Below are 137,660 nucleotides of genomic sequence, written 5' to 3'. Positions count from 1 at the left end.
CCTGCACACCTTGATCTGTGCATCTGCCACCACTCTCAATGCAGATGAGAACTAACCACGACACTCAGTTACAGAACAACCGAAAAAAGACACGTACTTCCTATGCCAGACACATAAGGATGACTCAATATTAGGGGATCTGTTATTTGAATTTATTTTAGTAATGGGTCAAAGAAGAAAAATTATTCAATATACTTGGTAGATATTGAAAGGAAAATTAATAGAAGAAAACATCCTTAATTAAAAAAAATAACTCTTGATAAAGAGGGAGTTGGAAGAACTTTGGAAATCAACACCTGATATAGTATTTACTAATAAGGTATAAATACTGAAAAGAATCCCATTAAATCCTCCAGGAATGAGACACCACCCAGCATGACTCCTCTTCAGCATATTATTCCAAACACTTGGAAAGAAAGGAATAAAGTTTTGTTTATCGATAAATGTGTACTTAAAAATGTGTGCTCTAAAACCGAGATGGGCCATGGAAACTTTACAAAGAATAAAAGAGCTTCCTGGAGACAAGTTTCCTAATTAATGTTAGTGTTAATTCTTTAATATTTTCTACAAACAGGTAAAAAGTAACAACTCTCCTTTATCCTCAATGCGCCCAGTAGAAAATATAAACTTCAGCCCACAATATTTCTACTACCATGAAAAGATAAACAAAACTAAAATAAAAGGTCAGATGGTATCCCACGTGCTCCCTGCTTGAATGTTTGTCCTGAGGAGCCTCTGCTCTGCTGGAAGTGATGGATTTGTTCACAGTAAGCCCACAGCGGAAGTTTTAGGTTCCCGTCAACAGACCTTTGTGTTCCCCCCTGTGACTGCACGCCACAGCAGTTCTGAGCACGGTCCCAAGGAACCCCACTGCAGAAGCTCATTAGCAACACCAGTTCTTAGATTCCTCTCCAGACTACTGAGTCTGATTCTGCAGGGGGAACCCTGCCATCCAGGTGTGTCAAGGCCGCCAAATGATTCTGACCTGTCTCATGTGAAGGACCATGAGTGTGAAGGAAGGGGCCCACCTCCACCTGCAGAGAGCCCGGGGGGCTTCACCAACATCAGAGGAAGCCCTCAGGTCAACCCCGGATACTCCCACCCCAAGTCAGAGATACAGGCTTGAGGCCAAAAGCCCCCGGGCCACATCAACCCTCTGCTTCGAGCCTGGGGCTCTTCCCAAGGCTGAGCCTGGGAGGTTGGGGACATACCTGACCTGATCATTGCTTAATCTCCAGCACCCAGCATAACACCTGGTGCCAGGTAAGCTTTGATTAGCAGTTGAGTGAATGAATGGACTTCCCTTTGTACTTTCACAAGAATGGGCAACCTCGGGTCGGGCCACAGTAGGGTGGTACCTCCAGGTCCAAGAGGGTGGATTCCCAGTGAATGTGTGTGAGCAAGTTTCCCTGTGCCAGGAACCCAGAGGGATGGAGGCCTTGCACTGAGAGTGATCTTGACAGCACCCTGTCCCTAGGACAAGGCTTCCTTCACAGTCTGCTGCCCTGCACTGTCTGCTACAAGGGCCGCAGGACTGACCACTCTGGGGCTCTGCTCTGGGAGATGTGCCGACCACTCAAAGACAAGATCTGGGTGCCACAAGTTCTGCCTGGGGCTCAGAGCAGCCAAGACCACCACAGACAGTTGGTGTGTCCCCTACCTTTTCTGGTTTGGAGGTGTTCTTAACCACGCAATTCTCGTTACCGTTTGGAAGCTTTCTGCAGTTGGTGCGGGCGATTTCAGCGTCAATAAAGTATTCCAGGCAATCCGTGACCTGTTGATTAGCAGTCATGCAATTTTGTTCAAAAAGCCTTCTTCTACTTGTTAATGTTTTTAACAAACCCTGAAAAAACTGCTCTTCCTTTCATTCCCTCTCCTTATCTCCTCCTCCTCCCCCTTCCAAACATATCTTTACGAGATGGCCTGTGGAGCCACCACACAAAGATACCCCTACCTGGAGCCGGATTCCCCGGGGCAGAGGCTCCATCCAGTGTGGGGCCTTCCTGAAGGCAAGACCTTCTACTTCAGAACAACTGGCTCCTGCGCCCGGGGTGTTACCAGTTCACTTGGGCCCTGTGGGAACAGGACCCTCGGCCACATGGGCTCTCCTCCTTGAGCCCCTTCCCATACACACACACACACACACACACACACCCTTCAGATTTTGTCACCTGAGGTCCCCTGCCCATTGAGGCTCCCCCACCCAAGACCCCTAACCCCACCCCAGGGTCCTGTGTAGCCAGGCTTGCTGTCTTCCTGTTCTCTGAGTGTTTAGGAAGCAGAACAGGAGCAGTTGACAGAATTCATGAATGATTGAGTGAGGTGAAGGCTGCTGTATGTCCATTTATTAATAAATCTGCCTCCATCTGGTTTTAAAAGATTACAGTAGGATTTAGAGACGGCCAAGCCTGCCATGCAGAAAATACTTCTCCCATCAGCTCTTAGAGTCAGAGCAGGAATAGATAAGGGCTGTCCTTCCACAGTGCTGTCCCAGACCTTCGTAGGTGGGGTCCCCGGATCAACAGCATTAGCATCACTAGGGAAGTGGATGGAAATGCAGGTTCTGAACCACTGAGTCAGAAACTGCTGGGGGTAGGGGTGGGGTATGCACAGTCAGTGTCTGAACAAGCCTCCAGGTGATTCTGATGACCAGGGGAAGTAAAATAAAGCAAAGAGGAAGAAGACAGCAAGAGATAGGAGTGTGTCTGCAGCTTGGGTCCAAGTTCCCCTGGAGTCAACCTTTGCTACCAGGCCTTCCCACACTGCCTCTCCAGCCTTAAGCAAGAAGATCCTGCCAGTCCATCCTAAAGGAAATTAACCCTGAATATTCATTGGAAGGACTGATGCTGAAGCTGGAACTCCAATACTTTGGCCACCTGATGCAAACAGCAGACTCATTGGAAAAGACCCTGATGCTGGGAAAGATTGAAGGCGGGAGGAGAAGGGGACAGAGGATTAGATGGTTGGATGGCCTCACCAACTCAATGGACATGCATTTGAGCAGGCTCTGGGAGATAGTGACGGACAGGGAAGCCTGGCATGCTTCAGTCCATGGGTTCGCAAAGAATCAGACGTGACTTAGTGACTGAACAACAACAAATGACATCTTAGTTTTGTTCCAGAGAACTAACAGGGAGACTGGGCTGTTGTGGGAGAAGCCGGTTGGCCAGCTGGTGGCCAACCCAGGACTGAGACAGAGGCATTGGACATGGAACACACTCTCCCCCTGCAGTCCTGGCCTTGGCTCCTCCAGCCACAGGAAGGCAGAGGATGACTTGATTCCAGGGAATAGGGGACCTGAATGCACACGCCCCTTTCCGGAGGTGAGGAAACCAGAATGGCAGATTGAAAGACCACATCTGGTCACAGGGATCCCAAGAACTCCCTGACCTGATGCCCCTCTGGCTTTTAGTATTCCTAAGACAGCCTGAACATCTCGCCCACAGTCTAGGAGGCCCGGCCTGGCCTGGTCACAGCCCACCTGTCTGGCCGCTCACACTGGCTCCTTAGGGCTAGGAGTCACACTCCTTCTTCCCCGCCTTGCACCCCTAAACTCTCCCTGCTCACCTCCTGTAGTGGAGACTGTTGGCAGGGGCCCAGGCACCCACCTACTCTGCTGCTTCCTGGGGCTCCCTGCTGCCAGATGGAGCATCTCCCAGCCAGTGACAGGTGAGAGCTGGTGGGAGAGGAACCCAGCTCCCCTCCTGCAGGTGGTCCAACCCTGCACAGGTGTTGCACCATCTCCTCGAGGCCCAAGGGACACGGGGTCCAGGTGCCCTCAACAGTCAACGTGCTCTGCGACTCCCCTGCACTGGCCACTTCCCTGCCCCCTCTCAATCCCCTCTGACTGCCAGGTGCTTCCTGGATGGCCTCTCAAATAAACCACTTCACCGAAACACTAGTGCTAGAGGCTGCTTCTGGGCAACCCCCCAAAAAACACCTCCCACCAACCTCCTTTCCCTGTAGCCCGTCTGCCCTTGGGTGTCACCTTCAGCTTAACTTGGGGAGGCAGGGCTCAGTCATGACCATGCAGGGGACCCAGGTCCCACCCAGAGATCCTCACTTAATTGGTGAGGGTGTGGCTGGTGCAGGAAGGGGACTCACCAACTCTCTAAGGAAGCCCCACAAGCAACATGCCATAGGCGGCATCCCAGCTCTTGAGTTTGGCTTGGGGTTTTGTCTTCTTTTTAATTTTTTTTCATCGTCTTTGGCTTCCCTGGTGGCTCAGATAGTAAAGAGTCTGCCTGTAATGCAGGAAACCTGGGTTTGATCCCTGGGTCGGGAAGATCCCCTCGAGGAGGAAATGGCAACCCACTCCTATTCTTGCCTGGAGAATCCCATGGTCAGAGGAGCCTGGAGGGCTAGAGTCCGCGGGGTCACAGAGAGTCAGAAATGAATGGGCCACCAACTCTCTCTTTGATCAACATGTCTTGGCTTCTCAGCTTGATTTCCAGTGAAAGACAGTTCTTTACTTAATTAATTAATTTATTTTTGTTCACTCTGTGCAGCATGTTGGGTCCTAGTTCCCCAACCAGAGATCAAACCTATGCCCCCCCAAAGCAGGGGAACTCAGTCTTAACCACTGGACACACAGGGAAGTCTCGCATTTTGTCTTCTAATTGGTCCCCTGGCTTCCTAAAGGCTGTGATCATTTGTTTCCATCTCAGCCTCATCTACAGCGTCTGGTACTGCTTGTGGGTCCCAAAGGAGAAAACCGTGATGGGCTTTTCTTCCTGTGCAGAAGTCACAGGACCCAGGAGCCTTTACTTTGAAGGGTGACGGCGGTGCACCTGATGGAGCATGCAGTTGTCAGCATTGTGTGTTGGGGACACCGGGCTGATGGCGCACACGTTCCTGGAGACAGGGTCACATGTAGACTGGCCCCGCTCCTGCCACCAGAGAGCCTGAAGTCCAACACCTGGGTAAGTCTGTCACAATGGCCTGTCTGCTGAATGTCTTTGCAATACATCCTTGCAAATTTCCTGTGTACTTACACCCCAACTACACCCCAAACACCTGACTGAGGCTAGAAGTCAGCAGAATTCCAACACCAGGGACCCCTTCGTGGACTTGGCAGGTGGGGGTGGAGTGTCCCCCATATGGATATCAGGTGATGGATGACTCTCAGCACTGGGTCACCTGAGGCCCTGTAGGGAGGGATTCCATGGACAGAACCGCTGCCGCTAAAAAGATGTAGGACTGAGAGAATGAAGGGATCTGGGAGGAGGCACTTTATGAGCCTACCTATTCCATGTCAACCCACATCCCATGGGATATGGGGAGACTGAATGTCACAGGGTAGCATTATTGTAAAAATATTCACGGTGCTCAGTTGTCTCACAACCTTAGCAAACATGGATCACAAATGGGTGATTTGCCATTTGGGGTTTAACTGAGTTCATAGGTTGGGGCCCCTAGGACAGCCGTCAGGGCACCTAAGAAAGGGAGCTGGCCGTGGGGCTCAGCGCCACTGTGTCCAGGACTACTGGGTCCCAGTGCAGCTCACGTGTCCTCTCTCTCATCCTGGCTTTGGTCTGTGCTGCCAGGGGCAAGCAGGAGCGAGTATGTGACCTGAGAGGAAGCGCCCTTACCTGCATCTGCACCCGCCACACATTGACCACCTGGAAGAGGAATTTGTCCTTGCTATCTTTGTTGTACTCCTGCATGGCGAACCACAGACACTGCTTCACGTTGCTGCTTGAGCTGCTGACGTTCCTTAATTCCCTCAAGACCTTGTTCGTGTCCTTGTATACAAGCGTGCTGCCCCCCAGGGCCACCAGGGCCACCAGGAGGGCAAGCAGGAGCTGGCAGGTCCTCCAGAGTCTGGTCATGGTCCCTTCTTCCGAGGACACAGGTGAACGTCTCTGTCCTCCCAGGGATGGAGCTGCGAGTGGTGTGGGGTGGCCGCTGCTGGCACGACAGCCTCCAGAGATCTTACCTGGAGAGAATCAGCTTGGATCAAGACAGAAGCATCAGGGTCAGCTGGTGGGACTAGCCCTGTCCTCCAAGAAGTCCCAACCATGAGAAGCCAGATCAGAGTTCCCACCTGCCTGCTGCCCTGCTCCTCTTGGGTGGCTTCTCCAGGGAGCTCACTTAGAGCCCCGGGTTCACACCTACGCTGTGAGCCTCATAGCCCACTCCTGTTTCTGCGTCTCTGACTTGTAAGAAGTGGCTGTAAAGGGTGTGGCGGCCCCGAGGTTTCCTACTTTGGCTCCCTTTCCAGCCCGCTCCCCGTCCTGGGAACCCAGCGCTCTCAGCTGCATCAACGCCCTAGTCTGGGGACTCTTTGTTCCTGCTCCCTGGTCCGTGGAGCAGGACCATGCCCCCCAGGGCAGTCCCACTTTGTGATGTAATCCCACACCTGTGACCCTGTCTCAGAGGGCGCCTCGCCCCGGATGGCGCCTGGTCCTTGTCCCGGCGGCCCACATGGCATGCCCCTCCTGCTTCTGCCCTTGGAGTGGAAGGCTGAGCATGCTATGACCTCGGCTTCCTAAGAGCCTGGCCTCTGACCCCCTCTGCTGGGCACCTTTCCAACATCTTTGCGAAATAATGCAAGTATTTCTGCATAATAAAAGACCAGAGAAAGAATCAATGCAAAGCATTACATGAATTTAAATTTAGTGAAAGAAAGTGAAAGGTACTCAGTCATGTCCGACTCTTTGCAAACCCATGGACTATACAGGTCCATGGAATTCTCCAGGCCAGAATACTGGGGTGGGTAGTCATTCTCTTCTCCACAGGGTCTTCCCAACCCAGGGATTGAACCCAGGTCTCCCGCATTGCAGTCTGATTCTTTACCAGCTGAGTCACCAGGGAATGGCCTATTGCTGGTCACTTATTGGTACAGTTGACTCTTGAGCAACGAAGGGGTGAGGGGCATCTACCCGCAGTACAGTCAAAAATCCACATAGAACATCTGATTCCCCCAAAACTTAACTACTGATAGCTTATGGTTGAAATTTGTTTACAGTTGACAAATGCATTTTTTAAAAAAAATATCCATTTATGAGTGTACCTACCTACTTTAAGCCAGTATTGTTCTGAGATCAACTCTAATGCATTCATGATTTTTAAATTTTGCTACATATTAAAAGTACCAGGGGTACTTTAAGAGTTTCCTGCCTTTAGTAAATATGTGTGTTAGTTGCTCCAACGTGTCCAGCTTTTTGAGCCCATGAACTGTTGTAGCCCAAGAGGCTCCTCTGTCCATGGGATTCTCCAGGCAAGAATAATGGAGTGGGTTGCCATTTCCTTCTCCAGGGGATCTTCCCAACATAGGGACTGAACCCAGGTCTCCTTCATTGCAGGCAGATTCTTTACCATCTGAGCCACCAGGGATACAAACGCATTATGATTTGAATAAAAGGAGCCTCTTCAGTTCAGTTCAGTCTCTCAGTCATGTCCAACTCTTTGCGACCCCACGGACTGCAGCACACCAGGCTTCCCTATCCATCACCACATCACCAACTCCTGGAGCTTACTCAAACTAATGTCCAATGAGTCGGTGATGCCATCCAACCATCTCATCCTCTGTCATCCCCTTTTCCTCCCACCTTCAAACTTTCCCAGCATCAGGGTCTTTTCCAATGAGTCAGTTCTTTGCATCAAGTGGCCAAAGTATTGGAGTTTCAGCTTCAACATCAGCCCTTCTAATGAATATTCAGGACTGATTCCTTTAGGATGGACTGGTTGGATCTCCTTGCAGTCCAAGGGACTCTCAAGAGTCTTCTCCAACACCACAGTTCAAAAGCATCAATTCTTCAGCACTCAGCTTTCTTTATAGTCCAACTCTCACATCCATACTGGACTACTGGAAAAACCATAGCTTTGACTAGATGGACCTTTGTTGGCAAAGTAATGTCTCTGCTTTTTAATATGCTGTCTAGGTTGGTCATAGCTTTTCTTCCAAGGAGCAAGTGTCTTTTAATTTCATGACTGCAGTCACCATCTGCAGTGATTTTGGAGCCCCCCAAAATAAACTCTGTCACTGTTTCCATTGTTTCCCCATCTATTTGCCATGAAGTGGTGAGACCAGATGCCATGATCTTAGCTTTCTGAATGCTGAGTTTTAAGCCAACTTTTTCACTCTCTGTTACGGTGACTTAAAAATTGTATTTAAAGAATTCTCAACAGTGCTGGAAAATGCTTATTGAAAAAGTTGTGCACAAGATGCAGAACACTAAATATAATTCACTTCTTCATAAATGAAAAATGTGTTGTTAGGAAAAAGCAGAGAATCTTGTTACTAACCTTGTAGGAGAGTCTTGATCACCCTTCAGTTGCGGGTACTGCCTCTTCACCCTTGGCCCTGGGAGGCCCTCCCATTGCACCGAGCCCAAGGCCAGCGCTTCACCTGCCCGCATAGGGCACAGCCTCCTCTCGGGGTCTGGGGGGTCCCTCCCTCACCTCCACTAGTCCCTCATCCTGGCTCATCCCCCTGCCAGTCTCCACACAAACTCCCCCCAAGTCTCATGTGCCCCTCCTGGCTCCTGTTTTCACCACTCTTTTTGTTCTTCCCTGTCATCCATCATAACCTACAGTTAGTTATCCATGAATATCTTGATGGCCTGTCTCTCCCCATGAGAAATAAAACGGACTTTCTAAGAGCAGGGAATCCTTCCTGCCACACAACACGTCTCCGCCAGAGCCAGGCCAGCCATGGAGAATGTGTGAATGTTTGAGGAGTCAGTGAGCAATGCTTTTGCTTTCATGGAAAAACACTCATTTCTGATTTTTCTTCATAATGTTTCAAGTGCTCTATATTGTAGATGAATTAATTACATATTATGTAATTATATATATATTATATTTATATATTATGTAATATAAATATATAATATACTATATAATAAATATAATTATACAAATAGAAATATAACTATAATAAATATAAATATAATTTATATAATATAAATATATTATATATTATATATGATTATATATTATAATTATATTGAATTATAATTCAATAATTATAATTATTGAAGAATATATTTTATATATTCTATATATTCTTCAATAACTAGGAAAAAAAAGAGAGTAGATAAGCTTAGCAGGGGTATGATGGTAAATAAATGGAAACAGGTTAGACCAGAGTGCAATTCCTATGCTCACAGCAGAAGACCAAGGAGGAGTGGGACCTGAGGGCTGACAATCTGTCACCCTGAGGGAGTCAGCCACACCTGCCCCTCCGCCCCTGGGCTCAGGAAGCCTCAGGCACCATAGCTCAAGGTCTGAACCAGGGGAGACTCCACTCTGGGGGCATAGCACCAGAGACCGCAGGGCCTCTTCCTTGGGACTCCACTTCCCTCCCTCCTGGGACACTTGGGTCCCCTCCCAATTCTGTCACGGCCAAGAGTATAAAGGAGACAGGTTTTCTCCTACGTGCGATGGTTCCCACAACGCAGGGACACGGGTGAGCAAGGGCCCTCAGGAGGGAAGCCCAAACAGGTTGGGAGGCACCCAAGGCCCCACTGAGTCCCTCAGGCCAGGGGGTCATAAAGGGCAAAACCCAAGACCCAGCCTGGCAAATGTGGAGCCCACATCAAGGGTCTTCAGTGGATGGGGGTGGAGTCCTCCCACCCCTAGGTCCTCAGAGGCTGGGCTGATGGAGTAACCCCTCAGCCCTTGTCCAATCAACTACTGAGTTCTAAACAATGCTGGACTTTTCTCTGACACCAGGGTGTATTTGAGGTTTCTCTTGGCTTGTCTTTTCTTAAGAACTCTAGTTGCCCAGAACCAGCTTCAATGTCATATGTCTTGGTTTGCGGCACTCTTGGCATTGGTACAACACGCTGGACACCCATGCATCCATCACCCAGACCAGGAGCCAGGGTGTCATAGGTCTCTCACACCTGCTCCTCAGCTGTCCTGTGACCCCACCCTGGACCCTGTGTTTCTCATCCCTGCCTTTCCTCAGCACTTAGTCACTGGTGTCTGCGCCCCTGCCGTGCCCAGTTCTGCTGGGTTTCCTACTTTGGGGAAGAACAGATGTCCATCACCACACATGCAACCCTGGGACCTGGGCTGTCCGCTCCACGTTATGGTACCAAGACTTGCACAGAGAAGCATGGCTGTGGTCCTTGTCCCTTCCCCAAGATGAAGACCAGCTCACCTGCACCCTTTGCCCTGACCACCCAGCCTCCTGCAGTAGTGGGCTGGCACGTGGCTGCTGTCCGCCTGTGCAGTGGAGGCAGGGTTGACAGCATCAGGATAAGATGTGAAGATTCCTTGTGCTCTCCAGTGGTCTCCCAAGGTGAGGGGGCCCTGGGAGACCCTCGTCTGAGAACATGTGATATGGGAGCTTCTAGGGTCAGGCACCTGGTCTGGACCCCAGAATATGTAAACCCCACCCCAGGGTGAGCCCAGCTGTGCTGACCTAAAGGAAAGCCACACAGCCACGACTCTGGGCCAGTCTCAGACCCTGACCTGATTATGGACTCCTGCTATAACTCACTGCTGAGATCAAGGTGAGGTCAAGGTGAGGGGGAGGGGCAGGTTGTCAGGCAGTATTCCTGTGCCAAGAGCTGAATAGCATACTAAAATTCACCCAACTGAAGCAATGTTTCCGGGGTTTGGATATTTTGTAGAAGGAAGTGGTTACTGTTGTTGACTTTGTAAAAGAACCAAATCCTATGTCCCCTAACACTCTCATAATCCTTTGAATTTCACAAGCACTTGCATACACACACACACGCACCATTAGCATGTTAATATTACCTAGAAGAGTTTGCTTCCCAGGTGGTTCAGTGATAAAAGAATCCACCTGCCAAGCAGGAGACATAAGTTTGATCCCTGGGTTGGGAATCCCCTGGAGAAGGAAATGGCAACCTACTTTAGTCTTCTTTTTTTTATTTTACTCCAATATTTTTACCTGGGAAATCCTACAGACAGGGGAGCCTGGTGGACTACAATTCATGGGGTTGCAAAGAACAGGACACAGGAAAGTTTAATCCTGGGTGGCTCTGATTGTAATCAGAGACAGTCCCCCTATTTGGCATACCTGTCAGGGAGGATGAATGCTTCCTACTATGTGTGATATTTTGAGGGTGCTTCTTATGCAGCTAGAGCTGATACAAGATCTTTTGATTGTGTCTTCCTTTAATTCTGGAAAATGTATCTTCATTATTTCTTATAATATTTCTATCTTTTTACTTTTCTCTTCTTCTAGGCTGTATAGGTTCGCAGTTCTACAGATCCTTGTACTTGCACTGTGTCCTTAAAGCATCCAAATTTCTCTCCTCATCCTTTCCTGCTGCCTCTGCGTACCTTCCCCTGTGATGAGATGAATTAACAAGGAGCTCAGCACATATACCCCAAAGGGCCCTGCTTCTCCAAACCAGGTAAACTGAGAAAACATTCTGGGTTTCGTGGAAATCAAGGATTTCTAAAAACAACACATCCATTTTTCTACTGTGTGCTTGTACTCTGTGTATATTTTCCCTCCCTATTGATTTCAGACTAGGCTGAATCTGGAGAGGTCCCTCCAGGACACGGTGACACGGAACAGGCCACTGGTTGTGACTGACCCAAGGATGTAAGTCATCACCCACAACCTGCTAATATGATTTCACTGATGACATCAGCTGTGGGTGTGAAATTTACCAGTCCCCTCCTCAGGCCCTCTCAGAGCCTGTGACCATGAGCTTCAACTCAGTGGATGGGCCACGGTTTTACTCTGATAAATCTGCTCCAGAGAGCAGGATCCAAAGGCAGAACATAAGCCACAGACAAGGTACCCTCATGGGATTCACACATCTCTGAAGACTGGGCTTCCTTGGAACCATTTCCCAGATCTTGGGCACAAGCGCCAACCACCTGGGGACCTTGTGTCTTTCTAATGTCAGGTCACAGAGATGGGCATAAATGGGAGAGGAGAGGAGATGAGAGAAATGAAGCCAGAGGGGTTACCAAGATAGAAAACTACTGACATATAATGAAACAGAGCAGATGTCAGGCCTTCCCCAGGGGGATGAGGGTTCGGGTGAAGATGCTCACTTGGGGCAGAGCCTGCCGACCCTCAGGAAGGGCCTGCTTGTCCCAGGCCAGTGTGGGCCCAGAGCCACAGTCTTCAGAACCAAGAGCTCTGAGCCAAGGGTGGGCAACAGACTGGCTTAGCTGACCACAGACTTATCCAGTCAATGTGTACATGCCCCTGCCAGACTGTGAGGATGTTACAGGATCTACACACAGGCTGGACAAGGAACCAAAGCGGAGCATACCACTGTCTTTGTGACAAGGCTGGCAGAGTTGTCCTTGGTAGTCTTGGGAAAAGCAGTCCCATCAGGGCTGATGACCCCTTCAGGGGAGCCAGCTGGCCAGAAAAGAGAGAAGCTAATGACCACCGACAAGAAAATCAGATCCCCAAACTCAAAAGGCAGAAGGAAGACCCCTCAGCCCCTCCTAAAGTCCTCCTCCAGACAGCGTCCCATGACCTCTCTGTCCCAGTTGGGCCCCCACACCCTTGAACCCTCCAGGGCAGCCCCCACCAGGACCCAGGGAGAGAGACGTGCTTGTAAGGAGTTCTGTTACCCCAGGGCCTGTCCCAGGGCTAGTGATCTATGTTGACAGCCTTGGAAGACAGGCTGGGCTCCTATGGGGAAACACACGGCTCAGGGAGTGGGAGGGAATGGGGGCACTGGAGCTGCCATCTTCTGAGCCATCCCCAGAGACCTTGAGAAGACATTCTCATCCATCAGTGAGCTCCAGGGCAGTTGCCCTATGGGAGTCCACAGAGGACAGAGCCTTCCATTGTCTTAGTCACCCACTTCCCACCCCTGTGCCTGGGCATCCTCCCCCCATCCCAACCCAGAAGGACCATCCACTGTGAGTCTGTCCTCAGAGATGGACATGGAAAGGACACAAGTGGCTGTCACCTGCAAAACTGTCTGGATTCTTTTTGAGTGGAATGGATGGAGGGTGGAGAGATTGGAACATGAATAGAAAAAAGAATGGAAGAATGCATAATGGAAGGAAGGAAGGATGGATGGATGGATGGATGAAAACATAGATGATGCAAGGATGGATGAATGCATGGCTGGACAGATACATGGAAGGATGGTTGGATGAGTGAATAGATACGTGGGTAGATGAATGGAAGGATGAATAAATGGATGGATGGAAGCATGCATGAATGGACAGGTGATAGACAAATGAAGAATATATGAATGAATGAATATACAACACCAATCCCAAGGGCCCTGTAGGACCCATGAAGGACAACCTTCCGTGAGCAGAGGAGTTTGATTAACTCAGTACCTTCACCTGCAACCAAGGTGAGACCAATGATAAATTCTCCATCACTCAACATTGGCAGCAACATCCACGGAAATAAATCATCAGAGAGAAGGCAAAACTAACAGGGACCCAGAACGTGCTTGAGATGCCTTTAATTGACCTGGTGCCATGCAGACCTAGGACTCCAGACCCTTACTCTTCAGGGGAAGAGGACGTGCCATGGGAGTCTGGAGCTCGTTCCCCTATGTCTGCTGGCAGGTGCTATTCAGGAGGGTAAACTGGGTGACCCAGGGCCGTGAGTCCACAATGAAAGTGCAGATCACCTGAAAAAACAAAGTAATTCTATGTAAGACATAAAATAAGAACAATGTAACAAAGAAGGTGCAGGAAGGACTTAACAGGAGCTCAAGGTGCATTAAAAGTTAAAGAGGAAAGAAAAGCAGAATCAAACAGTAGCCTGGGGCTGGACTCTGGAGCTCAGTTCTCCATGATCAAGGCTGGGAGCTCCTGAGAGGGTGCCTGGCGGGACCATCACCTGCCCCTCAGGGTCCTCTCCCCCAGGGCATGTGATGCCTGAAGGTCTCTGCCCAGTGAGCTCCTGGGGAGCCCGCAGCCTGCCCAGGAGATGGTTCAGGTGACACCCACCCACCCAGCAGTGGCTGCAAACCCACCTCAGGGGAGGAGTCTCCAAGGCTGGGTCCAGAGAGACCTCAGCCCCACTGAGGGCATCTCCCTGACTGAGATCCATCTCCAAGGTCTCAGTCCAACCGACCAGACGTCAGCCCATAGGGTGATGACACAAGACTGATTGACTGAGACTTGTCCTTGTTGCCCAGGAGAACAGGAGGGGGGCGGGAGCCACTAGCAGACTAATCAGTCCTCCCGTCCAGAAGAATCGGAGCAGAGGAAGGAGAGGCCCACAGGGAGAACTGCATCTGCCTGGACCCAAGATCATAGGAAACTGGAGGCTGGGGAGCCTCCATCCTGGAGGGAAGGGTCCAAGGGGGTCTGTAGGAGTCTCTGATGGGCCAGCCAGGCTGTGAGCACAGGGTCCAGCTTGCTGCTGAGGTGGGAGCATCTCTGTGCAGGGGGAGCCCTGGGTCCTGGTGGGGAAGGGCCTGGACCCTGCATTCTGTCCCAGGGTCAACACTGATGCCTTCTAAGCCTCCTCACAGACCCTCCTTGACATTCTTTTTCGTTCTCTGAAGATTTGTGATGCTTTGGGTTGATTTTACTCTCAAACCTTTTTCCCTTCTGGGCCTTCTTGCAAGGGGCAGTTGTCGATGTCTTCGTCGTGTTTTTTACAGATTGTGCGGCCCAGATTCAGGTCCATTAAATATATCAAACTGTACTTCTGTCAAAGGAAGATTGCAGAAACTTCTGTGAATACATACTTTGCAGTAATGAGAAAAGAACAAAGAACCGAAAAAAAATGGGCAAGTGGTGTGAATGTGCACATGTGTATCAATTGGGACAAGCCTAGGTGCAATTTCTTATTTTTTTATTATCAGTTTATATATTATTTTTCTTTTTCATCCTAAATCTCTATTTTCTTACAAAAATATGCCCCTGAGTGCGGCTCCCGCAGCCCTGGAATTTCCCCTGCCTCACTTGTCCTGATGGTTGGCACCCAGGAGCTGCATCACCAGCACATGGCATTGGGGGGGGGGGGGTGTTCCGGGACAAAGGGCCCTGGCATTGACAGTACACGCACAGCACTCCTGGCATCACCCAGCTGTCAATCACATTATCCAGACACCCGGAGGGCATCACACAGCTCCATCTAGGGAGGGGGCCAAAAATGCTCATCCACTGAGCCTCTGTCAAAGCCATGCTGTCCCTTTAGGGGGCAATATCCAGACCAGGATGGGGGCCCAGGGGCTGGATGTTCCCTCTCTCCTGGGGCAGCTGTGACACCCAAGGGCTCACCTGGCAAACCTTCATCCAGGTGGATGTTTGTGACTTGGGTGCTGCTCTGTGTATTCATCAGCTTCTCTAAGAAGTCATCAAGAGATAGAATCTCATCTCTTATGGAGAAGCGGTGAGAACTTGGAAGAACTCAAACATGGCGTGGAGAGAGATGTAGCCAGAAACCTCCCCAGGGAGGAATATGCCTCTGGGGCACTGCCCTGGAAATGTCTAGAAAACTGGCTTCCTTAGGGGTACAGGAATGCCTGCAGCTGATGCAGCCTACCCCCCAACACACACACACACACACACACACACACACGCCCAGTCTCTTGCACTGCTGCTGGATCCCGGACCAGGACAGGTTTAGGATGGATTGGGGGCAGCACAGACCACACAGATGCTTGAGGGGCTCTGGGCCTTGCCAAGTCCGGGGACTCAAGCCAGGGAAGGACCAGCTGGTCAGGAAATGAGGGCATGTGAGGGAAGCCGGGGCTGTCTGTGAAGGAGAGGACCCTCCCATCAGAGCCCTGCTGACTCAGGCTGACTCGGGGCTGGCCATCCGGTGTCAGGCTTGGGTCTGGGCTCGGAACGGCTGGACAACAGTTAATCCAGACGAAGGGTACAGGCGGGGGAGCAATGCGCGTCAGTGGGAAAGTGCTGCCCGGCCAAGTGCTCAGGACACCACGCTCCCCTCTTCCCCACCCTGATGCTCTGAAACCACAGCCTTCCTGACCTTCCCAGGCTGCCTTGGGGATACCCGACCTTCTTCCAGTCTCCCCCGCCCCTCTCTGTTCCATCTGCCCATCTGCTCAGCACAACGACCTGGGGTCCATGCCTGACACCCCACCCATACCCCACATCAGTTTCCAAGCAGACTCAGAAGCCAGCTCTTCTCTGCCACCTGGAGGCCAGGGCAGGGCTCCTGCACCCTGGTCTCAGCTTGCACCCAGGCTGAGATACCCACTGCTCCCACAGAGTCCAGAGAGATGCTGGACAAAGCTGAGCAACCTCTTCTCCTGAGCCCCTGATACTCTGAGGGGAACATCCTGACTGGCCACCAACACACCCATACCCCGCATGCCACTGCTGCCCCCCGCACCCCCTTCTCTGTGACACAGACCCACAGACTGCAACCTGGCCCTGCAGGCACTCACAACTCCTCCTGGTCCAAGGCCTTCTCTGGGGTTCCCCATCCTTCTTATCCCCAAACCTTCATGTGGGTCCTCTCAGGAGTGCCAGTCTTCAAAAAGGCTCTTCTGCCCCCCACCTCCCTCCCCACAGCCCTGTGGTCCTGCACTGACCTCTCTTGTCCGCCTCTTCAACTGTCTCATCCGAGAACTTGGGGCTTGATCTCTCTCATCACCAGGATAACAGCCCCAGGAGAGCAGGCCCTGCTATCTCCACTGCCTCCCTCAGGCCTGGAGGGGGCTTGGGGAGGAGGAGAGACTCCCCATGGTCCCACCTTTACCACGAAGTCAGACCCCTGGGTGGGGGTGGCGGATCTGTGGTCTGGATGAAAGGGCGAGAGATCCTTCATTTGGTCAGTGTTAGTGGCTCACTTGTGCCTGACTCTTTGAGACCCCATGGACTGTAGCCCGCCAGGCTCCTCTGTCCATGGGATTCTCCAGGCAAGAGTACTGGAGTGGGTCACCATGCCGCCCTCCAGGGGATCTTCCTGACCCAGGACCCTTGGTGGCCTGCTCCACAAGGCGCCTCAGCCCGGCAGCTGGGCCCTGAGCCTGGCGGCCTAGGCCCGCGGTCGACTCTGCGATGCTGCTCCTTCCTGGATTTTGAAGTTGGGGTGCTGCCCCCCTGTTCATCTCCCTCCTCGCCTGACCTTCTGCCTCCCTCTCTTTCTCTCCCCTGCTCCAGGCATTCAGCAAATGCTTTGGAACCTTGGAGCCCTTCTAATGGAAGTGTTTGTATTTTTAAACATCATTGATCAAATGAGGGCTTCCCCGGTGGCTCAGACAAAGAATCTGCCTGCAACATGGGAGACCTGGGTCAGGAAGATCCCCTGGAGGAGGGCATGGCAACCCACTCCAGTATTCTTGCCTGGAGAATCCCCTGGACAGGAGACCCTCATAGGCTACATTCCATGGGGTCACAAAGAGTCAGACACAGCTGAGTGACTAACACTGACCAAACGAAGGATCTCTTACCCTTTCATGCAGACCACGGACCCCCCACCCCCACCCCGGGGCCTGACTTCAGGGAAAAGGTGGGGCCACGGGGAGGGTCTCTGCCCCTCCTCAAGCTGCCTCCCCTCCCACCCCCATGCCGTCCCCCACTCCCCTCACCCTCACCTTGTGCAGACTCCGCCTGACCCACAGCAGCTTGTACGCATTCTCGTCCGGTTGGTGTTCGTTGAAGTGGTGCACGGCAAATTCCACACACAGGCTGAACTGTTTCCCTCTCTTCCCGACTTCCTCAAATATCCAGCTGCGGGCGTGAGGCCCCAGAGCAAGAAGCCCCAGGAGCAGAGGCAGCTTCCAGAACATGTTGTCCAGCGTCGTCCTGGAGGCCGAGTGCTCGGGAGGCAGTCCTCCTCAGCTCCCTGCGGCACCGCCCTGCCCCGCACAGCACTCTGCTGCCCACCAGGCCCTCTGCCCAGTTCTTCCTCTCTGACCCTCCCATCATCACCAGATGGGAAATAGAGCTGGGGGTGGGGTGGGGGGATGTCCCAGTTTCCACCCCTTGTCAAATAAGCCTTGGGCACCAGGGACCCGCAGGCTCTGTTCCCCCTCATCTCTAGGGCAGCTTCAGACCAGCCTCAGTAGGGTCTGGGTGAGGGTCTCGAGCCCTCTGGAATTCCCCTCATGGTAGTGCACCCCAGGACCGGCAGAGTCATAGGAGCGCTTAGGGATACTGGTGGGTCCCGAGTCCTGGGCAGCTGAGGATCAGACCGGATCTACCTCTTACCTTGGCTTCAGCCCACGACCTCAGGAAGCATCTGGAATGTACAGTGAAGGGCAGTGTGTGGGCTGGGGTCGCGTTCTCTCCACCTCCCACATCTGCCGACCTCCTTGCCCTGGGGTCTAGCCATGCTGGGCACTGGGGAGGGGGCTTCTAATGTCTGTGAGCAACAGGGAAGCCAGCCAAGGCAGGGGCCTTGCTGGAAAGGATGTGAACGGCAGCCAGGAGGGGGTCAGGGGCTGCGAAACATCAGGATTAGAATACATTGAATTTGGATAAATGTTTTATCAGCTCAAAAAGAGCACGCGCTCTGCGGCCACTGGTGGATAGTCTGTGCAACTGTTATTCATTTGTTAAATCAACACTGAGGCGCAGCCCGGGGTGCTTGGCAGCAAGCCATGGCTCCGAAGAGACCACAGAGAAGATGAAACAGAGACGTTTCCTGCTCTCAAGCTCTGGACGAGGTACAGCAGGGCCCACGCCGTTGGGGGGAGGGTCATGACTGGGGGTGCAAACACAGAGCAAGATGTGCACCCCTTCACTGGAGGCCTTGGACTCCTGGCTAAGGCCGGATTGGTCAATTCAAACCAAGAGAGCAGGTTCTGGAAAGCTCTGCAGGGGTCTTATCTAAGGCGGCTACAGGGGCAGGGAAGCCTTTGGGGGAAGTTGCATTGGGTCTTTCATTTGTCCTCTTGGGCCTGTGCTCGTATCGGGGGCTCGTGTCAGGGTAAGGTTCCCTTCAGGCCGCCTGGCCACACAAACTGGATGTCCCGTGGAGTAGCTTCAGGTCTCCACAATATCTAAATCAAATTTGTTAAATGATTTCTTACACTTTTGTAAATATCATCTGGCTTTCACCTTGTGGGCTGTCTGTCAGCCATTGAGACAGTGCTTTCACTCTTCCCTGGACCAGGAATATGGTTGTTCTCCCTCTGGTTCTGTCCCTTGTGACTTTACTTCTCCGGAGACTGGGAGAAGGGATGACCCCTACACCAGAGAGACCTCTTATAACTTCCCTAACCAAGCAAAGCTGTGACATCGATTTCCCAAAGGCTGTGTTTCTGATCCCATATGTGTTGAGAGCTACAACCAGCAGACAGAGGCTGCAGTCAACATTAGTCACCTTCACTCGAACCCTGGTGTCTCCCCCAGAGGCTTGTGGTGGGCTTACAGTCACCTTGAAGCTGGGTCTGAATGCTAAGCACCATGACATAGAGACAGGGACAAGTGCAAAGCCACCCAGTGTAGTCAGGTGTATCTGAGCTCAGACCACAGCACAGCTGAAAAGAGCAGGACAAAGAACCTCTGATGGGAAACGGGAGGTGAGGCTAGACTTGTCCAGCCCAGGGCCCGCAAACAATGGCTCCATCCCTCTGAGCCCAAGTGCCCTCAAAGGAAGCTTGGCTGACCACATTCCCACTCCTATCAGTTTGTACTTGCCCTTATCAAATTGTGGGGAGATGTAGAAATCCCAAACACAGGTAGCAAAGGACCAAAGCTGACTCCAGCCAGCTGTGCTCATGGAGTTGCCCAGAGCTGGGGGACAGGGCAGAGGGGGGTCTGTTTCACCAGTGCTTACAGCCTCATCATGGGTAACAGCCAGCCAGGAAAGGGATCAATGACCATGGACATGCAAATTAGATCCCCGAACTCAAAAGGCAGAGGGAAGACCCTTGAAGCCTCTTCCTTTGAAGTCCTCCTCCAGATGGCATCCCATGGCCTCTCTGTCCCAGTCGGGCCCCCACACCCCCATCCCTTTGAGCCTCCAGGCCTGTTCCAGGGCTAGTAATTCTGTGTTGATAGGCTTGGAAGACAGGCTGGGCTCCACTGGGGGAACACAAGGGTCAGGGAGTGGGAGGGGAGGGGGTACTGGGGCTGCCATCTTTTGAGCCGTCCCCAGAGACCCTGAGAAGATTTTCTCATCTGTCAATGAGCTCCAGGGCAGATGCCCTGATGGGGGTCCACTAAGAGCCTTCCGTCATCTTAGTCACCCACTTCCCATCCCTGTGCCTGGGCATCCTCCCCCACCCCAGAAGGACTATCCACTGTGAGTCTGGCCTCAGAGATGGGCATAGAAGGGACACAGGTGGCTGTCACCTGGAAAAACTGTCTGGATTCCTTTTGAGTGGAATGTATGGAAGCTGGAGGGATTGGAGGGTGAATGGACAAAAGAGTGGATGATGGGAGGATGGATGTATGCCTGGATGGATGGATAGATGGATGCGTGGATGATGGAAAGATAAATGGATGCCTGACTATATGGATGAATGAAGGGATAGATGCATAGATACATGGATGGACAGATGATAGACAAATGAGGAATATATGAATGAATGAATGAATATATACACTAACCATGAGGGCCCTGGAGGAATCAGTAAGGGCAACTTCCCATGATCAGAGGAGTTTGATTAACTCAGTACCTGCACCTGCAACCAAGGTGAGACCAATGATAAATTCTCCATCACTCAACATTGGCAGCAACATCCACGGAAATAAATCATCAGAGAGAAGGCAAAAATGACAGGGATCCAGAACGTGCTTGAGATGCCTTTAATTGACCTGGTGCCATGCAGACTTAGAACTCCAGACCCTCAGTCTTCAGGGGAAGAGGACGTACGGTGGGAGTCCGGAGCTCGTTCCCTTATATCTGGGGGCAGGTGCTATTCAGGAGGGTAAACTGGGTGAACCAGGGCCGTGAGTCCACAATGAAAGTGCAGTTCACCTGAAAAAAAAAAAAAAAGTAATTCTATTTAAGACATAAAATAAGAACAATGTAACAAAGAAGGTGCAGGAAGGACTTAACAGGAGCTCAAGGTACACTAAAAACTAAAGAGGAAAGAAAAGCAGGATCAAACAGTAGCCTGGGGCTGGACTCTGGAGCTCAGTTCTCCATGATCAAGGCTGGGAGCTCCTGAGAGGGTGCCTGGCGGGACCATCACCTGCCCCTCAGGGTCCTCTCCCCCAGGGCATGTGATGCCTGAAGGTCTCTGCCCAGTGAGCTCCTGGGGAGCCCGCAGCCTGCCCAGAAGATGGTTCAGGTGACACCCACCCAACCAGCAGTGGCTGCAAACCCACCTCAGGGGAGGAGTCTCCAAGGCTGGGTCCAGAGAGACCTCAGCCCCACTGAGGCCCACCTCCAAGATCTCAGTCCAACTGACCAGATATCAGCCCATAGGGTGATGACACAAGCACTGATTGACCAAGACTTGTCCTTGCTGCCCAGGAGACTGGGAGGAGGGTGGGAGCAACCAGCAGACTAATCAGTCCTCCCTTTCAGAAGTATCAGAGCAGAGGAAGGAGAGGCCCACAGGGAGAACTGCATCTGCCTGGACCCAAGTTCATAGGAAGCTAGAGGCTGGGGAGCCTCCATCCTGGAGGGGAGGGCCCAAGGTGGTCTGTGGGGGACTTTGGTGGGCCAGCCAGGCTGTGAGCACAGGGTCCAGCTTGCTGCTGAGGTGGGAGCATCTCTGTGCAGGGGGAGCCCTGGGACCTGGAGAGGAGGGATCTGGACTCATCATCATTCTGTTCCAGGGTCAACCCTAATGACATTCTTAAGCTCCCTTCTTGAAGCCTTCTGTGAGGTAAAGGAAATAGACATAGTGGTCTCTGCCCAGATTCCTGGCACAGAGCATCTGAATCCCTTGTAAATTTCTAAGTGATAAGAACTCTAGGAGCATGTTCTGTTCTACTGATGTTACTCTGGTGGGCTCCTGGATGGGGACTGGTCACCAGAAAAACCCACTGAAGGAGCTGGAAATAGTCATGCCTCTGGAGGAAGCCTCCCCCCAAATCCTGAACTGAGATTCAGAACACCCATGTGGGTGACCACATCCTTGTACTGGCGGGTGATGCACCCCAATCCTCCAAATCTCCTATGCTCGGGACCCTCCCCTACTTAGTCCTGGGTGTTTCTGCATCTGGTTGCTCACCTGTATCCTTTCACTGTATCTTTTAATAAGACAGGAAACCTAATTATTCCCTGAGTTCTGTAGGTCACTCCAGCAAATTAATCAAGCCTGAAGAGGGGGAGATGGGAACCCTTGATGTGTGGTCAAATTGGACAGAAATTGTGAGCAACTGGCATCTGAATGGGGAACAGGTGTCTCAGGGGCTTCAGCCTTTAACCTGTGAGACCTGATGCCTCCTCCAGGTAGGCGGCTGGTGTCCTGGAAGGATTTCTTGGTCACCAGAAGGATCAGTAGCAAGGTGCTCTGTGTGGGGAATAAAGGAGTTCCAAAAGACAGTGAGAGTGTTAACTGCTCACTTGTGTCTGACTCTGCGACCCCACAGACTGCAGCCCACCAGGCTCCTCTGTCCTTGGGATTCTCCAGGCAAGAATACTGGAGTGGGTAGCTATTCCCTTCTCTAGGGGATCTTTCTGTCCTGGGGATCAAACCCAGGTCTCTGGCATTGCAGGCACATTCTTTACCATCTGAGCCACCCGGGAAGCCCGAAGGGCAGAACTGCTGCTAATCAAAGGAGAGGCAACACCGAAACCACCTGAGGCAGAGGCTCATGGAGATTAGGAGACAACTGCTTGGGATGCTGCCCACACCCTGACCTTGTCAGCAAGCCCTCCCTTTGGAAACTACAGAAGAAAGCATACAAGACTGTCACTTCCTTCATCCTTATCACACACTCCTGCTTGACTATATAACCTTTCCCTACTCACCAGAGAGAGGGGGCACAGTTTTTGAGGTGCTAGCCTTCTGTGTTCCCCCATTGCCTGGCAAGGTAATAAAGCCAGTCTTTCTTTCTCCATAATTCTGCTTGGCACTGGGGCACAGAGAGCCAAGATTTTGGCAACACGCCCCTCCTTAATGTGATTTTTCCATCTCAGGTTTGTGACACTTTGGGTTGTTTTCATTCTCAAACCTTTCTCTCTCCTGGGCTTTCTTGCAGGGGGCAGTTGTCAATGTCTTCATCGTGTTTCTTACAAATTGTGCGGCCCAGGTCCAGGTCCATTAAATATATCATTGTCCAGCTCTGTCGGGGAGAAATTAGAGAACAGAAAGATAGAGAATCCAGTAGAAAAGTGGGCAAAAGACTAGACTATGCATATGAATAGGACACACACCTATGTGCAATTTCTCTACAAGAACATACCAACCAGAAGATGCCCCTGAGTGTGGCTCCAGCAGCCCTGGACACTTCCCTGTCTCTCTCCTCCTGATGACTGGGACCTGGGAAGCATATCACCAGTCCATGGCAGTGGCGGGGGGGTGGGGGGTGTCATGGGACAGAGGACCTGGTGCTGACAGTACACACACATCACACCTGACGTCACTAGCTCTCAATCGTATCAGCCAGACACACGGAGGGCAGTGCACGGCTCCTTCTAGGGAGGGGGCTGGAAATGCTCGTCCACTGAGCCTTTGTCAGAGCCTTGCTGTCCCTCAGGGGGAAACATCCAGACCAGGACAGAGGCCTGGAGGCTGGACCCTCCATCTCTCCTGGGTCACCCAGGGGCTCAACAGCCAAGGGCAAACCTTCATCCAGGTGGATGTTTTCGACCTGGGTGCTGCTCCGTATGTCCATCAGCTTCTCTAAGAAGTCATCATGAGATAGAATCTTGTTCCCTACAGAGAGGTGGTGAGAACTTGAAAGAACTCAAAGAACACAAAGGATGTAGCCAGCAATCTCACCAGGAAGGAACACACCTCCAGGGCACTGACCTGGAATTGTCTAGAAAGCTGACTTCCTTAAGGGTTCAGAAATGCCTGTAGCTGAAACCACCAGCCACAAACATACACACACAAACACACACACACATGCCCAGCCCCTTGCACTGCAGCTAGACTCCAGGCAAGGATGGGATTAGGAGAGATCAGAGCCAGCAGTGGCCACAGTGATGCTCAAGGGGCCCTTGGCCTCCCTGAGTCCAGGGCTTGGACTCAACCCAGGGAAGGGCCAGCCAGTCAGGAAATGAGGGCATGTGAAGGAAGCAAGGGTCATCTGTGCAGTAGGGAAGCCGCCTCCTGTCCCTTCAGGAGTGTGTGTGGTGGGGGACCCTCCCATCAGAGCCCGGCTCACCCAGGCCAGCTTGGGGCGAGCTGTTCCACAGCCAGGGCCCATGATGGCCACTCACCTTTTGCTGGGCTCGCCTCACCTCCAGCAGCTTGTAGGCCTGCTCCTCGGTATTGCCACTATTGAACCAAGCCACGGCGAACTCCACAGACACCACAAAATAATCGAGGTCCTTACTAATGTCTACGAATTCCATTTGAATGGCCCAGACACGAATGCCCAGGACAGCAAGCCCCAGAAGCAAAGTTGCCGTCAGAAACATGCTGTTCGGCCTCAGCCCAAAAGACAGCTGACAGGGGCGTGGGAGTGGTCTCTGGGCAGGGGCGCCCTCCACAGCCTGTACGCCCTGCAGCCCTGCACTGCTGGCCTCCTGCTTTGAGGGGGCCTCTGCCCAGCCCTTCTGCAGCATCCCCAGCCAGTCTCTCCTGTGGGCACCAAACAGAGGCTGAGCAGGGGATCGCATTCCCTCCTTGGTCACATAAACCTCAAAGGTAGGGATTTGCACCCAGCAGGCTCTGTCCCCCTCATTTTCAGGGCTTCATCCTGTGAATTCCCACTCTTGCTGGGCCCTGAGTCCCCCGTTTGTGCTCAGGGCTGTATAAGCAGGGACTGCCGGAGTCACGTGAAGTCCTGGGAGCACCAGGAAGCCCATTCCTGGGCAGCGGCCAACGCTGCCTGTGACCTTGGCTGGAAGCAACAGCCCCCAGGCGAGCCCAGGGGAGTATGGGGTGTGCAGCCAACCACGGGGGTGTCTAGGTGAAGCTGTCCTTCACTGCCCTGATAGGAGCTTCTAACCGTAGTTGATCTCCTAGCTGTCTTTTCTGTTATTGGCTACCAGCTCACATCCACTACAGTCAGAGAATATCTTTCCTATTATGTCTCTTCTTGAAACTTGCTGAGGTTTGTTTTACAACCAATATTCCACAGGTTCTTGAAAAGACTGTATGCTCTGCATTTTTCAGATGCAGCGTTAGGTATTGACGTGTCTCACCTACAGCAGGCTCTAGCAGATACTGATGTATCTCGGGTCACCTGTGTAACCAGACTTTTCACATATGGACTGTCTTTACTTTGTTTTATTTTTTGTTTGGTGTAGGTTTGTGTTTGGATCTGTTTTTCTGCCCGTTACTGAGAGAGGTATTAAAATCTCTCATTGTGATGATAATTGTGGATGTGTCTAGTCTCCTTTTCTCATAACTGTGTACATTTGAGACACTGTCATTAACTGCTTATACATACAGAGCTGTGGGGCCATTTTATTCTCATCAATGATCCCCTTACATCCCAGTGATGCTCTCACTGTGGAGTCCGCCTTGTCTGACATCAGAGTAGCCACTCCCACAATGCTTTCACTAGCATTTCCATGATGTATCTTTATCCATCTTTTTACTTGCAGATAGAGCCTTAATAATTAAGTATGTATCTTGGTAAACAGCATGTAGGTTTTAAAATCAGTCTCACATTCTTGTTTTTAGAGGATTTATCCCATTTGTGATGACTCCTATTACTTATGTTGAGTATGACTTGGCTGTATGTTCATGACCTCCCAGGTGGTGCTACTGGTAAAGAATCTGCCTCCAAGTGCAGGAGACACAAGAGATATGGGTTCGATCCTTGGGTGGGGAAGATCCCCTAGAGTAGGATATGGCAACCCACACCAGTCTTCTTGCCTGGAAAAGTCCATGGACAGAGGAGCCTGGCAGGCTACCGTCCATGGAGTCTCAAAGAGCCAGACACGACTGAGTGACAAAGCAGGGCACAGCACAGAGGTTATCACGCTAAGTTTTTATTGCAGTTTACAGCGAACAGAAAACATGCTCTGAACTATGTCAATCTTTTGAAATTTTTGAGATTTCTTTTCTCTTTGGCTGGCTGAAATGTTTTTATTTTGTCTTCATTTTTGAGAATATTTTTGCTGACCGTAGAATTCTAGGTTGTTACCTTTTTGATCTCTTTACACATTCAAAGTAGGGCTTCTGAGAACGATGTATTTCCAGTTGACTTTTGCTCTTAGGATGCAGCTCTTCATGGTCTCCACTGAAATCCTGGGATATTCATCACAGTCCTCTTTGGCAGGTACTGCACTCTAGGTTTTGTTCCTCAAGTTAATACAGAGAAGGTGCCTTTTCTTCGGCGGCATTTGTCCCCGGCATCTGGCAAAATACCACTGTGGGCATCATAGGGAACCTTGATGGAAGGGAACCTGGGGACTGGAGAAGACAGATGCTGGCGAAGGCCATATGAAAGCCCAAGGAGCAGACCAAGGCCAGCAGGCCTCTGCTTCACCCCACACCTCTGACCTTGACCCTGGGATGACAGACCCATAACTAAACAGGCAACTATAGAACATGACTACTCCTTAGCCCTTAGCAGGTCTGACTGTTGCTATTTCAGAAGTTGAGAGGGACCAGGATGGCTGGCCTGGCACCCGCTGGGAGAACAGAGCTGCCATTTTTCAGAGCAGTGGGCCAGGGTCGGGGTGGGGGGAGGCGGATTGGGCAATGTCGGGGGTGGGGGGCACAGGCAGGAGAGATGCCCAGACTGCCCTCTGCCCACAGAAGGACACGCGCCATGCAGCCAGGCTGACATGTCAGGCAAATACAAATTGAAGGAAGCTCTACAAAATTGTGACCCTGCAAAAAGGTCACAGTCATGAGGTCAGTGAGAGTCTGAGGAGTGGCCCTGATGGAAGGAGATGAAGATGCCCCTTTCTCCAGGAGCTTCTGGCAGGACAGGTACTTCCACATCCTGGTGCCCACTTACTGGCTGAAGCGGGGTGTGTGCATGTCCCCGACCCCTGATGGGTCTGAGGACCAACAGGGGATGCCTCTGTGTTCTATCCCGGACTCCTTGGTTGCACCGTGGTTGGAGAGGAGGACCCAACTGTGTGTGGGTGTCGCTCACGCACACGCTGAGGGTGATGGGCATCACGTTGGCAACCTCCTCTCCACCGTCTCAGGGGAAACACTTCTTTGCATTGTAATTACAGCATTCCCCTAAGTTGGAGATTCTTTGAGATGAAAACTAGTTTTGAAAACACAGCAGGACTGGGGCACAGCAGTTGCCTCAGCATGTGGAGTCGGGTCAGAAGAGGGGAGGTAAGTCCAGCAGGGGGGCCCGGCGCAGCACCAGGGGACCCCAACTGCACCGGGGGAGGGTGGGGTGTGCCTTGGAAGTCCTGGGCCAGCGCTCCCAATCCGGCAATAGGAACAAGCTTTGGCAATTGTGACATGGAATCGCACGTTGTTGCGGCTGGAGAGGCCTTAAATGCAGCCCAGCACCGCTGTCTGGAGAGGTGGGCAGAGTTCCATGTGGGCATTTCTGGCCAAAGTGCCCAGGCCGTCAGAGGGGAACCCACAGTGCTGGTGGTGTCCAGGGCACGCAGCACTGTGGGGAAGGGCAGGCAGTCCAGGGATGCTGGTGAGCCGGTGATACTGGCCAAGAGGGCTCCATTCCACTGGGGTGCCTGGAAGACAGTGTGGAGCTTGTGCCTTGGGGTGAGGGGGTCCCCTGAGCAGGGCATCAAGTCCCCAGCTCCCATCTATCCTGTGTGGAAATTGCTCCCACTCCCCACTGCTTCAGCCTGTCCCACCGGTGGGCACACGTGCCTGCGGCCGGGGAAGCGCAGGCCGGCTCAGGGACCCATGGTGGGAGGCCTGGGGAGCAGGTCGAGCCCCTCTGCTGTTCTGTCCCCTGGTGGGGCAGGATGGCTGCACTGGCCTGGCCTCGTGCCCTGGCTCCAGCCCCTGCGAGGGGAGAGTGGGGAGGATGGGGGCTTTCTGGGAGGGTCCTGGGGAGGGCCTCCAGCACACACCTCCCACTCCCCCATCGCTGCTGGGAGCCAGGCAGGGGTTCCCACCCTGTATATGTAGCCGGGTCTGAACTGACACCTCTGGGAGAAGCCCTCCAGGAGCAAGACGGGAAGCTTGAAAGCCAGGGGTCTGGGGAGTGGGAGGGTTGGAGGCAGAAATCCTTTCTCTTCCCTCCTCGGACCTCTTCTGTTCCAGCTCCCAGATGGTCTATAGCAGCAGGATGGACAGCAGAGCAGGGACGGCTGAACTTCAGCCACATAAATATTGAGGGAGTGGAGCGTCCCCCTCCTATCAGAGGCACTGTGGGTCTAAGATGGTGAGACAAACCTCCACTGCTTTCTCCTGTCTCTGTCCTCCTGCTCTGTGGCCCCAGCATTAAGTGTAGATGTGGGTTTGCAAAGCCGAGCAAGAAAAGGAACATCCAGGGAACCAGAAAGGACCGGATGGATCATGCGAGCTCAAGAAACTGAACCTGAATGGCACGAGCGTTGTTCTAATCCTAATGGCACAAGGAAGATGTGAACGGAAGGAAGGGGCAGACCACCACCCAGCCAGCCTGGCTCCTGCAAAACACACATGCACAGACCCACAGCCCTGCAGGACTGACACAAAGCTGACATGACCCTGAAACCACAACCCACAGAACGCTGGTCAGAATTTGCGCCCTGAAGGCAGCTGGGTGAATCACCCACTGAAACAAAAATACCGACATTCCCCAGAGAGCGCAAATAAGATACAGACTCTCATAATACAATTTTCAGAACATCCAGGATATGACCCAAGATTACTCAGTATACAGAGAACCAAGAAAATTTCAGCTTTCCTGAGTGGGTGGGGTGGGGAAACAATCAACAGATGCCAGTGCTGAGATAACTCAGGTATTAGAAATATCTGACAGACTTTACAGAAGGTATTATCCAAAAATTCCAGGGACTTCCCTGGCAGTCCAATGGTTAAAACTCCATGCTTCCAATGCAGGGGGCCCAGGTTCGATCCCTGGTTGGGAAACTAAGATCCCACATGCTGTGTGGCCAAAAGAAAAAAATGAAAGTTCCAAGTGGGAGTAGGCACTTTCCAAAGATTGGAAAGGTAGGAACTATTAGTAAGAAATAGAAGATAGCCTTAAAAACCAAATGGTAGTTTTACTGATATCCTGGAAAATTAAATAACCAAAATAAAAATCTCATTAGTGAGCTCAAGAGCAGATTGAAGGTGTCGGCAAAAGAGGCTTATGAAGTTGAGGACAGGTCAATAGAAATTATCCATTACAAACACTAAAGAGGAAGAAAATGTTTACCAGCATGAATAGAGCTTCAGCAGTCTATGGGACAATTTCAAAAAGTCTTTCCTGTCATTGGATTTTCAGAGGGAAATGAGAAAGTGTTACAGAAAAAGAAGAAGAAGGGGGAGACAAAGGAAGAAAAAGAAGAGATAATGGCTGAGACTTTCCCAAATTTGTCAAAGACACAGGTTTATGAAACTCACTGAACCCCAAAACAAGTAAATTCTAAGAAATCCACATCAAGGTACTGCTAAAAAACTAAAGACAAAGGAAAAAAAACCTGAGAGCCTTTAGACAAAAGACATAATTTACAGAAGAACAAAGATTGGAACAACTGCAAATTTCTCAACAGGAACAGAGAAGCTAGAAGCAAGTGGAATAAGACTTTGAATTCTGAGAGATAAGAACTGCCAAACCAGAATCCCATAGTCAGGGGAAATATATGTTAGGAATAATCATGATATGAAGATGTTATCAGCTGAGGACAGGTTTATGATATCTCATTGCCAGCAGACTTGCTCTGGAAGAAGGGCTAAGGGAATTCTTCAACAGGGAGAAATTTTCTGAGTTCTTTATGGGCTGAGTAAACTTGGACTGCATTCTGGGCATATGAAAATTGTATTATGAGACTCTGTCTTACTTATCTCCTATGGGGAAAGTTGGTATTTTTGTTTGGGAGGATGGAGGAAGGGGTTCCACGTGAGTGATACAGGAGCCTCTGGAAGGAGAGCGGTCCCGCCCATGCCTCTGATATTCAGAGCTATGAGATAATAAATGTGTGTTGTCTTAAGCCATTGTTAGTGGTAGCTTGTCACCACAGCCCCCGGGAGCTAACCAGCTGCCCAGAGAGGAGAGGTCGCTGCCAAGGAGGCTGGGGGAGAGCCTGAAGGGACCTGCTGGGGCTGGAGCCCTGCAGCGGGGGCTTCTTCATCTCTCCCCTTACTCTCCTCCTCCAGACCAGGAAAGTTCAGGACGTGTGATGAGACAGGAGGCAGGGCAGATTGAGGGCCGCCAGAGAAAGAAGACATGTCTCTCTCCCACAGGCAGGCCTCTGATTTGGAGAACCGCATCTCCAAATGCCTTCTAAGCTCTGGGCATCTGAAGACCCTGCCTAGATGGTGGTACCGGTTGGAGGCTATGTGTCTACTGTCCGAGTGCCCCAGAGGGTCGCAGGGACGGGCAACACCACTGGCCCATCCACAAGGACAGCAGGACGTGAACACAGAACTGCGTTGAGGCCACACCCGCAAGTTTCCTAACGGGGCACACCCTCCATTTTCTGGGGAACCTCAGCTTTTCCGGGGAGTCCCAGACACCTCTCACAGCAAAGAAATAGCAGGAGGAAGATGCCAAGGTTTGGGCTCGTGGACAAGCTTGCATCCTGGCCAGCCCGGGAAGTGGAGAGGGGACCCATCGGGGGAAAATCTGAGGATGATCACAGAGACAGAACATGATGTTCGGGGCTCCACCTCGTTCCACTGCCCTGGGACCCAGTGCTCCCATGTCCCCATCGCTTCCTGCCCCTCCAGGCCTCCCACGGCCTGGCTGGGCTGAACTCAGTGGACGGAAACCCCAGGCTAGCTCCCACTCAGAGACACTAGGCTAGCAGGAGGGTCTAGCCTGCCCAGATAGCACCACCCCAGAGAGACAGGGGGTTTGGTGGGTGTGTGTATTTGAGACGAGGAGGCCTGGGAGGAGGACGCGAGTCTGCCCAGCTCTCCCAGCGGGCTCTCACCTGTAAGATCAAGAGGAGGAGAACGGCTGTGGGTGTGGGTGGTGCCCGGCTGCCTTGAATCCACTGGGCAGAGTGGCCCCAGGGAGGGCGAGCCACGATGGTCAGACCCCGGCAGGGCCCCCGGCTGCTGCTGGCTGTTGTGGGTGCTCTGGTGGCCCTCAGCTATCAATTAAAGCGGAAGAGCTTCATACTCGTCTACGAGGTGCCTGTGTCAGACCCCGTGGTGGTCACCACCATGGACTTTTTGACCAAGGACTTCAACAAGAAGAATGAGGACCTGTACAACTTCAGGATCGTGCGTGTCCTGAAGGCCGTGAAGAGGGTCAGTGCCCCCCCCTCCCCTCGTGCCCCTCTCTGGGGATCTGTTGGCTCAGGGCAGCCATGCAAGTGAACTCAGTCTCGTTTAGTCCAAAGTGGGTGTTTCAGGAGAAGCAGAAATCTCCGGGAGTGGATGAAGTGCAGTCGCTTAAATGATATCCAAGACAAGGGCTGCACATCCTGGTTCAAGGGCCTGAGCTGCGGGAAGGGGACTCCTGGGCACCGGGAGACCGTGTGTGTGCACGTCAGGGGCTGTCTCCATGCAGGGCAGCAGCACCCAGCACCCACAGCTGAGACGGGCTGGCTCTCAGAGTCTAGCCTGCTGCTCTCTGCCCTATGCATCAGCAACACATGGATCACCAAGTGTGACTTTGCCCACGGAGTGGCTTCTGGGGAATTCTGCTCAAATGGCAGAGGGGCCAGGGGAGGCAACCAGGAAGGAGAGAGGGGAACCCATGGGTCTGTCCAAGGAGGGCCTTCAACCTGGGATGCCCCATGAGGAGCTCCCACCCCCGGAAGCGACAGAGATGGGAGAGGGGTCCTTCATCCATCGTCCTTGCCTCCCACAGACGACCGACCACCTAGAGTATCAGGTCAACCTGGAGATGCGGCGGACTACCTGCCTCAAGTCGGAGCTGACCAACTGCTCCTTCCAGGAAGGGAAGCTCTACAAGGTACTGGGCACATCACCAAGAAAGGGCTCACTTCCCGGGACTCTGCTCCTCAGTTGTTGGAAGAATGATGGGGAGGCAGGGGGTCCAGATAGGGGAGCAGAAGTGGCTGAACTGCAGGGTTGGGGTGGAGCACTCTGGCCCCAGGCAAGTAGCTGGTTATAATAATATTTTAGCAGCTGGGGGACTTTGCTGGTGCACCCACTGAATATCTGAACATCAGCCTGTTGTGAACACACAGTCACTAGGCTGTAGGCTCTGTTCCTTTCACCAGCAGTGTTGAGGCTAACAAGAGGAAGCGATAGGAAAATGGGTCAGAAATAGTTCAACCAGAGGTGGAGTGGGTCAGGGAGGGGAGAAGCCTGCAGGCACATGACCTGGTGAAGGAGCCACCTCCCCAAAAATGGCTTCATCCCCACCCAGTTTTCTCATACTGGGAAGGTCAGCTGGGCCATCATCACTCAGGAGGTGGACCATCACACACATACACACACACATGTCAGAAGGGCCCATGTGCTCAGGGGCCTTGAAGACCTCAAGTCCTACAGGCCTGCAAGCTACAGATCTTTACCCAAAGGGACTACATGAGGGTGATCACGTAGTGATCTTGCCTTGGACAGTCCTGGTTGGTGTCTGACTTCCTAGTGTCATTGTTAATACCATCCCCATTTGCTTACAACGTGTCCTAGTTTGGTTCCTAGATTTCTGTTCATCCTAGTTCTAGTGGCCTGCATGTTCTGGACACAAACGCGTCCATCCACAGGCTTCTCCTCCCATGGAAAAGTCTTCAAAATTTAGCAAGTTAGACTTGTTGGTGAAGAAGATCATGAAGTCTATGAAAAGAGTAATTGATGATTACAGTAAACTTAGTCTTGTCACTGTGAGAGATTGAATTGTGGAGTCAGTATTCTGAATTCTATCTTAGGAGAAATGTCAATGTTTAAGCCTCCCACCCTACTGTGTCCTCACCCTGGGATTTCCAAGCAAGAGCAGGAAAGCAAAATCACACTATGAAATGATAATAATGTACAAAATCTGTTGATTGAGCTTTCGTTGTTGGAAAAGAAATGGGATCTTGGGAGAGAACCAGGAAGGGGAAGGCGAAGGTGTGATGACAGGTGGATGGACAGATGAAGGAAGGAAGGACAGGAGGAGGGAAGGAGAGGGGATGGGTCACATGGGAGGGAGGTGAAGCAAAGCGTGAAGGGGTGAGGTAGGAGAGCAGGTGGAGGGAGAGAGGGAGGGAACCAAGCGAGGGCAAGTGTGACATGAACAGTGCATGAGTAGAAAAGAAGAGGAAGAAAAAGTCAGTCGTTCCCACAGTTATGTGGGCAGAGAGACACTTTATCTCCAGTCTCCGATTCCAACCACGAGCAGGAGGCGGTTTTGTGGGGGTGGTTTCAGCAGGGACACTATCAAATCCTTAAAATCGAAATAAAGATGGACCCACAAGTTGCCTGGAGGTGGGTTGGGGGGCTGTCATTTCCCCTTCCACATGTCTAACACCTTCTTCTTTCCCCTTTAAAATGTTTACCTTGTGTGTTGATCTTTTCTACATTTTGTTTTGTGTTTATTTTAGAAAATCGATTGCTACTTCTCAGTATTTGTTATTCCCTGGTTTGAAAAGTATAAAGTTCTGGCCCAAAACTGCACAGATGTCTAGGTGTCTCGAAGTGCAGCCCACAGATACTGTGCATCAAGGAGCTCTGCACCCAACAGGAACTCTCAGTGGAGAAAATAAATGTCGGTCAACCTGTGTTCTTCATGCTCTGATGCTTATGATTCCACTCTTTTCCCCCCAGATTCTTTAACTTACAATAAAATGATCTGGAGTTCTTCTGGGCTAGGGAAGGTTGGGGTCTAAGTGAGATGACATGTATAATTCTTGTCCTTATAGCCTATACACCTTCATGATAGCAGAACTTCAACCTCATCTTTATATCAAGTAGGATTGTTTAGACTTTAAAATAAGTTGAGAAAAGGGAGGAGAACAAAGGAAGATGCTCTAATTACTTAACTGAACAGCTAAAAGATACTGACAAGAATGCCTGTGATGACATCTCTGAGATTCCCAGTCTTGCTTGTCTAAAGTGTGAAACAAGAAGAAACAAGGACAAACAATGCAAGTAATTGAAAAGAGGAGGGAACGTGCCTTATTTTTGCAGGCACGAGCACTTTCTGATACCAGACTTCAGAATTAGACTCATACCCCAGCATCAGCAGCACTGGACTAGAGAAGGTCTCTTCTTGGAAGGATTTCTCTCCCACAATTGGCAAACTAACCACAATGATGTTTGGTTTCTTGTTTTCCTTCCTGTGGGAGGAGAAGGATGTGGGCTGTCATGCCCCATTTATTCTTCCCAACAAACCCATCAGATGAATTCCTCCGGGAAGGCAGTGTTTGAGGGTGGAGAGAAACCAGGAATGCTGCATTAAAGGGGGTGCCCTTTCACGGATGTCACGTTAGCAGTGAGAAATAAGCACCCCCACCCACCAGTTTGATTCAGGATGTCAAGTAATGTCACCAGGCTCAGCTCCCCACTCGACTTCCCCCGTGTGGTCTCAAGATGGCACCTGTGGTTCACTGAGTCACATCCGCTGTGGTTCACACAAGGCAGGGGAAGGATGAGCCTCCCCAAGAGGGGAGCAAAAGCCTTGGGGTTTAATGTCTCCGGGGAATTCTAGGGACTCTGTGGGAGACTCATAGGCCCACACAGCAGCCATCGGCTGGCAGAGAGAGAGAGGCAGCTGGGGCGTTTATCTCCAGATTCAGGCTGCCAGGCATTAATTCCCTGAAACCTCTGGCTCCTGGTGGCTCGAGGGCAGAGCAAGCAGCCAGAGGTGATGGGAACAGGTGTTGGCATTTGGAGCCAGTGTGCACAGAAGGATGAGAAGTGAGAAGACATGGGCAGATACTGAGGGGACATGGCATGGGTGATCTGTAAGCTGACAGCAGCCGCCAAGTCCCGAACAGCTAGAGAAGGCTGCAGCTTTGAAAGAACAATTCTTTTTTTTTCAACTTCTACTCTCCCAATGAAAGTTCTGGAGTCCTCAGGACTCCATTTCAGGTGGTGCCCAGGTGAAAGTCCCCTCTACCAACCGTCTGGGAAAATGCTAACCTACAGTCTCCTTATCCTTAAACAAGAATGGCAGTACCTATTTTTCAGAATCATTGTAAAGATTGATGATAAATGCATCTAAGTTGCTCAACACAATGCCTAACACAAAGCCAATATTCAAACAAACATTAGTGATTTGTAAGAACACTGGCAGTAGCAGTGTAATCTAACATTAATCGGCTGTCAACTCTCTTTTGGCATTTTGACTACTTTGTCTGGAGCTGGGGGCTGTGGTGGGGGTGGGTTGGAGAATAAAGGAAAGGCAAGACATGTGTGCTCATTGACCTTGGACTTCCCAGCGCAGTGGGTTTTTGAAATTTCTTATTTTGAAATCACTGTAGATTCAGAGGAAGTTACAGAGAATACAGAATGGTCCCTTTACCCTTCATTTAGTTCCCCGCCCCCCACCATGGTTACATCTTTTGTAATTATAGAAAAATATCACAGGCAGGAAATTGACACCATACAGTGTGTGTGTGTCCTTTCATCCTATATGTAGATTTGTGTGGCCACCTCCACAAAGACCTGCCCGAACTCCACGGCAGTCGCACCCTTTCTTCACCCTCTCATACTTCCAGAAATCACTAACTTCTTCTCCATCTCTATCACTGCACCAATTAAAACATATTGTGTAAATGGAATCATACAGGGCTCTTTGGGAACTGGTAACAATGTCCTTGGGATCCATCCAAGTCATTTCATGCATTAGCAGTAAGTGCCTTTAAACTTCTGAGCGGCATTCCATGGTGTACTCAGTACCAGAGTTAACTATTTGCTTGTTGCAGCTGTGTTAGTTGTTCAAGTTTTGGGCTATTACAAAAGAAGCTTTTATGAGGAATCATGTAAGGCAGTGGTCCCCAACCTTTTTGACTTCAGGGACCAGTTTCATGGAAAACAACTTTTCCATGGGCTGAGGAGGGGTGGGGGATGTTTCAGGATGACTCAAGGGCATTACATTTATTGTGCACTTTATTATTATTTTATTACATCAGCTCCACCTCAGATCATCAGGCATTAGATCCTGGAGGTTAGGGACCACTGATGTAAGATTTATGTGTGGAACTAAATTTCATTTCTCTAAGTTAAATTCCCAGGAGCGCAATTGCTGAGTTACGTGGTGAAGCATATTTTAAGATTAAAAAAAAAAAGAAACCACCAAGCTTTTCCAGAGTGGATGTATTATAATGTTGCTCTCTGTCTCTGGTGATGGGCTTCTCTGGTGGCCCAGTGGTAAAGATTTCCCCCGCCAGTGCAGAAGACACAGGAGACACGGGTTCGATCCCTGGGTTGAGAAGATCCCCTGGAGGAGGAAATGGCAACCCACTCCAGTATTCTTGCCTGAGAAATCCCATGGGCAGAGGAGCCTGGTGGGCTACAGACCATAGGGGTGCAAAAGAGTCAGACACAACTTAGAGACTAAACAGCAAAATCATCTCTGGTGACAATCTTTGCTCTAAGGTCAACTTCATCTGATACTAATGTAGGCTCTCCTGCTTTCAATGAATGCTTGCATAATAAAACTTTTTTCACCCTTTTATTTTCAACCTACCTATATCATTATGTTTATGGAAAGTTTCTTGTAGACAGCCCACAGTTGGGTCATTTTCTAAATCCACTCTATCAATCTCTGTCTTTTGATTGGCTCATTGAGACAATTTACATGTGACTTGTACGTACCATGCATATAATTATTAATATGTCAGTGATTATGTCTATTTTGCTATTTGCTCTCTATTCTCTCTGCTTTTTATTTCTGTTTTATTTTTCCTGTGAGTTTCTTGAACATTTTTTAAAAGAATTCCACTTGTATGTATCTATACTGTTTTTGGTTTTTTTCATATATTTTTATACTGTTTTTGCTATGTGTCTCTACATACACTTTTTAGTGGTCACTCTAGATATTACTTTACGTATATATAATTTGGTCTACTCGTATCAATATTCTATTGGTTTGAGAGACGTGTAGACAGTTTATCTCCATTTACATTCCATTTCTAGAAGTCAGCCACTAGGCCGAACTCGGCTGGCATGTTAGGATCTGGACACAGAGGTTTCCTGGAGGCTCTTGGCCTGTGGCAGGGTGATAAGATGCCATTTCAAAGGACTCTCACTCTGATCAATGAGGGAGCGAGGGTAGCAGGCAGTGCCAGGTCCCCAGGCAGCCCCCTGGGACATCAGATTTGCAAAACTGGACATCCCTCTTTTTTGCACAACAATTTCACCACCTTTAACCTTTTACCTCCATTCTCTCTTCTGCCTCAGGACCTTCTGGCAAATGTGAGGTTCTTGCTTGTGTGTTTACTCTCCCCCTTTGAGAATACTCTATCCAGTTGCCATTGTGACTGTGCTGGTGAGACCGGTCCCCAGGGTGGAGGCCAGCTGGTCGGGGGGCAGCGCTCAGCCCACAGACGATCCACTGGTGGTTGAGGGCGCACCTTTTCTGCTCGACTGTGAGTCACATGAGGGAAGACACCATGGGTCTCACTCCCCCAGCCGTGAGCCCGAGAGAGGCTCCAGAACCCTCTTTTCAAGAAAAGCTCCCAAGGCCAGCCCAAGATGGGGTCCTTGGAAAGGCCTGCTGGCAAAGCTGGCCTTGGCTGGAGCCTGGGAACTTGGATGATAAACCATTCCGATGCTGATATAAAACTTTCCCTCAGTGATAAGAGGGCCTCACTATGTCTACAATGTTTATACAAACAATGGGGTTTATGCTGAGCACTTGTTTTCTTTCTGCAAATCTGCAATTTCGGTACATGCTGGGCAGAGGCTGCCCATGTGAGCAGCACTAAGTCCCCGGGGAGATTCCCTGGCACACATTCCATCGAATTCCTAGAGGAATGAGGGGTGTCCCAATAGGTGGCCCCGAGAGGGGATGCTGGAATCCTGTGCCTGATGTCTGTGACGTCTCCCCCAGAGCCTCTTCCCTGTGTTGATTTTGTCCTGTATCCATCACTGTAATAATTACATCCCTGAGCACCCTGAGAGTCCTCCCAGTGAATTCCTGAGCCTGGAGGTGGGCACTGGGACCCCTGACATACTCACAGAGACCGGTGTCAGTCATAGAGTTATCCATACATGGGGCAGAAACTGGGCCCTCCAAGCTCAGGCCAGAGTCAGGAGGTACCTGAACTAAGAAAAGCCTCAGAGATGTGACTGAGGGTGGGAACTAAGTTATGAGATTCCCCCAAAGAATTAACCGCCTCCTGCTCAAATGGCATCAGCTGCCTAAAGACCATCGACTCCGTGCATGAGTGTGAGTGCACATGGGAGAGTTTTGGGTGGCCGTGAATGTGCACGTGTGTGCGAGTGCGGACAAGATCTCGATGAGGGATGAGGGCCTGGCGGATTCTACAGCACAAAGTACAAAGCACAGCGGCCCCAGGTTCCATCAAGGATCTTCACACACACGCATCTACTCATCCAGGCATGAGTTATTCCAGAGCTGGTAATGGTTCATCCAGGGTAGAGTGTACACCAAAAAGTCACAAATGAAACTCTGTGGGAGAAGAAAGAGAACAGTCAGCTTTCAGGGAAATGGTTCTTGAAGACAACAAGAAGTGTCTGCCCCTGCCCCCTGCCCCTGCTTGGGGAATCTGGACCCTGCGCTGAGGCCTGACCACACGGGCGAGGTGGGTTCTGCTCACTGGCACATGATGGGGGCGAAGGGGGTGTCCGAGTCAGCATAGGAATGTCATCCTGGGATCCCCCACCCGGTCCTCCTGCACTTCCCTCCCGGGCACAGAGAGAGAGACTCTCAGGCCTGCCACCTTGCAGAAGGGACCAGGAGGAGGGCAGAGGTTGGGAGACAAGGAGGTGACTGGACAATCCAGAGGGTCCCAGGGATGCGGACCAAGACAGAACAAGGTCCCCAAGGAAAGTAAAGCCACTTCCACCTGAGGTCCAGGTGTGGACCAGATGGGCAAGGGGTCCGGCAGCCCAGAGACCTGGGGCCGGGGCAGTGCCAGCCAGGGGCACAGAGATGCCCAGTTACAGCGCTTCCCTTTTCCCCTCCCCGCCCTGGGTGCTGCCCGTGGCGTCAGGCAGCCCCGTGGCCGCGTCCTGGCTCCGCCCCAGCCACAGGGCCCCTGACACCTATCCACGTTTCCTTGTGCAATTTTTACTGTCCCCTAGACTGGAGCCCCTCGGAAGCTGGTTGTCAGCACACACCTTCTTCAGATTCTTCTTGGTCTGAATGGGGCACGAGCGCTTTTTCGTGCTATTCCTCTTGCACTTGGTCCGGCTAAGCTTCACGGTAATCAGGTACTCCACGCCCGTCGTCAGCTACCAAGAAGCAAAGGCTGTTAGCTTTGACTCCCAGCGTGGCTGACACTCTCCGAGAGGAGCTGGGACAGGAGAGGAGCTTCAGGAGCCTCCACCCTGGTCTGTTCCTGGGGCTCAGCCTCCTCCCTACCTGCTGGAGGATGCCCAGTGCCCCCTGATCACCACCTGGGATGTGCGATGCCCAGTCCTTGCTCTGTACCTGCTCTACTGCTGCAGCCACGGGTGGCTTCTTACCTGTCTCCCTCTCATCCTTGGGACCAGAAAGGCAACCTGGCTGCAGTCCCATCATGCACCCAAGTCTGCACCGTGGTCCTCAGAACACGTGGACGGAGCCGTATGGGCTAGTCTAGTTCCTGGGCTCTGCCTCTGTCCTTATCTTCCCTCCCTGCTGCCTTGTCTCAAAGTTAGTAGTCAAAGTGGTGAGAAGGCTGGGTACTCTGTGGGGTGGCTCCTGGGAGGACAGCCCCCAGAAAACCTCAGGGCAGAGCAGCAGGGGAAGGGGACTGGGGTAGGACCACCACCCTGATCCCGGTGTCCCCTGGAAGGATGTCAGGACGTGGGCCTGGTCCGACATCAGGATTCAGGGCTCCTGACCCTTCATCTAAGGATCACTCCAACAAGCTAGCAGGACTGGTGCCAAGAGTTTTCTCACTGACCCTCAGCACACCCTGCACGTGTGAAGAAACTAGAATGCTGGCTGCAAAGTTAACTAATCTTTTAGCATGCTCATGCCCGCATGCTCAGTCGCTCAGTCGTGTCCAACTCTTTGCGATCCCATGGACTGTAAACCCCCCAGGTTCCTCTGGCCACAGGATTCTCCAGGCAAGAATACTGGAGTGGGTTGCCATTTCCTTCTCCAGGGGATCTTCTCGACCCAAGGATCGAAGCCAGGTCTCCCGCATTGCAGGCAGATTCTATTTTTGTGCATGTAAGCAGATTCTTTACCATCTGAGCCACCAGGAAAGCTTCAGTGTGCTTGGCATTTTCTTATTTATTGTTAGACTTATTTGTTAAATCATAATAGGAATGATCGTGATGATACAAATGTTTTCACAGGTGCTACTTCACTCTGATGTAGCCCACTTCGAAGGTCAGGAAGCTGAGGCCTGGAGAGTCTGGATGACGCTTGACCAAGACCCCACAATTAGGAGGAGCTGGGTGTCAAAACCAGAAGGGGCACCGGGAACTCAGCAAAGACGGCCACTGTGTCCCCTCCCTGCCCTTTGTGAGGTACAGATGGAAACAGTCAATGGGCAGCAGGCCCAGGACTGCCCAGGGGCCTGGCCCCAGGTCACCTAGCCCCTCAGGGGCACACTCTCTCTGTCCACTAATCTGGCTGAATGATATCAGAAGTTCTCTTGTAAACAATTACTTCCGTTAACCGTTAGTGATAGAGGACCGACAGTCCATGGGGTCCCAAAGAGTCGGACTCGACTGAGCGACTTTCACTTTCACTTCACTTTCACCAACTCTGTTACTGGCCTCCTGGAGTTCCAGCTTTATCCCAGAGACCAAGAGGGGGAAGAAAAGGCCAATTTGGGCAGAATTTGGTGAGTGGCTGCCACCTCGTGGCCACGTCACCTCAATGTCCTTGGGCCTGTGTGCTGCCTTCACGCAGCAGAAGTGACTCAGGTGGACCGGCTGCTGTCCGCACCCGGTGAGACCATTCGGGTCACACCAGCACTGCCTGAGGGCCCGCCCCAGCCTGGTCTCCATTCCTGCCACCCCCCTCTCTAACCAGAGCCTTGATCTCCAAGTCAGTCATTTTCCCAAATCCAGCAAATCGAACCACGGTTTATTATGGTCGCCGCCCTAACTCATAGAGTTTACCGTCTAACCTTGAGGGCAGGTTGGACCAACAGAAGTGTTTCTTAAACAGCTTTGCTTTCCTCTATTATCCTTCAACTGATGTATTTCAGAGAAACTTTATATGTTAAACAAAAGGAGAGAGGATGGGTAACTCCAGGTTCTGAAAGGACCCGACTAGAGGCCTTCTGTATCATTCTGGGCTTCTCAAGGACACAGCTATGATCTCCAGATCCAGATTTTCAAGCCCTGGATGTGATCGCTTATATTTTGCCAAAAGAGAGGAATAATAAAGGCAATGAAACCATCCTCGGTTGCTGTCCCTCTGGCAAATTTCTGAATGAAAGCAATTCTTAGGAGAAGAGCAGCTGAGAAGCTCAGGGGATATTCAGGGGGGTCGGGGGCTGAAGGACCCTGTGGGGCCCGCTCCCAGGAGGCCGCCCCCACCCCAGCCTTCTCTGGAAGCCACACCTGTGCCGCTGTCTCACCTGCACCTGGCTGCGGAGCAGCCTGTCCACGCCGAATAGGTAGGAGTCGTTGCTGTTGTTGTTGTAGTTCTCCAATAAGAAGGCGAGCGTGGCGTTCACGTTCTTTGGGCTCTCGGAATCCTGGAAGCCAGGCCACTGTTGATGCCGACCCAGCACCAGCGCCAGGGCCGCCAGCAGCAGCAGAGGGTTCCCCCAGCGTCCAGCTCCCATCTCTGTGGTCTCCTCTCCACGGGGCTTTCCAGGTAGGAAGGTGCCAGCCACGTCCGCTCACTTGCTCTCCCCACCACCCTCGTCAATGCAGGTTCTAGTTCTGCTGCCTGCGTGAAATAGAGAACTGAGACCTTGACCCCTTCTTTCTGGGGCTTGCTCGTGACTTGACTGGAGGACCCACAAGGGACCTGCAGAGGGTCATTCACTTTTCTCAGCCCCTGGGTTCCTCAGTAACTGAGGCAAGTATGATTTCTAAATGCCTCTCTCCCCCGTCATACCCTACAAGGAGGAAAACCCCCAGGACAGACCCCGCAGGCAAGAAGAGGTGATGTATCAGACAGAGAAGGGGCTTCTCTGGTGGCTCAGACAGTAAAGAATGCGCCTGCAATGCAGGAGACGTGGCTTGGATCCCTGGCTCGGGAAGAGCCCCTGGAGAAGGGAATTACTCACTCCAGTATTCTTGCCTAGAGAATTCCATGGACAGAGGAGCCTGGCAGGCTATATAGTCCATGGGGTCACAAAGCCTCAGACGTGACCAACTCCTTTCAGTTTCTTTCATCAGACGGAAAAGAGGCTGTCTGTGGGACTGGGGGAAGGTTACAGAGAAGGTGATGCTTGAACTGGGATGCAAGGGATGAGGGCCTGATATATTCCACTTACCTATAGTGGGTTCCAGCTGTCTAGGCCAGCAATCCACTATTTCCTGTGCTTCCCTTTTGGCACTGGTTCTCTGCCATCCACTGACCACAGAGTTCTGCTGCTGGATCCAACTGTGCCTGCAGGCCCCAGCGCTAGCCCTTACCATCTTGGTGTGACCCCAGCAGAGCTTTGTGAGGTAACCCTGGCCTTTCTGTGAGGGAGCAATGAGCTGTGAGCCTTGTTCAGAAATTAAATCCTGCTGTCCCCCGGAGGTTAGGTGTTACCTGTGCAGGAGGGGAAATTTCCTCTCCACTCTTTGGGTTTCTGTCTGGGCCTAAGAATTAAACTGACAGAAGCCAGATTAACAGGAGAAAGGCTACCAACTTTCTGGGCTTTCACGAGTACCTGGGAGCCTCTGCAAGAAAGCGAAGCCCCAGAGAAGTGACCAGAGCAGGGAGCTTTTGTAACTTGTAGACACAGTAAAACTGTGAAGTAGCCAAGATGAAGGGGTTGAGTTCAGGGCGCCCCGTGGTGAAGGGTAACAGGTTAGTTTACGCAGTCTCCTTGGCTCTGCGTTCGTCTCCAGTTACCGGGACAACCTCTGTTCTCACGTGCAGGGAGGGGATGGTTTCACTTGGGACATTTATCTCCTGCTTCAGGAAGGAAGGACTGGGAGGAGGTCAGAGTGACCTTCCTGCTTCTGCCATTTTCTCAGACTCCTCTGGCTTAAGACCGTCTTTGGGTCAAGGTGCCATATTTGGGGATAGCTTGTCCTGAACCCCATCACCAGCACCCATAAGCCCATAAGAGGTCCCTGTGCTTAAAACACTCATCGAAGTGGGATTCTGAATGGCATTTTGCTCCAAAGAACGCTTGTGGGACAATTATGAAATGTGGATAAAGTCTGTAGACTAATAGCATAAAACTGCTGACACGGATAACCAATAACCCATCTATAATGGGGATAGAAAAGGGCTTTATTTGAGACAAACTGAGGCGTATAGCCAGAGACACAACACCTCAGATGACTCTGAGGAACTTCTGGGAAGGAGCATGGCTGTCAGCAGTTTTATGTCATATCAGAACAAAGAACATCAAACCAGTCAGGGATACATGCCTGCAGGGTTTCAAAAAACTGGATCAGCAAGTATACAGAGTCAGTTCAGCCATGTCCGTGAGAGAGGAGTCTTATCAGCAAGGAGTCTCAGCATTGGCCTCCTAGGAAAGGAGGCATTTATCTCTTATCTTCAGGCATTATAAAATTCTGGACAGTCTGCCCTTTTCTTTAGTGATTAAAGCAGATATACAATGTATGTCTGATGAGCCACAAACAGGCTATTTTAATTAGCATAAAATTCAACACAACTCATATATAAGCCAGAATGACTAACTCCTACCTCAATGTGTGAACATTTCTTTTATGAATACAAATGTTAACTATTTGGTTTCCACTGTCATCCTAGAATTAACAGAGGATGTTAGCATGCAGGGATGGGAGAACTTGATCCTTTTTGTAAGTCTGAACTGACTTCAAAATAAAGATTAAAATGTTCAAAAATAAATACATAGGATCTTAGTCATTGAGAAGCAGCTTGATACGGTGAGGGAGACCCAGGTTTGTAATTGGTTCTGCTGGGGTCTTTGCTGGGTTCTAGGGGAGCTAGTTCATCTCCTCAGCTTCAGATTCTTCATCTATAAGATGAAAACGGGGAAAAAGACTCATCTCAGATTAGGGTGGAGACAATGAAGGGAGGAACCTGTTCTCAAACCAGGCAAGAACACCCTCCCCCATCATTCTGCCATGACTCTAAACACACACGCCCATGGCCCATTGGACCCCAGGTGTCCTGGAAACTAGGCCACCCTCCAGTGTGAAAGTCTTAACTATACCTGGCGAGGTGTCCTCCCAGACCCCATGGCTTCGTGATTTGTCCAGCTTGGGGAGGCAGCAGCTTTAGAACACTTGAGCCCGGATGGCAGGAGTGCAATCATGAAACAGATACAGAAGGATTCTGAGTTATGTGCGAGAGTGCTTGGGCCTGGACCAGCTCAGCCCTCCCCGGTCGTCTAGATGTACAGCCACCTGGATACGCCATCAGTCTGTGGACCTGGGGAGGGGAAGGTGATATCCACGGGCTGTGTTAGGAAACCCACAAACATACCAAATAGATCTGCTTAAGAAATGTGGGCTGATTATATGCATGGAATAAGGGGCGTATAGGGGCCCTGGTCAAATGCCAGGAAAGGGAAAAGGAGAATGAATACATCCAAGGAAAAGGAGGAAGTGGGATGAAGTAGGAGGCTTCATTAAGTCTATGCCTAAGGGAAAAACAAGAGCATTGGTCACATCTGTGAAAGGAGGAAGTAGCAGCACTCTAGTTCTTTCCAAGAGTAAGGATGAAACAGGGCATGATCCTGGACCAATGTTCTGTCCATGGAAAGTGAGGAACAGGGACTAGACGACATCCCTGGGGCAAGACGAGTCAGGCAGCAGTGTTCCACCCACAAATCAGAGGGCTAAGATGGGCTGTTTCCACAGTTGAGGGAGAAGTTGAGGGCTTAGTCATGTCCATGTGATAAGTGGAAAGCAGGGGTGGTTCTGTCCATGGTAGAAGGGGAAACCAGGGCTTGGTGAAGACCATGGAATAGGGGGAAATGTGGAACACGCTGCGGGGAAAAGCAACAACTTAATGTCCATAAAATAAGGGGAAATGGGGGCTCATCATGTCCATGAAACATGGTACAACTAGCAGGAGAAAAAGACAGACTCATAAAACCCCCAGAAAGAGAAAGCCCGAGGCCCTGATTGCTGTGTGTGGTCATGGGGACAGCTGGGTGAAAACAGAAGAGAAGATATGGCCGTGGCTGGGGAATAAGGGAGAATCTGAAGCCTGGGCACGTCCACAAGGTCAGAGGCCTGATCACATTCAGTGACAGAGCCTGAATAGACCAGGCTGGGCAAAACCACTGCTCATCGTGCTATGGTCTGACTGGACATCAAGTGGGGGTGACTTTGGTACCTGAAGTAGAGCGGGTCCTGGGGAGGGGGGAGTCACATGGCTGGTGAGAGCCAAAGCCCTAGGGTGCCCGGCAGGTTCCAGGACAGGCTGTTCGGGAGCAGGCAGGCAGATAGAGGGCACTCCTGCCTGGCCAGGCTGGGTGCAGACATCCCACGGGGCCGCGGTTGGTCTGGTCTCACCGTGGGGCCTGGGCCACTGTGAGGGGGAGACCGCCCAGCAGGAGCCGAGCGTCTAGGTGGGGAGGCCTCGCCACTGCTGCTTGGCCAAGCTTCACCTTCTGAGTATGTAAAGTCAGTGTCATAGTAAAACAGCTTGGAAGATTGTGGATGTTGAATCATAAAAGGTACAGAAGTGCCGGCACAGTGCCTGGGGCTGTTTGCACAAGAAGGAGGTGAGGCAGGTAGAACGGCCCTGGGCTGCCGGCCATTCCTTCCCTCCATCCCTCTGGAATGACTGGCCTGGGGCTGGGACATGGGTCATGGTGTTACACTCTCCTAGCGACCTGCATTGCTCCTGTGCTGGGAGCTGGCACACGAGATCCTACCCATGACAAGGTCATGAGGGAGAAAACCTGACAGGCAAGGCAGACCAGGTTTTCAGGGGTTTCTAAAAGGCCAGCTCACGAGATCCCACCCATGACAAGGTCACGAGGACAGGCAAGGCAAATCAGGTTTTCAGGGATTTCGAAAAGCTGCCCTCGGTGCTCACCTTAAAGATGATATCTGTCTTTCTGATGCCTGCCTCAATAGACTACTCCCTAATTTCTGTGACACAGGCAGAAGGCCTTTCCCGATCTCTTCCCAAATAACAATCAATTTAGAACTTTAATCAATAAGTTTCCCAGGTGGTGGTATTTTATGAGATTATCCAGGGTGAAAGGACTGTTTTAATTTAAACTCCTTTGCTGGTAGTTTGTTAGCCAAATGCCCTTTGTACTAATATGCATGATTGCTTATAATATCCTAATCATAAAATAGCATAAAGAACCTGATTATATAAAAGCCCTAATAGACATAGAGCATTTTTGAGGGGTGAAGGAGTCCTATTAGAAAACATAAGAAAATTTATTCTAAAAGTAGCTATTGGGTTAACATTTGCTTGCTGTGTTTTGCTTGCTGTGTTTTTGCTTTTAATGTGCTAAGGTTGTGTTATAGAAACCATTGTTAATATAGTTAAAGATCTAGAGAAATAAGAACTTAGCCCTAGTGTGGTAACAATGAGATGGTTGTTAATTGTCAGCCAAGAGTGCTAGGCAGAAGCTGCCTCACCGAAGTCGCAGAGTCAGTCTGGGGTAAACTTCTTAGATAAACGCAACTGACAACTTCTGCAGAAGGATTAATTTTTGTATTAACAAGGTTATACTTCTACTCTGTACTGTTGCCCTATGAGACTGCTACCTTTCAGTCACCACAGAAACAGAAAATAGGTTTATATTTACCTGACCTGCATAAAATGTTAACAGGCCCCAAGGCCAGAAGATAATGTACAAGACCCTCATAAACAAAGAAGTATGCAGGAAACACCCTGGTTTCGTGAAGGACAAGCTGACGTAATGTTAAACTATCTTCCCCTTAGAAATGTACTAACTTAGGGTATAAAAGCCACGGTAAAAAATAAAGCATTGCCAGACTCTGCCAGACTCTGCTGCACCCCGCCCCCCGCGTCTGGTCACTCTCTCTCTCTCTCTCTCTCTCTCTCCCTCGCAGATTTGGCCCTATCAAAGCTGGTCTCACGTGTCTTCTCTCTCTCTCACCGACGCCGTTCATCCTGAGGGTACCCCCTGGATCCTGCCGAGGCTGGACCCCGGCACTCCTGAGCCTCCCCTCCTCACTTTGGGGGAACAAATGAGCCCCTCCGAACAAAAGGTTGGCCCCCTCTGGGTTCTGCTTTCCACCATCTTCTTGTTTGGTTTGTGTTTGACAAGCTCCTCCTTGTCCTCTGAACAGTTCTGCTCTGGCCTGGCTGCTGACCTGGATAGAACCCAGGCAGGAAGCCAATCGATTTGTGGTTCGTCCTGCTTCCAGAAGCCCTTCAAAGACAGCCCAGCAAGGAGCAGCCCAGGGTGGATGAATGCCTGCCCAGAACGCTCCCAATGGAGGCTATAGAAGGCACTGCCGGCTGGCAGCGGCTGCCCTGGTCCCCGGGCTGAGGCAGAAGGACGTGGCTGATGCTGGCTAGAGGCTTGCTGGTTCCCCATGTGCAGGCCAGCAGCAGAGTGACAGCGGTGACAAGGCACCGCCCTGAAAGGCCCAGGGGAGGTTTGCTCTTTCCAGACTAAGACACCTAAGAAACCACGGGGCTCAGGAGGTCAGAGGTCACGGGGCCAGGTGTTTTGCCTCCATGGGACTTCTGCCTGGGGTGGTGGGTTTTTCACATGCCATTGTCCTCATGCAACCTTTCTACATATGGCGTCCATAATCCTGTGATGTTGGTTTATCAGCTCCTAAGCAGGCTATAGTGAAGGACAGGGAAGCCTGGTGTGCTGCAGTTCACAGGGTCACAGAGAGTTGGACATGACTTAGCGACTGACCACCACCAACAAAGCAGGCTATGTCGCTTAAATAGTGGTCAAGACCCATCCTGAAAACAAAGAAGGGGCACCCAGGCCCCGAAGGCCACCGGCTGCCGTCGCCTGGTTTTCTGTGAACATACCTCCATTCTCCCCAGGCAAACAGCAGCAAAAGCTGAAGAGGATCCAGACTTTGTGGCTGTAACCTTCAGGTCTTCAAGCCCTTTGCCCGTGTTTTCTGTTTGGTTGTCGGTCTTCCACTGATTTGTAGAATTTCTTTATCCTTAATAATAATGATTTGCGGGTAGGTGTGCTGTAAATATCCTATTCTGGGTTTTGGTTTCCTCTTTCTGTTTGAGCTATGCTAAGTTGGTAAAAATACATCTTTACTGTTAATGATGTGTGTGTGTGTGTTAGTCACTCAGTCGTGTCCGACTCTTTGTGACCCAACAGACTGTAGCCAGCCACGCTTCTCTGTCCATGGGATTCTCCAGTAAAGAGTACTGGAATGGATTGCCATTCCCTTCTCCAGAGGGTCTTCCCGACCCAGGGATCAAACCCTGGTCTCCTGCATTGCAGGCAGATTCTTTCCTTTTTGAGCTATAGAGAAATCCTTGATGGAGTGAATGTATCAACTTTTTCTCTTACGGTTTGCAGTTCTGATGTCTATTTAGGAAATTAAGGTCATAAAGCTATTTTCCTGTATTTTCACTTAAAACTTCTTAAAGTTTAGCATTTCATATTTATGTCCATAACTATCAAGATTTTCTTCTTTTGTGCATGGTGTGTTTACTAATGTTTGTTTAGAATTTTTGTATCCATGTTCATATGTGAGACTGGCTCCAAATTGTCCTTTCTCACACTGACCTTTTCTGTTCTGGGTTTCAAGGTTATACGGGCTTCAGACAACGACCCAGGGAGCATGTCTATCTGGGTCCCTGCAGGACACACTAGTTATGCGGGTACCTGCAATGCTGTGGGCGAAGGAGCCCAGGGCACAGGACTATCATTTCCTGCAGGATGAAGGGAGCCTCAGATGGTCATCTGACCAGGAGACCAAGGAAAACTGCCATGATGTTTCTTACCTTCTGCCCTCCACCTCTGGCTGGGCATCTTTTGGCCAAATGCAACAGGAAGTCAGAGGTCACAGCCCCATGGATGCAGTCCATGTAGGTCAGAACTGCAGAGCAGACAGCACCACAAGGCGGCTGGTGAGTGGGGCTGGGGGCAAGGTGGTCTGACATGGAGAGATTTCCCTGCTTTCCTTCTAGGGAAGAGTTGCTAGATTTTTAATTTTTGTCCATTTCTTTTGGGGAATGGGAAGAGAGATTCCCTGATCTGACTTCATTGTCTACCAGACACCCTCCCAAAGTGGTCAATTCTCACCATTAGAGGTAGTTCCGTAAAGTCAGTGGAGATCCTGAATTAACAAAGACTGAACCATCACCCCGCCCCACCTTTCAACCCCCAGGGAAATGCAGGTTTGCTTCCCGTGTTGGTCACCCATCAGTATGTAACCTTCTTGCACACAACATATTTCGTTTGATTTGACATCTCAGTGACTTGTTAACATGGACTTACAGCCCACAACCCCACAACTCATGCCTGAATGGAGCTCATTCAACACATGTGTTTTCTCTGGAGGGCACAGTCCAGCCTTCTCCCCTGAAGACACTACACAGCACTTCAGCATGGTGCTTGGGGGATAGTTTAAATAGTGAAATCACCAACAGAAAGTACAAAGTGGGGAAAACATGACACTAAATAGACGATGAGAAGGACATTGATTTGTAACAAGAGAGCAGCATGGTCTTGTCCTCATGAGCATCAGGCATGTCAAGGTCTCCTGCTCTGCCCATGTCCACAAATGACTGCAAAAGTACCCTGGTATTGATTTGGTTACAAACAGATGTTAGGGAGTAGGCACAGCGGCAAGTATGGAATCCATGGGCAACGAGCGTCACACGTTTCCTGATCCTGTCACCTGTGCAGAGCATGGACGGGAAGAGACCCCACATCCTAGAGCAGCCAGGTCCATGTGACTGCTTCTGGGAAAGCCTTTCTTGCATCTTGGGGTGGACTTGAGTATTTTGGTAACAGCCAAATGTGACAAAACTCAAATATGCCACAATGGTGTACTGATACGTTACATTCGGTGCATGAACTGGATGCTCTAGAATACTAGTGTGCTTTCTTTTTTTATAGCCATATAGTTGTTCTACAATGTTGTGTCAGTTTCTGCCCTACAGCAAAGTGAATGAGCTAGATGTATACATATATCCCCTCCCTCTTGGGTCTCCCTCCCACCCGCTGCATCCCATCCATCTAGGCCATCATAGAGCCCCAAGCTGAGCTCCTTGTGTTACACAGCAGCTTCCTGCTACCTGTTTTACACACAGCAGTGCACATACATCAATCCCAATCTCACAGTTCATCCCACTCCTCACCACTCCATGTCTACCAGTCCATTTCCTACGTGTTTCTTAAACACACATTTCCTAGACTCTAGCTTCAGGAGATGCCGACACAGAGAGCTAGGGGGTTAGAGATTGGCATTTCTTGAACATCCTTTGGGAACTGCTTTAATCAACACGCTGATGCTGCCCTTGGAGCTTCTGGGTTGGTCCCGCCACCAAATCCACAGAGGCTGCTCTGCTTCTCAGATGCTCATGCCCACTTTTTGCAGTTTTTCTCTTTACTCCACATTGAGTACTGCCTCTAATTTCCTGCCTCCTTTCCCATTCCTCCTCCAAGTTAGCTTTTGGAAGTCAGAATAATGGATGTAGTGAAAATAAATAAACTCCACCTGAGCATCTAAGGTTTCCTTCTGCCTCTGAAGCGCCTGCACTGTAGGAACTCTGTGACATATGCTTTAGTGACCTTTCTTTCTAGGAGATTGACCCCGTTTGCCTTGCTGTTAAGACAGGCTTCATTTTCTTAGATGTATTTTGTGTGCCAGTGCCCACAGTGTATGTATTAATAGTTTGAAGCTGTCACAAGTTCTCCTTTGGCACTGACTTTCATAATTGCATCACCACCCCTGCTTTAGTATTCCCAAATATAAATGGTCTAGACTTTGCATTACAGAATAACTCCCTCTGGGACAGGCCAGGAAATCACTGGCACTGGAGAGCGTCTGTCTATGAATACTTCTCCTAGGAGAATAGAGGTCGTCCTGGCAGGCAGAGCTGTGTCCTAAGAGATCCACTCCACACTGTGGCCAGCATTATGTCAAGAATAAGAGAGCTCAATGGCTCGCGTCCATTGAAAAGAATCCAGTCAATAGAAGATTATGCACAGACCCTATATATGGAAGTCTTCAGTAACCAAGAAAGAAGACAGACATTAACATGGAGACCGAAAACCAACTCTGAATTTGTCTTGGGGCAAATGCTTCCTTCTTAACTGCCTGGCTCTCCAGATAAACTGGGTCCTCCCTGGAGCTGAGCGGTGGGCGCGTGACCCTCGCAGGGTTAGGGCCCCTGTTTCCCGTGGCCGTCCTGCATCTCTCGCGGAGTTCGCGTGCGGTCGAGCTTTCCTACGGGTACCCGGGCACCCGCCGTGTCCTCACCCGCTCCGTTATCCCGCGCCCCCGATCAAACCCTGGCCACGGTCGGTAGTGCTGGGCAGGGACTCCTGATGCAACGGGATGCTGCCGTTTCAGGCCGTCTTCCCTGGAAGCCGCGGGCCCTTTTCCATCTCCGGCATCTTTAAAAGCCAAGCGCTCTCCTGGTCCGAAGGTCCTACAGAGAGAGTCAGGCACCCGCCTCCAGGCTCCAGCTGCCAGCCGGCTGTGCACCCTTCAGGAAACGAGAGTGGACGTCTCGCGAGCTCCGGCGGACCGAGCGCGGACTACAATTCCCGACAGGCCGCGCGCCGCGCCTCTGCGCCCAGCCACTGCGAGAGGACGGCCGTGGCACCGCCTGGACCACAACTCCCGAGAGGTCGCGCGCTGCGCCTCTGCGCCAGGCCGCTGCGAGAGGGTTAGGAGGTGGGGCGGCGCGTCCGGCCTGCTTAGGAGGTTGTGGTGGGGAACGAGGCCGGCGACATGGACAACGCGGGGAAGGAGAGGGAGGCGGTGCAGCTGATGGCCGAGGCCGAGAAGCGAGTCAAGGCCTCTCACTCCTTCCTCCGAGGGCTGTTTGGGTGAGCGCCTGACCGCGCGTGCCCCGGGGAGGGTTTCCGTCCCGGCCTGGCGGCCCCCAGAGCGCCCCGGGGACCCTCTAATCCCCACACACCCTCCAGAAATTCCCCTAGTCTCCCCGGCTCCCGCTGGGGTCCCCAGAACGCCGCAGGCCCCCCCCCCCACGCCCTCCAGGGATCCCCTAGGATCCCCAAAGCCTCCCACCTTACCTCCAGGGGCTCCTGGAATCCCCGGAGCACCCCCCACACCCACCAGGGATCCCCGAAGCCCCAAAACCCTTCCAGGGATGGCCCTAGGACCCTCGGAGCTCCCCACCTTGCCTCCAGGGACCCCCTAGAATCTCCGGAGCCCCCCATCTTGCTTCTAGGGACCCCATAGAATCCCCGGAGTCCCCCACCTTCCCTCCAGGGGCCCCCTAGAATCTCCGGAGCGCCCCCCACGCGCCCACTAGAACCCTTCAGGACGACCCCAGGGCCCCCCACATGCCGTTCCGAGATCTCCTACGACCCTCGGAGGGGGCCAACCTACCCCCCCACCCGCCGGGCGGGTGGCGAGTCCCGGGTCCCACTGGCCGAGCACGAGTGTGCATGACCCCGCGGCGGCCACACCTGTTTGTTCTTTCGCCTGGAGTCGGCCCGCCCCTCTCGGGAGCCCCGCGTGGGCGTGAGGCTCGGGGAGAGGCGGGCCCCAGACCCCCGCTCGGGCGCCCGGCCCGCGGTCCGCCGCCCTGTGCCCGCGCGCCTTGCGCTAAGCACACGGGTAATAGCCGTGGGGTGAGTGAGGACGTGCTCTCAACCCGGTGCCATTGCTTCGCCAGAGATTGATGAGATAGCCAGGGTCTCCGGTTGACCTAGGGATAACGCAGCTCCTCGAAGTTTGCGTCTCTTGGAAATCCCGTTCATTTTCACTTAATTCTTCTGCTCCCTCCTAGGGAAGGCCTTAAATTCGGACTTCCCAAAAAGCAGAGCCTGCACTAACAGTTCTTGGAAGAATTCTGGGCGGTTGAGTAGGTGAATGATTCAGCTGTTTAGGATGAGGGAGGCAGAAAATTCCTGGTGGTTTTCTGTATTTTCTTATGAAAGCGAAAGGCCCTTGGCCAACACCCAGAGCATTTGCAAATTCATTTTGGAATCTCCTTGTTTTGCCACCTTCGTTGTTTGAGTTGTGATATTTTACCAGTGTTGATAATCTCCAGGAAACGCTTAAATGCAGGTTTCATGCTGTGCGTAGTATAGGATGCAAAGATGCAGGAAGATAAAGGTTCCTGCCTTCAAGAAGCTCTCTAAGCATTTATCCCAGGTGGTTTCTAAATTTATCATGTGATGTATGGTTTAGAGTATAGCCATGAGTTACAAATTTGTACTCCTTTAAAAGTTGTGACAGTACTATAAGGAACCCTGTCTTATACCTGACCTTAATTAACACCAAGCAGTAACTCCTTTCTCTGGTTCACAAAACAATTACAGTTTATACCAGTAAAATTTAATGTCATAGCACCTCGAACTGGGAGGTGATCTTAATGGCACAGCATTTCCAGTCCGGATCCGCTTCCCTGGAAGAGAATCTGAAATCAACAGAGAAAAAAGCGCCTGACAGCGCTTGATGATTCTCAGAGGGATGCTCCCTTCTGGCTCCTTTCGGTGAAGAGGTGTTGCATGGTTGTTCTTGTGAAATTTGACCACATCTTGAACCAGTAATCCTAAAAGGATTTTAGAAATGCTTTTTGTCTTTAGAGAAACATCTTTTCTTCTTCTTCTTCTTCTTGATTGTTGATCACCTGTTTCGTTGAGGAGCATTGTAGGAAGACTTCATCCTCAGCATTCAGCCTCAGTTTGCACGGAAGTCATTGCGTCTTAGGACTGACCTGGATCCAGCAGGTCGGTGTACTGTCCTTGGTCTGGGACCAGGGATAAGTTCCTTAGCCCCTCTGTGCCTCAGTTTCCTGTGCTGTATGAGTGTAAGAGAAGTGAGTGAAGGTTCCATGAATATATGCTTGTAAAATGTTTAGTCTTAAAGATGAGGATTATTAATTAGCATCTTCATCAGAATTATCAAGCCCGGTTATTTATCAAGGAAACAGAGAACCAAACAGATCAAGTTGACTTTGCCAGGATTTCAGAGTCAGAGACTTTTTGGACTGCATCCTTGGGCTTTTAATGAAGTAAAATATCAATATTTGAAAGAGCTTTGCACCACGTAAGGATTATTTATACCGTGGAGGACTGTGTTTTTAGTAATGTTTGTCTCCGGAAAAGCTTGGGGAAGAAGGGTACTCAGAGTTCTTTGAGCTTTAATAGCGTTACATAATTCTTTGAAGCCAACAGCTAGATCTAGTTTCTCTACAGTGACAATGGGAAGACAGATTCTGTGTCAGTTTTAGGCGTTCAGAATCTTACCTTACGTCGGGCGTCACTTGCACCTGTCTTCACCTTTCTGGGCTGGGATACATGTGTTAATCCTCCCTGCCCTAGCTCCCTTAGCCAGAGATTTTCCCCTCTACTTGTTTGCCTTTATTTAAACCACAGCGCAGTCCATCTGCATGTCAGACTCCTTAGTTGACAGCACAGGCCCACGTGAGCGTCATCGGTGTCACTGAGCCCACCTGTGTAAGAGCTGACGGCGCTTTGCTGGGGCAGGTGATGCTGTTTGGGGCTCTGGTGGTCGTTACAGGCGCTCAGCCTACTTTACTGCAGGTGTTTCACGCCTGGGGCTGCTTCACCCAACTGCAGATTAAAACCTGTGTAAGAGTGGATCCCCTTTGCTCAGTGTCGATCCACAAACTGTGCCAGTTTTGTGGCAATGCCGCCTTCTCACTGCTCCTCTGTGGCTCTTGCTTTTTTGTTGCTTTCAGTAAAATTAGCCAAAAATATGAAGAAGTCAGTCATGCATTCTTTTGTACATAAGGCACAAGTCCAGGCTCACCCGCGAGATGTCTGTGTTCCTTGCCTGCATTCCCCTGCAGGAAAGGACCTGCTGAGCCATCGCAGGAAACTGCTGTCATGATGGTCAGTCTTTCTGCTTGACTGACAGATCAACAGTGATGTGTTCTTGGAGTCGTGGAATTCAATTAAAACTTAACTCCTTCGCTGGCTTAGCTTAGTGTAGCAAAATTGCCACCAAAAGGGCTGTGCTTTGATTTTGTTTCCAAAGATGAGCTGTTGAATTTTGTAGTTAACGTCAAATTTTAGTTGGCCATCTTAATGAACTGATAGTCAGTTGACCTAGGTTTGATAGCAAGATGGCATTTCCAGAGCCTGTACTATCTCTGCCACCCTGTTTTAGGAGACCACAGTGGGGAATACTGCCTGTGGAAGAGAGGGGCTTAAGACTGACTGTGGGAGCAGGTTCCGGGTGGTTAACCCTATCTTCCCATGCTCTTGACTGTTCCCCAGGCTCAAAGCTTGTAAAGAGCCATCAATCTGGCACTGTCAATTTAAAGTAAATTTAATGAAAGGTCCTATAGGGTTGTGTGCATGCTCAGTCACGTCTGACTCTTTGTGATCTCCTGGACTGTAGCCCACCAGGCTCCCATGGAATTTTCCAGGCAAGAATATGGGACTGAGTTGCCATTTCCTACTCCAGGGGATCTTTCCCACCCAAGGATCAGACCCATGTTTCATGCATTGGCAGGCAGATTCTTCACCACTGCGCCATCTGAGAAGCCTCTTACAGGTTTGCTCAGAAATAACTGAATCTATATTTCTTAGCTACTTGTGAAAATTGGGAGTGTTTCTTAAGCATTGTGGGTCATTAATTATCAGTATTTTTCACTCAGCTTTATTTCGGCAAAGACTGTATTTAAATTTTGCCAAATTATGATGGGGACATATGATGGCATTTGTAAAGCATTTAGGTCCACCTCAGTTACAGTAGATACTCAGATGCAGATTGAACTTTAGAAAAAAAAAATATTAAGCTCAGATTTAGAGACAGGTGGTATAGTGTAAGAAATATATATGTTATATTTTTATGTAGTATATAATGTATATGTGAGCCATAATAATATGTACACACACTGTATGTGTGAGTGTGTGTGTATTTTATATATATATACGTAAGAAGGCCAAATACAGGTTCTAGTTTACTGGCTTGGTGACCCTGGCCAAGCAAATCATACTCAGAGCTTCTGTTGTTTTTTTTTTTTAGCTTTCTCATGGGGAAAGGGAAAGAATTTACTTGTCAGAGCTGTAAGGATTGAATGAGGTGCTGCACAGAGCTATATTATAATCATTTGGTTTTTTGATTTTTAGTGTCAAGTTATTCCGTATATCAAATGATAATCACGATTGGCCTTTCTCTGTTTGCATTTTTGCAGGGTTCACCATGTTCTCTCATTCCTGTGAGCCCTGGGAGGTGCAGAGTCCTTTACCAGTGGTAGGGAGGACCAGGACTGTTGTGGCCTGTGGCTCCCAGGTGTAAGGTCCTGGAGGTCTACCTTGTTTGGTGGCTGTGGCCCAGCACCTCCCTGGGACTTCAGGGGACTCCACTGAATGCCTCGCAGATGCTGATTTGTTTTCTTGTGCTCTTTTGTTTAATTTGAAGAGCAAAGGTAACAAAGTGAAGGGGAGTCCATGTTTCTTTCTTCTGTGTTTCCTTCAATACCTGTTCATTGTAAATGTAGCAGCTACATATGGTAGGAAATGGCAATAACTGCAAGGAGTACAGAATGGTTTCAGTTGAAAAGTAGAGTTTTCCCTGACTCCTCATGCTCCTAAATCTTACTCAGCAGACGTAACATTTTTAACTTTCTTTTTGATTCTTCTGATGGTTGCTACCATGATTCTAAATAATTTTAGAATACTTTTGCTACCTTACTAATTTAGGTACTGTTTGTTGATTCTGCTGAAAATGAAGAAGGTAGCATGGCTTACGTGACAGTGCATCTTCTTCTGATTTTCGTGATTTCTCAATCTCTAAATACTATCTTTTATATGTAAATAGCATTTAAACTTTATATAATTCTGCTTTAAACTTTTTTCAGATATTTCCCCGTATCTGTGAGTTATAGAGTGACCGTGAAGGTAGTGTTCAAACTGGGATATTTTTGAGATGCCGAGAAGATGGGTATAAACTAGGAGTGTCCCTGCAACCAAGACAGAGGATCATCCTAGTTAAAGGAGACTTTATAATTCATTTTTATGCTTTCACTTTGAGTTCATTTGATCAGCATATAAAATCAGCAGGACTTTTGTATCTTAAGAATTTTTGGTGAGTGATAACGTAGGAGTTCACAGTATGGAGATTTTGTAAGCAGAATTTCAGAATGTTAACTGTGTCTGTATTTGAATATTAATAGAAAGTATCTTAGGAATGTTAGTTTAATTAAAATCTAACAAGTTAATAGATCAGTACTTTATTGGATTAAAACATATGTTTTTCACAGTAAGGAGGTATCTGCCAATTCTGGTTTTAATGGGTGTTTTCATTATGGATTGAATGAATATTTTAAGGCCTTTTCAATAACTGTGAGGTAAGCATGACTTTTTTCCTTTAGTTATTAGGACATTAACCAAGGGATATCCTCATACTGAACTGTCCTGGCATCCCTTGAATAACCCCCTGAGTTATAATGCATGAATTTTTAAATGGGCTGTTGGATACTGTTTTAAATGATTTTATTTCAAGTTCTTTTATTTACAGTGTGTGTATGTGTATAGTCTTTTTCAGATTGAAGTACTAATGTCACAGGGGCCTCATAAAAAGAATTTGTAAGTTTTTTTTTTTCTTTCCCATGCTCTGGTCTCTGCATTTTTAAATCGAATCCTCTTAAGTAAAGTCATGTTGAGCTTTTTGGTGTTAGTTTCCTTGATACTTTTCTTTTTTCCCCTGGAAATGTTTAAATGTTTAACCTTCCTATCTCTACTGAGGTCAGTTTTGGTAAATTGTATTTTTAAGGAAATTAATCGTTTCACCCATGAACATGATTGTACAGGTATCTCTTCAAGATCCTGCTTTTCATTCTCTCATGTATGTGCCCCAAAATGAAATTGCTGGATTATGTAGTAATCCCATTTTTAATTTTTTGAGGAACTGCCATACTGTTGTCCACAGCGGTTGTACCATTTTACATTCCTACCAACAATGCACACAGATGCTGATTTCTTTACACGCTTCCTTCTAGCACTTGGTATTTTATAAATAATGCCCATTCTAACAGGTCTGAGGTTATATCTCATTGTAGCTTTGATTTGCATTTCCCTCATTATTAATGCATCTTTTCATATGCCTATTGGCCATTCATATATGTTCTTTGGAGAAATGTCTATTCAAGTCCTTTGTCCATTTTTTTAAATTAATTTATTTTTTACTGCAGGATAATTACTTTACAGGATTTTGCTGTTTTCTGTCAAACCTCAACGTGAATCAGCCATAGGTATACATATGTGCCCTCCTTTTTGAAACTCCCTCCCACCTCCCTCCCCTCTAGGTTGATACAGAGCCCCGTTTGGGTTTCCTGAGCCACACAGCAAATTCCCGTTGGCCATCCATTTTTGGATTGACTTTTTTTTTGTTATTGAGTTTTAGGAGTTTGCTATGTATTCTTGATGTTAATCCCTTATCAGGTATGTGATTTGAGGATATTTTCTCCCATTCTGTATGTTGCCTGTCTTCTCTGAATAGTGTCTGTGATGCACAGTTTTTTCATTTTCATGAAGTTCAGTTTGTCTCTCTTTCTTTTTTAACCTGTGCCTTTAGTGTCATATCCAAGATACCATTGGCAAATCTAGTGTCATGAAGCTTTTTCTCTGTTTTCTTTTAAGAGTTTTTGCTGTTTTAAGTGTCACATTTAGGTCCTTGATCCATTTTGAGTTAATTTTTGCATAAGGCAGGGCTTCCCTGGTAGCTCAGATGGTAAAGCGTCTGCCTACAATGCAGGAGACCCGGGTTCGATCCCTGGGTTGGGAAGATCCCCTGGAGAAGGAAATGGCAACCCACTCCAGTATTCTTGCCTGGAAAATCCCATGGACTGAGGATCCTGGTGGGCTACAGTCCATGGGGTCGCAAAGAGTAGGACACAACTGAGCGACTTCACTTTACTTCACTTCATGCATAAGGCCGGGGCTTCCCTCACAGCTCAGTCAGTAAAGAATCTGCCTGCACGGCGGGAGACCTGGGTTCGATTCCTGGGTGGGGAAGGTCCCCTGGAAAAGAAAATGGTAACCCTCTCCAGCACTCTTGCCTGGGAAATCCCATGAACAGAGGCGCCTAGCAGGCTACATACAGTCCATGGGGTGACAAGAGTCAGACACGACTTAGCGGCTGAACCACCACCACCATACGTAAGGCTCCAGCTTCATCCTTTGGCAAGTCAGTATTCGATTTTCCCAGCACAGTTTGTTGAAAAGACTGTCTATTCCTTGTTGAATATTTTTGACACCTTTGTTGAAAATCATTTGACCATAAATACAAAGATTTGTTCATGGGCTTTCTATTCTAGTCAACTGGTCTGTATGTTTGTCATTATTGCCAGTACCACACTGTTTTGATTACTATAGCTTTGCAGTAAGTTTTGAAATCAGGAAGTGTGAGCCCTCCAGTTTGTTCTTCTTTTTCAAGATTATTTTGGCTTTCAGGGCTCCTGTGATTTTTGCTTTATAAAGAAAGATGGCTGCTGTGTTTGGGTGCCTAGATGTTCACAACCAGTATACTTTCATTTGAATTGTATCTTTAGTATTATGAAGTGAATTTCTCTATTGCATTTGATACTTCTGAGCCCAAATTCTACCTCCTCTAATGCCAGGGTAGCAGTCTTTGCTTTCTTGTTACTGTGATTGCCTGTTTTGGGGCTGTGTTAGGTAAGAGGATTATCTGATGCCTGTGGCCATGTGGCCTGTGCTGCCCGGCCCCAGGGAGAGGGCAGCTCCCCTCCCTTATCGAGTCCGGGCACAGTGGCCAGGGCTGACTTGGAGGGAGGGAGTGGGAGCAGAAGCTGCAGGGGTCGTCTGTGCTGTCACAAGAGGAGTACGCTATTACCCTGTGAATCTTCTTTAGTACCCTTTGCCTGATTTCCTTACTTGGGAATCTAGTGTTTTGTCTGCTCTGGGAAGCACGCATTACCTACCTGTGTGCCAGTCAGTGAGCATGCTCTACTTATCCCTCTATTCAGGGTGTGTGAGTGTCAGGGGGATTCAGGTATTTGTATAGGTCTCTCTCTGCCTACAGTAGGGTTATGTCCCCATAAACCCATTGTAAGTCGAAAATGTGTTTAACACACCTACCTGGCCTACCAGAGCGCTTCCATTAGCCTACAGTTGGGCAAAACAATCTAGCACAGAGCCTGTTTTATAGTAGAGTGTTGACTGTCTCATATAATTCATTGAATACAGTACTGAACGTGAAGGTAGAGTGAGTGTCTGGTCCAGAATGATTGTGAGTGTGTCAATGAGCACATGCCTGACTGAGAGCTCAGATGGTGCCCTTGCCAGGCCCGTCACGAGAGAGGGTCTACTGCAGACCGCTCACCTGGGGAAGGGCAAACATTGGAAGTGTACTTTCTCCTGAACTCATATTACCTTTACAGCATCTTCTGTCCATACGTTGGTGTGGTTTCCTTGATGCCTAGGATTTTGGGGGTGGGTTGGGGCTTGCTGCCACTCCAATTCTGCCTCCACTGTTTCCCAAAACCCTGAGTTTATTTCCAGCTCTGCTTTCTTTCGCTAACTGCCAAGCCTCCTCTCTCCTTCCCTCCCCTAGAAGCACATCTTCTGGAGCCTGACACCTCTAGCCAGGCCCCCCTTCCAGGCCCCCATGCCCTCCAGGTCTCATACTTGCCTCCTGGATCCCACACTGCAGCCCCTGTCTGAAGGGGTGTTGCTGCCTGTGAACTGTGCTTGTGGGACCCTGCTGCACCCCGTCTTGTGTCTAGGTCTCCCCTCCTGATTGCTAGCAGGGGCTGTCTCCTTAGCTCTGTTGTGTGCCTGCTAAGTCACTTTAGCTGTGTCTGATTCTCTGCGACCCTATGGACTGTTGCCTTCCAGGCTCCTCTGTCCATGAGATTCTTCAGGCAAGAATACTAGAGTGGGTTGCCATGCCCTCCTCCAGGGGATCTTCCTGACCCAGGGATCGAACCTGCGTCTGTTATGTCTCCTGCATCGGCAGGGGGGTTCTTTACCACTAGTGCCACCTGGGAAGCCCCTAGCTCTGCTGGTTCAGGGTTTTTACTGCCCCAGCTTTCTTAAATGAAATCGTGTTGACTTCTGACTCAATGGTCTCCAGTTTGTTGAGTGGATCCAATCCGTTGGTTACATCCACTCCTTGTTGATCTGTGTAGTTCCAGAAGATACAAAGATGTGTTTTTGTATTTAGGCAGCTACCATTGTCCTGTAGGAATCTCAGGTCTCAATGATTAAATTCTGTTTAAAAAAATTAAAGTTTTATGAAGATTGAAATTAAATATAAAAGTTTCTCTTGACAAGTCATGTTGTGTATGAGTCATTTCTGAGTTTATCCAGTAATTCTTATTCTTAGCTTCCTTGTAATATTTAAGTATCTTGGTTTGTTTTACTAAAAGATCCAATCTATACATATCTCCCCTCTATAGGAAGCGTGACCCCTCGTCACACTTGACCCCTCGTGATAAAAATCCCACCAGCTTTCTGTGCTGTACCTGTTCTTGTAACTTTATTTCAAGAAGTTATGCTTAAATGCAGATACTTTGGTCAGACAGTCCTTAAACGTCTCAGATTGTTTCCTGCATTTGAGAATCTGTGATTCTTTTTTGTTAAATAGAAATAAAGTGAGACGTTCTCAGAAGGTGGAATCCCAGGATCCAAGGCAGAGCACGTGGTGGTTGAGGTTGAACCCCCTGCTCAGCTTCTGCTGGTTGCTCTGGGAGTGCTGTGGATCTGGGGGTTGCACTTGTTCTTGCGGGCAAAGGGTCGGGAGCTGATGGATAGTTGCATTTGTCTGTCGGCAGTCCGACTCCAAAGCCTACCTCCTTGCAGCCACACCTCTTGTTACTGGTTTGTGAAAAAGCGAAGGATTTGAGTCAGGCAGTTAGAGGCACCGTGGGCCATTGGTGCCCACAGCTCTTGCCTTCGTACCTCCCCGCCCTCACCGTCCACGTGCTCAGTTACAGTTTGCTGGAGCTTCTAGATAGCTTTCACTCATCACGAGGAAAATGCAGGATTTTGGATGAGTCGAGGGCTAATAGTCTTGTCTGCTTGTAGATGTCATCTGAGCTGTCTGGACTAATAGGCTGTGATTTTCCCAGGCTCAGTTTTTCCCTCCTAAACAGGAAGGGGCAGGGAGGAGAGTCAGGGGCTTGGACCTAGCTCTGCTGTTCTGGGCTCCTGGGCGGTGGGGGCGGGGTGGAGCGCGCATGTCGCTCTCACCCCACTTCCTCTGTGGAACCTGGGGTGGGGGTGTCAGGCAATCAGATTTTTCCAGCCTGCAGTTAAATATCTTCTCAGCATTTTGACCTCCTTGGTAAGAACGTTATTTTCCTAATGTTTTCTGGCAGGTTAGTGCCATGTGCTGTTTTTGTTTAGTTGCTAAGTCGTGTCCAACTGTTCTGCGACCTTACGAACTATAGCCCGCTAGGCTCCTTTGTCCATGGGATTTCCCAGGCAAGAATACTGGAGTGGGTTGCCATTTTCTTCTCCAGGTGATCTTGCTGACCCAGAGATCGAACCCTAATCTTCCACGTCTGCTGCACTGGCAGACAGATTCTTTACCACTGAGCTACCCGGGAAGCCTGCCATGTGCTGTACTGTATCACTTATAATGTAGACTCCTCACTGAAACTTGTTTCTGTTTTCAGGGACCTTCTCCCTCAGTTCTAGGGGCTCTGGATAACAATCAGTCAAAAATACTTTTCTTTAAAATTCACAAAAATCAACTTTCACAGGTATAGAACACAGTAGGCATTTGGAGTGACTTAAAAGTAAATTTTTTCAGTTCAAGTTCACTTCAGTCACTCAGTTGTGTCCGACTCTTTGCGACCCCATGAGCAACAGCACGCCAGGCCTCCCTGTCCAACACCAACTCCCAGAGCCTACCCAAACTCATGTCCATTGTGTCGGTGATGCCATCCAACCATCTCATCCTCTGCCGTCCCCTTCTCCTCCTGCCCTCAATCTTTCCCAGCATCAGGGTCTTTTCAAATGAGTCAGCTCTTCACATCAGGTGGCCAAAGTATTGGAGTTTCAGCTTCAACATCAGACCTTCCAGTGAACACCCAGGACTGATCTCCTTTAGGATGGACTGGTTGGATCTTCTTGCAGGCCAAGGAACTCTCAGGAGTCTTCTCCAACACCACAGTTCAAAAGCATCAATTCTTTTTGGTGCTCAGCTTTCTTTATAGTCCAGCTCTCACATCCATACATGACTACTGGAAAATCCATAGCCTTGGCTAGACGGACCTTTGTTGGCAAAGTAATGTCTCTGCTTTTTAATATGCTGTCTAGGTTGGTCATAACTTTCCTTTCAAGGAGTAAGCGTCTTTTAATTTCACGGCTGCATGGAGTCCCCAAAAATAAAGTCTCTCACTGTTTCCCCATCCATTTGTCATGAAGTGATGGGGCCAGATGCCATGATCGTAGTTTTCTGAATGTTGAGCTTTAAGCCAACTTTTTCAGTCTCCTCTTTCACTTTCATCTTTAGTTCCTCTTCACTTTCTGCCATAAGGGTGGTGTCATCTGCATATCTGAAGTTATTGATATTTCTCCCAGCAATCTTGATTCCAGCTTGTGCTTCACCCAGTCCAGTGTTTCTCATGATGTACTCTGCATATAAGTTAAATAAGGGTGACAATTTTTTCATGAATTCTTTAAGTTGTGTCTATTTATGACACGTGAGTTCTCTGGTGCTGTTAACGTCAGGATTTTTCTGGTGATTCTGTTTAGTGAGAGGTGAGGGTCTTGAGTCTTGTAGAGTTCATTCATTAGTTTTGTAAAGATCGCTGAACCTGACATCAGGTGTCCACTCTGACCACTGACCTTGGCTGGATGACAAGCCATTGACCTCCAGGTACAGTGTTTTCCCTTCTGTAATACAGAGACTGCATTCTGCAGTCCATAGGATCACAAAGAGTCAGGCACGACTTCGCAACTGGACAACAACAACATGGAGATGTCATCTTTTGTGGTCGTTGTAATACTGAAGGTGGCATAAGGCACATGGAAACAGCAGCATAAAACTTAGCATGTTGTAGGCGTTCTGTTATTCTTAGCCGAACCTGCTTCTGAAAATAATAGGATAAAGTACATTTAATTAAGCTAGTTTTATTTGGAAACCTCTAATAAGGATGATTGCACTGTAATTACAGTTCAAGATTCCTGGTACACTTTAGAAAAATAAGACACAGAAAGTGGCAAGCCCTCTGTTAGCTCCAAGGAGCTGTGGCTAAGATTGAAATCTTTCTTGAGTTAGGAATGTTCATCAGAATAATTAGCTTTTTAATTTTTTTATTTTATTTTTTCATCTTTTTAATTTTTCATACTTTATTCTCTATATTGATAGGTTAAGAAAGTGAAATCTTCCTAAGTACTGATTCACAGATAATGCTTATAAGCGACACACAAAGCATTCAGTTTCACAGAGTAATATCAGTGATCCCTTTAAATGCAATTTTAATCCTTACTTTCAGCTAAGTGCAAGACTAATAAAATGAGCTAAATACACACAAAACTTGTATATCCTGAACTACAAAAGTGGTTTCCATAGCCACACATGGTTTTAGTCAAGTATACATTTTCACAATAAATAAATACTAACAAATATGTTAATAAAACACGACCCTAAATGCTTATCTGCCATCAACTTTTTTCAGCAGTGCCATTCCTGCTACCGAAAGCACTTTCAGAAGTTTTAATCTGACCTGGGGAAATGAGTTCTTTTAAAACCTGACAAACAGTATATTATAAACCCCAAGGATTTTTAATCCAGTGTGTCTTCCAACACAGAACCATTCATAGGAAATTCTTAGTTTCTCAAAAAATAAAAAATTAAATCACTCTTGTTATCTAAAGAAGAGTATTAAAACAAATTATCTTAAGACAAATAAACACTCCTACAAAAGGCTGTATTTTCTAATTATCATTTTCTCCTTAAAAGAAACACAAACCAGTTCACCACCTTTTAATAACTTACACTACTGTGGTCTAAAAGCTTTAGAAATACATGAAACACATCTTAGCTATCAAAGTCAAAGGTGCCATTTAGATTTCACATATTAAACAGCTACAGTACAACCTACAATGGCACAAGTACACAAATATTAATTCATCATTGAGATGGTCAGGAGTCAGAAGAAACTGAATGGTTTGCAAACCCAAGGTACTTTGACTTACATGTGGTCATTAAAATCTAACATGTAATTCAAGTAGGGTAATGTAATGGCAGGCAATTAAAGGCTCATATATCACTCTAAAATTGAAAACGTGAAAATAAAGCCTGAAAACTTTGTGGTTCTCCATTTTTCATTCACATGGTTAGGTATTAGGCAGGGCCTTACTGTGGAAAATACAGTTATTAAGTATGGTTTCCCCAGAAGATAATGAAACTTCAGAAAGTACAAAAGGTGTCAAGATCCGTAGTTTGCTTCATCAAATGCTTTTCTAGCACGTTTCAATTCTTCATTCGTAGTAAGCAAGTCTTTAACCCTAGCAAACTTTCTTGGGTCCTTTTGACTCAAGAAGACGATATCTTCTACTTGTACCCGAGCTTGTCTTCCAATTGACATTGCCTTATGAGTCATTTCAGTGATGAACTCTATGACAAGGTCTTCCAGGAATATCTGATTCAGTATAAGGATTCTGGTCATCTCCAAACCCATACATCATACATCATAATTCTTTAGAAAAAAGTCTTTCTTTTACCCTGTCCACCTTCTGCACCTCCTCCAATTTCTTCATTTTCTTCCTCAAAGGTAGGATCCTCTTCATCTGCCATCCCACCAGCCAGCCACCTCTGCTAATTAGCTTTTTTTAAATGTAGCTTTGAAGTGAAGAAAAAGTAGCGTGAAGGTGTGAACGAGAAGTCTTTGCTCCTTCTGCCGCTTTATTGTTGGCGTGGTTTGTTGCCATCCTGTCCCTGGCTGTATGACATACCCACCCACAGGGGATTTTTTTAGAGGAGAGAGAGACAGCTTTACTGATATGTAATTCACATACTATACTCTTCACCCATCCAGGGTGTCCAGTTGAGTAGTTTTTAAGCATATTCGCTAAACGATGTAGTTACCACAACAAGTGGTTTTAGCACGTTTTCACCACCCCAGAAAGAAGCTCTGCCTACCCCCTCTATTTCTCTCCGGCGCTCCCAGCTCTAGAACCAGCCTGTTGCAGCCCTTTCCAGTGAATGCTGGGCTCCCCTGGGACTGGCCCTTCACGCCACACGATGTCGTGAAGGCCGTCTGCTTTGTAGCACAGTCAGTGCTTCCTTCAGCACGTCATTCCTTTTTATTGTCTGACCTGCTCCACTGTGTGCACCACCTTCAGTTATCATTTTCAGTTGATGGACATGTGGGTTGTTTCCACTTTTGTCTGTTATAAGCAATGCTTCTGTGAACATTTGTGTACAAGTTTGTGTGTGGACCGATGTTTTCATCTCTCTCAGGTATGTGCCTTGGTGTAGAATTGGGGGTCATACAGTAACTATGTTTAACCTTTTGAGCAGCTGCCACGCTTATCCAGAGTGGCTTTTTATACAGTTTGCCCCTTGTACTGGCAGTAAATGAGGGGGCCAGTTTCCTGCATCCTCTCTAACATTCCTTAGTCCTTGCTTTTGATTCTAACCAGCCTGGTGGGAGTAAAGTGCTATCTCATTTGTGGTTTTGATTTGCATTTCTCTGATGTTTAATGATGTTGAGTAGCTTTTCAAGGGCTTATTGGCTATGTCTTTTTTTTAATCTTCTTTGGGGAAGTGTCTATTCAGATCTTTCACCAATTTTTACTTGAATTATTAGTCTTTTTGTTATTGAGTTGTAAGGGTTCTTTATATATTCTAGATACAGATCACTTACGAGGTGATCTGTATATTCCAGAGTTTGTCTGCCTTCAGTACACAAATCTAGTTACAGTGATCATCCTGACTGACTCTGAGTCCAGCCCTACAGTGACAACTCCATGTGGATTATTTCTTCTGATCTTCATAATAACCCAGAGGTAGAGACTGTGTATTACCCTCAGTTTACACATGCAAGATTGGGGACCCAAATAAGTTAAAGAACTAGTCTGGAGTCAGACTCTCAGTGGTGACTGCCCCATGTAGAGTCACACGTGATCCGTGCCTGCCCTCTGCAAGCTTCGTGGCACGGGGGTGCCCCCGCTCCAGACTGCAGTCAGCCTTGGCCTCGCCCTCTCTTAGTCCTTACATCTATTTTCCACTGGGAGTTCCCCGTGGTGTGTGGTGTGTGTTGTGCAGAGCCCATCTTGTTCTGGTTCTCTCTGTTCTTTCTTGTGTATAGAGTAGACACATGAGACAGAGGAGCAGCAGGCGTAGGGGCCTCAGCTTGGTGCAGTGAAAACGCTGTAAGCAGTGAGGTTTCCCCCAAGGGATGTTGTAGAGTGCATTTCCACAGGGCGGGGGCCAGACCCCACGGCCCCTTTCTCGTCAGGTATTGTAGTCCTTGAACAGCCTGGTGCATTGCTGCTCCTGCTTCGGGTTTTGTTTTTACTTTTAAGTCTGAACACAAACAGTGCTGAGCTCTTGGACATTAAAAGTGTCAACACATCTTTATCCTTCAAAATTCAGCCTCCTTTGAAAAATATACTTCTCATTCCTCGGGACAAGTAAAACTTCTGTCTACACGCATGGAAAGGATGCTCTTGAGGGTGTAGGCCCTGGGTCCCGCCACAGTGGTGTTTGTGTCTCAGTGCTCTGGCATGCTCACAGGGTGGCATTTACTCTCTTAGACCTCGATTCCCTCACCTGGAGTAGCAAGGGTGATCAGAGTGCCCCGTCCGAGCAGCTGGCAAGGTTCTCTGGCGCTGGTCTGGCACGTCCTAAGTGCTTGGTAGATATCCATTACTTGAGGGATATTTAGGGACGTGGATGGTTGTTACTGTAAAACTTAACCTCATCTTTACATTTTTCTCAGAGGAAACACAAGAATAGAAGAGGCTTGTGAAATGTATACCAGAGCTGCGAACATGTTCAAGATGGCCAAGAACTGGAGTGGTATGTACGAAGGTGTTGTTTGTTTGCTTTCCAGGCAAATAACTTTAAAATCACTTTGAAGAAGGGCATGACTGTCCACCTTCCCCTTAGAAAAACTGCTGGCTGTGTGGGTGGGGTGGGGGAAGAGGGCTGTTGATCCAAGGGAGCAAAGCTTGAAATACTGATTGAAGTTTAGGCATAAAGGCGTGTCTGCTTTAGTGTCTGCAAAATACTTACTATAGTGGGCATGTGCTGATTAAAAAGACTTACTATTATTTGGAGTTATGAAGGGTAACCTTTGCTGTTTACTCATGTGCTTAAATAAATTTAGTAAAAGGAGTGAAAGTTGAAGTAAAAGTTACTGAAAAAAATGTTAGATAAATAGGAATGCCTGCTTTTCTTTGCCTAAATCTTGGTGGAGACTTTCTAACCATACCTTACCCTGATAACTGATTGTGGTCCCCTGAGAAATGAGGCAGTGGGGGTGTTACTTCTAAACCCTGACAGACTCTTCATTTTCTAACATAATACTTTTACGCAGGGAAGGTACACAAAATGAAATCAGAATTGTTTTCATTATTGTGAGAGGGGGTGGCTCTTTTCCAACACTGATTCAAGAAGCAGATTCATCCTCTAGCCCTGGAAAAAAGAGGTTACATGAAAGGGTTTTTCTTTAGTGAAGGTGGACATGGCTTTTGACCAGGTAGGATGTGGGTCTCTGGCCCTTTGAGCCTGCAGTTGACCTGAGGTGGGGGCCTTTCCCTCCCAAAGTGCGTTTGTTTCCCCCGGGGCTCTCCCAGCTTGATGGAGATGTCCATGCCACGCCGAGTCATGTGAACGTAAGGTGTGCGATCTGTCTACTTGTTTCTAAGGCGGATGCTTCCAAGTCAGTTCCGTGAAGTAGATGCTGTTGTGCAAGTGGCCCTGAAAGGTCCTTTCTGGCTGTAAAATTCTTTTTAAAACATTTAGATAAGAAAGGTATGTTCTGTTTCCAAAGTGCCTTTGCCCCTGAATTATAATGTATTTTAAAAGAGAGGAGAAAAGAGGATCAGCGTTCACCTCTCTTTTTGGTTCAGGTCCTGTCAGCATTGTTGTTCAGTTGCTCAGTCGTGTCTTAACCTCCTTGTGACCCCACAGACTGCAGCACACCAGGCTTCCCTGTCCTTCACCATCTCCTGGAGCCTGCTCAAACTCGTGTCCATTGAGTCAGTGATGCCATCCAGCCATCTCATCTTCTGTTGTCCCATTCTCCTCCTGTCCTCAATCTTTCCCAGCATCAAGGTCTTTTCTAATGAGTCAGCTCTTCCTTCAGGTGGCTAAAGTATTGAAGCTTCAGGTTCATCATCAGTCTTTCCAGTGAATATTCAGGTTTGATTTCCTTTAGGATGGACTGGTTGGATCTCTTTGCTATCCAAGGGACTCTCAAAAATCTTCTCCAACACCACAGTTCAAAAGCATCAGTTCTTCAGGGCTCAGCCTTCTTTATGGTCCAACTTTCACATCCATACATGACTGTTGGAAAAACCAGGTTCAGATCCTATAATAAGTAAAAAGTGATCTTATCTAAAAAGACCTTTTCCTTCCTTTATCTGGGGCCAGATGGTCTAACCTTTGAAAATTCCTTTCAGAGGAGCATTACTGTTTATGTAACTGAAGGGGATATATGTGTATCCTCACCCTCACCCTTGTGATCTTGCCTGGCCTGATATCACCCTGCCTCTTGACTTTACCTGTTTGTTTTAATGAAGAAACCAACGTAGCCCTGTTAAATCTCTAGTCAGGTCATGTTATCTCAGAGCAGAGCTATGATCCTTCAAGGTGGCCTTCAGAGTCTAGCTGGTCTCCCATCCTCTCCTCACTCTGGACGCTTCTCCTGCCCGCCGCCTCCTTCCCCAGCTCCCTCCTCTGACTCTGCCTGTGCTGTGCCCTCCCTCTGATACCGTCTTCCCTGCAGTAGGGTGTGGCTGGTCCCTGTTTTCCTCCAGGGCCTTCTACAAATGTCATCATCCCTTCGTGAGGTCTCTCCTGGCCATCCCTGGCAGTCCACTCTTCTGGGAAGCCCCTTCCCCTCTTCCCCAATGCCCTTACCACCATCTAGCAAAAATAAATGAAGTCCATTTGTTCGTTTGTATTGTCTGTGCTTTTATGATGTGCTGTCCCTCCCCGGAACACAAACCTTGGAAGGCCAGTGTGTTTCTGCGTTCTCTCTGCCCTGCCTGCAGGGCCTGGGCCCATGTGTGCAGCACAGTGGAAGGTGCTCAGCGTATTTTATGGAGTATTTGGTTCCTTGAATTTGGGACTAACGGATACCACTATTTATAAAATAAACAACAAGGACCTACCATATATCACAAGGAACTATACTAGATATTTGTAATAGCCTATAAAGGAAAAGAGTCTGAAAATGAATATACGCACACACACACACACACACATAACTGAAACAGTTTGCTGTACATCTGAAACTAACACAACATTGTGGATCTACTATACCTCAATTTTAAAAGTGGTTAAAAAAGGAAATAATAAACTGAAAGAAAATTAGGTTCTTTGAAATCATTTCCATGTTGCTGTGGTGGTGATCATGATACCGCTGCATCTCATCTCTTTATAGTTTTAAAAGTTATTTTATGAGGATAAAAGAATTCATTTGATCTGTCTGCTACTCTGCTTTTGAGAGATCATCCCGGCAGGAATTAGATGTTTACAGTTGAGGAAACTGGGTCTGAGAAGATGTGTAACTTTATTTTGATAATATACTCTTTTAAAGATACTTCCACATTGGTAGAGATGGAAGTTAGTGGTGTTTGGAGTGAGTGCTCAGATTGAAAAGGTGAGCCAGCAGCTTGTTTTGGAATGTGGGAGCATGAAATTGTCAAATCAGCACTTTCAATACTGTCCGGGGAAGTGGAGCCAGCCTGGGAGAGCCTGGGTGCTGAGCTGTTACCCCCAGCCAGGAAGGGCTGGAACACCATTGGTTCTGGGATGGCCAGCATAGATAAACTGTCAAAAAATGAAATTACTGGTCGGAGGAGGAGGATTAAGTTGTAAAAGAAATGATGACATTTCAACCTGGCAAAGCACAGGTGCTCTGAGGGCAGATATACATGTGGTTATGAAAATGGCCAGCACGTGAATGTGTTTCTGGGGCCACGCTGTCCTGAGCACTTTGCCTAGAAGGTCCGAGTGATGCTACATACTTCTGAGACCCAACTCATCAGAGCTGCTTTTGGGCTGTCGCATTCCCGAACTGTGGTGGAAGGTTCCCAGCTGCCCAGGGGTCCTGGGTGCCTGCCCACCACTTGGCAGCAGCTTGGACCCTCCTCTGGGCCACCAGGTTCATGATCCACAAAGGTAGGGGTCAAGGCCTGGTGGGCAGGCTTCTCCGGTCCCACCTCCAGTCTTGGGCCAGCGTTGGCTCAGACTGGCAGGGCCCAGGCCGCACTGGTGGGTCCATATCTTCAGAAGTGCCTGGGCGTTCTCTCATCCTGTGCAGAGCAAGACTTGAAGCTGGGTGGTCTGATCTGGGGGCTTGTGCTGCCTCTTCTTGTGTGGCCATTTCTCTGGCTATGCCGGCCGAGTCAGTGGAAGTGGACCCTCCCAGCTTCATGTCCTCTCGGAGACGCCCCATCAGTGTGGGTACTGCACTGGGCGTGGAGCTGAATGCTGAACGCGCAGTCAGTATGGAAGGAGGCCTGAGGCTAAGAGCGGCCCTTGTTGCTGGCCCATTGGGTCCCGGGTGTCTTTGTGGCCACCAGAGGTGACTGGGTCACATGCACATGTGCCGCCATCAGGACGGGGCCTTCCCCAGGCATGGGCTGGAGCGGGGCTGCCCTGGGGGTGGCTGCCCCTGTGTTGACTCACCCACATGTCGTCTTCAGCTGCAGGAAATGCATTCTGTCAGGCCGCCAAGCTCCACATGCAGCTGCAGAGCAAACATGACTCAGCCACCAGCTTTGTGGATGCCGGGAACGCCTACAAGAAGGCAGACCCTCAAGGTGAGCCTCGCATCCCCCAGACCTCCCGCGAGTTCTGCTGCTGGAGGGAGACGCACTCCCAGACGGTGTGGATTTGGAGATTTTTAACTCTGATCATCTGAAGTTTCTGTGGAGAAAATCTGTTAAATTTATCCTGTTGTCAATACCATCTTCTGAAACACCATCTATGCTGCATTGTGGACAGTTTTTTGGAAATTAGCTTTAGCTTTATCTAAGTCTTCTAATGTTAATGTCATGAATGTGTACCTTGCTCACTAAGGGAAACAGAGGTTCGTTCCCTTACTTCTGAATAGTTTATCTGGAGATGCAGTGAACGGGAGGTCGTAAAATCCAGTAATTACAAACAGTTTATACACACAGCATTCATCTGACTTTTTTAGTATACGTGCTGCCAAAGCGAGTACTATCTGACTATTTTAAAAAGCATTTTTCCAAGTGTTGGTTTTGAGGAAAGAATGATCTTGGATATTTAAAGTGGTGAAGTTTTTCAGATGTCCTTTGTTTTTGAGTTGGAGAAGCACACACTCTGCAGTTGAAGGCCTGCCCTCGCTCCACACATGCCCTGTGGTTGTGGGATTGCCCTCCTGTTTCAGCAGCCCATTTTAACACAGAAATCCCGAGTTTCCTGACAGTCTCACACTGAAATAAGGGCTGTGGTATAAGAATTAGCCGTAGCTTATTTCCAAAGGGAAAAACTGGGCACAGCCCAAGTGCACAGTAGAGTCGTTGAACATCAGTGTTTAGTGCCACACCATGTGGTGCAGGCACTCAAGCCCTGATGTCCGGGAGGCCCTGTGACCTGGGGCATGTTTGCACGGCAACTGGAGGACCACAGGAAGCCGAAATCTTGGGTTCACAAAAAGCGTGTGCTCATGGAAATGCGTCCAGAAAATGGAGGAAAAGGGCATCAAATTCCTAGCTGGGGTATTGAGTGGGATTTTGTGGGTAGCTCTTCAATTTTCCTGTATTTTTAAAGGCACAATTATCCATATTTCTCAGGCAGGTTGGGGGAAATCGCTCTCATTGTCACAAATTTACTTACTTTCCTGATTCTTCCGTTGGGTCTTTTTGCTTTGCTGCCTCTCCAGAGCAGAAGTGGTGCCCTGGGTGCTGCCAGCTGTGTGCCTATGTTGTCAACGCCTCTGCTCTGTGAGGTGGGCACTTGTTGGCCCTGTGTGCCCAAGCTGTGCACGCCTCTGCTCTGTGAGGGGGGTACTCATGGCCCTGCGTGCCTGCGCTGTGCACGCCTCTGCTCTGTGAGGGGGGTACTCATGGCCCTGCGTGCCTGTGCTGTACACGCCTCTGCTCTGTGAGGGGGGCACTCATGGCCCTGTGTGCCCGTGCTGTACACGCCTCTGCTCTGTGAGGCTCACTGTTCTGGGAAATCGATGTTATTCATGAGCTCTCTCATTTATTAGGCTTTTTCTTCCTGTTGATATTTGTTAGAACACCGAAAGTTAGCTTCTTCTAACGCTGTACAAAGAGTAATTGTCTTCCAAAAATCACTGCATACACATGGTGTCAGTGAGGAAGGAGCTGCCCTCAGGTTTTAGTGGATAGGTGGATGGGTGTCGATGCTGGCTCCGGCTCCATTGTTCTGTCTTCGTGATGCAGGCTTCCCTGTGAGGTCCTCAGGGTCGGGGTAGGTGTCATTGAGCCAGCCTCCCCTCCCCACCCCGCCCCCCTCTCTGATGCTGCAGCCGCTGTGTACTGGCTCGTGGAGGGGCCGGGCATGTGCAGATGCGTGTTTGCTTCTTACCAACCATCCTGCCTCCCCTTCGCCCCGATGGGGCCCCATTAGTGCTCTAGAAGCCCCCAGGAAGACAGGCTTAGCAAACCCTCTGACTGAATGGATTTTTCATTGTTTCTCTTGAATGCCTTCGCTTCAGAGGCTATCAACTGCTTAAATGCAGCCATCGACATTTACACAGACATGGTAAGACCTGCCTTGCTTGAGCGGCCGTGGGGTGGAGCCTTGAGATGGCTCACAGTTAACCGGGATGTGACCGCTGTGTTTCCTCCCCAGGGAAGGTTCACGATTGCGGCCAAGCACCACATCACCATCGCAGAGATCTACGAGACAGAGCTGGTGGACATTGAGAAGGTGCGCAGATGAGGGACGCTGGTGGGCGGGGACCCCATGCGCCCCTGTGGTGGGGACGCGAGGGCAGAGGGAAGCACGCGCAGGTGGGGTCCCCTGGAGACCTCGGGTAGCAGCGGGAGGGAAACCCCTTGCCAGGGCCCCAGGCTGCCTTTGCTCAGATTTGGGACAGCGTTTACGTAAGACCGAGCGCCATGGGCAGCAGGCACGCATCAAGGAGGAACGGCTGGTTCTGTTGGTGGTGGACGCTGAGCTCGGAGGTCCCTTCATTCCATGCCTGCTTCCGCCCCAGACTGCTGTCACTCTCGCTTCCTGTTTCACCTCTCCCTTGGCCTCTGGAGCATGGTCCTGCCTGCTGCTCACACCCCTGCCTGTGGCTGCTTGCTCCTCTTCCCTGGGGGCTGGGCTCTCATCCCCTCCCTGCCCTCGCTCCCGTGATCCTCGCTGCTCACATAACTTCACGGCCTGAAGTGCTGTGTCTGGCAGCAGCTCGTCCGCGTCAGCAGTGAATCAGGCGGTTTCTCCACAACTCACAGTCGCGGGGCCCGCCTCCTCACCCAGCACCTCCCCCCGCGTGCTCCCCTGTTCCTCGTTTGATGGCCACCTTGACCTCTCCAGAGCCTCTCACGTGTCAGGCGTGTGCTGCCTCAGGGCCTGTGACTGCTGTTCACTCTGCTCTGAGCTCTTCCCCCACACGTCAGTTCTCCTGCAGAGCTTTGCCCATTTGATACTGTGATGGAAACTGTCCCAGCCACTTCATGAAAACTGGGACCTCCGCCCTCTCCAGGACACACCCATAGCCCCCACCTCAGGGCCTCCTTACAGGCACTTTGACGGCCCGCTCACCACCCCCGTCTCGCTGTCTCCCTCCACTGCAGTGGGTGCCCTACTCCAGCCTGAGCCTGCCTCTGGTATACCAGTGTGTCCGAGACCCTGGCTCTGCTGAGTGAGCCGAGGGTGCCTTCCCCACCAGAGCAGATGGGGTCCCAGGTGGGGCGCCCCTCAGGACTGCCGTGGGACAGGCTGCTTCCCCGTCTGACTTCACGGGGATGCCTCTGGTGGTCACGTGGCTCAGAACTTACTGGCTTGTGTCATGGACTGTCTCTGGGCCATCGTCGTACTGTGCCCTGCTCTTCTGAGGCCACCCTCAGACCTTGACCACATCAGGGCTGTGTGCCCTGTCTCCTGGGGAGGTCTTCTCTGACCCAGGAGCAGGTGGTGAACCCCAGCCTTGAGCCCGTCTTTGCGACTCTGAGTCTGCAGAGTCGATGGCAGAGCTGGAGCGGGCTTGGTCTTTACTGAGTCTGAGCTGTCCTGAGGAGGATGAGTGCTGGTGGTCAGAGCATCCGGCCAGCCGAGGCTGCTGTGTCCTCTCCTGACCTCAGCGTTCAGTTTTCAGTCTGAAGGGCGAGGTCTCGGGCAGCCTCTTCACCACATGCGTCTCTGTGAGATTCAGGGTGGTTAATACGATCTGTGGTGAATTCCTGTTTTTCTTTTTGTTAAACAATGTTGACAGTTTGTCACGGGAGTTTCTGCAGCCCGTCACGTCACCTCCAATGCTCCTGCTGTTTTGCAGGTTGCTCATGGGCCCTGACGGGGTGGGGGTGTCAGGGTCAGGGGTGTCAACAGGATGGGGTGAAGGCACGTGGAGCAGCTTGCCTCCACTTTGGGCTCCTGTATCTAGAAACGTCCTTGCCCTTGCCTCCCTGGAGGGACTCTTCAGATTGGGTCGGTGGCGCACAACATTTGTTTGAAAAATCAGTTCCACTAAGGCACCTTGTGTCTGATTCATTCACGAGTGAGTTTCTTCCCTGTTAATGTGGCCACAGTGTGTCCCTGGTTCACTCGGATTTTAGCCGGTGAACAGGGATATGTGAAGTTCTGTAAACTTACATTTCTCCTTTGATTTCAAGTAAAACATTAATATGGTAACAGTCCGTGATCATTAGTGACCCAGAGGAGCCCTGGTTCAGGTCCCTGGAGAACGGGGTTTCTCTTGTCTGTGTTAGCATAGGGTAGATGTCTATAGGGTAGGGTAGGCTTCTTAGGGTGTACATTCTAAAAGAATGATCCATCTGAAGGCTGTTTTACCTACACAGTGGGCTCTAGAGCTTGACTCTCAGCCACTGTGTTGTCTGTAAAGCCCTGGTGGTGACCGCGGTCCTGGAGTCCCGTCTCTGTCTTCAGGGCCCAGTGCTCTCCAGCATGCTGTGGCTTATCAGGCTCCTCAGGGAGGAGTGTAGTGTTTGCTTTATCCAAATCAGAGTGTAATAATTTTGTCTGGATTCATTGTTACATACGCTGTTGTTCTTGATAGTTGTGTTCTACTTTTGATATTTATTATCCTCGAGGGCTTCCCAGGTGGTACTAGTGGTAAAGAATCCTCCTGCCAATGCAGGAGGCGCAAGAGATGTGGGTTCAATCCCTGAGTTGGGAATATCCCCTGGAGAAGGACGTGGCAACCCACTTCAGTGTTCTTGCCTGGGGAAATCCATGGACTGAAGCGCTTGGAGGGCTACAGTCGATGGGGTCGCAGAGTCAGACGTGACTGAAGCGACTGAGCACACAGGCACACCCTCCAGAGCAGCAGTCCCACTGCTCCAGGCCAGCCCCGCTCCTCAGGTTTTGGGCGGTGAGAGCAGAAAGGTGAGTAGTTTGGAGAGAGGGCACACAGCCTGGTTCCCTGCACGGTGGCTTGGTCTTGTTTCCCATGCTTATCCCATCATTACAATGGGAAGGAGTGCTCATTAGAGGATGCGGACCATTCAGAGATGATGTTTGATTAGTTAGAAATTCATGGAAAACCTGGTGGTATCGTAACCAGGACTGCCGGTGAAGTGCAGCTGCCTTTGTCTGCTCAGCACCTGTTTGCTGAGCACTTGCTGTGACAGGCATCGCACTGGGCCTCCCCACCCTCAGCGCTCGCAGGGTAGTGGGAGAGGAAAGTCCTTGGGAGTGTGTGTGTGTGATGGCTCTGCCCCTGCTCCAAAGGAGTGGATTCTAGATGTTTTTTTCAGGTATATGTTTTTCTATGGCTGTTTTTAAATGTGCTATTTCATAAAGAACTTTTCGTATTGATACTTTCTGTCATTATTCTTCATCTTAGCACAGTAGCCCATTATATTTAATCACTTAAATTGTTCCCAGTTTTTCTCCTATTGTCAGTTATACTCAGAAAACTTGTATGGGAGTGTGTTAGTGAGGGAGGGCTGCGTGGCTGACCCGTAGACCCCAAATGTTGTGACTCCACACAGAAGTGCCTGCTTCACAAATGGGCCCCGGCGCCCTGCAGTCCAGTCGAGGCTGGCTGGCTCCAGAGGTGGCTCTGCTCCCTGGTCGTTCTGCCACCACCTGCGGGAAAGGGCCCAAGGCCCTGCAGCCAGCTCTGGGGGTTCCCAGTGACCCAGCTGGAGGGCTCTTCTGATGGGGCTCCCCTGCATCCGCACGCCCCCCTCTCGGATCCTTGGGGCTGCCCTGCAGACACTGAGCCGCTGGCCTGAGTCCACATCAGGCCTCGCCTCGTCTCCACTCCTTGGGTGAATCTGGATGTTAAGGCAGGAGTGTGCACATCAATTGCCTATTTACACCACAAACTAAGGACGGTCCTTACATTGTGTGATCACTGGTGGGAAGAACATTGCATGGCACATGAAGTGTGTGGGTTGAAATCCCACCATCCACAGTCAGGTCTCCAGGCACAGCCCTGCCTCTTCACGCCCGTGTCCTTGGTGGCGGCCTCTGTGCCGCTGTGGGAGAGCCACGGGGGCAACGGATGGAATGGCTCATGAAGCCATTGTGTGTATCATGAGGCCTGCTGCAGACCCGCTTGGCCCTGCTGAAACGCCATTTGACTTCTCTTGCCAGTTGGGGTATAGAAGACATTGGCCTTTTCAATCTTATGAGGTTCTGTCCTTGTATAATTGCCTACAAACTAGCTGATCTTTCCAGAGTTCTCTCTTACGAAACCTTGCTGAAAACCAGGCACTGTTGTCTGTCTCTTCCCCTAGAGTTCCTGCTCCAGCAGCATGGGTTCTGCTTTCTGAGTCTTTGGGTGCTTTATTTCACTGTGTCTTATGCCGCAGCATGACCAGGGCTTCTAGCTCTCCAGACTGCAGCCTGTTTCCTCTCCAGCTGACAGTTCACAGCATCCCCATCTAGATGGAAGGCAACACCCTGATTCTACAGGATCCCTAGGTCTCGTAGGAACGTCTGTGCTGCTGCAGCAAGCCATAAAGCTGAGTGGAATAGCTCAGCTCTGTCACCACTTAGGGTTTGGCAGTGGTGGGGACACCACTTGGGAACCAGGCTGACAGAGGGCTGCCATCTTCAGTTTATGGCTTCCAGCATCACTAGACGTGGTCGCTGCCTTCAGCTCATAGGAAGGGGACAGGCCTGGAGAAGGCTGCAGAGTCAGCTATATGGACCATGCCTGGAGGTGGGCCACAGCATGTCTGCTGACATCCCCTTGGAGAGGATGGGTCACGTGGCTGCCCCTGACTGCCACAGACCTGAGGAAATGGAGTGGTGGGCATTTGTCTGGGTCAGGGGTCAAGAAGAAGAGAGTCTGGTGGATGGCAAGCCACCTGCCACCAGTTTTCTGGAAGCACATGCTTTCTTGTGTTCCCAAAATAAAGCAAGCTGGGTTATGAAAGTTGTGCTGCTGAAAACGGTTTCTTTATAGGAAAAATACCTGTGCAAATGTAAATGCAACTCTTCAAACAAGTAGTTTGAATAAAATGTGTGTGTTTTCAGGCTATCGCCCATTATGAACAATCAGCCGATTATTACAAGGGGGAGGAATCCAACAGGCAAGTATTGTTTTTTTACAATTTTGTGATATGTGATGAAAGGTTCTGATAGTTTTGTGATGTGTGAGGAAAGGTTCTGACAGATTGGTGTGTGATGAAAGGTTCTGATAGATTGGTGTCATGTGGTGAAAGGTTCTGATAGATTGGTGTCGTGTGATGGAAGGTTCTGATAGATTTGTGTCGTGTGATGGAAGGTTCTGACAGTTTTGTGTCATGTGATGAAAAGTTGTGACAGTTTGGTGTCATGTGATGAAAGGTTCTGACAGTTTTGTGACATGATGAAAGGTTCTAACAATTTTGTACATGTGATGAAGGGTTCTGACAGTTTTGTGATGCAATGAAAGATTCTGATTTGTGTCATGTGATGAAAGGTTCTGATAGATTTGTGACGTTTGATGAAAGGTTCTGACAGTTGTGTGACGTGTGATGAAAGGGTCTGACAGTTTTGTGATGTGTGATGAAAGGCAAACCTCTGCTTTTTCTCTGGGAGTCTCTTGCACTGGACCTAGTGAAGGTGCGCCGAGGTGCCTTGTCATTTTTCTTTGGGACTGTCACCCTGCCCTGGTTCTTGGTTTCAGCTCGGCTAACAAGTGTTTGCTGAAAGTGGCCGCGTACGCCGCCCAGCTGGAGCAGTACCAGAAGGCCATCGAGATCTTTGAGCAGGTGAGGCTGCTGTCTGCACAGCTTCGAGCAGAAGGCCTGCTGGAGTTCGTGTGCTAGTATTTTGTTCAGGATTTTGCATCATGTATCCATACGGGCTGTTGATCTTTAATTTTCTCTTGTGATGTCTTTCACTTCGGTAGCAAGGTAAAACTGGCCTCAGAATGAGTTAGAAAGAGTTCGCTCCTCTTCTGTTTTTTGGAAGAGTTTGTAGAGAATTGGTGTTAATTCTTTAGATATTTGGTAGAATTCAGTGGTTTTCTGTACTGTTTTTCTATTTTCATCGATCCTTCTGTTATTCTGATTTCTATCCTCTACTTTCTTTGGATTTATTTTGCTCTTCTTTTTTAGGGCGTTGATGATGGAAGCTTAACTTACTGATTTTCCTCTTTGTTGTATGGGCATTTTTAGTGCTATCAGTTTCCCTCTAAGTGCTGCTTTGACTGTCTGTCTCGATTCTGTTACATTGTTTTATCTTTATTTATTTTTATAATAGCAATAAATAATTTACTGATTTCTCTGGGTTTTTTTTAATAAGTGTTTTGTTTAGTTTCCAAGTGTTTGGAGATGTCCCTGTTTTCTTTGTTTTTGGTTTCTAGTTTGATCCTGTTGTGGCTGGAAAGTGCAGTCTGTGTGATTTCAGTCCTTATAAGTTTATGTTCTATGGTGCTGCTGTTACTGGGTGACATGTTCTACAAATGTTGATAAGCTGTCCGTGGTTGATAGTATTGGGTTCTTCCGTATACGTGCTGGTTTTCTGTTTCTGTTGTTGAGAGTGGAGTATTGCAGTCTCTATCATTGTGGATTTGTCTAGCTTGCATTTATGTCAGTTTTTGCTTCATGTTATTTTGCAGCTCTGTTTGCTGCATACTTATTTAGGGTTGCTGTGTCTTGCTGCATTGGCCCTTTTATCATATAATGCCCCCTTCCGTCTCTGGTAATTCTCTTTGCTCTGAAGTCTTTATCTGCTACTAAATATAGCCTCTCCTGCTTTCTTTTGATTAATGTGTATATGACATATCTTTATGCATTCTTTTTCTTTCACCCTGCCTATGTTGTTACAGTTGAAGTGAGTTTGTTGTAGACAGCATAGAGTTAGGTCTTGTTTTTAAATCTACTCTGCCAGTTTCTGTCTTTTAATTGGTGTATTTGGCCCATTCACATTTAATGTAATTATCGACATATTAGAACTGAAGTCTGCCATTTTATTTTTTTGTTTTCTGTTTATCCTGTTTTTTGTTTTTCTGTTTCTTTTTTCCTGCCTTCCAAGGGGTTGCTTGATTACCTATAGTATTTTTTAGTATCTCTCTCTAAATAGCCTTTGTAGTGTTTGCTCTAGGTGTTACATTTACATAATGTATCACAGGGTAATGATGTCATTTTTTTCAGTTCCAATGAGATATAGAAACCTGACCTCACTTTCTGTTCCTTTATCCTCCCCCTTTCAATATATAATTGTCTTTAGTATTTTCTCTATATACTTTTAGAAACATACCAGTCACTATTACAGTTTTTACTTCAGTTACCCAATTTAATTTACAAAACTGAAGAGGAGAAGAAAGTCCCGTTGTATTTTCCCATATCTTGCTTACTGTGTTCTCTTTTGATGTTTCAGGATCTCTTCCTGTATTTTGTTCTACTTAGAGGGCAACGTTTGCCATTCTTTTAGGGTAGGTCTGCTGGTGACACATTCTCCTGGTGTCTCTTCACCTGTGAATGTTTTGATTTCCCCTTCATTCCTGAAGCTGGGTATACAGTTTTCCCTGGGTATACAATTCTGGGTTGACAGCTCTTTTTCAGCACTTGAGAAATGTGCCCTTATGGCTGGCTTAGTTTCTGATGAGAGGTTTACTGTCATTCAGGCTGTTTTCCCTGTAGGTGTGGTGGTGTTTCTCTCTATCTCTTTCAAAATGTTTTCCTTTGTCTTCAATTTTCAGAAGTTTGTATGGCTTAGCAAGGGTGTTTTTGCTTTGATGCTGTTTGGAGTCACTAAACTTCTGGAATCTGTGGTTTATGTTTCTTGCCAAATTTAGGGAATTTTCAGCTACTATATTTTCAAGTGATTTTTAGCAACTCCTTTCTCTCCCCTTCTGGGACTCAGACTGCCCAGATGTCAGGCCTTATTTTATCATCACATGTATCCCAGTGCTCTGTTCCTCTTTTCTCAGTCTCTCTTTGCTGTTCAGACTGAGTAATTTCTAATGTTCTACCATCAGTTCCCTGAGTCCTCTCTCTCTTCCATGGGTTCTGCTGTTGAACCCATCCATTTTTTATGTCAGGTATTATGTATTTCAGTTCTAAAGTTTCTGCTCATTTCTTCTTTGTATCTTCTAGGGGTTTTTGCCAAGAATTTTTTTTCTTCCTTCATTGATGCTTGGGTTTTCCCTCTGGTCTCAAGCATTTTTGTAATGGCTGGTGGAAACATTTTAGGAGGATTCCTTTAACATCTGTTAGATAATTCTAACATCTCTTCTGTGTGAGAACTGTTGTTTATTAGTTACCGTTTTTTTCATTCAATCTGAGTTATTCCCTTTTCTTGGTATTGCAAGTGAGTTTTCCTTGAAAACTGGGTATTTTCACATTGTGTTATAGGACAGGGTCTTGTTTAAACTTCCTCTCTCAGCTGGTCCTCTTTGACACTTAAGGGGTATGACCTGTTCCTGCCAGGTGTAGGTGTAGTACCAGGCTCCCCACCCAGCCTCCTGGTTCCTAACAGGTGATGGTAAAGCCAGGTGCGCTGGGAGGCGAGGACACCTCATTCCCTCTAGGAGGCATGGTGCAAGCCCCACATGGACTCCAAGGCCTCTGTGGTGGGGACACAGACTGGCTCCTAGCTGGTTCCCTTGGCAGGAAAATTGAGCTCTCTGCCCAGTCCCAGGAGGACAGGCCGTCCTGTCTCTCTCTGGCTTTTATTGCTGTGGGTGGGGTGGATCAGAGCAGGTGCCATCTGAACCTTCCCTGTCTCGTGCACTGCTCCTCTCCTGGTCCTCTGGCTGGAGAAAGCAGACTTCCATCTATTCCCTTACTCTTTTATTTTTTCTTTACCACACCTGCTGGCATTTATGGGTTGTTGGCTTTTTCTGTTCCAAGTCAGGGATTTGTGCAAGAAAAAGCAGGCACCTCCCAGCCATTTGCCCTGTGCCCCATGCTGATCTGCTGTTCACTCTACCTTTTAGTCTCCTGACGTTAGTTTTCTATAAAAGGATCAAGGCTTTTAGTTGTTCTTAGCGGGAGGGACAGAAGGCAGCACATCTGTTCCATCCTCCTGGACATGGAATTCTGAGTTGCTTTGAACAGGTTCAGCACTTCATGTTTCAGATCCTGTTTCCTGTCTAGTAACATTTCTGGTATATGACTTTGGGTTAAAAGAATGGATTTCATAGCTTCTCTAACATAAGATGTAGAGAGAGCACTTGCTAAAGAGCCAGTGAAGGTCAGCATGCTTTTTGTAGGAAAGCCAACCTTTTCACTCTGATCCCACTTTCTTGCCTAGATTGGGGCCAACACCATGGATAACCCTCTGTTGAAGTACAGTGCAAAGGATTACTTCTTTAAAGCCGCCCTCTGCCACTTCATAGTGGATGAGCTGAACGCCAAGGTGAGGCACCCTGAGGTACAGCTTCTGATGTGCTTCATTCACCCTGAATGCGGGTGCTCAGCCGTCGTCTGGAGCAAAACTGCGCTGCATCCATGAAAAACAAGACAAGGATGAGTCCCTGACCCCATCCTGGCTGTCCTGCAGCTGCTGGAATCCCAGCTGTCAAGGCTCTTAAGTTAAAGCAACCCAGGGGCCACACCTCATTCAGGAGTTTGGTTTAAAGAAATCGGGGCTGAGGGGAGACAGGAAAAGTAGAATCACATCTTTTTTAAACTCAGAAGTGGAATTGGAATGAGGATTGGGAGAAGTGAAAAGCAGAGTGGAGGCTGGAGGCAGGCGGGGACAGGGTTGGCGTCCGGGCCTTGGCGTCCGGGTGCGGCGTCCGTCCAGAGCACAAGATCAGACGCCTGCCCTGGCAGGTGTGGTGATGACGTCTGTCTCATTTGGTCTTCTCTACAGCAGCCTCTTTCAGGAAAATTGGTTTAGATGTTTACTCTTAACTGAAATTGAAATTCAAAATAAGTAGATTTGGTCAGTACAGGTTGCTTTTGTTGTTGAGTGTAACAAACAGGATGTAAATAAATTGTGTTGATGTTAATAGAACATCAAAGCTTCATTTTCTGGTTCAGTGACTCAGATGTTAACAAGTGGTTTTCTTCCCTAGCTTGCTCTTGAGAAATACGAGGAAATGTTTCCAGCATTCACTGACTCTAGAGAATGCAAATTACTGAAAGTGAGTAAGTGGGATTGGATCCAGCAACGTTTTAACCCTGTGAAGCCGTGAGTCCTGCTCTCTCACGCTAGGCCTCAGATGCCATTAGGGTTGGGTGTGCACCATGCTCTGAATTGGGCGGATCAGAAAGGTTTCACAAGGCTGGATCCCTGACCTGGGTGCCTCTTGTATTTGAAAACTTCCCCATTTTTGTAAGTCATTTGGCAACATCAGTTAGTGTAGTAAGAAGGCTCTTTCACTGTTTAAAGTATTCATTCATAGATGGAACTTTTTAGCCAACCAAGATAATTTTTCTGTATTTATGTTCCCAGAAACTTCTAGAAGCTCATGAAGAACAGAACAGTGAAGCTTACACAGAAGCAGTAAGTTCCCCTTTGGGATTTAGTGCGTTCTCTGAAAGATTACATTATAGATACAACTTCTCTTTTTCATCGTGTAAATGCTAAACATCTATTTGGACATTATTCTGCTATACTTGTGTTGTTTTCCAAAAGACATGTTTTTAGATTCCACCAGCCTTCAAAATTAAGACAGTCTATGAGCTCTGCTGACTTTAGCTGCAAGGCAAATATATATCACATACATAATCACAATGTATTTGGATATTTTCTATGGAAAATAATCTGATCCATAAATAAATGAGAAGTACTATCAGTTAAATCAGTTAAATTTAAAACATAAAAATAAAGCAGTGAGAGTTTATTATATTCTTGGCATAAAATGGGAAAAAAATTTTTACATTCACCAATTTCCTGTTTTCCCATCTTTTTCCATCTTATGTTTAGAATCAAAGTGAATTTCTTAGTGCCCTTCAGTAATTCATTCAACCTGGCTTTGAAGCCATGGTGGGCAGCGAGTTTCCGCCTTTAACTTTTGCTACAAAACCGTCTTCACCCTGTGAAAGTCCATTCTTTAATGACTCATGGAAATGAGTTGAAGGAATTTTTCCTTTTGGTCTCTCTCTGCAGCTGTGTTTTGTGTTCATTGGAGACTGGGGCCACATTAATTTTCCTCGTCCCCTTGTCCTTATACAAAGTCTTAAGTCCTTTGTCCAGTTACAAAGGCTGCTGTGGATTTTTGCCATAGCATGTTAGCATAAAAGCAATGTAAAAAGCTCTTAATGAAGAAAGTTGTAAACTAGAATGAATGATTTTACAGAGTTAGTGTGGTGTAATTCTGTGTTTGACTGTGTTTCCATGGACCACTTTCTGCTTCTCTTCCCTTCACCAGGTGAAGGAGTTTGACTCCATCTCCCGCCTGGACCAGTGGCTCACCACCATGCTGCTACGCATCAAGAAATCCATCCAGGGGGACGGGGAGGGGGACGGAGACCTCAAGTGAGGCGCAGTGTCCCTGCGGCATGCCGCCGAGTCCTCGTTCATTTCGTGTGAGAGCCAGTGATCATTGTGGGATGCCCATTCAACGGCTTCATTTCGTTGCACATGAGCCTGACAATGTGTGTGTGTGTTTAAGCTGCCGTGTGTGTCACCGTGCTGTGGGCGGGTGGGCCGCTCCTATGCATACTGTGAGTGTGTGACGGGCTGTCTCCCTCTTGTCAGAGTCCCCAGAGTTTTCCAAGAACTACTTCAGAATCTTCCTCCTCGTTATTTCAGTATGTGCAGAGCTCGTGTTTCATTTTGCCACATGTTTTTATGTCCCTTTTCTTGGACTTGCGTACCCAACCCAGTTGTTCTAATAGATGCTTTGCATGTTCTCTGTGAACTTGCACCTTGGTGGATTCTGTAAATGTGTGTTTTTAGTGTAGGATGGTTGTTCGGAATGCATTTATGGCTTTCCTCATTAGAATTATTTATCCTTTTTGTTATCTCGTGATTCTTTTGATGGTGCCAGTGACCCGTTTCCCTGCTCTTGTGTATTGTTCTGTAGCTGACGTGCATGTGAGAATTCAGGTCAGCCAGGCCTGCTGGCTGCTTGCGGTGGGGGTGAGGGAGCTTCCTGACAATGGCCCGCTGACGTGTGTGGCTGTGTGGAGGTGAACTTGAGCTCACAAGTGCACTGTGCCTGAGATCTTGGAGAGACAGGCGTCTTCCTTTCCTGGAGGGAGTGTCCACTTCTAGTTGGGGCAGGACCCTTGCTTCACCTTCACAGAAGGGTGTTTGAACTGGCATATCCTATTCCTTTCATGTTCACACACCTTCCCACGTTGAGAGGACACCCCATGTGTTCCCTTGTGTATATCCTCACCAGAGCCAGGAGGTTATCTCAGTCGAAGCTTGTATGTCATTCATTTTCATTTTTAATTGTCTGTCATTCATTTTATCTGTTAATGGACACGATGGGCTTGGTGGGCTGAGTACAGTACAGTTTACTGCACCGTTGGGAAAGAGCCCCAGTGAACTTCTGAGGGGACCTGCCCTTAGCCAATGGATTGTTTTATCTGGTGTATTTGAATATTGTCCTGTTGTTTTGACTTATATATGTGCGCTGTTGACCTGTGACCTTAATCTCTGCCCTTTATGTTACGTGCTAATAACCTTGTGCTTTAGATGTGCTCTTGTTTCCTGAATCTCTTCTAAGTGATTTGTTTGATGTGCATTTATTGCTAGGTAACGGCAGCGTTGACAGATAAATGGGATTTCCTATGTCCTGTCAGATGTTAACTGGTATTTGAAAGGTGTTGCATTTTTGGATGGCTAGCAACTGGGATTTGAAGGTGCCGTTGGGCAGAAACAGAGAGTGGGTCCAGGTTGAGGGCTGAGCTGGGAGGAAGGTTTGGGGATGGGGAACAAGTCCTACTAGGAGGGAGGAGAAAGTGGCAGAAAGGAGGCTGAGAAGGATCAGCGGAGGCCTGATCGTGGAGCAGCCCTGTGGGCAGTCGTGAGGATTCGGTGGCTGTAGTTGCAGGTTCATCTGTGCGGCTTGGGCTGGTGGAGAGGTGGGGCAGTGGTGGCTCTGTCCCAGCCCACAGGGCAGTTGCAGTGGACCAGGAGACATGGGGTACTCTGACCCTGGCCCCTGGCGTCCAGTGAGGATTCCTTCTTTCCTTCAAAGGTTTGGGATCCTTAAAAGAAAGCTGGCTGTTGGTTATGGTCCATTTTGGAACAGAGCCGCCCACTTGGTACTTCTTCACATCCTATCGGAACCTCTTAAGAAAAAAACTCTTAAGAGAAGTGGGGTTTTGTTGCTCTACCTGATTCAGTGCCCGGCCTGTCAGAAGCACGCGGGTGAGAGGAGCATGGGTCCTCCGGCTGCAGGGGGACAGTAACCCTTCCTGCCAGCCATGCATTTTGTTGCTGGTCTGGAAAGTCTGCTCTCACTTGTTAAGGAAACTTGTGGTCTGACCATGGAAAGGAAAAACCGAATGTTTTGTTTATTAGCTTTTTATCCTGATCCCCTGACAGACCCCTGTCTGAAGACCTGGGGTTTTGAGAAATACTGTTGGCAGCATTTTCAGTCCCTGGGATGGGAAGATCCCCTGGAGAAAGGAATAGCTACCTATTCCAGTATTCTGGCCTGGATAATTCTATGGACTGTATCGTCCATGGGGTCACAAAGAGTCAGACACGACTGAGCCACTTTCACTTTCGTCACATCAGCGTTGTGTTGAAATGAACACTAGGACCAGTGACTGAGTTAAGATGCTTTTGTTTTTAATGTTTCACATGAAAAAATAATTGTAATGGCTAGAACAGACCACTAGAACATGAAAAAAGTCCCAGGAACAGCTCCAGGCTTCGTCCCTAGAAACGTTCCATCAGAGTGGGTAGCCCTGTGATTTCCAGCATTTATAAATTGTTATTTATGAACAAAATATAATGACTATGTTACAGTCTTTGTATTTTAGCGAGTCCTGTTTAGTTCATTGTCAAAAGAGTTGAAATTTCTTATGGGAAAGCTTTGCTTTTTGTGGCAACATTTTTATAGCTTGTGTGAACTTTTTTATTGAATGATTTGGAAGCAGTGTCCTTGCACAGTCGTGACCACGTGTGACAGTGCCCCCTGTAACCACAGTGTGTGTGTTTATTGTTTCCTCTGACACCATGCATTTCAGATGCCCGGAGTCAATCCCCATGGCTTCCGCGGGGGCCTGGGACTCTCTTCCCCAGGGCTGTCGGGGAGGGTGTATTATGAAAACTCACCCTGGATGATAAATCCACCTTCGCAGAGTCAGTGTATTTTGTGTGAACCTGTACAGTAAATAAAGTCCCAGTTATGAGCAACGTGGTGCGTCTTTCCTAGCTGGTTTGCACAGGTCAGGGCTGGCTTCTCGTCCTGGAAGGTGTCCCCGGGCAGTGGGCACAGCCATCCGGGCTCTGCAGGCCCTGCATTCCCATCCTTGCTGCTGCTAGGTCAGGGAGCTCACAACAAAGTTCAGGGAGGAGCGGCCCCTTGGTGGTGGAGGTCTGTCTTGGCGGAGCCGCGATGACTTGGGGCCATCAGGGCCTTGTTCAGGTCCCTCAAAGATCATTCGAGGCAAACCCATAATGTATGGTCTAACAGGTGGTCCCATTTAGGAGCTCTGCCCCGTGGTTGATCCTCAAGGTTAGTTTCTCATTCAGATGCCTCTCAGAATCTTTGTGTACTAACAGAAGCCCTCCTGGTGGGTTTTGCCAGCCTCGGGGAGGGTCCTATAGTCCCTTGCTGGTGGAGGGAAGTGGGCAGTTCCCAGGCATCAGCTGGGTCTGACTGATGTGCCAGCTGGCCCTGTGCCTGTGTCCACCTGCCCGCCTTGGTGCCTGTGGACAAATCGCCTTTCACCTTAAGCGACAGGAACACCATCAAGTTAAGGGGACAGGCACTCTTTTGGTCTCCAAAAATGTCCCTGCTGTGGCAAGGCACGCAACATGCAGGTTGGAGTTTAAATTGTAACTCACACTCAGATTGGTCAGTTTAGATGACCACCTTTGGCAAAACCACATTTCTGTGAAGGTCATCTTTAAGAAAGGTGGTAAGACCTGGCCAAATTTTTTTTTCAAAGTCTGTACAACAAATTTTGGGTAAAAGCAGAGGCAGGGGAGCTTTGGAGTTTGGGCTGACTTCGTCTTCCACATGAAGGCCAGAAGGTGCAAAACTGGGTAGCATGTCCTGTGGGTCTGGGGCTGACACTGACTTGGCAACACAACACCCAGATGGGAGAAACGGAGATGTCCTCAAATCCCTGAAAGATGCACCTTCAGCAGAGTTTAGGGAGCAGCCCTCCCCTCCCCTCTGCTCCCCAGAAGCAAACAGAGAAGTGACCATAGACAGAGGAGGCCCTGTGGAACAGACTCACCAGGGCCATGACGAGCCCGGGCCCGTGCACTGGGCCAGGCTGGTTACATCTCAGAACACAAGTGCAGCAGACACAGTTGGCGAGACTCTCCAAGGACCAGAAAATGCAACTACCTGTTTCAATCAGGAATCTGACTTCTACAGAAGGTGAATTCTAATCATGGAAATAAACAGCCTTGCAAAACTATTTTTACAAAACAAACATTTATTAACACATAAAACTTTTGTAGAATCTCTAAAACAAATTCAAGACAAAAATTAATTCCAGTAGGTAACAAAATAATCTATTATTTAAATTCCTTCTCATTAAGATGACTTTATCCCATGAAACAGTTCATCAGTGGGTAGCTTCGTTCTGTTGAGAGCAAAACGTGTGTGAAAATAACTTCTGTAAATACAAGAGGGTGATGCTGTCACAGCAAGAGACAGACGTGGGACTCAGTACCCCAGGAGCAGGCGTGTGGCCTGTGTCAGCCCCCCGGACACTGTCAGCATCTCATGGGGAAGAAAGCATCTTGGGTCTTCCTCTGGTGTCTTGTGCACTTGTGTCTCCATCTTGGACTTACACATAAAGTACCTTTCTCTTAGAAAATGAGTGTTTTCACAGCAAGTTTAATAAATTAAAATATAAGAAAAAGAGCGACTAGTGACAGAGGAATTCTTTGCTTTTGATCTGGGTCACCTGTGAGTCAAAGCACTGTGCGCACGGTGAACTGCCCTTGCCAACGGGTCAAGAACCAGGTAGGGCGGGATGCAAATGCCACTTTAGCAAGAGTGGCCAGCGTGAGACAGGCACATTTAAGACAAGGCTGGCCGTTCCGTGGTCCACTGTTAAGGCTAATCAGAGAGGAAGGAGCGTGCCAAGGCGCTTGGTCCCTGCTGCCCAATCTACTCATGCTCCCAGGGGAACGTGTGTCAGTGACTTGCCTGTGTCAGGCTCCTCACGCGTTAATGAGAAACACTGGGTTTCTGAAAATCACAGAAATGAAGTAAAAAAAATCTAGCAAAACTACCAATACTCTTGTGTTCTTAGATTTGCCACAACCACTGCATTGCTACTTATGGATAAAATAACTACACTATGTTTCAAGTGTTCTCAGCCCCTGGCTTTTTTCATACCTCTTTGCAAAAACTACTCCACTGTTTTCTGCTAGTCTTTGGTAGGACAGCTTTTACCTAATTGGGTTTTTAGGAAGGAAACCTGATAGCCACAGTCACTTCATGTCATTTTAATGACCAACTTCCTAGTTGCATGTGTGCTACGAGCAGCTACTTAACAAGTGTTCAGTTAAGTGCCTACAAGCAGGGGCAGGGGCCAAGTGCTGTCATTCATCTCTTCAGCCCAGAGCATCTCTGATGGGCTTCAGTTTGACAGGAAAGAAACAGCTGAAAATAAATACGTGGTCCCAGTTTTCTTTCACCTTGGTAGAAAAATAGCTTTAAAGTATCAGAAACAAACCTACACAAAGCCTAAGGCAGCGAGCTGGTGCACAGCTCCGGGAGCAGGGTTGGCGCTCTGCTCCGTGACGAAGCTGAGCGGTAACCGCGGCCTTGCGAGCGAGCGTCAGGGTTGTTGGGCATCAGGGTGCTGCCACCAGAAGTCAGTGAGGCGACGCTAACTGCCTTGTTTGCTGATGAAGTGTGGCTGAGGTCATGCGGGTCAGGATTTCTAAGGGAAAGCTTGAGAAATGACTTGATAGCAACATGCAAGTAGCAGTTCAGGAAACTGGAAACCCTCCCTGCCCGCTTCTTTGCCTGCAGTTCTTCTTGGCCCCTGACAAAGCTCACATTCAGCCCTCCCGTGCAAGTGCAGGCTGGAACCCTCCAGGCAGGTGACCCCGCTCCAGTCCATGTGGGTCAGAGAGCGGAGCTATGTGGGCCCGGTTCTGTCTGTGGTGTCAGCTCGCTAAGCTCACTGATGGCAGTGGCCAGCAGTGTGTCCTGGGACCCCACGGGACCGTCAGACTTGCAGGCCAGGTCTGCGGGACTGTCCTCATGCATGGCAGGCATGCTGCCCTGGACGGTGGCCAGGTTGTGAAAATGGCCATTTTCTGCAAAAGATAGCAATTTATCGGAGAGTTTGGATGCTGCATACTCGTCATCAGGCTGCTCAGTCTTGTGGCCATCGCCATTCTTGGGAGAGCCGTCCACAATGACCAGGAAGGACTTCCACGGAGTTGTCTTGTCATGGATCTGTGGAGCAAGCGCACAACGGCGGTCACCCACGTGTCCCTGCCCAGGGTCTGCAGACCCCCGGTTCACGGCCACGTGTCATTGGGCCCAACAGCCTTCTCCACCCATCAGACCCCTGTCTTCCCGTGGTCCTGGTCAGAATGGACTCAGCCGGCACAGGCCCCCTTCCCGGACAGAGGGCCCCAGGGCAGAAGTTCGGGCACTCTGCCATCCAGGCCGTGCAGCTGAAAGCAGCGCCCCCAGGGCCAGCCTGGCTCACCGAGGTGTGCCGCCGCAGCGTGGACTTGTCGGTGAACGCCCGCCCGCATGCGTTGCACATGAACGGCTTCTCCCCCGTGTGGATCCGGTGATGGCGCTGGAGGGCGTTGAGCTGTGTGAACTGCTTGCCGCACTGGTCGCAGCAGTAGGGCCGCTCCCCTGAGGGGAAGGGACAGAGGACACGGGGCAGCCTATTGCTCTGTGGCCACATGCTGGCACCCCCCGCCCCGCCCCCGCCATAGCAGGGCCGCAGGAGCACACGCCCCCCACTGCCACAAGGGGCCCTGGGGGCCGTGGCCTCACCCACAGCCGGCACGATGGCTGCAGGCAGCTCACCTACTTTCTAGTCACACCTGACCATGCACACTTGTGGTGTCCCAAAAGGACATGCACACCGTCACCCCTAATTCTAATCTGAAGGTTTGAAAACGTTCACATGTCCACATCTGTATACACATGTTCAGACCTTTCCAGTTTGTCAGAGAAACTAGAAACTCAGGAAATTTTTAAATGCTATTAAGACACACAATGTAAAGTTAAATTCCAAATAATTTTTCAATAAAACCTTCAGGATGTTTTTTTGCATACTGACCTCCCATCTCTGGCAACACTCCAGCCATACCTGTGTGGACTTTGATATGCTGGTAAAGTGAATTCCGCTGAGCAAAAGTCCTGAAACAAACTTCACATTTAAAGGGTTTGGACCCAGTATGGATCCTATTGTGATGTTTTAAATACTCCTTGGAAGCAAAACTCTTGCCACACGTTTCACACATGAAAGGCCTCTCACCTACACAGAGAGAGGAGACACGGAGTTAGACATGACACAGGCGGGAGGACTGGGTCCACCCTCCCAAGTGCCCCGACAGGCTGCGGGTTACCTTCTCTCGTGAAAACTACCCAGAAACATCTACTCATGTACGGTGCTTGCTACCTGCTCAAAGTTGGTAGAAATGCCCCCTGGAAATCTCCAGAAAGATTCCAGTAGATTAGGATGAAAGAGCACATCCAGCCAGCTCACATTTTGGAAATTCAGTCATTCCCAAACAAGAACAGCCTGCTGGAAAAGCTGAACCTTTCCACAGGGCTGTGGTGGGTCTCTAGCAGAAGCCCTTCCGGAAGGGAGCGGGGTCTGCCATGAACACATGTGGCTGTCCTGGAGCAGCGCCTGCCCACCTGGGCAGGTGAGGACCAGGAGGGCATCCGCCCTCCATGCTGTTAGGTTTGCCCTGATTTCTCAAATGCCAAAACTGGCTTCAATAAAATCTGAACATATTAGCATGTCCATCAAATGACCGATTCTAACTGAATGCCTCAGTGTGACCTGACCTCCCCTCCCCCACTCTCATCAGACACCACTTCTGCTTTTTCAGTCTAGTAGTTCACATCATTAAGTGGCTCACCTATCTCACCATCTGAACTTGAGGCTCACAGGACAGTGCAGAGAAGTAAACAGTTTTACATGCAGGCAGGCAGGAACTGGGCTAGTATGATAAGCACAGTACCAAATAGCTGGACTCGCCGGGGCTCTGACCCCAGAAGCACTGCACAGAATCAGAATGGAGAGCTTAAACGTTCTCCCTTGCCTGATGAAATCATACCATAAAACTTCTAAGAACCCCATAGTTCCACTACTTCAACACATCATATAACTCCTAAGTCTGCAGGTTTTCAGTAAAGCTGGGATTCACTGTATGCTTCACTGTGCATTTCTCAAGCTGACAACCAAGCATTGGCATTTTTCATAATATTCAGAGACCTTAGGCTGAAAGGCTAAGGGTGTGACAGGATGGATTTACCCGATTATTGAACCACTTTCTTGGGGCTGGACAGTCAATTTGTTCCTGATGCTGTGTTATTAGAAACAGTAAGAATGGAGATAATAGCATATGTCTTTCCCTACATTCTGAGCAGTTTCCTTCAGAAAGATTCCTGGAAAGGGAACTTGGGGCTGAAACATCAGGGTACCTCTGGATGCCTAAGACACAGGACCAGCAGTACACAAAGGCCATGGACACACAGTACTGGAGGCACTGGGGCAGTGGGCATATTTTATTAATTTACTTGTGCTCATTTACTAGATGAGAAAGCAAATCCGGGCTTTAACCTGAACCCCAGGCAGACAATAACATCTAAACTAATAAACTGAAGTTTCCCTTCTACAGCCAGAAAAGACATTCAATCACAACAGCATATTTACCTGTGTGACACCTTTTATGATAAATCAGCATATGGTTCTGAGTGAATCTTGCACCACATTCATCACAGACAAAAGGTTTTTCCCCCGTGTGAATTCTGAAAGCATAACAGAGAGTAATTCAGATTGTGTTCCAAAGCTCACTCTGCATCACCAGCTCCTCCCTCACCTGCAGAAACACTTTGCTCCACGAGCGCACATGTGAAGGACTGAAAGTTAGCGAGGCCCAGGACTCTCACCCCCAAATCAGTCTCTGCCTGAGGCAAGACTGCCAAGTCCCGCCGCACATAGAGCCCCGAAACACACCGTGTGGTTAGTGCTGCCCCACATGCAGGCAGAGGCTGCACCCCCATAGGTTAAGATGCTCAATAGCACCACATGGTATTTATAAAACTGCCTCATTGAGAACAGTCACCTAGACTGACAAAGAACCATGTGGTCAAAACCTTTACTGTCCTTTTCCAGTTCAACATAACAGTCTAGAAAGAACTGTTAACACGTGAAGTTAGCTGGTCCCAGGGGCACACACGTCAGCCCTGCATCTCAGGGCGAGGACGGAGTGACCATCACCGCGTTTCCTGAGCCCTTCCTGAACCGGGCTGGGGCAGGAAAAGGACAATGAACACCCACCTACCACCCCCAGACTGGCCCAGGGTGAGGGCAGATCTTGGGGAGAGTGGAAAACTTCTTTGTCTGAATTTCAAGTATAAGTACTGAGCACCAGAAAGGAATTTATTTAAAAACTGAAAGTCACCTACTTGTACGTCAGAATCAAAACACGGAATCCCTATCTGTCCTAACCCTGGAGCTTATCAGACTGACAGGTGGCAGGCACTCTCCAAGCCCAGAGAAGTGTCCCTCCACTGAGGTCTCCAGGGGGACCGCGCCACCGGCTGGTCTCAGGCCGGGGTCCCAAAGGAAGGGGGGCTGGGGTCTCTGGCCTGACTCAGCAGGGGTGGGGCTATAAGGGGTGGGGAGGAGCCCCTGAGCCTGAACGGGAGGCTGGGGTCCCCATCAGCCTAGGCCCGACCCAAGGAGCGCCATCCCCGCATCTGTCTCCACGGAGAACCCAGACGAGGGAAGCAGCAACCAAACAGTGACCCCTCCGGGGAGAGGGGACCACGCCGGCCGCCAACGCCTCCAAGCCCACCAGGGGAAGGCGCAGCCCGGGCCTACCTCAGGTGGGTCTTGAGGGCCGAGGGCTGCGAGAAGGTGGCCGGGCACTCGGAGCAGCCGTAGGGCTTGTGGCCGGTGTGCGTGCGCTCGTGCAGCCGCAGCGCCGTCTTGGAGCTCAGGCCCTTGCCGCACTGCTGGCACTGGTGCCGCTCGCCGCCCCCCTCGTGCACCTGCACCACGTGCCGCTTCACGTCCTTCTTCCTCTTGAACTTCTTGCCGCACAGCTCGCACGGGAAGTGGCGCTCGCTGCTGTGCACGTGCCGCTGGTGGCCCTTCAGGTTGCAGCGGTTGGCGAAGGTCTGGCCGCAGGTGTCGCAGCGGTGCACCACCTCGGTGGCCACGCCGTGGTGCAGCCGCACGTGCTTCAGGAAGCTCTTCTCGTACAGGAAGGCCTTCTCGCAGCGCGTGCACTGGAAGTTGCTCCTCCGCCGACCCGGGCCCTCCTCCCCCTCCTCCTCCTCCTCGTCCCCCTCCTCCCCTCGCCCCACTTTGGGCGGCACAGCCTCCGCCCCTGCCCCGGCGCCGCTGTCCTCCTCGTCCTTCGTGACTGCTTCTTTCTCGGTTTCCAGGGCTTCTGGGCTGGGCTCCTGGGGGCCCCCGCAGTCCCCCATGTCCTGCTCAGCACTCTTCTGCTGCTCCCGGAGTCGGCGAGTGTACTTCTTTTTAGGGATTTCCACGAACACCTTCCTCCCAGCCAGCCGCCCACTGGCCCTTCTGAGCTTGGGGTAGGGGGGCTTAGCCACCTCTTTCCTCTTGTCTGGCTTCTCCCTGGACTTCCTCGGGGGCAGATCTGGCAACAGGCCATTGCTGATTCTCTCTGCTGGGGGATCCAAAGAACCGGCAACCCCGTTGGCCAGAGGGCCATCAGGGGCCACCCCTGCCCAGGCCTCTGGGGCTAGAGCAGCGGTAACCTGGGAGCCGCTGCTCCCTTCTGCCTCCTGAGACTCTGAGAAATTCTGCAATTCCAAAAGTACCGACTCTAACATCTGCTTCTTCAGCTGAAAACAAGTTTCGGATAAGTCCAAACACTTCAGCTTTTCCGCCATTTCCAGCATGCGCTGTACCCGATCTTCCTCGACCTGTACCTTGGCCGTGTAGACAAACTCAAGAAACGAAGCGAAGTCGGCTACCTGCACTTCATCTAAGTAGACATTAGTCCTGGCACCATCCACAGTCTTCTCGTTAAGGAACACTTCCTTAAAAAACTTGCTGGTGGCTGCCAGTACTGCCTTGTGGGCCATGAATTCCTCCCGGACACCCTGGTATTCCACGCTGACGGTCACGTCACACAGGTGACCCAGCAGGCGGAGCTGATGCATCTCATGCAGGAGGTTGATTGGGGAGGACTTGGATTCCAGCAGGACCGCACCACTCTCCATGTTGCTTCTTCCCAGAAACACCTTTGAACACAAACCAAGAATTATTCATGCATGAGCACCCTCCAAAGCATTAGAAATTAGAATTGTGAGGATTACATATCAGTTCTTTAGAGGATATAAACTGATTAAAGACCTAAAAAACCTAACTTTCCTCCCGTACACTTTCAAGTCACACATCAGGTCTCAGCATTTTTTCTGAAGTCCCAATGTACCTCCAGAGACATTTGTATGAAAAAAGACTAAGGCTGCCCTAAAGTTATTATTAATGAAACATGTTAAAGCAACAATTTGCTTCTAGAGGTGATTGTTATTTGCCTGCAGACCCAGACCCCCTAAACAGAATTTAAAGCAACAATAAACAAGGTGTGCTGCTTTCATCAGGAGGAAATGGCAACTCACTCCAGTATTCTCGCCTGGGAAATCCCATGGACTGGGGAACCTGGCCGGCTAGAGTCCCCGGGGTTGCAAAAGAGTCGGACACACGACTTAGCGACCAAAATACAAACACTTTGATCTGGAAACCAGATAAAATACATGGCCACGACGGTTAGGAGAGCAAATCCTGTCTGACTTTGAAAACAACCGATTGAAGAAAATATCTTTCTACGAAGAAAACTTCCAAGAAAGTAGAGGACGATCCACGGCATCTCCACCCCCGGATGCCCGTCCTACTGCACTGGAGCGATCGGGGACACAGCGCTGGGGTCCAGCTGTGCTACCTGGAGCAGGGCCCTCAGCCCCTCCGGCCACAGAGGCTCCTGGGCTGGAGGCTGGACAGGGCGCCGTGGGGGTGGCAGCCACCCCGGCCGGCGACCCCGGGGCAGGCTTCGCGGGGGCGGGGCCTGACACGATCACAGAGCGGCCGGGCCGAACTTGGGCCTTCCTCCCCGCACACCGCCTTCCAGTCGGGTCCGTCCGCCCAGACCCGGCCTCCGTCCCCTCGGTGCGGTCGGGTCCCTAGGCCGGCCTCGCCGGTCCCGGTCCAGCCCCTCAGCGCCCGCCGGACGCAGGGGCCGTGGCCGCCTCTCCCCTAGCCCGCCGCCCGCTGAACCGACCCCGACTCCTCGGCGGCTTCCCAGCCCGCGGGTGGCCACTGAGCGCGAGGCGGGGGCCAGGCCTGCCGCCCGCGCCCCGCTGGCCGCGTACCCGCCGCCCCGCCGCCGCCTCAGACGTGCTTCCGAGGACTAGGCCCCGACACTAATAGACGGACAGACAGGCGGCCCGACGGACGGGGGGGGGCGGGGCGCGGAGCCGGCGAGGGTGACGCCGATTGGCCGCGTCGGGCCAGGCCCCGCCCCCAGCTGGTAGAGGGGAGGGCCCGCGCACGCACTGGAGACGGTGGAAGCCGTTCGGAGAAGTTACGTGATCCGACGCACGGTGCCGCCGCGCGCCCCGCCGGCTGCGCGGGATTGCGTCACCCGCCGCGAAGTAGAGTCTGCGCCTGCGCAGAACACTGTGCCGGGAGCGCTGAGCGTCTCGCGACGCGGTTGGGGGGGAGGGGGCAGGGCCAGGAGAGTCACGTGACCCATGGGGGCGACCGGCACCTCACGCGCCGGTCCCTCCTCCCGGGCCCCAGCCGGGTAGGCGGGACGGCAGGAGGGCGGGGCACCGGATGGGGCGGAGCGTCTGGTGGGTGGGGTCAGAGGGGGCGGGCCGGTGGGAGGAACCAGGAGGGGGCGTGGCGCCGGGAGAGGGAGGGGCGGAGGGCGGAGCCATGAGGGGCGTGGCGCCGGGAGAGGGAGGGGCGGTGGGGAGGAGCCAGGATGGGCGTGGTACCTGGGGGGGGCGGGGCGCCGCCACGTGCCGCAGGAATCTGTAGGTCTAGTTGGGCAGCGCCCGGCGGAGCTGGGGGTTGGGGTCGCTGTGGGCGCGCGGGCGGCAGGCGCGCGGGCGGCAGGCGCGCGGGCGGCAGGCGCGCGGGCGGCAGGCGCGCGGGCGGCAGGCGCGCGGGCGGCAGGCGCGCGGGCGGCCATGAGTTGAGCCGGAGCCTCCTGTGCTCTGAGAACCCGGGAGCCTCGCTCTTGGGCCACCGCTCCCGGGGGTGTGCGCGCATTCGGCTGTCCGCAGGCGATCCCGAGACCTGGGCTGCACCCCGCCCACCCGCCCCATTCCGGAGGCTTCACGTCTCCGTTCCGAACCTCCCTTTGTCTTCATTTGTCCCAGAGGCCCAGCATATCCTGCGCCGACCTCTCATCCGGTGTCTTCTGGTTCAGTTTGCACAGTGTAGACAACGTCCAGAAACGAGGCAGATCCTCTGCATGGTCCTTGTCTAGAACAAGCCCTCTCTTACTGTCTCTGTACCAGTCTGGAAAACATCTGCCTGAAATGGCTGGGATGTAGTGTGGACCCGGGTAGCGGGCCCGGATGCCAGGGTTCAGGCAAGGGCGGCTTAGGTAGCAGCCTCTTTTCCATGTTGTCAGGGAAGGAGGAATGGGAGCCATTGAAAATAACTATTTATCATCCTTCAGCTTCAGTGTTTAGGACTATAAGTGCTCAAGTCCATCACAGAGTGGGAGGCCTCGCTCTGATGATCGCAGTGTCACTAGTGGAAGGAGCCCAGTACCAGGGAGCCTGGAGGTCCTGTGGCAGAAGACAGCTCAGCTTGCCATGGCCCGACGCTTCCTCCATACAGGGCACATGTCACACGCCCTCCCTGCCACCTGGCACTGTGCCCACCTGCCCTCCCTGGTTGCAGTCAGCGCAGAAGCCCGTGACCTTGGGGAAATGGGCCAGCCGCTGTTCACAGTGAAGCCCAACAAGATAAGTAGTTCCACCATCTGTTCCACCCTACTTTCTAGCTTCTGATTTGTAGGTACCGCACAATCTCTGCTTTCTACTGCAGCTAAAAAAACATGATGACTCTGCCAGTTCCCTGCCCTCCTCACACACTTGTGGGCTCTTCCTTCCTCCAGGTGCGCTAGGAAGTGGATCCCACAGTTGTTCTCCTTCTCAGGAGGTTTTCCAGAAATCATCCCAGTTTCTGGAGGTTGGTCTCAGGCCCAGATGCAAGCCCTGAGCGTTTAATCTCTCTCCAGCCTGGGAGTCTCCTTTCCTCCCTCACCAGGGGCCCTGACTTCCTCCTGCAAACAGATCTCCTCCCAGCAACTTCACCCAAACTGGTCTCAAATCTCAGGATAATAACAACAGAGTATGCTTCATGGTTACAGAAGGTGGGCCACTACTACACCATTCCCCCATTACTGATGTTAGTCACTGCTCACAAAACTCTGAGGGGGTAGTATTATTACCCCCATTATATGAATGAGGAGACTGAGGCAGAGGGAGGTTGGCCAACTTACCCAGGATCACACAGGGAGAGCAAGACAGCCAGGATTGAACTTCCATAACTCAACTCTGTGCTGGCCACACGCCTCTGCCGCTACAGAACAGAGCTGTCTCTTGTTGGATCAGGTAAACATCAAATGGGAACCAGAGAGGGTATGATTAAGTATCAATAGCTTCCTAGAAGTTCCATGTCTGGTTTGCGTGAATCCAAAAGTGAATACTGAGAAGTGTGGTTTCTAAGGTGCTGGGGGGACATGGCGGGGCTTCCCATTAAAGTCCAGCAATCCAGCCCTGCTGCCTGGCCACATTGCTGCTCTCTCTCACCTATGTGCTCTCCTGGTATTGGTCTGCCAGTGACTGCTATGAGTACTGGTGTACAAGAATCTGAGTCTGTGCTTTCATTTCTTTGGGGGATGTATCTAGAAGTAGAATTGCTAGATCATATGGTAATTCTCTATTTAACTTTTTGAGGAACCCCCAACCTGTTTTCCATGACAACCACACCATTTTCCATTCCCACCAGCAGTGCATGGGGATTCCAACTTCACATGCTCACTGATGGATGGAAGCAAATTTAAGCAAGGGATTTTTACACATACAGTGTCTTCAGCATGATGTTCTGTTTATCAAAACTCTCAATAGTTTCAAAAAATAGTTTAAAAAAAAATAGTTTTCAGTCTTCAAGATGTGTGCCCAAATAAAATGTTTCCAAGAAAAGTGTATATGCTAATGATAGGAGATAGGAAACATACAAATAAATAGCACCTTATTTGTGGAAAGAGTTCAGATTCCATTAAGCCATGTATGTTTTAAAAATACATATATCCTCTTATCATGAGCACCACATTTGGATAAATTTAATGTGGCCACACACGTTTTGAAATCAACTTTGCTTCAACACAAGATGTCAAAATAGGCGATGCACCACTTTTTATAGGACAAGTTCATATAAAATGTAACACCACTGCAATCTTACTTTGTCACTAACAAACAGTCTAAGTGTTTAAAAGAGCACATTAAGTATTTAGAATTGTTAAAAGTCCAAGTAGACATAGAAGCAGGATATGTGGAAAAAGCAGCCAAAATTCTGTGTTCTACCCAGAACCCACTAAGTTGGTTAGTGTTCAGTGCTGAAAGGACTTCTTTATTCAGGGTCATAATAGCTTTAATGATTAAAGTGAAGAAACTGGATGTGATTATTATAAGTTTTATCTTCAGTTCCCTTTAGAAATGCTACCTGATCAGGTTCCAAGGTAGAAATTACAGCAGGCTATTCAAAGAAGCTTTAGAAAATTAGGCTGAAGAAACACCAACAGCCTAATACAAAACAAAGAATACAAATAGACAACTCACATACATGTACGCATGGCAGAGACATCACTATAAAAAGCAATGATAATGAATAGGACAAACTGACCCAAAGTTAAACACAACATGTGATGCAGCAGAAGTTTGCATGGGAAATGCAGTCTCAGGGGAATAGATATTTATCTCTATGTAACGCCCTGTAGTCATCCTGAGGAAGTGGAGTGAACAACTTTCAGGTAATTATGTAAGTGAAAATTAAGAAACAACCTACTTGCCCAAAAGGATACCACTGAATATATCCATGCACTGGTTTATTATGCAGTCATTAAAACAACGTTTTAAAAAGATTTTAATGGAACTCGTGGTAATTATTCCACAATGTATGTTTATCAAATCATCATGTATACTTTAAAGACAGTTTGTCAATTATACTTAAACAAAGCTGGAAAAATGTTTGAGGAAACCCTCACTATACTGTAATGAATAAAGAAGGTATGCTGTTTTACCCAGGAAAAGATCTGATTTAAAAGCGAATCGTTGGAACCAGACCTTAAGCAGCTCCCCACATCAAATTCTAAACTGCCCAGGGAGGGTCGCCGGAGCTGCCCGCTCCGCCCACCCGGCGCTGACGAGGGGCGGGGCTGGAGCCTCGGGTTCCATTGGGTCCTCGGAAGTCGCCAGTGAGGCTGTTGGCCGCCCTTAGTGCGCTGGGATCCGCGGCTTAGTGGCCGGCGGGTGGGCGGTGGCGGATCGGGCGTCTGTGCCCGAGGCTGGTGGCCTCGCGGTTTGGGTTCAGGGTGGGGGCCCGGCCCTCTGTCCCACCCTCAGGGCGGCGGGGCCGGGCAGAGGTTTTCTAGCGTGGTCCGGCTGTATGGTCCACTGCGAGATCCGGTTCAAGTGGGCCAGGTCAAGCCGTATTGGGTAGCTGGGGCATCAGTGAGATGAGGCACGTCTTCACCTGCCTTAAATTTGGGCAGCGTTTCCAGACTAACTTCTCACAGGGCCAGGTGGTGATCTTTAATAAAACACCCCCCACCCCCCGCTTTTTTTCCCCCCGAGAATCCAGGATGTTTCAAAGTGGTTATCTACTTGGATACTTCACTGGTAGGGTCAGGCTCAGGTCGGGAAGCTCTGGGGCGGGGGAAGCCATTCCTCGAGGTGTCCGCAACTTAAATGCCCCTATTTCTGGCTGTGAAAACAGCCTTGATTATTAACTGAGATTTTAATTTAAAAAACATGATGCGCACATTGTATGAAAATCGACGAGGACATTCGGCATCAAGTGCCTTGTCTCCGCGTTAAAACTCTAGAACCCAGTCCCTAAGGACAGCCGTACTTAATGGTTTTGCCAATCCTTCCAGCGGTCTGTGCATATAGGGCAAGCCTATATGGAATCAATTTTTGTCTTTTTAAACACAAAGCAAGTTTCCTCATTTGTAAAATGGGGCTGAAAATAGTGCAAAGTATTTTGAGCTGTTCTTGGGATGTTGTTCTTGCTGCCTGTAACAACTGTTGTTAATATTCTACCAAGTATTTGAACTTCAGAAACTCTCAAAGATTTTTCATATTTGTATCACAGGCAGGTCTGCCTCTTCAAGCCCCCTTCAGAGGGGCTGTGAGCCCCTGCTACACTGAAGTGCAGGCCTGCGTGCTAGCTGCACTAGCGAAGACCCACAGAGCAAGTGATGTCTCACCTAGCCCTCAGTGGACTTGGGTCAGAGGGCAGCTGATGCCCTTCAGTGGGGCACCCTGATGACATGTGGCACTCACTTGCAGATGAGACAGTCTTGCATTCACCTAAAGCCCCTCAAAGCCTCGAGGGTTAGAAGGCTCTGTGTCCGGACCCTCCCTCAGCCAAGTTGGTGCACCTCTAGCCCCCTGCACCAACCTCCATCATTGCTGAGTTTCTGTCATGAGCCTTTGGAGGGGAGCATTCTGTAAGAGGAGTTGGCTTTCTCTGAACCTGGGTCTTTTTTCTCTTGGGGCACTGCAGTGGGTTTTCTGAGGCCTCAGCACTGCTTAGTTTGTGTGTGCTAAGTCGCTTCAGTTGTGTCTGACTCTGCGACCCTATGGGTTGTAGCCCTCCAGGCTCCTCTTCCATGGGATTCTCCAGGCAAGAATACTGGAGTGGGTTGTCATGCCCTCCTCCAGGGAATCTTCCCAACCCAGGGATCAAACCGCCTTTCTTACATCTCCCGCATTGGCAGATGGGTTCTTTACCACTAGCACAACCTGGGGAGCCCAAGACTGCTTAGATCTGGCCTTAGAAAACAGACCTCCTGCACTGGGGGGTTCTTGCTCCTCTAGCAATTCTGAGCCCTGAGGACCCTGTCCACTCTCTGCTTGGCTTCTCCCAGAGGCCCAGTGATCAGGCATTTGAGATACCCTACCACCACCCCCGACCCCACCTGCCACACATACACTCACCGGGCTCTGTGTTCAGGCCTGCATCTCAGCCTGGGACACTGACCAGGGCTTGCCCTGAAGTACAGGCTGCCGCTGCCCCCCACCCTCTGTGCAGCAGCCACAGTCCAACCTCCTGCCCTGTCCCTCTGTCCCGCCAGCTCCCAGTCCAGTCCCCAAGGTCAGGCCCCCTTTCCTCTATCAGAGCGGAGTGAGATCCTTCCAGACACGGCAGCAATGCCCACCTTGCCCAGCCATCCCCGGTGGACACCATAGCCCAGGCCTAGAGGTCCCTACCATCTGTGCAGCCTACACAAGTCCCCCATTCCTAATCCTAACCCACAGCCCCCAAGCCCGACCTTTGATTACAGATTTACCTGGGGAAGCCGCGTGTCCGCCAAGAGCTTATCTATTAATCAAAGGATGATGGAAACGGCTCGTTTTTTTTGAGAAATGGGGTGAGTTGGTCCTCAGGGTCAGTAAAACCAGCATCTAATTCTGATGCCCCCTAGCCCCACCTCAGTACTTCTTCCTCTTAAAAGCAGTTCTCCTCCTCTTTGTAAGGGAGTAGTCAATGGAGCTTCCTTGTTTACAAGCAGTTATTAGCTAACTCCAGGTCTTACCTGTTTTCATCTATGTAACTCCCAGCACAGGTGCGAAGTCCTAGCTCGGGTCCAGCCACCTAGTCAGGGGGTTCTCTAAAGTGTTTTAATAGACAGCTAGCGGGCTTTTGTAAAATGCCAAAAACGCTCAGGCCCACCCTCCGAGATTCAGGAGTAGTTCGACCAAGATGTGTGCCTGGTGATTTTCGAAGAGTCCCAAGGGTGTCTTCTGTGTGTGCGGGCTGAGTCCGGCTCTGGTACACCTGTGTGCACACCTGTGTCTGGGGCAGGTGCTCAGCCCTGGATCTCAGTCTCTGCAGTACCTTCTGCTGGCCTTGCAGCTTTAACCCTCGTTCCCCTGGGCCCCTCTCCCCAGTATTTCCCAAACACATCCGCCAAGGGGAAAAGAAGCAACATTTATGTGAACCTTTTATTCATCAGAATTTCCAGAACCAGAGTCTCTACTGGGCAAATAGAAAAATAGAATATTTTACTACTTCAAAAAGGCAGCTGTGACAAACAGCTGTATGCCCAGACAGGGGCCCCTCAGGCTTGAGTGAGCCCAGGGTTCAGGCTGGGGGTGTCCTGCCGCCCCGCTAGCAGGCCCAGTCCTGGAACCGGAAGCAGTCGCTGGCGATCTTCCACACTGTGTTGCTGGGCGAGGCCTGTGCCGTCAGGATGAAGTTCTGGTTGAAGTCCCGCTGTTTGTTGCCCTCAAACTTCACTGTCCCACAGATCACCACAAGGACCGTGGTCTGGCTCGGGGTGGCTTCATCGTGGACAGGCTGGCAGTCTACCACATTGATCTGGAACTCGCTGGAAGGCAGCATCTCAAAAAACTCACTCAGGGACTCTTGCCCGGAGACGGCGTTGCCATTCCACACCAGGGTGGCCGTGCCCATGTACAGGCGGGACAGCAGCCGCCGCCGCTTGTCCATGGTGCTGTAGTACACGTTCACGAACTCCTCCGCCGCGCGGCACGCCTGGTCCACGTAGGTCTTGAAGTCCACGGACGCCATCACTGGCCCCGCCAAGGGAGGCCTTGGCCCAGGTGCCTCCTGTACCTGAGGGGGCTGGAAGGTGGAAGAGACCCTGTGTGAATGCTGATGACCATCATGCCCCACAAGGGACCAGTCCTCCCACTGTGGAGAGGCGAACTTCTAGGCGCACCCTGCTGCCTTTGACGCCTTGTCCGCCTGGGCCCCAGCTTGCTCATTTGAGACAGGAACACCCCTACCTGTGCGTGACTGCAGCGCAGGATGAAAGGAAGCAGGGGACACCACGCACTCAGTTAAAAAGCCTGAGACCCACCACGCACTCAGTTAAAAAGCCTGAGACCCACACGGTCAGCAATGACAGCTATTACTATGAATTTTAACAATCTTATTTTATAAGCTGTAGTACAACTGACTGTGGAAGACTGCTTTTTCTTGGAAGCATGGAACAGCTGTGACTGCCCTCATGTGTCTGGTGCAGACACCACACTCTGGAGAAGGGAACAGTGGCTCAATGAAGGCCGATCTGTCTATCATGAGCTCACCTACCGGGCCTGGGAAGAGAAGGCAGGTTTCCTAACAGGGCAAGAGAACAAACGTCGTGAGGACAGGACAGTACCAATACTGGTGGCCACAGTTCTCACTATGGGCTCTATCTAAGGAGCAAGGCTGCAGTTGACTGGAATGAGTGAAGACTCAAGAGCTCCAGGGAGCACAGGGGAGTCCCGTGAGCCAAGAAAGGACAGCCAGAAGGAAGAGACTCTGTGGGGTGAGGGGGTGGTCACAGCAAGGAAGAATTTCAGCTTTAGCCAAAATGAAACATTTCCTTAAAAAAAAAAAAAAGGTCCAAAAGCATAAGGAAAAATTATTTGCTTTTTTTTTTTAGAGTATACAATAACTATTGTAGTTGTATTCTTTCTTGCCTGATTAAAATATTTCACTACAAAAAAATCCAACAGAGGACAACATTACTAAAATATTGGATGCATTTAGATTTACAAACTTAAATACTGAGTTTTTTTTTTTTTTTTTTTCATTTCAACCTTGTGCATGCATGCTCAGCAGTGTTCTTTCGACTCTTTGCGACCCCATGGATTGTAGCCCGCCAGGCTTCTCTGTCCCTGGGATTCTCCAGGCAAGAATCCTGGAATGGGTTGCCATTTCCTTCTCGAGGGGATCATCCCGACTGAGGGATTGAACCCGCATCTCTTATTTCCTGCACTGCAGGCGGATTCTTTACGGGAGCCACGGGGAGTGTCTAACTTTAAAAGAAAAAAAAAATCAGCTTATGAAAGAGATAAGATCCCAGGCAAGGTTAAGAGGCAGTCAGGGAGAGGAAGGTGGAGAACTGGCCAGGGGAAGGAGAGGGTAGGCGGGGAGAGCGCCGGCCTTGAAAAGAGCGCTGAGGGCCAGGCGCCTACGCGGGTCCTACCACCCCCTCGGGGAGGGGGCGGGGCCTCAAGTCCAGCCTCGTAAACACTAGCTCCCAACTCTACTTCCCAGAGCTTTATATACACCCCGTCATTCAATGGTCACCGCGAACTGATGAAGCGTTACTGTAACAACTTCGCAAGGAGGAAAGAAAACCCAAGTGTGGACGAGGTGGACACGCCCCTGATCTGTCCCTCTACTAGAACACTCTGCCTGCCGGGACTGCGCGGTCGTTTCACCGGCTCCTGCATCTCTGGGGTCCACTCTGGGGGCGCAGGGTTCCAGGATGGCCAGTTTGTAACCTCCCACTCCAGGCCCGTCTCCCTCGCTGGACACCACCCCCTCGCCCCCAGCCGAGCCCCCATCAGCCGGCGTCCAAGCCGATCACCGGCATCTCGGGCCTCCGCAGCTCAACCAGCTGCCCGCCCGGGCGTCCTCAGGGAGCGGTAGTTTCTGCGGGGCTGCGACCGCCCCAGACTCGCGGCGAGACCAGGCGGCATCCACGCCATGCGGGGGCCACGGACGGTGGGGCACCTCCTACGTACGCGGGGATCATCTCACCTGCGCGGGGGTCATCTACGAGACTAGGGAGCGCCGACCTGCGCAGGGGCACCTACCTGCGCGGGAGTGACCGCCCTGCTCAGTGCGGGAGATGACCGGGTCAGCGGGGGCCTCAGTTGGCCGGGCCGGTGCGGGGGAAATCACCGCAAGGGTCGGCGTGGGCTGCTCCGTTCACGCGCCTACGCGGAGCCCCCTGTGACCGCAGGCCGGGCCAGCCGAGGCTCCGCGGTTCTCTGCTGCCTGCCCAAGGCGGGCCGGGAAGAGCCACCTCCACCACACCCCTCCCTCCCGGGACCTGCCGGGTCCAGCCAGAGCCTCTGCGGGTTCCCGCGCGCGGCCAGCCAGAAACGCGCAAACTCGAGCGCCCGGCTCCGCCTCCGCCCCCCGACGGATAGCCGTTCCAGCCAGTGGGGCGGCCGACCGTAAGGCTAGCCCCGCCTAAGTGTGGCACGGGAAGGGCAGCTTCCGGGAGAGGCACGTTCCCAGAAGACCGCGCGCTCGAGTCTTCATTGGTCTATAGACGCCGGCCCGAGGTTAGGTGCGGCCTCTGATTGGACGAAGCCTCGCAGGTCCCTGGCTCTGGGCGGGTGCTCTGGGGCCGTATCGCGGCTGCGCGGAAGCCTCCAGGCAGGAGTTAACTGACGCAGCCGTCTGTTCTGGGTGTGTTCCCCTTGGCCACACTAGGGCGCTTCTTTGCCTGCTTTCCTAATGGAACGGTTTCTCTCAGAGTTCAGGACCAGTTTAGAAAGTGGATGGGCTCTTCAATATAGGCTCCCGCGCCCCCCCCACCCCAGTGAAAAATGTGGTTTATAAACAAATAAGTTGCAGGTTGAGTAGAACGTTGAATTGAACTAGCCTCTTTGGAACCGTATTCACAAGACAATGTCTTTACAAAGCCCGATCCAGTGAAATTGGGATTTAATCTACAAAACTCCGAATCCCAGCATCACTAGTATGAAAACGAGAGTTGACCTCCTGCATGCCCACTGTGTTGGATGTCGCTTTTAAGTTTCCGTATGTTTCCCATGTAAACCCGTTTCATTTCATTCTCATAATTTCAGGGAGACATCATTGTTCCCGATTTTATAAACTAGGAGGTCGAGAGACAGAAATTAAGTGACAGCCTGGAGTCACAGAGCTCTTCAGTCCTAGAAACACTGGTCGGGAGGATATTTAACCAGGACTAGGTTCTGATGAAAACAAGAGTTTAACCCTGAGAGGCAGCCCAGCCAGCAGCAGGAAGATGGGAGGTCGGGAGCTTTCAGATTAGTCTCTACCATCTAAACTGTGCCTGATCCACAGCAAGGGCTCGGTAAATACTGTTTGAATGAGCAGAGTTCAAATCATTGCTCTACAACATTCTAGTAGGCTTGCAAGCAAGCCTGTTTTATACTCTCCGGTGCTCCTTGAGTTTAGAAAGTTAGACACACTCCTGGCTCTAAGGCAGCAATTCTGGGGTGGTGGGCTGCCTGACTAGGGCTGCTGAACCTAGAGAAGGAGTTTCCCGGGAGTTTTGGAAAAGATGCTATTTCTCTTTTTCCTTCTGGACATGTGATGTGTGGTGGTGCTGCTCCAGCCATCTTCCTATGCCAAGGTGGGCACCCTTGTACCATGAGGCAGATCAGAAAGAGGGGGAGAAAGCAGACTTTGATGACTGTTTGGGGAACCAAATCAACCCTGAAGTTTAGACTTTCTAGTTTCAAGAGTCAGTAAATTCCCTTTATTATCAGTACTATTAAAAATTGGGCATAAACAAATACAGTGTTAGTTGTTCAGTCGTGTCTTACTCTTTGCAACCCCATGGACTGTAGCCCACCAGGTTCCTCTGTCCATGGAATTCTTCAGGCAAGAATACTGGAGTGGGTAGCCATTCCCTTCTCCAGGCGATTTTCCCAACCGAGGGATCGAATCTGGGTCTCCTGCATTGCAGGTGAATTCTTTAGCAACTAAGCTATCAGGGAAGCCTGTAAACAAACCTGCTTGTAAGTTAATTAGTGTGGCTTCCTGCACTAGCAGAGTGATTGTGCAAGTGAGTTAACCTTCTTGAGGTTCAGTGCCTCTTGTGTAGAAGAGGGACAGTAATGCCCTCATTTCCTTGGGTCAGGAGCGACTGGAAGAGGGTGTGGTCAGTGCTTAGCCCAGGGCCAGGCACAAAGTAAGCAGCCAGGAATCATTGGTGTGCTTTGACATTTTGCATTGACAACAGCTTCCTTATTTGCCAATGATCCTTCCAACAACTGGCTTTTAAACTTGGAACAAGTGTACCGACAAATTGGCGGGATTTGTCACCAAACCACATGGGTGCCTTCTGGAAAATGAGCCTGGCTTGAGCAACCGTGGAGCCAGTGGCCTGTTTGCCTCATGGAGTCTGTCCAGGGAGGAAGGACGCAGCTGGTCAGACGTGCCGAGCCGCTGGCAGCTCTGAAGACAGGCTGGTATCCTTGGGTCTGTAAACCCGGGACTGAGCTTCTCCCCTTATCGGCTTGGTTCTCTGCTGCAGGATCTGATGGCGTTTGTTTGCTTGGTAAAGCTGCGTGACTTGGATCTGATCTCCTTGGATCTGATCTCCATGGTCCATGGTGAAGGCTAGGCAGTTGTGCCTGCAAAACAGGATGACCAGCACTGTCATGTGCTGTTCTCTCCCCCCTACCACCACCCCCTACCCCCTCACCCCACCCCCACTAGAGGAACTATTAAAAATTGAGCATAAACAAACATTTTAGTTGTTCAGTCATGTCTTATTCTTTGCAACTCCTTGGACTGTAGCCCACCAGGCTCCTCTGTCCATGGAATTCTTCAGGCAAAAATACTAGAGTGGGTAGCTATCCCCTTCTCCCACCCCACCCCCACCACTGGAGGAATCATCCTAACTGCTGCTGGACCAGAGTGAGCTGGGACTGCATTTCTGGAAGGTCACTTTGGACCTGTCTTTTCTGCGGGTCCTAGGTGTGAGCAAGAGAGAGATAGGGATGGAGAAGGGGAGCAGGAGTGTAGTGTGTGCGTACACACACACACACACACACACACACACACACACCCCCCCAGAGAAAAACAGCAGAACTACAGAGGAAGCAGTCCTGGGAGTGGGCTGCCTTAGGAATGTACCCTCCAGTTCTGGTCGGGCTGCTGGGGCTGGTGCGGCTCAGGGCAGACATATGCCTCCCTGCCAAGCCCTGCCCTGATAGGTGGCGGACTCCTGAACAAATACATGGCTGGTCCCCTGTGATGCACCGAGGATCATATGGCCTATTGTGCAGCACTCTCAGAGGCCCACTGAAGCCCCGTACAGAGGCCCGAGGAAAGCCTCCAGAATAGCACCTCACAACTGTATGACCTGGGTGGGCCACTTGCCACTAAAGGGACCCTGAAGACAAAGTCCCTCCAGGCCTTTCATAGTGACACCACCTGAAGGAGCTGCCCACAGTCCAAAATGGCTCCCTCCTTATCTCTGAAATTGCACCCAGATGAAAGTTTGATCATCTGCAGCCTGAAGCTGTGTCCTGGGGACTAGAGCACCCCGTGAGACCAGCACAGGCTCTGAGGGAGCAGAGGAGGTGGGGGCCATGGCGGCATGGATGGGGCTGCAGGTCTGGAGCCACGACCAGGACCAGGGGTGATGGTGGATGATGTGATCTGAAGGGTCTGAATTCCCAGGAGAGAAAGTGTTACTAGGGAGGACCAGACATGGCCCCTTGAGCACAGCTGCCTCCAGCAGTACTGCCCATGTTTGTCCCATAAGCTTTCCACCTGCTTGGTGTCTCCTACTGGGCGGCTGGATCATAGCCAGACTGGCCTGGAGCTTCCTTTTTCTTATGGATGGCATTGTACAGGAGGCAGGGATCAAGACCATCTCCGAGGAAAAGAAACACAAAAAGGCAAAATGGTTGTCTGCGGAGGCCTTACAAATAGCTACGAATAGAAAAGAAGTGAAAGGCAAAGAAAAAAAGGAAAGATATACCCATTTGAATGCAGAGTTCCAAAGAATAGCAAGGAGAGATTTAAAAAAAAAGTCTTCCTCAGTGATCAATGCAAAGAAATAGAGGAAAACAACAGAATGGGAAAGTCTAGAGATCTTTTCAAGAAAATTAGAGATACCAAGGGAACATTTCATGCAAAGATGGGCACAAGAAAGGACAGAAATGGTATGGACCTAACAGAAGCAGCAGATAATAAGACGAGGTGGCAAGAATACACAGAAGAACTATACAAAAAAGATCTTCACGACTCAGATAATCATGATGGTGTGATCACTAGCCTGGAGCCAGACATGCTGGAATGCAAGGTCAAGTGGGCTTAGGAAGCATCACTATGAACAAAGATAGTGGAGGTGATGGAATTCCAGTTCTATTTCAAATCCTAAAATAAGATGCTCTGAAACTGCTTCACTGAATATGCCAGCAAATTTGGAAAACTCAGCAGTGGTCACAGGACTGGAAAAGGTCAGTTTTCATTCCAATCCCAAAGAAAGGCAATGCCAAAGAATGCTCAAACTGCCACACAATCACACTCATCTCATATGATAGTACAGTAATGCTCAAAATTCTCCAAGCCAGGCTTCAACAGTACGTGAACTGTGAACTTCCAGATGTTCAAGCTGTATTTAGAAAAGGCAAAGGAACCAGAGATCAAATTGCCAACATCTGTTGGATCATTGAAAAAGCAAGAGAGTTCCAGAAAAACATCTATTTCTGCTCTATTGGCTATGCCAAAGCCTTTGACTGTGTGGACCACAACAAGCTCTGGAAAATTCTTAAAGAGATGGGAATACCAGGCCACCTGACCTGCCTCTTGAGAAATCTGTATCCAGGTCAGGAAGCAACAGTTAGAACTGGACATGGAACAACAGACTGGTTCCAAATAGGAAAAGGAGTACGTCAAGGCTGTGTATTGTCACCCTGCTTATTTAACTTATATGCAGAGTACATCATGAGAAGTGCTGGGCTGGAAGAAGCACAAGCTAGAATCAAGATTGCTGGGAGATATATCAATAACCTCAGATATGCAGATGACACCACCCTAATGTCAGAAAGTGAAGAAGAACTAAAGAACCTCTTGATGAAAGTGAAAGAGAACAGTGAAAAAGTTGGCTTAAAACTCAACATTCAGGAAACTAAAATCGTGGCATCCGGTCCCATCATTTCATGGCAAATAGATGGGGAAACAGTGGAAACAGTGACAGACTTTATATTTTTGGAGTTCCAAAATCACTGCAGATGGTTACTGCAGCCATGAAATTAAAAGACGCTTACTCCTTGAAAGGAAAGCTATGACCGACCTAGACAGCATACTAAAGAGCAGAGACATTACTTTGCCAACAAAGGTCCATCTAGTAAAGTGAAAGTGAAAGTCGCTCAGTTGTGTCCGACTCTTTGCGACCCCATGGACTATACCATCCATGGAATTCTCTAGGCCAGAATACTGGAATGGATAACCTTTCTTTTCTCCAGGGGATCTTCCCAACCCAGGGATTGAACCCAGGTCTCCCACATTGCAGGTGGATTCTTTATCAGCTGAGCCACAAGGGAAGACCCCGGGTATACTGGACTGGGTAGCCTATCCCTTCTCCAGTGGATCTTCCCGACCTAGGAATCAAACCGGTGTCTCCTGCATTGCAGGCGATTCCTTACCAACTGAGCTATGAGGCAAGCCCCTGTCTAGTCAAAGCTATGGTATTTCCAGTAGTCATGTATCAATGTGAGAGCTGGACTATAAAGAAAGCTGAGCACCAAATAATTGATGCTTTTGAACTGTGGTGCTGGAGAAGACTCTTGAGAGTCCCTTGGACTGCAAGGAGATCCAACCAGTCCATCCTAAAGGAAATCAGTCCTGGATATTCATTGGAAGGACTGATGCTGAAGCTGAAGTTCCAATCCTTTGGCCACCTGATGTGAAGAACTGACTCATTAGAAAAGACTCTAATGCTGGGAAAGATTGGAGGCTGGAGCAGAAGGGGATGACAGAGGATGAGATGATTGGATGGCATCACCGACTCAATGGACATGAGTTTGAGTAAACTCTGGGACTTGGTGATGGACAACGAAGCCTGGCGTGCTTCAGTCCATGGGGTTGCAAAGAGTCGGACACGATTGAGCGACTGAACTGAACTGATGGGACCATAGCATGTGTCCGCTCCAGTCAGAACTCTCAGGACTATCTGATTCCTCCGCGTCTTAGCATCTTCCTTCAGCGTGTACAAAGTGCTGGTCCGTGGCTAGTGTCCTGATCTGGATCATTCAGGAAGTGGATACAGGGATGCAGTGAAGGTGGTAGGTGTGGGAGCATAGGGGAGGGAGAGTTGAGACAGGGCAGGTATGGTACCAAGATTTAAAAAGAAGGTACAGATTTCCTCTTCATCCTGTTCCTGGCACAGAGCTCCTAAATCCCTTGGAATTTCCTAAATGAACAGTAAAGTTGTCTTTTGTTATGTTGATAAGCTGACTTTGGGACCAAACCTAAGGGTGAAGCTGATTTCCAGAAGAACCAACCTGGTGATGAGAGGTTTAGAGGGTAGAACTTTCAGCCCCAGGTCTGGACCTCTGAGGAGAGGAGAAGCTTGGAGGTTGAGCTCAATCACCAATGACCAAAGATTGAACCAACCATGCCTATGTACATAATAACAGACTGGTTCCAAATAGGAAAATGAGTACGTCAAGGTTGTATATTGTCACCTTGCTTGTTTAACTTATATGCAGAGTACATAATGCGAAATGCTGAACTGGATGAAGCACAAGCTGGAATCAAGATTGTCAGGAGAAATATCAATAACCTCAGATATGCAAACGACACTACCCTTATGGCAGAAAGTGAAGAACTAAAGAGCCTCTTGATGAAAGTGAAAGTGAAAAAGCTGGTTTCAAGCTCAACATTCAGAAAACTTTGAAGCTTCAAACTTCAATCCTTTGGCCACCTGATGCGAAGAACTGACTCATTAAAAAAGATCCTGATGCTGGGAAAGATTGAAGGTGGCAGGAGAAGGGGACGACAGAGGATGAGATGGTTGGATGGCATCACCAACTTGATGGACATGAGTTTGAGTAAACTTAGGGACTTGGTGATGGACAGAGAAGCTTGGCGAGCTGCAATCCTTGGGGTCACAAAGAGTTGGATACAACTGAGCAACTGAACTGAACTGAAGAACCCAAAAGGATGGGGTCCTGAGAGCTTCTGGGTTGATGAACACCCAGAAGAAGGAGGCTGGTGAGCTTGGAGGGGGCAGGGAAGCTCCGCCCTTTCTCCTCATCCAGCCCTGAGCATCTCTTCCAGTTAGCTTCCTGAGTTACATTTTTTGTAATGCATTGTCTCCTCTCTGGCCCCTGCAATGTACTATGAAAGAATGTAACTCAGGAAGTGGGGACAGTAACATTCTTTCATAAAGCAGTGGTCTAGTGAGGACTGATTTCTGTGAGTCGCTCCAGCAAGTCAGCCTGAGGGCATGGGGGAGGGGGGGTCGTAGGAACCTCTGATCTACAACCAGTGGTCAGAAGCGCAGGTGACCACCTGGACTTGTGTCTGGCATCTGGGGAATTTTGCCTGACTGAGCCCTTAGCCTGGGAGGCCTGACACCATCTCCAGGGTAGAAAGAATTGTGTGGAGTTGTTGGACACCAGTTGTGAAGACTCCCACTCCAGTGAACCTCAAGGATGGTGATGTTGACCTTTCTGACTCTTGTGACTGCAGTCAACTAAAGCTTGGGTTCTGTCAACCTTTGCCCTAATGCTGTGCTGAATTCTGCCTGAGCCCCTTCAAGAAAACACATGTACCCACTCTTACTGCCAGGCAAACACTCTTTTGGGGAAGATCCCCAGTGTTCTTTTTATTTCCTGCAAGTAATACATCCCTCCTTCTCCCACTTGTTGGCTTGACTGTGTCTTTTGGCCTGACACCCACCAAGAGGAGGACCCAGTTTTCAGGTAACAGTCCCACCTTGGAGGCCAGAGAGGGGACAGAGCTGGGGTATCTGCATCCAACTTCTGAGGATCCTGGGCTGCGGGAGGGTGTCGTTTCCTGGCACCAAGTTCTGGAAAAGCCCTCGGGCACTTGGAAGTTAGTTGGAGCGTCTGATGTGGGGGACCCCTGGCTGTGGTGGGGACAGTGGAGTTGAAGAGGCAGGCATTGTAAGAGGGTGGTGACCCTCATACTCAATGTCCTTCACAGGCCACCCCTTGGTGGTGGGCCTGTGAGGTGACTGGTGCCAGTGTTACCACTCCTAGATGCCCAGCTGGGTCGTCTGGCTGTGTCCTTCCTTAAGCCACATCTGCTCCGAGCTGACCACCCCGGGGAGAATGGAGTGCTTCCTGGGCCCCGCCCTCAGTGAGCTGACCATCTGCGTGAGGTCCTCAGGGGGAGGTGGCCTGGTAAAACTGCCTGTTCCCCAGGCCCCACTTCACTCCCTCTAAGGTGTTTCTATACAGCATCTGGTCACCTGTGGAGGGACCCTTCTGGTCCAAGAATTGACAGGGCCCAGAATTAGTGGAGATGCGTGTCTGAAGTGGCAGTGCCCCATCTGGAGATGACAGGGTGTCCAGGGAAGAGGGAACTCGAGATGCCTCGGCCAACGTGGGGAAACTGAATAAGGAACCAGAGTCTCTGAACCTTCCTTCTCCCTGGCAGCCCGGGGAAGCTTGGTGGAGCTGACGATGGGGGCTTCCATGCTGTCCTTTCTGGATATGGGTCCTCCGGCCACAGACTCCAGCCTCATCCAGGGTGCGGCAGGACACCCGGGGGTCAACACCCCAGAGCCGCCCTCAACCATGACACACAGGGGCTGGAGGACTGATGGCCCAGCTCCTGAGCCCTGGGAGGGACATCTCTGAGGCTGCCTGCATCGTCTCCAGCACCCCCAGTGCTGGCCTGTTCACCACACCCCGTGTGCTGACTCCTCCCCACGCCCAGCACGTCTGTCCTGGGGGCACCTCCCCAGGGCTCCGCTCGCACTGGAGTGATTGTCGGGGTTGCTGCTGGGGGAACCCATCCCCAGCGGTGAATGAGAAGACAGGACTGCCTCAGCATGAAACATCCTGCGGAGTCTGCAGGGGGTCCTCCTGACGCTTGCAGGGTCAGTCCCTTGGCGTCCAGGTGTGTTGCAGCAGTAGCAAAAGACAGCAAAAAACCCAAACACACTTAACAGAGCATGGGCATCGGGACCCTCTGGAGGGCATCTGTAACTCACAGATGCTGGAGCCTTGGCCTCATTTTCTGCTTAGGAGGATGGGTGAGGCCTGGGTTTGCATTAGTAACTAAGTCCCAGGGCTTGCTGGAGCAGCGAGTGCTGGTCTGAGACCACGCAGACAACCGTCTTCCTGACCAGAGGACGTGCTGGGGGATGGGTCTCTGAGGGGCTGCAGGGTGAAGTCTGGGGGAGAAGTCCCCAGAAGTGGAGGCCTACTAGATTCTGCTGATGGCGATGACCCCCCAGCCCATACCCAGGATTCTTGTGTCTCTTGTGATCTTAGCACCTTGAATTGGCTTTACTTTCCACTCCACCTCTCCGCCCCCCGGCAGTTAGTTCAGACCTGACTGCACTCCTGATTTCCATACCTCACAGATGGACTTTCCAGCCCTTAAATTCTGAGCTGCTATTCAAGCAACGGCCACACGAGTGTGGTCCAGACTTTGGAAAGAGCCTCTGCCTGCACGTCTGCTGAGCTCTGTGGCTTCAGGCCTATGATGACAAAGCGGCTCTAGAGCAAACCCAGGAAAACGTGGAGAAGTCCAATAATATTTCTTGTGCCTTGGCAGTGGGTCACTGAGGGGCTTTGGGTTTTTCTTTACTGGAAGGAAGTGTTGGAAAACTTTGGGAAAGTGGATGCCCTGTGCCCTCCTGCAGCAGCAGAGCCATCCTGGAAGGTGAGATCAAAGAAATAGTCCACCAGCGTGAGGTCTGCTGCCTCCCAGAAAAAGAGGAAAAGGTGTCCCAGAGAAGAGGGCTTGATGGTGACGGCGGTGGGCACGCTGGGCCACAGATGATCCTTGCTGGCACAACCCCCGCCAACAGCCCAAGATCTTCCCAAAGCTCTGGATTCTCTCATTTGTTTTTCCAGCCCATGCTCATTGCTTAGGAACGAACTTTGTGATTTGGAAGTCAGGTCAGATGATGCTGTGTAGCATCATCAGAACTGTGTAGAAGGATTGCAGACTTATCATCGCTCACCGTCAGGATCATGTCTGATGGCAGCTCCCAAATAGCAGAGATTTTTTTGGAGGGAGGGAAGGCAAATGGATGCTCCAAACCGAAAACTGTTTTTCAAGATTCTGGGTGAGAAGCTGATTTTACTGTCTCAGAGAATAACTGCTTCCATCTGTGTATGGCTTTATCCAAAAACCCCCACAACACTTCTGTGAGAGGGGTTTTGTGAGTGTTGCCATTTTATACAGGAGGAGACTCAGGCTGGGAGGGTGAGGTATTAGTCAGCTTGATTGCTGTAACAAAGTATTGGGTTGGCCAAAAGTTCATTGGAGTTTTCTATAACATTGTGCAGAAAAACTTGAATGAAACTTTTGACCAACCCAGAATAGTGGAGTGGATCACCCTGCTTATCTTGTCACTTATATGCAGAGTACATCATGTGAAATGCCAGCCTAGATGAAGCACAAGCTGGAATCAAGATTGCTGGGGGAAATATCAATAACCTCAGATATGCAGATGACACCACCCTAATGGCAGAAAGCGAAGAAGAACTGAAGAGCCTCTTGATGAAAGTGAAAGAGCAGAGTGAAAAAGTTGGCTTAAAACTCAACATTCATAAAACTAAGATCATGGCATCTGGTCCCATCACTTCATGGCAAATAGATGGGGAAACAATGAAAACAGTGACAGACTTTATTTTTTGGAGCTCCAAAATCACTGCAGATGGTGACTGCAGCCATGAAATTAAAAGATGCTTGCTCCTTGGAAGAAAAGCTATGACCAACCTAGACAGCATACTAAAAAGCAGAGACATTACTTTGCCAACAAAGGTCCATCTAATCAAGGCTATGGTTTTTCCAGTAGTCATGTATGGATGTGAGAGTTGGACTCTAAAGAAAGCTGAGCACTGAAGAATTGATGCTTTTGAGCTGTGGTGTTGGAGAAGACTCTTGAGAGTCCCTTGGACTGCAAGGAGATCCAACCAGTCAATCCTAAAGGAAATCAGTCCTGTATATTCATTGGAAGGACTGATACTGAAGCTGAAACTCCAATACTTTGGATGCGAAGAACTGACTCATTTGAAAAGATCCTGATGCTGGGAAAGACTGAAGGCAGTAGGAGAAGGGGATGACAGAGAATGAAATGGTTGGATGGTGTCACTGACTCAATGGACATGGGTTTGTGCAAGCTTCGGGAGTTGGTGATGGACAGGGAAGCCTGGTGTGCTGCAGTCCATGGGGTTGCAAACAGTAGGACACGACTGAGCCACTGAACTTAACTCCCAGACCTTGCTGCGCCCGAGTGTCATCTGTGGATCTGAGATTATTGATATTTCTCCCAGCAATCTTGATTCCAGCTTATGCTTCATCCAGCCCGGCACTTTGCGTGATGTACTCTGCATGTAAGTTAAATAAGCAGGGTGACAATATACAGCCTTGACGTATTCCGTTCCTGATTTGGAACCAGTCTGTTGTTCCATGTCCAGTTCTAACTGTTGTTTCTTGACCTGCATACAGATTTCTCAGGAGACAGGTAAGGTGGTCTAGTATTCCCATCTCTTGAAGAATTTTCCACAGTGTGTTGTGATCCACACAGTCAAAGGCTTTTGAATTTTTGAGGTCTTGGAACCTGAGGCCATTCTCAGAATACTTTCAGAAGGTCAATTGAGAGGGTGGGGCCCAAGCCCCCGGCAAGGTTAGGAGAGGAGGGTGCCTCCAACCTCTGTATATGATAAACACAGAGCCTTTTCCACAACATGGCTCTGTGCTGAGAAGAGTGGAAAAGTGAAGGAGCCATCAACACCCAGCCCCACTTCTGATTCTCTGTCTTTCAACTCCTCCCTCCCTGCCTTCTTCAGCTGTTGGGTCCACTTGCTGAGCACTCTTGAGGGGTGAGTGGAGGAAACTGGGCAGGTCACACAGATGTGGCCTCAGTTTCCCCTCTGCATGGCACCCAATGCTGTTCCGGGGGCCTTTCCTCTGCCAGTGGATGCCCGTCCACAGTCAGCATCCCAGCATGTGACCTGGCCGTCACACAGGGCCCTGCATTTGGAAGGCCTCGAGCTTGCTTCCATGCTTTGTGTCTTGGAATCCTAACAACTTCTGAGCAGGGGACCCCGGGTTTTCAGCCTGCCCTGGACCCAGCAGATCCTGTAACCCTTCTTCCTGGGGCTTTGATTTTCTACCAGAGGAGGAAGGAGGGACTGGATTGGGCCCAGGGACCCTGAGAGAAGTGGGCATGACCTCTGAGCTCAGCACGGTGGACAGGCTTGAGCAAGGCCAGAGGCCAAGATGCTCCTAAGACAAGGACTCATGTGGATCAGGGACAAAGGCCCAGCTGCTTTGGGGACCAAGCGACTGAGTATGAGATAGGGTTGGAAAGAGGGGACCCTCACTGCGTGAGAGCCCAGGCCCGCTCCAGCATCCAAATAGTGTGGGAGGCTGGGAGTAAATTGTGGGGTGCCTACAGGGCTCTTCCCGAGTGGCAGTGGTTTGTGAACAGCAGGAGACAAGGAATAGCTACAGAGGGGATGAGGGGAGTAGTGGACAGATGCTGTGCACCAAGGCCTGTGGGCCCAGGTGTGTGTGTGTGTGTATGTGTGTGTGTGTGTGTGTGTGTGTTCAGAAGCTGTGCACCAAGGCCTGTGGGCCCAGGTATGTGTGTATGTGTGTGTGTGTGGGTGTGTGTGTGTGTTTGGGGGTATCTGAGCCCTTCTACTGGCATGTGGCTATGCTGGTCCCCTGAGAGCTTTCTGAAGCCAGGTTAATGGGAGTCCAGGGCCGCTGGCTCACAGCCGTTGGCAGACTCAGAGCCTCAATGTTGAGATCACGAGGCAGGAGGCAAGCTCCACAGGTGCTCAGGAGATAGGCACTGCTGTGATGAACGCTCTACAAACCTGGCCGCGATCCTACAAAGCCGACATCAGAGGCCGGAGAGCCTGGACGCTCTGTGGCCAAATAGGGTGTGAAATGGGACAAGCCTGAGATTCATTGGGAACTGCTGCTCCCTGACTGTGAGGGAACCAGGGCCCAGAACTGTGAGGTGTCATTCCCAGGGTCTCAGACCAAAAAATCCCCACCTCCTGGCCCCAAAGGGTGCTCTTCCCCTCTCCATCCCCCTCCAAGATCAGACCAGAGGAGGCCACTCAAGTCACCTTCAGGCCTGCATGACTGGTTTTCTTTTGTTACAAAGTCCAGCTCAGGAGCGATGGTGGGCAGGACAAGTAGGCAGGCCACTCTGGTTCATCCTCAGGTCTTGGTTCAGGGGTCATCAACTGGGAAGGCTTCCTGGAGCCTCTCAGCCACCAGGGGTCCTGAGAGTAGCAAGCACGTGAAATAGCAGTTCTCAGCTTCCTGTCTAGTTCTTGAACTCTGGTAGTTCATGAAATTTCCCTTTTGGCCTAAGTTGTTCGACTTCACGTTCTGTTGCTTGCACACCAGACCCCTGACTGTTTCCGGTGGAAGGGACGGCCCGGGAGGAAGAGAGGGGATGCACAGGGCAGGACATGGGGACGTTCAGCAGTGGGCTTGGCCGGCGTGGGGCCTAGGGCCGGCGACTCGCAGGAGGCTGTGGGCTTTGGGAGCCTGCCGAGGAAGCAGGACAAGGTCCCTGATCCCATAGAATGGTCAGGAGCTGGCACCTGGCGCTGTTTCTCATTTGTCAAATATCTCCCATTTGTCGCCAGGTGGCTCAAGTTGAATCTGTTGGTGGGTGAGTGGGGGGTGGTCTGTCCCTGTCAGACCTCTGGCTGTTCTGCAAGTTTGCTCAAGAGTCTTGAGCAATATCCCCCATGGACTGAGCCTGGAACCGGAGCATGAAAAGCCTCAATCCAGAGAGCAGTCTGCAGAGGCAGGAGTTTTGGGTTCGCCAAGAACAGCATGTTTGTGTGGGTCAGCCAGGGTCCACGGGCGCCTCGGGCGGTCCTGTTCTCCCCCTAAATAGCAGGGGACATTGGACCTTCACCCCAAATCCAGGCCAGGAAAAGGTGCTTTCTCCGAGACCTGTTCGCTGAGCCAACCAGACAGTCTGGTTAGGGTGTGTCTTCTGGGCCAACAGGTTTGCAAGAGCACTTCTGAGTGATGGAGCCTCAGGCAGCGACACAGAAGGTGCCCCCGGGCCCTTTACTTCAGAGTTTGAAGGAGCCGCTAACAGGCCCCTGAGACACGGGGCAAAGGTGTGGCCTTGTGGCTCCCCTCCCAGGTGTAGCCGCCCATCCCCTGGACACTCGGGGTCCTCTCTGGGGTCATCTGCCTTCCTACAAACCTTCATCAGATCTCTACACTTGCTCCGCTCGACACGCAAGAGGTGGTTGCCATGGGGCCCCAGTGAATCTCGGTGAGTCGCCGTCTTGCATCCACACCCCTTCATGACAGACATTTAGGGGTGACATATCATGACATCTGGGGGTTGCTTTTTTTTTAAATTGGAGTGAGGGTTAACAAACTACTGATTTTTGCCATAAATAATGGAGTTTTTTTTTTTGTTTTGTTTTGTTTTTTTGCTGTTCTGGGTCTTTGTTGCTGTTCTCAGGCTCTTCGTTGTGGCGCATGGATTTTCTCCCATTGTGGTGGGGGGTTCTCTAGTTGCACACGGGCTTCGTTCCTGAGCAGAAATCGAACCCACGTCCCCTGGCTTGGAAGGCAAGTTCTTAATCACTGGACTACTGGAGAAGTTCTTGGGAGTTGCTTTATATATTTAGCAATTATTTTAAAAAAGACTTCACTGCGTACTCTAGAGTTATCACATTACGGTTGCAGAGGGAAGAATGGGGGAAGGGATAGTTAGGGAGTTTGGGATGGACATGTACACACTACTATATTTAAAATGGATGATCAACCAGGATCTAGTGTACAGCACAGGGAACTCTGCTCAATGTTTTGTGGCAGCCTGAATGGGGCGGGAGTTTGGGGGGGGAATGGATACACGGTAAGTATGGCTGAGTCCCTTTGTTGTCCACCTGAAACTATCACAGCATTGTTAACCAGCTATACCACAATACAAAAAGTTTAAAATAAGTAAATAAATAAAGTTATCACAATCATTAAAATATTTTTTTCAAGAGTTTATGGACATCTACTAAACGTGATGATATAGAGAAGTTATTGCGATTTGGGGTCACACTTCCTGGAAACCCTCTCCATCTCCTGGGGGTGTGTTCCCCCAAAGACAAAGATGGAGAAGAAACACCCAATAACCACTCTGGTGCTCCTGCTACACTCGTCTGAAGGTGGGCTTGGCCTCCAGGGCTGCTCAGCTATTGCACTGGTTGCTGACAACTTCCTCACCTTCACACCTCACACACGCCCCAGATCCCAGCTGGGATTCTCCTCACGGATGTTTGGGGGACTGTGGAAAGGAAACAGCTTCCCAAGTCCTCTGGGGACATGACAAGAAATGAGACCAAGTCTCCACTGAGTGCTCTGCAGAGAGAAGGTGAGAGACCCTGACAGAGCCAAGGGTTCCTACAGATGCCAGTCCTAGAGCCAAGAGGCTAGGTAGTCTGTTTAACTCCATTCCTGCCTAACCCGACATCACGAACCTCCTCCTCCTCCCAGATGGAGTTTTCTGGAGCCCTCCCCTCCATCTCCACCTCTGCCCTTGCAGTCCTCACCAGCCCCGAGGGAAATACCAGTTCTAGGTACAGACAAGTTCTTGGAGGGCAGCGGGTGTCTTGGTCACTCCTGTTTCTCAGGCTGGAGCTTAGTGCTTGACCCAGGGCAGGTGCTCAACTTAGAGACATTCGAAGTAGTTGAGGAAAGAGGTCACGGTGGCTGGGGGAGATCCTGGAAGAGAAATGGGGACAAGGGGCCACAGGGGAGGTGTGCATGGGGGCCATGCGGACAGGACTGCCTGATGGGCTAGGAGAGGGAGGGCTTGGGGTCTCCGTCTTGGGGGACGTGGGAGCCCCAGCTGTACCCGTTTGGGGCGTGAGGTCCATAGGGCACCTGAATGGGTGATCACAAGGCAGCTGGACAATGAAAACTGGAGGTTGGGGAAGGAATCGGCCCTGAGTTCATGTGGTTAACTGGGTCATTCCCACTCACAGGAGTAGACGAGCCTGTCTGCAGTGGGAATTTCAAGGGGTAAGAAAGAGTGTTTCGGGCGAGGCACAGTGGGAGGGTGGCTGGCATCTGGCTGAAGCTCCACAGGGCAGTGGGGCACTGATGGAGGGAATAAGCTGGAGGATGTGAGTGGTGGGCATCAGGCTGGAGCAGTTGAATTATATTCTATAGTATGGAGAGACTCCCAGGGGGTGCCTTTTCTCTACAAGTCACTTCTTTGTCATCGTAATTCCCCCTGGCGAGATGGGTGCAGAGGCAGAGCCCCACCTCAGGCCTTCCATCAGAGATGCCACCTCTGATTGGGATCCTGGACCACACCCGGCAGTGGGACCATGGCCACAGGGATGCTGAGGCAGGAAATAGCATAACCAGCCACAGACAGACCGGCAGACTGATGGGGAAAGCATTGGGCCTGCGACGTTGGGCCTTTAGGCAGAGGGGACGGAGTATGGGGAGAGCGGCAGGTCAGTAAGGGCCACTAGGAGGAGGTTAGAGGGACGGAGCGGCCAGCTAAGGCTCGGAGATGCTTGTTGACCATCTCCCCTCTGCCCAGGCAGTTGTCTGTCGCCGCACAACACATCCCCCAAACCCTGGCCTTGAAACGGCAATGACCATTTACTGTCTGCCGCTGTGACCGCAGGTCAGGAACTCAGATGCAACACAGGACGGCTTGTGTTTGCTCCAGGATGAGGCCTTGGCTGGGAGTTGTGAGGGAAAGAGATTCTCCTGAAGGCACTCACCCACAAGCCCCCAGGGGCTGCTGGCTCTCAGTGGTGGGGGGCGTGGTCCCACTAGACCTCCACGTGGAAGCGCGAGCCTGGGGGTGGGGGAGAGGTTGGGAGGGAGAGACCGAGGGACAGAGCGAGACACACGCTTCTCCAGGGTCCGAGGGCAGCTGTGGTTTGAGTCGACCCAGTTGGTGGGGCCATTTCTGCTTTTACTCACTGATCCTTGGCTCCTGGAAAACCCACGTCACCCCTAGGGTGGAGTTAGAGGGCTGATTTGGGGTGTTCTTTCTTTCTGTAGCCAATGTGTGTCTGGAAAAGAATTGTCAGAGACTTCCACTAAAAATCAAAGCTTTTTCTTATTTTTCAACACTGTCTGTAATATTGTCATACGGTTTTCAGAATAAAAAGCTTAAAGCTGTACCTTTAAGCCCCGATTCTGCAGTAGGAGAGTCACATAGCCTGGGATGTTGTGCTGATTAAGAGGGTCCTTTTTTCCCAATCCTGTATTCATGGCTCCTCAGCTTTTGTGTGACAGAGCGGGGGCATTGTGTTTGGAACAGTGCATCAGTGGAGCTGCCACTGCCCGATAGATTCAGGCGTGATGGGTCTCGTGGCCACCCCACATCAACTACAATAGTTAAGCAACTGACTTCCTTGAGATATGTGGAGCAAATTTGGACTTTTGTATGTTTCAGATATTTTGCATATTTTTCATATATTTTGCAGTGATGGTGAAATCGCCTTGGCCTCTGGTTCTGGTCTCAAGACGTTAAGTGGATATGCAAGCTTGGCGTGGGGAGAACTGGGCTGTGGTCAACTGGAAAACAAGTTTTAACCACAAGCAGTCGATGGAATGAGGCAGGCTCGGGCGGTCCCTGACTTGTGGAATCAGCAACTGTCAAGAGGAGTCCACAGGGTGCTGTGGTTAGTAGACATGTCCAGGCAGCCAAGGTTTCCACCCCAACCCCACTGTGTTTGCAGGGAGACGACTGCAAGTGGTCCCACTTGGTGCCACACCCTCTGTCTGACTTCAGCTGATGGCACGAGGGGCCCCGGTGGAGAGTGGGGTATGTTGGGTGGGGACCCCTGTGCTTCATCACAAGGCCTGGAGCGTGAACCCAGAGCTGGTGGGGAAAGTGAGAAAGTGAGTCTTGGGCTGAAATCTAAGAGTAACTCTTGGGGGAATCATGGGTCGATGCAAAATGAGGACTGCAGCAGGGGAGCTGCCCAGGAACCCGTAGTGGGCACCAAGGAAGGGACGTAGCAGTTTGCTGCGTGGATGCTGCTCTCTGCTCTCCACTCCCATCTGTCCCTGTCCTGGTTGATGCCCTGCAGATTGCATCCTTAACTTAACCCCTGGCTGGTACCACATCTCGTAGTGGGTCTGTCCTTGAGGCTCCGGTCCCATGGGGCTGCAGGAACATAGCCCCTCTTCAGCCTTAGGGTGTCAACAGCCTCAGGTGTGTTTTCTCACACCCATCTGCATCTCCCTCCATGAAAGGTTCTGCCCTAAACATCCGAGTGGAAATCTATTTTCTGCCAGCACCACGATCAAAAGGTGCGAAAGTATTTTGCATCACACCAAAGTGGAACGGGCTTCCTGATGGGCTCTTGCAGCTAGATATGCTCAAGGCTGACGTGGGCGGTGTGTCAGCTCAGGAAGCTGATGCCAAGATGGGAGATTTAGAGGAGAGCCACTTGTCTGTGGAGGAGATGGGGTTGAGGGGCCTGTGTAACATGACTCTGACACCTGTGAAAGAAGGGAGGCTTGGGGACAGGCACCCCTTCCGCTGCCTCACCTTGTAGCCCTTGCATTTCTGCAAACCTGCTTCTTAGCACAGCAGTAAACACGGCTCCTTCACCCTGTTGGACTGGAGATGTGGCCCCTGGGAGATGGTCTCTGCAGAGACCCTGAGGTCTTAGCTGCAACTTCCTACTGGTAAGACTATCCTTCTCTCTTCAAGCTCGCCATCACCTGCCACATGTTTTGTGCTATTTTATTCTTTTAAGGTAAAATCTGTAGGGTGACAAAGCAGAGGTCCTCCAGGCATTTTGTCCAAACATGGTTCTGCTGCCTGGGAGAGGGGGTCAGCTCCCTGGAGTGCAGACTCCCCAGCCCTCATTTCAGGAGGAAGAACCTTAGCATCCACTGGAAGACGAGCCCCAGTGTCATGTCGGTCTCAGCACACTGCGAAGGCTCTGGCCAGCGCATCGTCATACTGGCACCTCGGCTCCTAGACAAGCAGGTTCCAGAGTCATAGCCCCACCCACCTGAGGATGGGCTGGTTCAGGCAAGGCTGGTGGGTGAGCACCCACCTCCCATGGCCCGTCATGAAACTCAGAGTGCGCAAGTTGCATGGACTGAGTGACACCCCAGAATCCCTGGATATACCTGGAGGAGGTTCTTGTTAGGGGGAGTCCCTGGTCGTGGCCATGTTGTTGGGGTTTCTGGCTCTGGCCATTTCTGTGGCCCATTCTTGTTTGGTGGTGTTTTTGTGAAGCTACACTTTAGCCCATTATGTTTCTTTCTCTCCAGTTCACGTCCTTGGACCTTTCCCTTAAAATAGCTGTCCGTTAGTGCCCCTTCTAGATCCTGAGTGTGGAGAGCCTGTCCTCGCGATGGGAGTGGATTCCTTCAGTCTCCTCTGACCTTGCTGTCCTTCTGCCAACAACCGCACTGACGACAGAGCACAGATGCACAGACCATGCGAAGCTCGTGTGGCCGACTAGAGACAGCTGGACGCTCTGCTGCTCTTTCCAGTGACAGGTGTGGTCTGGTTCCCTGCCCTCCACTCCAGGCTGCTGGGCCCACAGACAGCAGCGAGTGTTTAAGCATGCTTTAAGTGTGTGTTAGGTGCATTCTACACATTTCGCATTATTCAAATTAGAGGCAGCTGGCATCCAGGGCAGGCCTCTTGCTGTGGAAATGTGTCAGAGAAAGTGACAGAATTGAATTCGGAGAAATAGGGTTTGCACAGCCTCCCTCAAGGTGAAGCACAATGGAGGGCCCCTCCCCCACCCTCCCAGGGGTCCCCAAGGACTCAGATGTCATTTGGGGGGGACAGACACTGAGGTCCTTTTCCAGGGAAGAGAGTGGGGACTCTGGAAGATTCCTGCTCAGATGCAATCTGTCCTGGGAAGAAGCTCTCGTCTCCCGCACACCGGGACTAGTGGGGAAGGAGGGTCCAGAGGTGATGCCCTCTGTGTCTGGCTGAGGGCTCATCACAGGTCTGCATTAGCTGAAACACACCTCATCTCAGGGGCTTATAAGGTGGGTTTCATCACAGATCCCACCCCCACCCCACCCCCTGCCAAAAGCTACCTGCTTCTGAAGGAAGAAATCATTCTTTCCCTGGAGACTGGCTGGTCTCTGAACTCCATCATCACCATGTCCCTTCACCAAGAGCACTCTCTCTGCACCGGTGCCCTGACACCAGGATCCCTCTGCACGCTCAGGGACCACCCCTTCCTCCCTGCCCCCACTGCACTGCAGTCAGGGCGGAAGGGCTGGCCTGGGGCCCCGGGTGCGGCGGCCTCCCAGCACAAAGAGCCTTTCCTCTGACAGCCGTCGTGGCTCAGGGTCATCGTCCATCAGGCCCACACCTGCCCCAGCACTGTTCCCTCTGATCCTTTCCTGGGGAGTTTCTCTGAAGGATGACAGGAAGGGAGGGGACGGAGGTGACCCTGCACGGAGGCCAGTCCCAACAAAACAGCAACATAGACTTGGCACAGAGCTGCCAGAGGAGTCAAGCCAAGCATCCCAGGGCAGCCTCAGGGGGCATGGGCACCCAGGCTGGGGTCGGGCTCTGGACTATATGGTCCACCTGAAAAGATGTGCAAGGGCTGGAAGCCAAGTCCCTCCCAACTGCTCCTCACTGCCTCCCCTCTGGGGCTCTGACAATCCCACATGGCTGCCCTGGCTCCTCTAGTAGGGCCCTAATCAAGGGATGTCCTGGTCCTAGCAGGGCTCCTCCTGCCCAGAATAGCGCCTGGGCTGCCCGTGAAGACCAGCCCTGGCAGCGTCTCCTCACCCAGTCCAGACTCCTTTCACTGTGTGGGTGAATCATCATCAGAAACTCCAGAACCAACAATGGAGCAACACCCTGAGTCTGCTGGTGTGCTGGGAGGGAGGTTGGGGGAGAAGGATTGAAAGCCATGTGGGGAGGGGGGCAGTTCTCATTTTCTCGAGCAGTTTCTGGGGTGCTGTCCAGGAGCAGAGCCTTAGCAAGGAAGCTGTTCTACCTCCCTTGCCACTGGGATTGGGCCAAGCTAGAGTCCGAGGCCAAAGGCAGCACCCAGAAGGGAACCAGATGGGGGGTGGGATTCAGGGGCTGGATGGATGCACAAATCAGAAAGAAAGACTGGTTGAGAACAGGCTCAGTCCTAACCAGTCCCAGAAACGGGGAACCTTGCCTTGTCCTTGGGGGTGCCCTGAGAGTGGGCCCCTGGACTCTGAGATCCCATTTCACCAGGTTTGCGGGGGTGAAAGAACTGGTTTATGGGAACCTACTGCGTGCCATGTCTGAGCCACCAGAACTTCCCTGGTGGCTCAGACTGTAAAGCATCTGCTTAAAATGAGGGAGATCCGGGTTTGATCCCTGGGTCGGGAAGATCCTCTGGAGAAGGAAATGGCACCCCACTCCAGTACTCTTGCCTGGAAGATCCCATGGATGGAGGAGCGTGGTAGGCTACAGTCCATGGGGTTGCAAAGAGTCGGACACGACTGAGCGACTTCACTTCACTCATTGCATGCCCTGGGCAGTTCATGTGTGACACACGTGACACAGTGGTCAAGATGGATCATCACGGTTGGCATCAGAGTCCTTGTAGGGGAGAATGTTCTTTGTTGAGGAAATGCTTGGATCAAGGCTGAAATCACCTCTTTTTCAGTGCTGCTGTGATTTATAAGAAACACATGTTTGGTCTTTATCCCCCTCCTGGCCCAGGGCTCCTAACCCATGAAATTTCCTAAGAGACAAGAGCAATAAAGGTGTCACATTAATAAGGTGACTTTTGGAAATGTCTAAGGATGGAGACCCAACCATGTGATTGGGTCCCACCCTGTCATCAGAGGTTTGAACTTTCAGTCCTGAACTCCTATCTCTGACCTCAAGGAGGGAAGAGGGGCTGGAGGTTGAATCCATCAACAGATGCCCGATGACTTAACAGATCATGACTGTAAAATGAATCCTCCTTAGAAACCCCAGCTTCCCTGGTGGCTCAATGGTGAAGAACCCGCCTGCCAATGCAGCAGATGAGAGTTTGACCCTTGCTTTGGGAAGATCCCCTGGAGGAGGATATCGCACCCCACTCCAATATTCTTGCCTAGAGAATCCTTTGGACAGAGGAGCCTGGTGGGCTACAGTCCATGGGGCTGCAAAGAGTCAGACACAACTGAGCGACTGAGCACACAGCACCATAAAAACCAGGACTCAGAGAGCTTCTGGGCTGGTGAACACGTGGAGATTTGGGAAGAGTGCTGAGCCTGGAGAGGGCTTGGTACCCCTTCACCACACCCCACCCTGGGCATCTCGTCCATCTGGTTGTTCCTGAGTTACATCCTTTCATAATACACTGATCATCTAGTAGGTCAAAGTCTTCCTTGACTTCTGTAAGCCACTCTAACAAAGTAATCAAACACAAAGAGGGGGTCATGGGAATCTCTGATCTAGAGCTAGTTGTCGCAGAGCACAATTGATAACCTGGTCTTGAGACTGGTGTCCGAAGTTGGGTGGGGGTGATAAGTGGAGGGTGGAGTCAGGAGAACTGAGCCTATATCTGTGAGAATTGAGTTGAACGTGGGACACCCAGCTGGGGTCAGAGAATCGACTGGATGTGTGGGAAGAAACCCCCACGTTGGAACTGGGCACAGGACATTAGTCCCCCTCCCCAAGGGCTGAGGGTCTGCTGATTCTAAGGCTTCTCGCCCAGGGAGAGGAGTCAGGAAGGGTGGGGTGAGGGGAAAAGGGAGGGCTGGGTGGGAGGGGCCAGGGAGACAATTTCTGAGTTCCAGCAGTGAGGCCCCAAACCTTTCCAGAGTCCTTGAAAACGTTGTCTAAAGACCACAGCAATGGTCCATAAGTACTTGAAGAAGTCCTCAGTTTCCCCTGACATTGGGGAAATGCAGTTAAATCACAAAGAAGTTGCCCACCTCCTGCTGCAGGCCTGGCTTCAGCCCACCCCCACCCCCAGCAAAGGAGCCTCTTCGCAGCCTCAGCCCAGGCCTGACCCCGATAGCACTGATCAGTAGCGCCCACCATCAACACTCTCCCAGCTGGGCAGAGCTCCTCACAGAAGCATGGTGGCCACAGTGTCCCAGGACCGGGAGGTGAGGCTGTGGTGCTGACCAGGGTCCCCTGGATCCATGTTCCAGGCCCAGCGTGAGCCACCTGGTTCTCCTGGGACCCCAGAGTGTCTGGTGAGCGTAGTACCAGTGAGGTGAACTTTGTGTCTGGCTGAGTGAGATGGGGGTTGAAATCAGACTTATAAACATTCGAGAAAATAAAGACTGTGTATTGGTTTGTGCGTGCGTGCTCTGTCGCTTCAGTCATGTCTGACTCTTTGTGACCCCGTGGACTGTAGCCCGCCAGGTTCTTCTGTCCATGGGATTCTCCAGGCAGGAATACTGGAACGGATTGCCATGCTCTGCTCCAGAGATCTTCCCGACCCAGGGATTGAACCCACGTCTCCCGCACTGCAGGTGGATTCTTTACCATTGAGCCACCGGGGAAGCCCCGAATTGGTTTGCAATGAGTAGAACTATCTCGAGTACAGACACAAACAGGCGGCCTCCAAGGAAGGGAGCTGGGTGTTAGGGAGCTGGAGAGGCAGTTTGCCCTGTGTGGTATTTTGAGCATTCTGCCCTGTAAATACATCACCTATGACAAGACCAATGCCGTTAAAGTGAAAACACAAAGAAACCTGACTTTTCCTTCACATGCACGTTTTGGGAGTCAGATGCCAGCCACGCGAAGCCTGGGACCTTCAGATGCCTGCTGGAGGAGCTACCAGAGCACCTTAGGAAACCCTTTCTTTTCTTTTTCTGTGTTTGCAGCCACACAGAACCTTGTGCCTTACACAAAATGGGTGGCATTCAGTCACAGATGTGGGATGTACATAAAATCCGGGCATCACTCATCTCCTGGGGAGTGGGACCCCTCAGCAGGGGGCACACCTGCAGGAACCAGGGAAGAAGCCTTTTCTAGTTGAGTGACTCTCCCACAGATTTCACGAAGATTCCCCAGCGCCTCCCCCGGCCCCCTCCCCCCCACCCCTGTCACTGGCGCTAACACCTGAGTGCGGGGAGAGGTGGGAGGGGAGAAGGACAGACAACAAAGGGTTGTAGGCGAGGGTGGGTGAGTCTCTCAGGGACGCAGACTTGGAGCAGGCAGGTGGATGCTGTGCAGAGCTCCTGGGGCAGAGGGGGCATGGAGCTCGGGAGGCAGTGCCTGTCTGGGGCGGGAGGGTGGACAGAGAGGCCTGGGGCCTAAGCCTCAGCTGTGGTGGGGAGACAGTGGGTGGGGTGAGAGGGTGGGGGACACAGGGGCCATGATGAGCGTGCTGGGAGGGCAGGACGGCTGTGAGCCGCAGGTAGAGGCCCACGCGCCCGCTCATTTCATCTGCCCTCGACTTGTTCGGGACTGAAGGGGAAATAGAACAACTTCATGAGGGCTACCAGGAGCCATGTGCACCATCTGGGCCAGCCCACAATGACTCCTGCTTTGTCATTTACCGAAAATGCTGCAACAAATAAAATTCTCCGGAAATTAGAAGTGGGGTCCACCCAGGATTCTATACTTTCTCATGACGATAATCCATAATTGAATAATTCTTGTGTTTGATAATTATCAGGGAAATTTATTTAAAAATTTTTTATTATATATATATAATAAAAATACATACATATATGTATATGTATATAGCTGAAGTCTAGTTGATCTACAACGGTGTATTAGTTTCAGGTGTAGAGCAGTGATTCACCTATACACAGACACACACATATTGTTTTTCAGATTCTGTGAAATGTATTTTTGAATTACTGAGGCAGCTCTAACAAATTTTACACACATTTTCTTGAGTTAGTTTTCAGTTAACTAGACTGAGTTTGTTGGAGCTTCCTAGATGATGGATGGATGAAGCTTTGCTATGTTGTCCCAAGCAGCATGACTCACTCATCTGCTTCTAACTCGAGAGCAGGTCAGCTGTTTCTTAAAAAGCTGGAAGTCAGTATTTTCAAACTGCAGGCTGGATGGTCTCCTCATAGCTCTTCAGCTCTGCTCTGGGTGATGCATATGCAGACACGGAGCAAAGGCGAGGCCAGGGCTGTGTTGTGGCCTGCTCCCAGGGAGGTGCTGGCCAGTAGGAAGATAATATGAGCCACACAAGTAATGTTACCCTTTTTGGTAGGCCTATTAAAAGCACAAAGAAAGAGGTAGGATCAATTCTAATAATTTGTTGTTGTTGTTCAGTTGCTACGTCATGTCCAACTCTTTGCAACCCCATGGACTATAGCACACCAGGCTCCCCTGTCCTTCACTATCTCCAGGAATTTGCTTAAATTCAAGTCCATTGAATCAGTGATGCTATCCAACCATCTCATCCTCTGCCACCTGCTTCTCCTTTTGTCCTCAATCTTTCCCAGCATCAGGGTCTTTTCCGATGAGTTGGCTCTTTGTCTCAGGTGGCCAATTCTAATGATATATTTTACTTAATCCCGTACATCTCAAGTATTGTCATTTCAACATGTAGTCAAAGAAAATGAGATATTTCACACCCTTTCCCCACACAGACCTCTGAACCCAGCATGTGCTTTACACGAAGGCACATTTTGGAAGAGTGTCTACAGGTAGAATGTGTGTCTACATGTGTTCACACACGGGACCACATTGGACAGCACACTTCACAGTGGTGTGAAACTCATCTTTGCTACTGAGTCTCTCATCAGCTTTCTGCTTCTTTCCTGGTTGGAAACACTGTTGGAGGTTTCTCCACATGGCGGGCCAAAAAGGTGTCGTGGGGTGGGGTTCTGTCTATATGTGAATGTGCATGGGTATTGTGGTACATGCATGTGTATATATGCATGTGTGCATGTACCTGTGTATGACTGTGTGTGTGTGAGTGTGCTCAGTCATGTCCGACTCTTTGCAACCCCATAAACTGTAGCCCACCAGGCTCCTCTATCCATGGGATTCTCCAGGCAAGAATACTGTAGTGGATTGCCCTGTCCTTCTCCAGGGGATCTTCCCGACCCAGGGATCAAAACTTTGTCTCTTGTGTCTCCTGCATTGGCAGGTGGAATCTTTCTTTTTTTCTTTTGTTGTATTTTACTTTTATATTTGTACCAGTAGAAAAATAATTATTTGTACCAGTAGAAAAGCAGAAACATTACTTTGCCGACAAAGGTCTATCTAGTCAAGGCTATGGTTTTTCCAGTATTCATGTATGTATGTAAGAGTTGGACCACAAAGAAAGCTGAGTGCTGAAGAATTGATGCTTTTGAATTGTGGTGTTGGAAAAGACTCTTGAGAGGCCCTTGGACTGCAAGGAGATCAAATCAGTCAGTCCTAAAGGAAATCAGTCCTGATTGTTCATTGGAAGGACTGATGCTGAAGCTGAGGTTCCAATACTTTGGCCACTTGATGTGAAGAACTGACTCATTTGAAAAGACCCTGATGCTGGGAAAGATTGAAGGCAGGAGGAGAAGGGGACAACAGAGGATGAGGTACTTGGATGGCATCACCAACTCAATGGACATGGGTTTGAGCAAGCTTCAGGAGTTGGTGATGGACAGGGAAGCCTGGCATGCTGCAGTCCATGGGGTCGCAAAGAGTCAGACATGACTGAGCGACTGAACTGAACTGAACTGAACTAAATTCAGAAAGGGGGAGAGTACTACTTCTTTTACTTAATTAATTTGTTTTGAAATGGGAAAATATCTACCTACAATCAGTCTATGACAGCCATCAATAATTGTTTCACAGTAACTCATAAATGAATTTTAATAAAACTGGAATATCTCTGAAAGGTATATTTTAGGCAAATAGCAAATTGTATCACTGATGCATTGGCAGACAAATTCTTTATCACTGTGCCATCTGGGAAGCCCCATGTATGTGTATGTGTGTATATATATATATATTAATATATATATGTGCATATGTGTGTGTTTAGCAACTCTCGCCATAGGAGGCAGGATTATGAGGGCAAATCCCTGAGTGTAGGGAACTACCATGATAGAAAGTGGGGTGGAGGGATGTCCCTGGTGGTCCAGTGGTTAGGACTCTGAGCTCCCAGTGCAGGGGACCAAGGTGTGATCCCCGGTCAGGGGACTAGATCCCACTAAGAGTTCCAGTGCTGCAACTAAAGATCTGGCACAGCCAAATAAGTAAATTTGGGAAAAAAGTGTGGTGGAGGGAACGCCCACAACACATGATGCCATGCATGGTGACTGCAGAGAGTGTGGGCAGGGTTGCAGGGTCACATGAGTGAGGGGAAGCACCCGGATCGGGCAGCAGTTGTGGGGAGAAGCTGAGGCTGGAGCTGGGAGACCACGCGGGGAGGTTCCTGGGCAGCCTGGCCAGCCCGGGTCTTGAGACCATGGGGAGGAGCTGGTAGGGGAGTGCTGGTTGAGAGCGTGGTGGGTGCAGAGCAGATGGCTGGGTTTGGCCCTGAGGAGGGTGACCCAGTCTGCACAGACTTTCTCCAGACACCCACACTGTGTCCTCAGCTGGAGGAGGGATGGAGGCTCCATCAGCAAAGAGGAGGGCAGGAGCCGTGGGTGGGAGGGAACTTTGCCCGAACTCCTGCTCCTCAATGATGTGACTTCGATTTGATTTAAAGGTCACGTCAGATTTCTTTTAACAAGTGGAGATTAATTCTTGTTCGTTTACTTAGCATCCTGGCCTTTGTTATCAGCACACCTTCCTTTGACATTTCCTAAGGTCAGATGAATCTCTGAACCTTGTCGGGTAGTTCAAAGGCTTTTTCAGATGTGGGTGCACGGCTGTATTCTCTTCCCTCATCTGCATCACTGTGTAAATAGGGTCGTGCAATCACATTGGGTAGGATTTGTTTGAAGTCCATGATGGATGACTCCATCCACTCTGCTGTCCTTTAAGAAGTGCTGTTGGTCAGTCTGAGAGGCCTCTCGTGCCGGGTCCTCAGGGGTCGAGCCTGGTCCCTCTAGGTCAGCTCAGTGGGAGTCGCCCCTGGTGTGCGGGGGCCTTCCCCTTGCTGTCCGGTCCCCCCTCTCTAAGGCGCTCATGCTACTTCCCCTCTGGAGGGCTCACCACCACAGGAGCTTGGGCATCTTACTCAGACTCCCTAAGACCTTGGTTTCTGCGATGGTGAGCTTGCAGATAATAGCCCTGGATTGATCATGCCAGAACATTCCGTGGAAGATCCCATCAGGCCCTCAAGGCGACTGCATGTGTAGAAGCTCCATCTCTGCTAAGGGTGAGGACGATGGGGGATGGAGATTTACAGATCCTCCTCCAGCTCCTATGAAACCTCTCATCTTTTGTGATTTTTCTTCATTTCAGATGGAAACGCGCAAACACATTTAAATGGGAGGAGGATGCTTAAAAGTTCCCATCACAGCTCAGCGTGAGTGCAGGTTTGAGACCTTACTCTGCTCACCACCCTTTGACCTTGGGCCACCTGTATCCCAAGGACATTCTAACCTCTCTAAACCTTGGGTCCCTGGCATGGGGCCTGGAATGCTCACTGTCCACACCCAGCTGTTAGGTTGTGAGACCGGCTGCTCCCTGCCTTTGCCAACACTCCAACATCCCGTCATCTCATTGCCCTGCCTGGGTAACTCTTCTTGGAAATAAATGTATCAGTGTGTGTCTGTTGGGGCTGCTATAACAAAGGACTGCAGACTGGGACTCAGATAATAGGAATTATCTCTCAGTTCTGATAAAATCTATAGTTGAGATAAATGAAGCAAAGATACTGAAAACAACAAAAGAAATCAATAAACCCAAGATCTGGGTCTTTGAAAAGATCCACAAAATCGACAAACCTTTACCTGAATTGATTAAGAAGAAAAAGCAAAGACTTGAATTACTAAAACCAGAAGTTAATGTGGGGACATTATACCATTCCACAGATATGAGATTATAAGAGAGTTTTATGAACATTTGTACACCAACCAATTGGATAATCTAGATGAGATGGACAAATTCCTGGAAACACAAACCTATCGGGCATGAATCCAAGACATAGAGCATTTGAATAGACCTATTCATAGTAAGATGATTGCGTCTATAAGCAAATATCTTCTACTAGGAAAAGCTCTGGCCCATTAGGTTTTACTGATGAAATTTCAAAAATTTGTTATGAACCAAGTTAAAACCACTTGTTAAAAACCAAATTGGCAGCTGGGGAGAGAGATTCAGGTTAGGAATTGAGAGGAGAGTGGTCTGTGAAGGCAGGAACCAGGTGGGAACTAGCAGAAAGTCCGAATCTGTATCTTGAATCCACCTCTCAGTCCTGGGACAGGCTGCTCCAGCGAGACAGCTGTGTCCCATCTCGATAGCCTGCTCCACCTGCTTGCGGATGTTCCTGTGGTGAAGATGCCATGTCGGGCAGAGCTGACTGCCTGATGGCATCTGGGCACCACCAGCAGGGACTCTGAGTCGCCGCTGGGCCTGGAGGAAGGTCCCAGGGCACGGGAGCGGGGCTCGGGCCCAGCACCTCACGTCTCTGGAAAGAAGACATGACGTCACCCAGCCCAGCTGTTGCTGCAGAAGTTTTCCTGCTGATCAAGGTGCTCAGTCCTGACACCAGGGAAACACATGATGCTGCAAAGCAAGCCTGAGAATGAACCACTGGGTGTCCGTTCTCTGTGGGGGCCCCCCTTGACGCGGTGCCCCACTGCATGGGCTACATCCGGGAACAGGGTCTGGCTTTGGTAATGGAGCTTGGGGACCTCAGGCTGCAAAACACAGATTTCCAGGTGGTTGTGTTTTGTTTTCCTAAATCTCTTGATGGCATTGGCAGAAGCATTGCGGCCCAGGAACAGCATAGAAGACACAGTGTCCCTTGTTCCCACCAACTCTCAACCCCACCTGACCCCTCAGCTGGAGTGTGAGTGGGGAGACGCTTTCTCATTTCCCCTTGGGGGGAGAGAAACACAGGGATGGAAAACACTCGAGGCTTTCTGACTCCAGACGTGGCCTCCGAGGGGCCCTGAGACAGGTGGGTTAGTGCCAGACAAGGCCTGAATCCCCCGCCCTCCCCAGGCCTGGCCTCCTCCCCTCTCATCCCTCAGCACCCCGCCTCTCATCCCCAGAGCTTCAGGCCCCTCTGCCCCCACCCTGGGCTCCGTCTCAGGCCCCCTCCACCTCCCTCCCCTCAAGGATTCCTCTTCCTAATCAAGTTCTCCTGATTTTGTTTTCACACACACCGTGTTCTTAGGAGGCCTCTGCCCTGTTCCCTTGCAAACATTTAAGAACAAATTTTCAGCAAAAAGAATTTAAAGAAATGTTAAACATTAATTTATTTGGCTGCTCCAGGTCTTACTTGCGGCGTGTGGAATCTTAAGTTGTGGCACTGGGCTCCTGGCTGGGGCCTGAGGGGTCTAGTTCTCTGAC

At 50.1% G+C, this 137,660-nt stretch overlaps 8 protein-coding genes, 1 long non-coding RNA gene, 1 other non-coding gene and 1 pseudogene across 23 annotated transcripts in view; 4 read left to right on the top strand and 7 right to left on the bottom strand.

Annotated features, from left to right (window-relative positions):
• Positions 1 to 13,321, bottom strand: part of LOC122681077 (cystatin-8-like) — a 15,228-nt gene extending 1,907 nt beyond the window's left edge. The window contains exons 1-4 of the mRNA XM_043882798.1: positions 13,258 to 13,321; positions 11,805 to 11,836; positions 5,592 to 5,804; positions 1,661 to 1,774 (exon numbers count right to left, since the gene is read on the bottom strand). Of these exons, the coding sequence (XP_043738733.1) occupies positions 1,661 to 1,774; positions 5,592 to 5,804; positions 11,805 to 11,836; positions 13,258 to 13,321 (423 nt within the window). The remainder of the gene's footprint in view (positions 1 to 1,660; positions 1,775 to 5,591; positions 5,805 to 11,804; positions 11,837 to 13,257) is intronic.
• Positions 13,322 to 13,379: 58 nt separating this feature from the next.
• LOC122682072 (probable cystatin-15) lies at positions 13,380 to 17,773 on the bottom strand. Its single transcript, XM_043884781.1, has 3 exons — positions 17,454 to 17,773; positions 14,480 to 14,590; positions 13,380 to 13,559 (listed from the first exon to the last, which is right to left on the bottom strand). The coding sequence occupies exons 1-3, from the start codon at positions 17,646 to 17,648 to the stop codon at positions 13,479 to 13,481; spliced, it is 387 nt and encodes a 128-aa protein (XP_043740716.1). The 5' UTR covers positions 17,649 to 17,773; the 3' UTR covers positions 13,380 to 13,478.
• Positions 17,774 to 20,601: 2,828 nt separating this feature from the next.
• LOC122682071 (probable cystatin-16) lies at positions 20,602 to 24,708 on the bottom strand. Its single transcript, XM_043884780.1, has 3 exons — positions 24,155 to 24,708; positions 22,942 to 23,052; positions 20,602 to 20,788 (listed from the first exon to the last, which is right to left on the bottom strand). The coding sequence occupies exons 1-3, from the start codon at positions 24,554 to 24,556 to the stop codon at positions 20,708 to 20,710; spliced, it is 594 nt and encodes a 197-aa protein (XP_043740715.1). The 5' UTR covers positions 24,557 to 24,708; the 3' UTR covers positions 20,602 to 20,707.
• Positions 24,709 to 30,893: 6,185 nt separating this feature from the next.
• Positions 30,894 to 33,668, top strand: CST11 (cystatin 11). The gene is made up of 3 exons (XM_043884820.1): positions 30,894 to 31,244; positions 31,810 to 31,914; positions 33,491 to 33,668. Exons 1-3 carry the CDS (start codon positions 31,020 to 31,022, stop codon positions 33,572 to 33,574), a joined length of 414 nt encoding a protein of 137 aa, XP_043740755.1. The 5' UTR covers positions 30,894 to 31,019; the 3' UTR covers positions 33,575 to 33,668.
• A 4,740-nt stretch (positions 33,669 to 38,408) lies between these two features.
• Positions 38,409 to 52,821, bottom strand: CSTL1 (cystatin like 1). 7 transcript variants are annotated; one of them, XM_043883028.1, is made up of 8 exons: positions 51,555 to 51,792; positions 49,069 to 49,163; positions 48,127 to 48,266; positions 44,345 to 44,562; positions 42,476 to 44,146; positions 41,606 to 41,922; positions 39,198 to 39,311; positions 38,409 to 38,526 (listed from the first exon to the last, which is right to left on the bottom strand). In XM_043883028.1, the coding sequence occupies exons 6-8, from the start codon at positions 41,813 to 41,815 to the stop codon at positions 38,443 to 38,445; spliced, it is 408 nt and encodes a 135-aa protein (XP_043738963.1). In that variant the 5' UTR covers positions 41,816 to 41,922; positions 42,476 to 44,146; positions 44,345 to 44,562; positions 48,127 to 48,266; positions 49,069 to 49,163; positions 51,555 to 51,792; the 3' UTR covers positions 38,409 to 38,442. The 7 variants fall into 7 exon arrangements, with proteins under 7 accessions (XP_043738963.1, XP_043738961.1, XP_043738964.1 ...); XM_043883026.1 differs by lacking the exons at positions 48,127 to 48,266; positions 49,069 to 49,163 and adding an exon at positions 52,736 to 52,821 and having other exon boundaries at positions 51,555 to 51,783; XM_043883029.1 differs by lacking the exons at positions 48,127 to 48,266; positions 49,069 to 49,163 and adding an exon at positions 52,656 to 52,711 and having other exon boundaries at positions 51,555 to 51,726.
• NAPB (NSF attachment protein beta) lies at positions 51,912 to 88,307 on the top strand. 3 transcript variants are annotated; one of them, XM_043883023.1, is made up of 11 exons: positions 51,912 to 52,129; positions 68,170 to 68,249; positions 72,110 to 72,226; positions 74,116 to 74,162; positions 74,253 to 74,330; positions 79,080 to 79,135; positions 79,714 to 79,798; positions 83,289 to 83,393; positions 84,058 to 84,126; positions 84,438 to 84,488; positions 85,357 to 88,307. In XM_043883023.1, the coding sequence occupies exons 1-11, from the start codon at positions 52,032 to 52,034 to the stop codon at positions 85,465 to 85,467; spliced, it is 897 nt and encodes a 298-aa protein (XP_043738958.1). In that variant the 5' UTR covers positions 51,912 to 52,031; the 3' UTR covers positions 85,468 to 88,307. The 3 variants fall into 3 exon arrangements, with proteins under 3 accessions (XP_043738958.1, XP_043738959.1, XP_043738960.1); XM_043883024.1 differs by having other exon boundaries at positions 84,058 to 84,130; positions 85,357 to 85,402; XM_043883025.1 differs by lacking the exons at positions 51,912 to 52,129; positions 74,116 to 74,162 and having other exon boundaries at positions 68,233 to 68,249.
• LOC122681219 lies at positions 56,333 to 58,398 on the top strand. Its single transcript, XR_006336906.1, has 3 exons — positions 56,333 to 56,676; positions 57,511 to 57,597; positions 57,785 to 58,398. It is a non-coding gene; the product is annotated as an uncharacterized LOC122681219 (long non-coding RNA).
• Positions 58,962 to 59,033, top strand: TRNAC-ACA. The gene has a single exon. It is a non-coding gene; the product is annotated as a tRNA-Cys (tRNA).
• On the bottom strand, positions 64,683 to 66,020 carry LOC122681218 (annotated as a pseudogene). The gene has a single exon (XR_006336905.1). The product of XR_006336905.1 is annotated as a transcription initiation factor TFIID subunit 13-like (transcript).
• A 1,238-nt stretch (positions 88,308 to 89,545) lies between the features above and the next one.
• Positions 89,546 to 98,009, bottom strand: GZF1 (GDNF inducible zinc finger protein 1). 5 transcript variants are annotated; one of them, XM_043883022.1, is made up of 6 exons: positions 97,892 to 98,009; positions 95,183 to 96,582; positions 94,010 to 94,104; positions 92,432 to 92,599; positions 91,811 to 91,968; positions 89,546 to 91,551 (listed from the first exon to the last, which is right to left on the bottom strand). In XM_043883022.1, the coding sequence occupies exons 2-6, from the start codon at positions 96,559 to 96,561 to the stop codon at positions 91,216 to 91,218; spliced, it is 2,136 nt and encodes a 711-aa protein (XP_043738957.1). In that variant the 5' UTR covers positions 96,562 to 96,582; positions 97,892 to 98,009; the 3' UTR covers positions 89,546 to 91,215. The 5 variants fall into 5 exon arrangements, with proteins under 5 accessions (XP_043738957.1, XP_043738954.1, XP_043738952.1 ...); XM_043883019.1 differs by lacking the exon at positions 97,892 to 98,009 and adding an exon at positions 97,708 to 97,804; XM_043883017.1 differs by lacking the exon at positions 97,892 to 98,009 and adding an exon at positions 97,617 to 97,796.
• Positions 98,010 to 104,561: 6,552 nt separating this feature from the next.
• On the bottom strand, positions 104,562 to 107,523 carry NXT1 (nuclear transport factor 2 like export factor 1). The gene is made up of 2 exons (XM_043884741.1): positions 107,203 to 107,523; positions 104,562 to 105,232 (listed from the first exon to the last, which is right to left on the bottom strand). Exon 2 carries the CDS (start codon positions 105,176 to 105,178, stop codon positions 104,756 to 104,758), a length of 423 nt encoding a protein of 140 aa, XP_043740676.1. The 5' UTR covers positions 105,179 to 105,232; positions 107,203 to 107,523; the 3' UTR covers positions 104,562 to 104,755.
• Positions 107,524 to 137,660: the final 30,137 nt, after the last annotated feature.

The sequence above is a fragment of the Cervus elaphus genome, chromosome 23, assembly GCF_910594005.1.
Source record: "Cervus elaphus chromosome 23, mCerEla1.1, whole genome shotgun sequence".
NCBI lineage: Eukaryota > Metazoa > Chordata > Mammalia > Artiodactyla > Cervidae > Cervus > Cervus elaphus.
This window is presented reverse-complemented; position numbering and strand designations above follow the sequence as displayed.

What these genes read in the sequence shown, in the direction of transcription:
- LOC122682072 (XM_043884781.1), bottom strand. Translation starts at nt 17,648, where the DNA reads ATGTTCTGGAAGCTGCCTCTGCTCCTGGGGCTTCTTGCTCTGGGGCCT. An exon ending in TCAGGCGGAGTCTGCACAAG is followed by an intron (nt 14,591 to 17,453) that starts GTGAGGGTGAGG and finishes TTCCTTTGACAG; the next exon opens with AAGTACAGTTTGATATATTT. An exon ending in AAGGCCCAGAAGGGAAAAAG is followed by an intron (nt 13,560 to 14,479) that starts GTTTGAGAGTAA and finishes TTGTTTTTTCAG; the next exon opens with GTGATCTGCACTTTCATTGT.
- LOC122682071 (XM_043884780.1), bottom strand. Translation starts at nt 24,556, where the DNA reads ATGCGATCCCCTGCTCAGCCTCTGTTTGGTGCCCACAGGAGAGACTGG. An exon ending in TGAGGCGAGCCCAGCAAAAG is followed by an intron (nt 23,053 to 24,154) that starts GTGAGTGGCCAT and finishes TCTCCCCGACAG; the next exon opens with AGCTGGACAATGATATATTT. An exon ending in AAAGCCCAGGAGAGAGAAAG is followed by an intron (nt 20,789 to 22,941) that starts GTTTGAGAATGA and finishes TTTTTTTTTCAG; the next exon opens with GTGAACTGCACTTTCATTGT.
- CST11 (XM_043884820.1), top strand. Translation starts at nt 31,020, where the DNA reads ATGGTCAGACCCCGGCAGGGCCCCCGGCTGCTGCTGGCTGTTGTGGGT. An exon ending in TCCTGAAGGCCGTGAAGAGG is followed by an intron (nt 31,245 to 31,809) that starts GTCAGTGCCCCC and finishes TGCCTCCCACAG; the next exon opens with ACGACCGACCACCTAGAGTA. An exon ending in AGGAAGGGAAGCTCTACAAG is followed by an intron (nt 31,915 to 33,490) that starts GTACTGGGCACA and finishes TGTTTATTTTAG; the next exon opens with AAAATCGATTGCTACTTCTC.
- CSTL1 (XM_043883026.1), bottom strand. Translation starts at nt 41,815, where the DNA reads ATGGGAGCTGGACGCTGGGGGAACCCTCTGCTGCTGCTGGCGGCCCTG. An exon ending in TGCTCCGCAGCCAGGTGCAG is followed by an intron (nt 39,312 to 41,605) that starts GTGAGACAGCGG and finishes GCTTCTTGGTAG; the next exon opens with CTGACGACGGGCGTGGAGTA. An exon ending in CCAAGAAGAATCTGAAGAAG is followed by an intron (nt 38,527 to 39,197) that starts GTGTGTGCTGAC and finishes CTTCTCCCACAG; the next exon opens with AGTTTCATTTGTGACTTTTT.
- NAPB (XM_043883023.1), top strand. Translation starts at nt 52,032, where the DNA reads ATGGACAACGCGGGGAAGGAGAGGGAGGCGGTGCAGCTGATGGCCGAG. An exon ending in CCATCGAGATCTTTGAGCAG is followed by an intron (nt 79,799 to 83,288) that starts GTGAGGCTGCTG and finishes TTTCTTGCCTAG; the next exon opens with ATTGGGGCCAACACCATGGA. An exon ending in GTGAAGCTTACACAGAAGCA is followed by an intron (nt 84,489 to 85,356) that starts GTAAGTTCCCCT and finishes TCCCTTCACCAG; the next exon opens with GTGAAGGAGTTTGACTCCAT.
- GZF1 (XM_043883022.1), bottom strand. Translation starts at nt 96,561, where the DNA reads ATGGAGAGTGGTGCGGTCCTGCTGGAATCCAAGTCCTCCCCAATCAAC. An exon ending in GCCCTCAAGACCCACCTGAG is followed by an intron (nt 94,105 to 95,182) that starts GTAGGCCCGGGC and finishes TTATGCTTTCAG; the next exon opens with AATTCACACGGGGGAAAAAC. An exon ending in TCATAAAAGGTGTCACACAG is followed by an intron (nt 92,600 to 94,009) that starts GTAAATATGCTG and finishes CTCTCTGTGTAG; the next exon opens with GTGAGAGGCCTTTCATGTGT.
- NXT1 (XM_043884741.1), bottom strand. Translation starts at nt 105,178, where the DNA reads ATGGCGTCCGTGGACTTCAAGACCTACGTGGACCAGGCGTGCCGCGCG.